Source organism: Plecotus auritus (genome assembly GCF_963455305.1).
Source record: "Plecotus auritus genome assembly, chromosome: 7".
Lineage (NCBI taxonomy): Eukaryota > Metazoa > Chordata > Mammalia > Chiroptera > Vespertilionidae > Plecotus > Plecotus auritus.
The window spans coordinates 138,669,655-138,813,833 of record NC_137774.1 but is presented as its reverse complement, the minus strand read 5'-3'; the positions used below and the strand labels follow the sequence as shown (position 1 = coordinate 138,813,833).

Here is a 144,179-nt window from a genome sequence, read left to right as displayed (position 1 = left end):
CATCAGGCAAAGTAGAAGAAATGGGCCATTGGACTTCCCTGAAAGGTGAAGTAGTATCAATTTTTCCAAACAAGAGAGATAGTTGGGTTGCAGTGGAAAGAAAACTAACGTGGAAATGGAGAAACTTGGGGTCTAGTCTCAATTTTAGCATTAACTGGCTTTAAACTGGTCACTTTCCTCATTTGTGAAATGAGGGGCTTGGGTTCAGGGGTCAGCAAACTTACTCTGTAAAAGGCCAGGTAATAAATATTTTAGACCACATGTAGTCTCTGTCACATATTTTTTTGTGATTTTATAAACCTTAAAAGGGCAAAAAACATGTTAGCCATAGGCTGGATTTGGCCTGAGGGTCATAGTTTGCTGGCCCCTGGGTTTTTAGATGCTCCTTTCCACGCACACCTTCCTGTGATCCTGTGAAACAGAAGCCAGCAGAACTCACAGCGCGTGAGCGTCAGCTATTCAGCACTGTGACACCCAGTTTTCTGACCTACTTAGAGAGGCCTCCCTGAGTGTATCCTGAAGTGGGGAGAATTTACTTCTACCACGGACGGAGGGCCAGAGGACTTTTCCCCCCTGTGCTGTGCCCAGGAATAACGTGCTTCACTCAGTGGAATCTGGAGGTGAAAATCGAACTGCTCAGCCATTCCAAGTTCTTGGCCAGTTCTGGGAACTGTCCTCTCTCGTCAAGTTCAGGATTTACTGTAGGATTTGAGTTGTGAGTTGTGTCGTGACAGTTGTACATAGATGCAAAGCTGATGCTGCTCTCATAACCTAGTCTACCTATAGCATGAACCAAGGAGAGGAGTCAGCTTTCCCATTGCTGTCTGCTGGCTTGTGCTTCAGTCACATTCTTGGAGGGGTTTTTGTTTGTTTGATTTTGTTCTTAAGTTTTCTGATTTTCTGGGATTCTTTCATGATTGATGTTCAAATTGGTGTTCATGGTTTCAGATATTTGACTTACGTGGATATTTTCAGATTGGAAATCCCCTCAGGAAAAGTTGTCCTGTGTTGCTGAGCTTTCCTCTATTACGTGGTACAGAAGCAGGCCGAATCTTTATTCTTTTATGTTATGGTACACAACGTAACATGTTAATGATGTCTAAAAACCCATCCACCCAAGGTGAAACTGCCCCAAGTCAGAAAACTGACAAAGAGCTGTAAAAATAAAGTTAGTTTAGCTGAAACCGGTTTGGCTCAGTGGATAGAGTGTCGGCCTGCGGACTGAAGGGTCCCGGATTCGATTCCGGTCAGGGGCATGTACCTTGGTTGTGGGCACGTCCCCAGTGGGGGTTGTGCAGGAGGCAGCTGATCGATGTTTCTCTCTCATCGATGTTTCTAACTCTCTATCCCTCTCCCTTCCTCTCTGTAAAAAATCAATAAAATATATTAAAATAAAATAAAATAAAATAAAGTTAGTTTAGATTTGAGCTGCTAACATATGGATAACCTGGTCTATTTGCGAATAGTCTATATGGTTCTTAATCATTTAATGGGCTTGAGATAGGCTCTGGGATATTCTTGCAAAAGGAAATCTGAAATACTGAGCACTGTTAATCATTTTATTCAACTTAAAACTTCATGGCATTTATTGATTGAACAATCCCATCTCCTTCTAGAATAGCCCTGAGTCTTTTAAAGTCTGCACCACATTAAGGGAAGAAGCCCTAATCAAAGGAGAAGTCCTTTCCAGGAGAGCGTGCTATTTTGCTGTGGCACTAGCTCTGAATCAGGTAAGGCTTCGGGGTGCCCGTACGTGAATTGGGAATGGGAAGGATGTTACCACTTTCATTTCTTTTATTTATTTTTCCCTTCTGGCTGTATCAAAGAAAATAAAGAGACCAATGCCTTTGGTGCCATGGCAACCTGCATCTATACCCATGCCTCCAAAGAATGTTTCCATTTACAGTTAAGGGCATGACATGCATTGCTGTTTTGAAGGGGCTGGCTAAGATCTTATGGAGGATCAATGGCCTCTGAGAGAAATTTCTCAAGTAATGAAAATGAAAATTTTAAGTAATCTGTTTACTATGTGATGTTCTTAGAGAAAGTGTAATTTAATGTTCTCCAAAGCTGAAACACCTCAGATGACTGAGGACTCCCACAATGAGCCCATTATAGAATTGGGGTCCATCATATAGTTCATAGTTAGACCCAAGTACTCTTATTTGGAAGAGACTTTAGCGATCTTTTAGCCTCCCCCTCTCATTGGACAAATGGAAACAGCTGAGGCCCAGAGAGAAGACAGGACTCCCTATCTTCACACCTCAGCGAAGGAGAGTTAAAGCTGGAACCCTGGAACACCTCTTTTGAAGAGCCCCTCCCAAGATGTCCTACTCCAAAGCCTAAGAAAATGTGAATTACTTTACGCTACAAATATGCACAGGCTTTATTCTCCCTGGCCATTGGGAATGGGCATGGAATTGATTTTCAATGAAATGTCTCTTTGCTGCTGCCATAGTGACATACTGCTTCCTGCAAATATGGCTTATCTACGTAAGTCCTTGATTAGCTTCATCTTTGCCACCAAAAGGTACCAGAGAACTTCTCATTACTAGTGCTAAACTCTGTTACCATAATTGTAAATGGGAATTTAGGTTTTGTACTTCAGGTTGTGCCCCTCACCACTGAGAATTACTCTGTGGGCTCTTTCTGAGAAAGGCAGCAGTGATCTCCTCTCGCTGTTTCTTTAGACAACCTGTGCTCCATCTCCAGGATTCCCACCTCTTCTGTGGTCTGAGGTTTCTCCTATGCTCTAATTATGTCAGAGATTGTCAGAGATGGGTGTGGTGTTGTTTTTTTTAAGCTCATTCCAGTGGGAAAAGGGGAAATGTAAACTTTATGCCTCCCTCTTAAAAATTGGAACTTTGGTAGGGTATTAAAACATTTAGTAACATGACACTGTTGGACACATTTTATAGAATGTGCATTCTTGATTACCAAAAAACTCTTTTTCTTTGTGGATCTCAAAACCCTGGTACACCACGAACAGGAATATCCTGACATCTTTAAATGATCTTTATGATAGCAGTGTAACATTCATGTGACTTAGGGTATGATTTATTTTTCTTCTTTCTAGAACCAAGTGGGAAAAGCTGCATCTATTTTTTCTCAAATCATGAAACCAGAAAGCATAATCTGTGCTAATTTGAATGTAAGTGACTTCTTTATGGTTTAAAGAAAGGCTAGAAATGTACTAAGATGATGTTTAGAGTTTTTGTCTGTGCACAATGACTTGATCTACCAAGGGCTTCATTCAATTTATTCATTTATTGAGCTCTGTGAAAGTTACAGTATGGCCCCTGTGAGAGGAGTCAACACAGCCTTTGCTTCCGGGAGATGGTTAATAGGTGGGAAATGTAGATATGCTCAGATATTAGACATGGCTAAATGCTACAGGTATTAACACATGACTGCAGAAGGTGGTAGATATAGAGAGAAGGGAGATAGACCCTCCAGTCTCTTTACTAAGACTTGAGAGAAACCTGTGTGCAAATTGTATCTTATCCATGTACCTAACTCATGGAGTATATCTGTGCTGCATAAATTAGTGCTCACTCAATAAATGTCTGTGTTCATTCTCATGCTGCTAGCTAGCCATGGCCCATCTGCCCTGGTGAATAGAGTCACCTACCCCTTCCTGTCCCAGGACTGGGTGCCTAAGCAGAAACTGCAGGTCAGAGTGAGTGGGTAAGCCTGAAAAGCTCATAGGCTCAAGCAGGCCTGGGAGGCCAAGGTGGCAAAGGTCCCAAGTCCAGAAGTCAGGCCATCTGAGCAGCCAGTAAGCCAAACAGACTTGGGAGACTCCTCTTCCAGCAGGCGCCATATGTCTTTTACCTTCTGTGCTTCCTACTGGATATGGACAGCTCTGGGGATCCCAAGTATGTAACTGCCTGAGAGAGAGAGTGGCCTGCAGATACCCTCATTTCATGATTGGACAGGAGTAGAATTGCTAGGATTCCGAGTGGTTCATAGCATCATAGGAAAGAAATATAGGCGAGTGTGGTGAGAGGAGTTTTATATGGACTATTAGAGTTGATGTGAGTTTGTGGGGATCTATGATTGGTGGTGAGATGTTGAAGGGAGTGAGATTGGCAGGATTTTAATATAATTTAGCTAAGGTACCATCCTATATACTTTATATTTGTTGGTTTACTTTATACAACATTGTCAGGACAATATGTCTCCATATTATACATGTGAAAATGAAGATTCAAAGGGTAAGTAAATTACTCAAGTTCTCACAGTTAATTACATAGCAGAGTTGGGGTTTTAACACCAACAAATCTGTTTGACTGCAAAGCCCAGGGTCTCCCCGATCAGACCTGCAGGGATAAGGTCCATGTCTCTTCTCCAGGACTAGGACTCTCTGCTCCTCCTGAATAATGAAAAGAACATGGGACTAGATGTCAAAAATGGAACCTGCTTTCGTGCACATATTCCGTGCCTTTGCATTTAGATTCCTCGTCTAGTTCAGTCCTTGACTGTCTCTCACAGTTGTTATGAAAATGTAGTAATTTTTTTTTCCAAATGAGAAAGTGCTTTGGTGGAAGTAAAACATGAGCCTGTTGAGAGTGAAGCTGTCCACTCACAATAGGAGGAGAAATCTGAGCTAGGTGGGAAGTGCACTCACGAGTCAGGCGCTGGACCAGCCTGTTTTCTCTGAGAGCTGGAAGGAAAGGCAGCTGGTAAATGTGGTGGAATGGGCATGATTCAGGCAAGGACGATACGAGGAACCCTGAGCCAATCTTGACTATGAATCATCTTCTCCATGGATTGGGTCACAGAATTATATATTGTCAGGAAATTTAAAGATAGTTTTACTATTTAAAAATTTTCACTTGGGAAATTTTTCAAAATGTCCAATCTAAATTTCTCATATCCTATCTAATAAAAGGGTAATATGCAAATTAACCATCACTCCATCACAAAGATGGCGGTGCCCAGTCCCCTCAGCCCCGCCGGAGTCCCCCAGTCCTGGGGGGGGCGGCCGCTGAGAGTGGGCAGTGTGAGTGGCCTGGCGGAATGCTTGCTTTGTTGCCACGGCGACGAGGCAAGCATTCCTCCCCAGCCACGGAGGGCCTCTGGGCAGTGGCTGCAGAGGGCCTCTGGGCAGCTCGCGCAGAGCAGCTGGGGTGGGATGTTTGAGTCATCGCCTCAGTGACGAGGCAAGCGTCCCGCCCTGGCCGCGGAGGGCCTCTGGGCCATGGAGAGCCTCTGGGCAGCGGGCGCAGAGCGGCCAGGCCCCGCAGAGAGCAGAGAACCACGGGGAGTGGGCTTAAGCCATCAGGGCTCCCAGATTGGAGAGGGCTCCCCTGAGGGCTCCCACATTGGAGAGGGTGCAGGTCAGGCTGAAGAACCGGGCCTCTAGTTTCAATATAAGCCTGTTTCATCTTCCTCAGGACTGATGAAAATAGAAATGGTTGACATTCTCAGATTTAATAATCTTTCAGATTCTGGGTCTCTGTTATTAGAACAGGTTTTTTTGGGGAAAAAAAAATGATTTAATGGGCCTAGCTTCTCCAAGACTGAGTCATCTACTTGAAATCCTTAAGGACAATTTGTTAATTTTTAAGAAATGGAAACCTGACAAGTTGGCTGAGTAGAGAGTCTGTTCAATCAGTAATAGCAGGAATAAATGAAGTTTTTTCCTGATCTACTTTAAAAATTATGCCTTATACTAAAATCTTTCTCTGCTGCCAGTTGGAATTTGCATTTACCCAATTATTCCCCCTCAATTTCTTTTCATTGAAATTGCTCCTGCTGCCAATATGACCCAGAGGGTCTGGTTTCCCACTTTCCCAGCTATATGTGTTATATATTGAACTAATTTAGCAGGTAAAATCAAAGCATATCTATGTTGACTTTGCCCTTTTAGTCTAAATTTAAACCCATGCATCTCAAAAGCACTATGGCCCCCTCTTTAGCAATGCTGTTCAATATCAAAGGATTAATTTATACTTTCAAATATGTCTGAAAGTATCAGAGACCAACACAGGGTAACTTTCCACTGATTCTATTTTATTTCTCATCATTTCTCTAGAAACCTGGTAGTCTCCAGATGGAGACTAATTTTGGAATTGAATTACCTTGCAAGGGAATTGACAAGGGGTTAGTTTTGCTGCTTTTATAATTTATTTATTGACACAGGTGAATGCTTTAATGCCCTTTTCTGCTACTTACCAAGGTCACCCTAAAGTTCTAGCTCATGCTGGGAAGTCAGTTAGGCTGCATAGGTAGGAAAGGAGACAGGACTCACTGCTCATAAATCCTTTTGTGGCAGCACCTCACCTGTATGTATAAAGAATTGCTTTAGGGTGGAGCAATGTAGACTCTAAAAACACAGGAGTCTGTACAAATTAGAGATTTTCTCTTTCTCTCATGAAGAAAACCAGAGGTGGTCAGTCTAGGTCTGGTGTGACATTCCATGATGTCCTCAAAGACCCAGCCTCTTTCTGTATTTCCACACCACCATCCTAAGCACATGACTTCCATCCATTGTGTTGCTATTCCAGCAAGAAGTAGGAAGACTGGAGAGGACAAAGAAGTTGGCACCTTTTAAGGGTGCTTTCCCAGTTGTCTCAACCAAAAATTGGTATTTATAAGTTATTGTCCAGAACTTCATTCCATGACCTTACCTAGTTGCAAAGAAACCTGAGAAATAGAGCCTTTGAGTTCCATACGTCATAGCATCAGTTAAAATTAGGGGGTTCTTTCATCAAAAAAAGAAGGGTGAATAGATATTGTTTAGAAAACTAGCAGTCTCTACCACGCTATATTCTACTTCAAATATAGCAAACTTAAAAAAAAAATAGGAGAATAAAGAAATGCTAATTTCTGGCATGTTTAGGGCTTCTTTTTTGGTCAATGGTATCTTATGATTTATCAGCATTTCTAAAAGCCTCAGAAAATCAGAGGGTAGGAAGTATGTGTTCTTTTAATCGTTTTTCTTACCCAAATTTCCCTTACTCCTTGCTAATTCAATTTTCCTAGCCGTTTGTTTGACATCTGTAAGATTAAAGCAATGTGCTGTGCCCTGATTTAGCTTTTCTTAATTGCACCCTGAGACCTCAGTTTGAGACAAGCTCCTAGCTTTAAATTTTCTCTTTGTCTTTCATCAGTAACTGCCTCATCTATATTGCCCTTCATCAGTATATTCATAAGGTATTGAACCTTACTCTTGAAATCCCTACTGAATCAGAGATAGTTGCCGGAGGCAAGGAGAGAAATTAGGAAAAAATAGGAAGAAAAGTTGAAATCTTACAGGAGCACATCATTAAAAGTTTGTAGATGGAGCTCCAGGAGGTTTATCATTGAAAATTGCTGTGCTTCCCTTCTCCTTCATTAGTTTGAGGGTCCAGGTGCCAGGCACTGGAGATGCTGCATTTAACAAAAGTAGACTTGACCTTGACTTCAATAGGACAGTTCATTGCCAACCAAATTCGGTTTTTATTAACAAGGGTGTTAAGAACTATTAAGAGTGGAGATTTTACATTCCTTCCAAATCATGAGTTAGCTTGCTACAGTTTCATGGGTGCTGGTAGAGTACATAAGACATCAGGAAGTGAAGGACGTTGTTTACGCACAGCAACAGGAGTAGCAAGAATATTAGCATTTTTGCATTAGTTCCCTGAGCCTCAGTTACATAGGGTGATGTGAAGGTCTATATGCCTCTTGTACACACTGGGTCTTACATTTTAAGAGAGGAACCCTGAATTTGGGGAACCCAAATCTATTATAATGGGCAGTAAGAATCCCTGCCCTTTGCTCTGGGTGAGACACTGTGTCTGTCTTCCCAGACTGTTGGTTCTGCAAACATCCTTGAGAAGATAGTTTGGAAAAAAGCCTATCACTGCTTCTGCTCAAATATGAGAGACCCTGGAGGGCTGTCCCTCAACAAAGGGTATGCTCATGATTTTGCCTGTGCTTTGGGACACTGAACTTAGATCAGGGCCTTGGGATTTAGTCTACTTAAGATCATTCCATTCTGTTCTGCAGGACTAAAGATAACCCCTTATCCTATTCAATTGCTCAACAAACATAAATTTTAGAAATGGACTATTGAGAGAACTCAGCTGGTTTGGTATATAAAAGGAATCTCTCTTCTAAAAATATTACCTTTCCTAAGGATCAAGAGCCCTTAAACATGTTTATAGCTTTTGATTTTGTAATTTCACTTCTGGGAATTAAGTCTGAGAAATTTTTATTTTTAAAAAATGTATGCACATTTATCAATATGATAAAGCATGGTATTAATTTATTTGATGCAGTATTTTATTTATATGATTGATTGTTATACATGCACATTCATCATTATAAAAGAGAGTTCCTTTTGTTCTAAAATGTCTTTTTAATGTTGTAAGATAATGTTCTTTGTGTGATAATTGACAAAAAGAAGAATCAAAATTTGGGAAAAATTAATATATTTGGAAGATAATGCATGAAATTACAAACAATGGTTAACATTAGTTGGTAAATTATGAGTCATTCTCATTTTATTTAAACTTTTCTATATTCTAATAAATATTGGTGATAAGGGGGGAAAATGTGTTGTTTCTGTCTGATGGAAGGTAGTTAGTAATACCATTTTGAAAGCCAGGTGCAGTGCCCAGTTTTGAAAGTTCCTAAATAGAGGTGCCCCACTAGGATTTTAACCAGCTGCCACTGTTACCTGCAACAGCCTATTCTCCTGGAATTTCTCAACCAAAAATTAATAAATGAAAAAAGGTAAAGGTATCATTTACCCTAGAGCCGAGATTGTCAGATTGTCAGAGCCTCTGAATCTAGAGGCTATAGGAAGAAAGTGATAGTAATGTTACTTGAGTAAACCTTCTGTGTGCTAGCATTTTATTTAATGTTCACAATAACTAAAAATGTGAGATTAAAGACCCCCCCCCCCCATTTTACAAATAAAGAAATTGAAAGAGCGATTAAGTACCGGCCAGTGTCACACAGCTAATAATTGCCTGTGCTGGGAATCCAGCCCCAAATCTATGTTCTCTCCATTTCTATCCTTAGGCAAGTCTTGCATTTGTGGTACTTTAATTTGTCACTGGAAAACAAGTTTTGGCTGGCGGACATGCATTTGAAGCATTTTTTTGAACTTGTGCAAGCAACTGATTAGGAAATAGCATGAAAACGGGGTAGATACCTATAAATATAGGCTTCTGTAACTGGCTCTGTTTTGTTTTACTTGTCTTCTTTTTATTCAGCTTATGATCCATATTCAGTCAAATATGTTGAAAACCCTGATAGATATACTAAAGGATGCCACAGAGGAAAATGTATCAAAATTTGTGAAAAAACTTAAGTTCTCAGAAGAAGTGGTGAGTATGTGGTTGCTGCAGAAATCATTAAAAGGTAAAGGGCACACTTTAAAAAGGCCCCTCCTTGCCCTGGCTGGTGTGGCTCAGTTGGTTGGGTGTTGTCCTGTGCACTGAAGGGTTGCCAGTTGGATTCCCAGTCAGGGCATATACTTGGGTTGCGGGGCTTGATCCCCAGTGGGGTGTGTGCAAAAGGCAGCCAATCAATGTTTTGATCTCACATCGATATTTCTCTCTTGATGTTTCTCTCTCTCTCTTTCCTTCTCCCTTCCTCTCTTTCTAGAAAAATCAATAAAAAAAATCTTTAAAAAACAAAGCCCAAAGAAGGCCACCTCCTTAGAGAGATGGTCACACAGGGCAACCTCTCTGTTGTTCCTGTTGTCAGACTTCTCTCTGTGGGTACAAAGATTTTTTTCCTTCAAGTAGAATATATCCTCTAAAACGGCTAGGAAAACTTTTCCCCTTTACATTATTCTTCCCAAACACTGTTTTCAATGGGTCTCAGTCCTCTTATTCCTCTCTTCTCAAGCCTCCAATACCTTCTCCCCACGCTTCATTCTTAGTTGATGAGCTTGCTTCCTGCCTCATGGAGGAGACAGAAGCAATCAGAGAAGTGCTGCCCATCGACAGCCTTCCTGTGCTCTCCCTGTCTGCTCAGCCTCCCCTCCCGAAGCCATGGCAGCTGCTCCCAGTTGTGTCCTGGAGCTCATCTCCTCTGACCCACTCCAGGGCACCAGTCCAGAAGTTGGGCATCATTAATATCCCTTTCTCTGTGGATCATCCCCATCAGCAAACAATGGGCTGCAGTGGTTCTCAACCTTTCTAATGCCGGGACCCTTTAATACAGTTCCTCACGTGGTGGTGACCCCCAACCATAAAATTATTTTCGTTGCTACTTCATAACTGTAATTTTGCTACTGTTATGAATCGTAATGTAAATATCTGTGTTTTCCGATGGTCTTAGGCGACACTGCTAGCGGTTTCCAACCTGTGGGTCGCGACAATTCTCTTCAACATTCGCAACCCACAGGTTGAGAACCGCTAGCAGTGTCGCCTAAGACCATCGGAAAACACAGATATTTACATTACGATTCATAACAGTAGCAAAATTACAGTTATGAAGTAGCAACGAAAATAATTTTATGGTTGGGGGTCACCACAACATGAGGAACTGTATTAAAGGGTCGCGGCATTAGGAAGGTTGAGAACCACTGGGCTATAGTATCTCTCATCTTAAAAAAATTCCTCTATTGAAACAAATGAAACATACCACGTGGTTAGGTGGGAAGACTTAACCTCCAGATATTAAACCATAATAAAGTCCTATCATTAGAACTGTTGTTTTAACTCCTGAATAAATAAACAAATGGAACTAAATAAATGCCTTGTAAATTTCTAAAACACAAATAAAAATGAGAAAGAAGCAATTTCTAAAAATTGAAAGCAAAATGAAACAAATGAACCCATGTGCACATTGATGGCTTAGGCACACAAAGAGGAATTATTATAAGTCATTTGAAATTTAATAATTTGTGTATTGCTTGGAGTATAGAGCCTATAGGAAAAAAGAACTGTAAAGAAAGTGTAAATTGTTGGCAATGATCATACTGTTAGTGATGATGCTGGTACACGAAGAGGCCTCCAGTTGGTCCTCCCTCCCTTTTCTCACTTCTTCCCTGGCCTTTTATAGAGCTCGTCCAGGCTGGTGTCTGAGAGGGTGGGACTGGCAATAGAGGGCAGGTGGCTGCTTTCCCTTCTGCCATACCACTGCGTCTCAGTCCTGTCCCATCTCCTCACTTCCACCCAAAGGCTTCTTCCGCTGTTAGATAGGTGGTGTTATGCCACTGGAGGATATGATTAAATTTAAAGCTTCTTTCTGTTTGTGGTCTTAGCTCTGTGTAGGTAGTGACCCACCCAGATCCTTTTGGAATATGTTAGAAAAGTTGGGGCGTTGGTTTTCAAGCACACAATCGTGTACATGTGTGTGCAGTACTGACACATGTTAACCAGTCATACCTTAGATCTGGTCCATCAACATGTTGTTCAATCATATGACTGAAGCATCCAAACAAACTCCACATTGAAAAATACTGATAGTTTTTTTCTGAAAAATTTTCCTCCAAAGCTTGTAAGACTGACTGACTTAGAAAGCTCGCCCTCTAGTTCAGTGCATTCCCTGGTTATTGGGAGGCACTCAGGGAACTGCTTGTTGTGAAATGAATCGATCCATATAATCTAGGTGGCTTTTGAGCTAGCTGTAAATATGTTTGTGAGGTTGCATGTGGAGTCTCCTATTGTAGAACTCTGCATTTTACAAATGCTCTATTTAGTGTTTGTACCAACAGTTATTAACAACTAGATGCCCAGTGCATGATGTTGGTGCACTCAGGGAGGGGGGTGTCCCTCAGTTCGCAGTCTGGGAGCCCTCGGGAGATGTCCAACTGATGGCTTAGGCCTGCTCCCTGCGGGAAATTGGACATCCTTAGCGCTGCCGCGGAGGCAGGAGAGGCTCCCGCCACCACTGCACTCGCCAACCTTCAGCCCGGCTTCTGGCTGAGCAGCGCTCCCCCTGTGGGAGTGCACTGACTACCAGGGGGCAGCTCCTGCGTTGAGCATCTGTCCCCTGGTGGTCAGTGCACATCATAGCAACCGGTCCTTCCACCATTTGGTCAATTTACATATTACCCTTTTATTATATAGGATATCTTATGTGTGGAGATAGGTGGTGTTACGCCACTGGAGGAATGTTGAAGAGAATTGTTGATTTTCCTCCAATACTAGGACTGAAACCACTCAATTCATTGATTTCTTTCTTTAAAACTAAATTAACAAACTATATATATAAAATAGAGAAATATGCTAATTAACTGGGACGCCATAATGCAGGGGTCCTCAAACTTTTTAAACGGGGCCAGTTCACTGTCCCTCAGACCATTGGAGGGCCGGACTATAGTTTAAAAAAACAAACTATGAATGAATTCCTATGCGCACTGCGGGCCCGGGATGAGTTGGCTGCTAAGCAGGACAGGCAGCGGCACCCGGCGGGCCAGATAAATGTCTTCAGCGGGCCGCATGTGGCCCGCGGGCCGTAGTTTGAGGACGCCTGCCATAACGGGTCAACTGGATAGGAAGAGGCTGTGCACAGCATCCCCACCATGCACAGTCCCCTTTGGACCATGCATGGCTGCCGTGGGCCTCAGGGCTGCTACCAAGGCTTGAGTTTGCAGAGTCACCTTTTGTCGAAGGTGGGCCTCCCGATCCGATTCTGCCTGCTCCTCACGGGCATTAAAAACATTAAATGCGCCCTGACCGGTTTGGCTCAGTAGATAGAGCGTCGGCCTGCGGACTAAAGGGTCCCGGGTTCGATTCCGGTCAAGGGCATGTACCTTGGTTGCGGGCACATCCCCAGTAGGGGGTGTGCAGGAGGCAGCTGATCGATGTTTCTCTCTTATCGATGTTTCTAACTCTCTATCCCTCTCCCTCTGTAAAAAATCAATAAAATATATTTAAAAAAAACAAACATTAAATGCCATATTCACTAGATCCTGAACAGGAGTCTGAGGGCCATCCTCCACCTTTTTTAATTTAGGGGCAGGGCTGCAGGGGCCTCCGCGCACCTGCGCTGGGGAGGGCCTGATCAGCAGTGGCTGCAGCTGCTTCAAGGGCTAGAGAGGGAGGCAGGGCCAGACCGGCGGCAGCTACGGCTGCTGTGGGGCCCGGGGAGTGAGGCAGGGTTGGACCAGCGATTCGAGGGTGGGCGGTGCCGTGCAATTTCGCATCGCGCACTGGGCTCCTAGTATAGTATAATGTCTTTTCTGCTTAAATTGTAGAGTGATCCTAATGACACCATTTAGTACTTTTATAGTGATGTATGGGAACTGATGTTATGTAAGCAATTAGAGCAAAGTTACCTCCTGCTTGGCACATTTGCTTTGCTTCTTTTGGAAGACATGTGCTACACATTAAGTTACTTCACCTTGAACATGAGGACTGAACAAACTATTCTTTTTAAGAACATTAAGAAGTGATTAAACTTTTTATCTGACAGTTCAGTGGGGAGACCTTGTTGGAAGGAAGATGTGCAGGGTTATAATATATTTAGAAAATGACCAAAGGATACTAGTATGTTAGGGACCTTGATTACAATTAAATTTCATCAAGAAATGTTGTTAGGTTATATTGTTAATAAGTATTGAACTAAATAAAATGTTAATTTGTTCAGAAAGTAGCTTCACATTCTAATTTAGAGCTCACCCATTTTTGTAGAATTAAATATCATTCATATACTTATGACTCTAATATTTATACCTCTGGTCTAGACCTATCCTCCATGCTTCATTCTTACATATCCAACAGCCTCTTGACATTTCCACCTACATGTTTTGAGGCATCTCAGTCATGCCCGAAACAGGACTCTCGATTTTCCCTCTGCAGATCTGTCCTCCCATCGTCCCATTTCAGCTAATGACATCACCCATCACCAAGTTATAGAGCCCAAGTTGGGCAGATGTCTTTGATTCCTCCCTTTCCTTCACCCCCTCAACAATAAATCCTTAAAAGTTTAAATCTAAAATATATCTCACATACATCTACTTCTCCATCTCTGCCATACATTTCCCAGTACATCATCCTCTCATCTGGGCTAATGTGGGGAACTCCAGATCAGTCTCCACATTCTTTTTTTTTTTTTTTAATTGATTTTTTACAGAGAGGAAGGAGAGGAATAGAGAGTTAGAAATATCGATAAGAGAGAAACGTCGATCAGCTGCCTCCTGCACATCCCCACTGGGTACGCAACCAAGGTACATGCCCTTGACTGGAATCGAACCTGGGACCCTTGAGTCCGCAGGCCGATGCTCTATCCACTGAGCCAAACTGGTCAGGGCAGTCTCCACATTTTCGTACCCGCCAGTTCTCCACACAGCTTTATTATAAACCGAAATCAGATCATGTCCCAGTTTGGACCCTCTGATGGCTTTTAGAATAAATTCCAAAGAACTTACCATGGGCAACACCAAAGCCAACATTCAAGTGATGATTGCAGGAAGTGGGAGGAGGAAAACCGGGCCAGAGGGAAGAGGGTGCAAAGGGAAAGCAAGCGGCCTGTAGAGCTGCATGTACTCTGGGGATCAGAAGTCCCTCAAACTTGTTTTCCGCCATTACCAAACGTTAAGCTTGGCCAGCAGGACACTGAATAACAGGGACATAGCCTCACCTGTTCTTGTGAGAATCTGCACATTCAGTCTGTCTCCCAGGACTGAAGGTGTCTTCATTCTCACCTCAAACACACTCTGAAAAATGCCAGAATGGAAAGTGTTCCTAACCTAACACAAAACGTGTCTTTTAAAAACAATCTCTGAAAAAACACACACACCAAAAACAAACGTACCATGCACTATAAAGCCCTATGTAATTTGGCCCTGCTTCCTGCTCTGGTCATTAAATTGGATAAACTTGTCCCATTTGTGCCATTTAACCCTCCCCCCCCCCCTTTTAAAAGACATTGGGCATGATTTTCAAGCACCAATTCTGAATTTGGTGTGTAGCTTGTGGAGACCCTGAAGCTAGTCATACCTCTGTGTGCCCCAGTACCCTGTTTTTTATCTCTTTAGGTACACACTTACATTTCTGTCTCAGCTTCTTGGAGGATAGAAAGAACAAGGGAAGACTCTTGCATATGTGTGATAATTTGCTTTTTTGTGTTTTTTCAGCTGGCTAAAGTGAGGGGAAAAGTGAAGGATGTGCCTGATCTTCTGGCCACATTTGATGAGCTCTATGGGAAACTGCACATAAATGGCCAGGTCACCGCTCACACTTTGGATGCTCTGCTCTGCCACACCCCCAAACACCTGAAGTCCCACATGGTACTAATAAACAAGAGGACAGTCAGCCGCCGGGCCTTCCAGCCACTCAGCCAGTCCTTGTGGGCTGAGTGACCTTCAGTCCAACCCCCTGTGGGGTGGGTCTGAGTTGGAGGGGACTTGCTTGTAGTGAGTTATTGGCGTCCTAAGAAATCAGGCACCGAACTCCAGTGGACTCTGCACTAGCATCTGGCCTCCTTAATGTCCGTGTTCATTGAGTGCTGGCTTGCTGACCTGGGAAGTTAATCCATTTGAGGTCTAGATACACGGGTCAGAAAGCTGAGCTCCCTCAGAAAGAGGCGTGTTCTGGTCAACTGCTGAGGATCCTTGAAGGAATATGGTCACAGTCTCCAGTCCAGCTTCCAGTACCAGTGCACCCAATAAGCAAAAGTGGAAGGAATTTCACAGTCAGTTCCGACTAACTTTCAGAAGATGGTTACTTGCTGAATTCAGATGTTCTGAACCCCTAGGCCACCATGCTGGGAAGTAGCCCAGGATTTTCTCACTGTTTCTGTCATCATTTACCTGTGACCCCAAACAAGGTACTTGGGCCCTCATTTTCGATCTGTAAAATAAGAGTGCCTGTAGGAATCGTGGATTGATTTGAATTTTTCATTCAAGTTTCAATAGGGTCTAATTTTCTCAAAAATTAAGAAAAATAAAAACGGTTCCAAAAACTTCTTAGGATTATGTTGGTGTATTTTTTCTCAGCAGCACAAACAAAGCCAGGATTTAGCTCTCGGAACTAGTCAGTCAGCCAAAATTCAAATGATTACCGCTTTGGTCATGGGCAAGCCACGTGCTTTTCAGAGTAAGTACCAGTGAAAACCACATAACGCTCTCTGGATTGCTTACTTTTCTGTGTGGGTCATAAATACTGTATTTGTTCCTATAGTTCATCTTGTTTGTTAATGGGTTTCTCTTTTCTCTGGTCATGGATTTTTATTTTTGGTAAAAAAATTAATGTGTCACAACAGCAGGTCAGCACTTCCTCACACTGACCCGTTACTTACTGTCTGAAACGCAGCACCTGGCGGGTTGGGCCTGGTGTTCCGAAGGCCCAGGTGATGTTCGAGCCTCAGCCGCGACCTTCGAGGGCTGCAGTCTCTTCGGTGCTGACTTGAACTTTATCGATATTCTGAGGCAAGAATTGTTCACAGGATCAGACATTTTAGAGAAGGAGGAATCTTCTGAGTCTCCTAATTTAACCCCCTCATCTTTCAGGTTGAGGAAATGACTTGCCAAATTGGGATAGTTTGCGGTGGAGCTGAAGTTCAAATCCAGATGCCTAGTCTCGGACCCTTCCCCTTGTACCACATTGTGTCTCTTCAGAGAAGAAAAGGGAGAATCTCTTCAGAGACGGAACATTAAGGGCTCCACAGCTCACTGTGTGGCGTGGGCTCACCTCAGCTTCCTTGTTAGACCAGGGATAACATAGTGCCCACCTCCCAGGCTTGCCGTGAAGATGGAATGAGACAACGTTGTAGGACAGCGCCTGGTACAAAGTAAATGCTATGTGGACAGTATGTTACTGTTGGTAGTATTGCCAATGTTTGCACCTAGTTGAAGAATTATATAAACAAATTAATTATTCCTCCTGCTCAGAAATACCAAAAGAATTTCTTTGCTTATGCTCTGTGAAACATTGGTAGTCCCCTTTAAAGAAAATTCTCTGCCTTCACAGAATCTTTTGTTTTTATCCTTACCTGAGGATATTTTTCCATAGATTTTTAGAGAGAGTGGAAGAGACAGGGAAAGAGAGAAATATCGATGTGAGAGAAACACATTGATTGATTGCCTCCTGCAGGGGCCTTGGCGGGGAGGAGTCTACAACTGAGGTACGTGCCCTTGACCAGAATCAAACCCGGGACCCTTCGATCCGCAAGCCAGTGTTCTATTCACTGAGCCAAACCGTCCAGGGCGTTCACAGACTCTTAATTGCATCTTGTGTGTCTTGTGTTTGGCAAAACACACACACACACACATTTGGACTTCTCTACCTTCAAAGTCTTAGGGAATAACAGGGTATGCTTCCTGTCCCCCAACTTATCATTTACCTTCTCCAACATGCACAAAGAACATTCAAATGGCCCTGGGTGGTGTGACCCTGGTTGTTAGAGCTAACAACCATTCATTAGCAAAAAAAAAAAAAAAAAAAAAAAAAAAAACAGCAAAAAGGAATTTTGTGAGCAATGAATAGCAGCAGTGACCTACCCAGCCCGGCTGCTCTGAGCAGCCGGCAGCTAGGGCTCTGCCCACTGTAAGAACTGGGCTATTTGACCTGTCGCCAGAAGCCTTACTGAGGGGGCAGCTTAGCACAGAGGTAACCAATGTGTATAACATTCACTCCAAAATAATAGATGATTCTGAAGGCTAAAAAAAAAAGTAAAAGAAAAAGCATGTTCAGTTTACAGTGAGCATTTTGTTCTTTGATTTCTTTGAAAAGTGGTTTTTCTTTGCATTCAAGAACTTGCCTAAAGCACCTACTTACTCTTCAGCAATTTGCCTGAAGCATGTTCTTATTCTGTAAATGAGACTATTTCACTGGAGAGGGCATCTTATTCCCTCTGTATGTGCCTCTGTAGATTGTTTTCACTTACTGTAAATATCTATTGCTCCAGAATCCAAAACTTGTCCTGGTGTACACACAGTATGAGAAAGAGACAAAAGGCTATCTCTTTAATTAGGTCATGTCAGGACAGTGTTGGTTATCTGCTGCTGTGTCAAAAGCACTCCAGCAGTTAGTGGCTTAAAACAACACCAGTCATTTTATCATTTCTCATTCTCCTTGGAGTTGGCTGGGCTCCACCAGACAGTCCTTACAAAGGATACCGTGGTTGTAGTCAGATGAGGGCTGGAACTGGAGACTTCCTCACTTAATATTTCTGGCCATTGATGGTAGGACCTCAGCCAGGGCCCCATCATACACACACACACACACACACACACACACACACACACACGCATAAATAAAGGCAAATAGCACAGGGCTTGAAAAACCCAAGATTCAAACTTATAACATTTCTAAATCTACAGGTTTGAGAAAATTAAACTCAGTACATAAAATATCCATTTAAAAAATCACAGTGGCAGAAGCTGTGATCAGTCAAATTTGATATGCATTATGCATAAAAAATACGTGGTGAACCAAATAATTGTGAATTGATTTCTATGGAAATATTTCAGAAAAATGAAACAAACAAAATAAATTTAAAGGAAATGGCTTGAATGTATTGCATTGAAAATGGATCAAGGAATTAAGTTGGCTTTAATGGCATTACTTTAAAAATATAAATGAACAAAAATTGATATTGTAATTCTGATTGAAATCATTTTTATTTGCTAACATGGAGTCAAAACAATGGGATTAAAAAAATGCTCTGTTCTTATGGAGCTTGCATTCTGCAAGAGGAGCACAGATGAAACAGGTAAGTGGGCCAATGACCACATGATCACAATTGGGATAAGTAATAAGTCCTGGGCAATACTCATGTCACCTTGTGGCAAAGATAGCGGAGGACCTTTCCTCGTCTTCCACAGAACCAATTGTGTATGGCACTGATTTTGACACGTAAAGTCCATTGCCTGGTGTTGTCACAGAAGTTTTCTCTCTAAGTATATATAGTGTCTCCTGAAGGCCACAGTAGTCTACATTTGTTTTAAATGATCCCAAAGTGGCAATGGAGCATATTATACATATCATGGGGCCTTAGAATTTGTTGTAAGAGTGAATGAATTAACGGCAGACTTTAGTTAAAAGGAATAGTCTGCCATGATATGCTTTTAAGTACTTCACACGTTTTTCATAAACTGGTCATTCTTTTTATCTCAGTTTTACATACGACAGAGTCAAGTCCAGAAAAATGGAATGTCTGAGAAGGGGGCGTGGGCTGCTAGTGCATTAACATACCGGCCCCACTTACTCTCCTCCAGGTCTGACTCTAGCATTGTCCCCACTATTTCCAAGCACTGAGCTAATCTGAGTCGGAAGTGATTGGGGAGGAAGCAGTGTAGGGGCAGAGCACAAGGGATCCAGGTGAAATGTCCACGCTGTTAATGAAAGATGAAAATGGTGCTGCATTGCACACCCCGCCTACTTGCCAGTTTTGCTCGGCGACCCTTCTTCTGAGAGCTCTGACCTCAAGGGTCTCAGAGGCAGCATTGCCACAGGGATTAAAGCTAGGGCTGGGGAAGGGAGGCCCAGAGGGAAATAAAGAACCCCAAGCTTGGCTGCTAATCACGGTGGTACAGCTTGAACTCTCCCAGGCTGGCTGCTTCGGGAGAGGAGGCCCCATTTAATCAGGCTCCAGAGGAAAATGCCCGGGAGTCCCTGAGTCGGCCAGAGGGCTTCAGGGCAGCTAGGTCTCTCATCTGCAGGCTGCCTGGGAAATGCATTGCAGGATCAGTGATGTTACCTCCCTCATCTTCCCCGATTCCTTTCCTCAAAGGGACCCTGAGCAAAAAAGGTTAAAATATACATGTACACATACACATAATATACACGTATATGTATGCTACACACACACATGCACATACATAAATGTGTGTATATGTTTGTTTGTTTGTTTTCAATAATTCTTGCCCGGCTTCCTGCTTTGCTGTCACTAGTATACAGCTGAAGAACTTAGAGTACCCAGCAGAGGGCACCCAGAGTCACTATTTTTAAAAGGTGCTAGTTTTCAAAAGCATCTTCCATTTCTGGATTTCAAAGAGAACAGAGGTCCATGGGGAAGGCAGCTGTAGGAGGACTTTAAGGAAGATACAGAATATTTCCTTCATCCGGATGAAGGATTATCCAGTTTTGAAAGGATGTTTCTGGAAGCGAGAAAGCAGTGAGGATGGTCCTCTGCAGACAGTATACCAGGGCAAGTGTGTGTGCGCAGCTACCTGTTTCACGAAAAGACATCCAGTGCAGGTCCTTACGGAAGAAACAGGAGGTCCCTGCTCTCACCTGAGGAAGTTTCCTCCTAAAGTAAGAAGAAAATCCCACAATGAACGGGTTGTCTTTATTTTCTAAAATCACGTTGGCATGCGAGAGAAGTGAAAAGGAATTGGGCTTTTCCTTACTTGTGTTGTTTTTCCATCCCACTCAAATTCATCAAACGACAGCAGCCTGACTGTTGCTGCCATCATCAGGAAGGTCCTCAGTTTTGGAACTTACTCCACTTAAGCGAGGGGAGTCCAGTGTCCTGGTGTTTGTATCGAGGCCCATTTCTAGGAATAGGTCAGTGATCATGTTCCCATGATCACACATGTTTAATGTCCATTGATGCTTCACAAGCTACTAATTATTGTAAAGGGTTTGGGTTGGGATTCTGGTGAATGACGTCTCTGGTAAGACCCAAACCCTGGAGGAGGACAATGGCAGATGCCCTTGCTCAAGGCAACTTGCTCACAGAATTCAAGAGATACCTCTTCAGAATCACCAAAAATGCCTGGAGGAGATTCTGTGTGAGTGGACTTCCTACAACGAATGAGGGTGAAAAACAGACTATTAATTACTCTAAATGTGGCCCATTGAGTGGTATGTCTTGGGCACAGCAGCTCAGATATAAAGCTACTAAAAAGAGAAAAAAAGGTCTGGGGGAAAATCCTATAGTGGATGCTATTCCCCTCATATTTTCTGTGATTTGTCTCACTTAAATGAAAACAAAAAAACAAACAAACAAAGAAACCATGAACTTCCCCAAATTCCTGGCTAGTGGCTATATGGTCACATTCTTCTAGGAGTCTGGAGTTGAGTGGCCAGAACTAAGTAAGTCTGTTTCCCCAACAGGTTAACAGGCTTTCATCCCATTAAGCTGTTAGAGGTGGAGGGGGGCGTCATATGAAGGTCATGTTCTACTACACTGCATGGAGGAGGTGATCTCACCTATAACATGATGCCTACATTGCAAGTAAAAGAGTCAGTAGCAGGCAGCTCACTCACACAGGATCTGTCTTGCTGAAGTGGGGAAATGAGCAGTTCACCAGGGCACCAGTTGGACTGAATGGTGGCTCTGGATTCCTACACCCCTGGCCTTCCACAGCCTTTGTTACTCGCCTAGAGTCAGAGTAGGGAGCTCAGTGGACCATGGGTCTGGCCCAAAAGTGCAATAAATCCTTTTATTCATGTGGACTATTTGGATCTTTTTTTTTTTTTTTTAATCTCTTTCTCCTGGCAATTTCACTTTGTCAGTATAGACATGACATAAATTATTATTATTTTTTATTATTGATTTCAGAGAGGAAGGGAGAGGGAAAGAGAGAAGCATCAATGATGAGAGCGAATCATTGATCAGCTGCCTCCTGCATGCCCCCATGGCAGGGGTGGGCAAACTTTTTGACTCGAGGGCAACAATGGGTTCTTAAACTGGACCGGAGGGCGGGAACAAAAGCATGGATGGAGTGTTTGTGTGAACTAATATAAATTCAAAGTAAAGGAGCAGAGGGGAGAGCAAGAGAACCCTCCGCTCTTTCTGCTCCGCGGGCCGGATAGAACAGCTGAACGGGCTGGATCAGGCCCACGGGCCGTAGTTTGCCCACAGCTGCCCCATGGGGATTGAGCCCGCAACCTGGGCATGTGCCCTGACCAGGAATCGAACCGTGACTCCTGGTTCATAGGTTGACGCTCAACCACTGAGCCACACCCAGCCAGGCTGACATAAATGATTGATTATTTCACTCTGTTGAAATCCTTTCATGTGCAGGACACCTGAATAGATACAGAGGAGGAAACAGATAGCCAGCACACCATTGCTGCTGCTAACCGGCAAATCTCCTGCCTCTGTTTTGAAAATTCTGAGACAGATAGGTGATGTGAGTCCCGTGTCTGAGTTATAATTTTGGCAAGCATGATGGACTAGAGTAGGTTGGGTGTAATTGCCTTCTGTTTACATTTCAATAAATTAATGTCTTATGTTTTTTTTCCCTTGGTGAATTCTACTTCCTCTTTCTTCTTTCTCTGTTCTTCTATTTTGTGTCTTCCCCATCATTTTGTTAATGTTCTCCCTTTGAAAAAAAATCTTTTAGGTCCCCTTTTTGGGCTCTTTGGTGACGGAGTTTGGCTTCCTGTGTTCTCACTCTCTCACTCACTGAGTAAGAGTGGAGGCTGCTTTACTGGAACTTGGGAGAATGGAGGTTTGCTTTCAGTCCTGTTTCCCCTAGCATAAAATCTTGTTTCCAAGGAGAAGGTCTGAATAAGCCAAGTGGAGAAAAGCAAGCAACAAGCCTGAAAGCCCATTTTCTTCATCACCTGCCCTTGGGCTATATTCTGTAGCTGATAAGAAGGCAGCTTGGAGCTGCCCATTTACTCCCCAAATAGATCTCCAGGCCCAGCATCATGACATGAGTTAAGTTTCTCCATGTATGGCATGGCGAGATTAACCAACAAAAACTCTCTTTTACTGCAACCCAAGGTATATTTCCACTTTCCCTGTTTGTTCAACAAAGAATACTTAGCAAGTACCTATTTTGCCTAGAAAACAGAGAGGACAGATGAAAAATAACACCTGTTTGCCAGTTCAATATTTTCAGACCTGATATTCAGATATCTCCTATCAACTATGAACTTCAGATCTAGGTGTAAAGCCCAATGATGGGATTACATCTCTCATCCTCAATGAGAGCTTGGAAGATGCTAATTATCACAAAATAATGATATTATCTCATCACTTTCATCTTTATTGTTTTAAATTGAGGCAACCAAATTGTGTTTGTCTGTAGCAACCAGCACAGGAATATTTATGTTTAAGTTGATCTCATTTTCTCATTCTTAGAAAATGCTTTAGTAGATGCTATATGATCCTTAGTCAGACTTTGGAGCAAAAAGTCAAAGATTGTTTGCATGTGAGGTTAGGGAAAATTGCACGCCTAGTTAAGACAACAATGGGAAAAGAATGAACCACAGTTTCTCATCATAACTCAGTTGACAACACTTTTAGGTAAAATCCACTCTGTTTGGAAAGCACTGCTTCATCCCTGGTATCAAAACCTCCAAAAGTTCATAGGAAAGTAAAACATATTGGTCCATGATGAGTTTGTCTAGAGCAGTGATTTTCAACCTTTTTTTTCATCTCATGACATAATAGCATTACTAAAATTCTGTGGCACACCAAGAAGTATATATTTTTTGTTGATCTTACAAAAAATAGGTGTAATTTTGATTCATTCACCCTGGACAGCTGTTGTTGTGTTGGCTGTTGCCATTTTTTTTAATATGACAACCTAAGGGAAAAGAGGTCAGTGCCCCTGACTAAATAGCCAGGTACTGCATGTTTTAAAAATTCTTGCAGATCACTGGTTGAAAATCCCTGGTTTGGAATTATTTTGGAAGCCCAGGAGTCACCTATCATTGGTATTGAACGATGATGATGAAAATGCCTTTCATTTCTTCACCTTGTCTATTAGATTTCCTGTCCAAGTAATAAGAAAAGGGGAAGACCAACTAACAAATTGTGAGTCCACGACTGGACTTGTTCCATTCAGATCCAATAGAACCACATCAAGTTGCTACGGAAATTTGCCTGACAATGACAGCAGCCCAGCAGCGAAGCTCAAGCATTTATGTTGCCTGCAGTTACTAGGCTGTTGTGGCTCAGTTTTTTGAGAAATTTGACCTGCGTACAAATGTGTGACAGGGCTTTCCTGGCACCTGTAGTTCACCAAGACTAGGAAAAGAAAACCATCATTATCACCACAAGGTTCCTTTTACACGGTTTCCTAACTTAGAGAGGTACCTTTGCTACGTACTTCCTGTTATATGTCTTCATCTATACTGCCCTGAATCACCTCAAAATGAAGAAGTGCTTGTCCCAGTGGTGATAGGTATCAGGAATTGGCTGCAACTCCTTTCAGGGGAAAAGAAGGATTCGGCACCCTCTTATTTGAACAACTGAGCTGGAGCCCCAGAAACCACGGCCTTAGTGACAATAATTTGCATACCAACATGTCAAAATCCTAGAAAGTCTCAAGAATACCATTTGAATGAGAGTTTCTTAAGTAACCCCGGCAGCACTAGAGACTATGATGTACAGCTCCGTGGGCTGGCTGTACACCAGCCAGGGACATTTGGAAGAGGCTAAAATCAAGGCTGCTTCCTTCTAAAGGAAGCACTTTTTCCTAATTCACTCAAACCCAACCACTATGTGGACCAGTGGGGGCTGCGAAGTCACCCAACCTCTTCTGCTCAATGGTAGAAACTCAGAACATGTCATTCCCTCAAAACCTCCAAGGGCTTCCTGTTGCATAAAGAATGGACTCCCAAGTTCACAGAGTAATGTAATCTGACCCCAGTGACCTCCAACCTTAGCTCTCATACCCTTCCCCTACTTGCACTATTCCTGCTACACAAGCCTTGTCACCTTTTCCTGAAGACCCCAAGCACATTCCTGCTTCAGCCTTGGCCCTGGCTGCCCTCTGGTTTGCTCCCTCACTCACGCAGATATCCCATCAAATGCCATCTCCTCACAGAGTCCTTCCCTGACCATCTGATCTAAATTGCACCTCCCCTCCTCTCTAGCCTTTCATTTTTTAAACAAAGAGTACTTAATACTTGAATTTCACATTTATGTATTACTTGTCTTCTCTAGAACAAGGGTTGGCAAACTACAGTTCGAGGGACAAATCATGCTTGCTGCCTGTTTTGTAAATCAAGTTTTATTGGGGTACATATTGTCTTTGGCTGTTTTTACATGGCAGCTAAAGAGTTGGGTAGTTGCAATAGAGACTGTGTGGTCAACAAAGACAAAAATATTTATTATCTGGCCTTTTACAGAAAGACCTCTCTGACCCTGTTCTAGAAAGAAGTCCTATGAGCACAGGTACTTCGCCTCTTTGCTCATTCCTGTATCTTTAGCACTCAGAAATTTGCTGGGCACGTAGGGACTTGGTAAATATTTACTAAATGATTGAACACATAGATGAATGAACACCTACATGTATATGGAAAAGGTTTTTTTTAAATTCAACTATAATTGAGCACCAACTTGTGCCAGGCATTGGACTCTGCTGATGACACCATAATGATGGGAGAGCAATAATCAAAGGACTATGAAGAATGTCTCATTACAGGTAAGTGCCAGGTGTTGTGGGAGCCAGAAGGAAGAATACCTAGGCAAGGAATTGGTGGCCTCTAAGGATGAATTCTCCACGTAAAGAGTTGAGTGAAGGGCCCTACAGGCAGAGAGTGGACCAGGCCTTGGTCAGAGGTGGATGACCAATGAGGTTTGAAAAATCACTTTCCTCATCTTTATGACTCTCACTCCCTTGGTTGTCATTTAAAATTTGGAGGAAACTAATGATTTTTTACAAAAAACTTGTCCCTTTTCTACTGATGTCTTTGGCTCAGTTCTGGAATACATTAGATCAAGGTTTGACCTTACACTCTTGACATTTAGGACCAGATAATTAGTTGTTGTGGGGCTGTCCAGTGCACTGTAGGGTGTTTAATAGCATCCCTGGCTTCCACCCACTAGATGCCAGTATCACTCCCCCAGTGTGGCACCAAAAATGTTTCCAGACATCATCAGATGTCTCCAGAGGGGACATTGTCATCCCCGTGTAAACCACTGTGTTAGACAGTGCCAGTAAAACACACTGAGCAACTTGAAGATAAAATGTGTTAGCAACCTGCAAAATATGGGTTACAGGTGACTTTTGGAAGCATAGGTACTTGGACCTCTGGGAATAAAAACTGCCTATTTCTTTTCATCTTTTGATCACCCAACATGATTATGACAAGTAACCATAGAATTTAAAGAATCAACCTTATCTGCTTCTTCACTTGGTTACCCAAGTGCCATTTTTTTCCCCTGGGACTCGTGGTATCTATGCTATACTCAAGAATGCAAAGTTAAATGTGTAATAGGACCATAGAATCCTACTCAGCCATAAAAGAGAATAAGCTATTGATAAATGCAACAATATGAATGAATCTCAGAGGTATGAGAATGCTGAGGGAAAGAAGACAATTTTAAAAAGTTACATATTATCTGATTCCATTTACATGACTTTCTGGAAAAGTAAAAACTGTAGTGAGAACAGGGTAGTGGCTATAAGGGGTCGGAATGGGGGCGAGTGTGACTACAAAGGGACAACAGGAGAGGTTTTGGGGATGATGAAACTGTTACGTATCCAGATTGTGGTGGTGGTTTCATGAATCTATACATGCATTAAAACTCACAAAACTACACTAAAAAACATTTAATTTTACTATACGTTATTTTTTTTTTTAAATTGCTCCTGAAGAATATGATGGGTTTTGATACTTAGATGTCTTCTTCTAACCACAATGAAGTATTTAAACCCATATTTTAAAAAAGACACCAGGAAATGAGGCTTTGACCACTCATGGAGATAAAAGAAAGTAGATATTCTGGAACTACCTGAAGGGTTATAGCTTCTTTGCTTCAATTCCTCTTTCACTTTCCACAGAACAAGGTGATATTAACTTCCCAATCCAGGGTTACCGGATTTCACCCCAGAATTGGTTGAGCCTCCTTGGAAAGAAGAGAGAAAAATGTTTTCAGAACTGATGTGAATCGGAGCAGATTTGCCCACGTCCTTGGAAATGTGTACCATCATTTCATTGTATCAATATGATGTTCTTGTGTAGGTGCAAAGTTCCCTCTAGGAGAGTGTGAGGCTAGCTTTTCAAGGCTCCAGGCAAGAGAAGAAACAAAGAGCAAAATGCATGAAAGTGACTTTATTCTAAAAGAAATCAATATCATATGAATAATACCACCAGATTCATGTATATATGGAATAATCAGTATTCCTGGGGGATTTTTTTATTCACCTGAAATACCTCATCGATGATGGGGCCCAGAATATGTATGGGAAGGTAATGGTGACTTCTATCTAGAAACCTACCAATAAGCATCCCATTCAGGGTATTCCACATGCCTCCCTCTTTTAGGGGAACTGCAGGCTGTGGTTTACATATACATGAAAGAGCCCTTCACAGGAAAATATTGCTCACTTGCTTGTGCAATAATAATAATAAACCACAGGATGATCACATCATGAAAGAAGCTTGGCTTCTCAAAGAATGAAGTGCATGCCAACAGTGAAAACCGTAAAGTGTCGTGTGCTTGACATTCTTCCTGAAAGAGCTGCACAAAGCGCAGTGTCCTAATCACAAATATGATACTTCTTTGTCTTTTTTATTGATTTTTGGAGACAGAGGGAGGGAGAGAGAGAGACATTGATGTGCTAGCGAAACATCAATCGTTTGCTTTTCGCACGCCTCCTACTGGAGATTGAACCCAGAATGTGCCCCAACCAGGAAATCCAACAGGCAACCTCTTCATGCACCCAACCGAGTCAAGGCTCAAGGCTATACTTCTTTCTCTTTGTCCCCATCACCCACCTTTCTCAGCAACATGCCTCCAGGTGGACAATTGGAGCATCTCTGAACTTATTCAGAGGTAGCTTTGTATACCAAACATTCTCAGGAACTGTTCATTCTTCTTCCCCTAAATGTAAATTGTGAAAATGAGGTGACAATTCAGCCCTCAGTGTCTGTAGAGTGGGAGAGGGAGAGTAGCAGAGGTAACATATGGGTGCAAAAGAAGGAGCTCAAATCATTTTGAAAGTAGAACTTTGAACTTTTTTAATAGCATCTGCCTTTTTAATGTGTATACTCTCTCTCTCTCCTTTATGATGTATGGAAAGACTGCTTTTCCCCATTTAACAGAAACTAGAACCAAGGAATATGTGCATTAAAAATTTGCCAAAGGTCTCATGGGGGGTGGAGTTTAAGTGAAAAAAACAAGGTGTAAACCTGAGTCTCCTGATTTCAGATCCCACTCAGGAGACCATATTATAAAGTGCCAAATGGCTTTATCAAACAAAGCCCAATGCTAGGGGCAATCACTCTCTGCAGCAATCAACTGAACTCCCACTCCTATCCCCAGGCCTGAAGGTGGTGATATACTAACAACTGAGGAAGTTCCTGATCTCTTTTAACACTTACCTCAAGCATCACACCTACCAGAAGGCTTCCTTGAATCATCCCTACCCACAACGAACTGATTGCTTCCTTGGTTGAGTTCCACCATATCTTCAAAGCAGTGCTATCTTTGTGCCTGTAATTCCTTCACAGTCTCAGGGCCTGGGTCCTGCTGTTCTTGGGTTCCCAGATCCTAACACAGTGTCTGTCTCATAGTATAGTAAGTACTCTATGCCTGTGTGCTGAGTGGTATGAATTTTATTCCTTTAGAGGTACAAATCAAGGGCAAGCTTGGCACAGGAAAACCTTGGGAAAGTCATTTACTCTCTCAAAGTCTCTGTTTCCTCATCTTTAAAATGAGGATAATAAGAGAACCATAACCTTGAAGGATTATCATATGTAAAGAGCTTGGAAGGTGCCTTTCTCATAGAAAGCTCTCAATAGATGGTAGCTCTTTGTGGTAGCCAGCCTCCGAGATGGCCCCCAATGACTCTCTCCTCTTGGTGTTTATACCCTTCTATAGTCCCCGATCACATTGGATAGAGATGACTATGTGACCAAAGGATATGAAAGAAATCACAGAAAGTAACTTCCGGGACTAGGTCATAAAAATTATTGAAGTTTCTGGCTTGCTCTCTCTTGAATCAGTTGCTCTGGAGGAGCTAGACACCATGTCATGAGGACATACAAGTAGCTCTATGGAGGTGTCCGTGTGGTAAGGAACAATGCTTCCTACCAACAGCCAACATCAGGTCATCGTCCATGTGAGAGTGTCATCTGGGAAACTAATCTTCCAGCCTCAGTTAAGCCCTCAGATGGCTGCAACCTCATCAGAGATCTGAAGCTAGAAACAGCCAGTTAAGCCACTCTTAGATCCCTGATCTACAGAAACTGTGAGAGATAAATGCTTATTGTTGTTTTAAGCTGCTAACTTTGGGTGTAATTAATTACAGAGTAATAAATCAATAATGTGCTATTATTATATGTAATGGTATAAATATCAACAAAGAGATACCTCCCACTTGGTCAATTCTTGTTCTTGACTGATCTCAGTTCACAGGAGCTATGAGGCAGGAAGGCTGGTTTTGCCCAAATTTGGACTTCCCCTTTCTCAAAAACTGAGGAGGTAACTAAGGTAGACATTTTCAGCAACTGACTTGAGGAAAGTGAGGAGGTTCTCTTGGTGCTATTTGTCACATCGGACAAACTTTCGGAGAATGTCAAAGTTTAATATCATTTAACTGTGGCAGACGTGTAAGTCATCTCTCCGAATAGCTGGACAATTCTGACCTCAAGAGCTAATCTTGAACTCCCCTCTGTCTCTGACCCCTAGCACTAGCATACCACCCAAACCAATCCCTTGCTTGTGTTCACCTTCCCAATCCTTGCACAACACGAAACATTGATGAAAATGATGACATTTTAAAAGTTGACAACATCTGACCAAGTATTTGTTTTTTCCAGCTACACAGACCTTGGCAATAGTCAAAGCTAGGATGATGGACATGGAGGTATTTGGCTTTGAGCTCCCACATGGTTATGTTATTGTAACTCTAAACCCCCAAGGCCCCTCCCTTCCTCGGTGATGCCTGGTACCTCCCTAGATTGTTTGCCACTGCTTCTGGAGTGTTCCATTTCTCGGCAAATGCTTTCACTCTTTACTGCCATGCCCAATTCTCCTGCAGTCCCTGCGTTGCTTGCTTTTTATCAAAACTAGAGGGGGTCCCCCAGTCTCCATCCCAAGCAAATACAATACTTTCCAATAACCTTGAATTGTCCAACCCTTAAGTGACTACAAACTTTTAAGGCCCCTGAGGAGTCCTCTATGTAGGACTTTACTAGTGCCCTGGGCAGGAAGATACCGCTCTTTATTGTACTTAAAAGCATTCATTGACTAGGAAAAATGCGTGTCTTAAGGTGGGGAATCTGAGCTTTGTCCCTCCTACAACTCAGAGAGTCATCTGCCCACTGGAGGCCTTTCCTCTCCTTGCTGAGGGGTTGATACAGACACAATCTCCTCTCTTTGGTCAAGAATCTCAAAGTTCCTCCTATTTTCCAAGGAGCTTAAACACCTATGGTCATTAGGCCTAATGTGGCCAGTCTGCCCTGGGTCCCAGAATTCCAAGATGCAAATGTATATAGAGGAGACCACCAAGACCCACCCCTCAATTAGAACTAGATGCCAACAGGTCTGTGCACAAAGCTTTCACTGACCAACTCCATTCTGTTGGATATACACTATTTCTCATAATTCCCACCCAAAACTCTATTAACCCACTCGATCCAGCTGTGATGGGATCAAGAGGAGGACATGATAATCCTAGCTGCCAGACCATTCTAAGGCTTTGGTTTAAGAATCACCCAGAATCTGGCCTTCATCCATGCCTGACAGCAAAGCCCCATGCCCTGATAGCCACGGCCTGCTTCCCTGAACAAATTGCCCTTTTAGGAATTGATGGGTGTTGTAGTCTCCTGAACAAGTGGCCCTTTTAGGAAATCATGGGTGTCCTATTCTCTGACACACCTAATGGCCTCTGCTTTAAGGACTGGGGAATGCAGTGAGTTGATTGTAGCACACTGCAGAGAAACTAATGAGTAAAGAGTGTGCCTGAAGAATGTTAAACGAAATTTGATATTTTAACAACCATGCAGCTCTGCTTCATTGCTGACTGTGATTGTGACACTATGCAGATTCTCTGTCCCTAAACTTAAGGAAAAATAATTCAGTGTTCACCTCTGGCATGGTAGGTTACACATTGAAGGCATCCAATTAAGGGTTTTTTTTATTTCATTAGGTGGGTGGAAATACAAGTTTAATGTTTGTACAAAGGACTTCTTCCTCTGTTTTCTCAAGGTTGTAAGTTTGTTTTATGACTTCAACTATGTCAGAAAAGAGAGGCTCCAAGTTTAGCCTAGGGCAAAAGAAATGGCAAGTCAACCTGTCACCATTTTTATGCACTGGGTTTCTAGTTATATTATTATTGAATCCCTCAAGGTTTAGGGGTAAAACTCTCCTCTCTTCAGTTTCTCACCAATAAATCTGACTAACTCACCTTCAAACTTGATATTCAATACATGACAAAAATACATGTTTCAGTGCCAGCATTACTTATGTTATTGACATGCCTGAGTTATATAAATAGCCTCAATACCTAAAAAATACAGGGGAGAAAATAAAATTTACTCTTCCCATGATAAATCCATGAGTCCCTTAGCCAAATTACCTGCAACTTCTTATAAGTAATTTCATGGTAATTTTACTATGGAGAAGAAAAAGGAGAAATAGAAAGTAAAGTCCTAGGAACTTCTCCTTTATCTCAATCGTCTATCTCTTCTCACACTTGGAGTGACAGGAACAGAGAATAAGGATGGAAATGGTATGATTGATACATATACAAAATCTCACCAGTGGTTAAGACTTTCAGGGGAAATTTAGACCACAGTCTCAGCTTCCCAGTGCTCACTACCCCTTGGAGTAGTTCTGTTTTTAAAAATTAAAAAAGGCAACATTTGGAAGCTTCAAATAGGATATATTATAAGAGGTGAATTTCTTTCCATCAAAGGTGATACTCTATAGCAGAGTTCAGCTCCTAGAGGACTGACAATCCCAAGCTTGTGATTGTCACAGAGAAGATGAGGAGGGAGAGCACTTGAAAAGGGGTCCCTGTGTGAGATGATGAAGCCAGCTGTGAAACATTCCCTAAGATTACAGGGGCCCCATAGCTATGCGTGCCCAAGTCACCCAGAATCTTTTCCTATTGCCAATCCTTCTGACTCCTGTCTCCAGTCTAATCCTTCTAATCTAAACAGCTGTTTGGTCAGGCCATGCCTGTTTCTAGTGACTCCCCAAGGCCTCAAAAAATGTCAGATAAACCCTAGGCTGGTTTTTATATTGTTCAAGAATCTGGCTGCCTCTGACATTTAATCTACCTCTATCTCCACCAGGAATCTGCCACTGCAGTCAACAATCTGTGAACTGCTTTCTTTTTGCCATCTCTAGACATTCACCTGGGATGTCTTAATTATCTTCATCTGCAATATTCTCCTCCTACCACTTTTATTCTCAACCACCAACTCCAATGCATCATGATACAGAGGGTAATTCGAAATTAGGTGGATCTGGGTTGAAGTCTAGTACTATTACCTGCTTGCTTGTCATTTGGGCTAATGTCTCATCTACTTTGAACCTCAGCTTCCTCATCTATAAAATTAGAATGTTCACATCAAGTTCATGGTAGATGGTCAGTAATGATGAATTTCTTTTTTTCTGCATATCTGCCCAACTCCAATGCACCTTCCCAAGCTTCTAAATCAATTAATGTTCATCAAATTTGCCATAAAATAGGTCAGGAATATAAAGATCATAAGACCCTCTCAGAACAAAGCTCAGAGGCTAAGGTGCATGGGTTCATTCTCTGCCAGTGACACAATGAAATTTCAATTTCAAGGGAGTGGGATCCAATACGAGTCCTTGGGAAAGAGCCAACCTGTTCACAGATGGGAAATTGCAGTATTGCTGTGACTCACTGATAAATAGTTGAAAGAGTTCCAGAGTAACATATTTTTATAATTCCCCTAAAATTTATGAAAGATGTCAATGAACAGACTCAGTCCCATGATATTTGAATCTTAATTAAAAATAAACGATGCCTTAAATGTGTTTATGATGCCAAAGCCCCTGTGAAAGACATTGGCCCACCAACAGCCCCTTAATTTGGCAGGTAACTGTGTCATGGAGCCCTTCTATGTGCACATCTGATTTTTTCCTGACCAAAGGGCAGCTAATCAAATAGGCTGGAGAGTAGCTATGTCTCATGTCCTAGTGCAAAAAGAGGAGCTGAGCCGATTGGATACCCTGTCTTTCAAGAACTGGAACTAGGGAACACAGAAGGAATGAGACCATAGCAACAAGAGCAGGGACTGTAAAGATTCCCTAAGGGAGAGTCAGGGACATTGCAAGCAAAAGCCATGAGCAAGTCAGAGTTAAGAAAGTTCAGAAACCTCTAATAAGCAGAATCAGCCAGTTAGTAGAGAGAGGAGAACAGAAGTGAGCAGAAGCACAAGAAGAAGCAAGAAGCATTGAGAGGGAGATGAAGAGAGCAGTGGGTTCCTGGGGTTGACCAGTTCAGGCCACCTTAGTCTTTGGAACTATCTCAGTTCCTACAATAAAACCCCCTTGTCTCCAGCTAACTTACATCAGTATTCCTTCTAAACAAAGAACCCGACTTAAATAGTAGGAAATCAGTGAAATATATCACTACTAGGAAAATATAAATATACCCACTCCAAATACACACACTGTTCCACAAGTCACAAAACCAATAGGACCACGAGGATAATTTTTAAGTAAGACACAGGTGAAAATTAGACTACCTTAAAGGACATGCTAACATTTTTCCAGAGCATTGGCAGGAGGAGCCTGTTATTATTTCATTTCTGAGGGCAGCCACCATAGTTGGACCTTTCAAAAATATTTCTACCTGCTTTGAGGATTCAGACTGTGCTGGTGAAGGATGCCATGGTGACTTGGTAGAGAGAGCCCTCTTTAGCAATGAAGAAACATGCCACCTGTGTCCTGTGATAGACGTACAGCCACTAGTCCTGGGACCCCAAGCAAGTCACTTGATCTCTCCGAGATTCAGTTTCCTCTCTTGTGATAGATGATTACTTCTGAAATTGACAATATATTAATCTTTTTAGTGAATTTCTTCTTCCCATCAGATGAGAAAGGAGGCAGCCTAGAAGGAAAAGAAAGACTCTAGACCAGGAGTCAGGACACCTGCATTTCAGCTCTGCCCCTTGATGGCTGGGCAAACTTGAGTAGCACATGAGTCTCACACATGAAACAAAGGAGTTTATCACCAAAAGGGCATTTTCATTCCAAATTTTGTGATTCTAAGATCTCTAAACATCCCCAATTTATTATCCCAATGCCTTCTTACACCTGTATTTAATGTTTCTTCTCCCCCTTGCCCACTCCCCCCCCAATGATCCAGAAAACAATCTGTGCAGCAATTCCTAGGAGAACTTGCTTCTTTCAGTTTGTCCAGCTACTGACTAAGCATAAAGAATGCTGGGGAAAATCTGGTGTGTTTCAGTCCAGTGCCAGTTACAACAGGCATGTGGACCAATTTGGGTTCCCAGTGGCACAAGTTCTACTGGTTGCTGATGGAGAACTGTGAAGTCTAAAGAAGAAGACAGACTATATCCAAAAGAAAATGTGTCTCCTTCCCAGAAAACCATAAGTCCATAAAGAAAAAATAAAGGGGTGGAGCCCAAAGCATTCCTCCAGGTCATTTTAAAGTCTCTTCTTAACAAGATTAAGTTGATTGGTGAAAACTGGGAATTTTGGGGTCCACAGATCAAGGAGGTACAGGTCAACAAAAAATGGCCAGGAACAAATATAACTAGTAATAAAAAATAATTAGTGCCCTGCAATTTCAATAAAAACTAAATGTCACCAATGACTCTAAGATAGTGAGGGTCATTGACTGTCATTGTTTCAACAACACAATAAATGCTCTAGTTATGAATGATGGCACAAAACTCTGCAGTAACATTTGTATTGGCCCAGAAAGGTGGTTGACCAAAAGTAATCAGATATAAAGGGTGTGAACTGGTAATTCACAGAATAAATACCTATAAGCAAGAAAGAAATGAAAATGTGTTCAAAGTCAATAATAATTAAAATACAATATAAAAATAATTTTATTGTTGAAAACTAAAGACAATTAAACTCTGATTCTTTTAATATGTTCATTGTGTGAAAACATAAAAGAAAATAATACTGATTATGCACACAAACGGAAGGAGGTCTTGACACAGAGACTTTTGAGAGGAGGTTAAAATACTTTCCTTATTGTTTTTGAGTACACATGTGCCGATGATCCTGGAACTCTCATTGTTTCAAATAAAATAATGAGGTCATTGTGAAAGGATTTGATTGGGAGAGCTGAGTCACTCTTTTATATCCTATCATATCGAACAGCTCTCTGATCTTTACCCCATAATAAGAATTGGCTATTGGTACCCCTGAAACTGATGGAAAGTGAACCTAAGAAATACTCTTATCTCAAATCTGCCTGTTTTCTATATCCTATTTCCTTGATGTTGACTTAGAAAACTTTACTTACAGATTTTAACCAGAGAAGAGTTAACAGATTAATATTGACAATTTGTTTAATAAAATGAACTTGATGATGTTAACAAGAACTTTAAGTAAGTTTTGCTGGTGACGACTCATACTGATGGGGTATGATAGGAATTTATAACCTGGGCTCTATCAAGGAAAAATATATTCAATGACACTTGTTAAGCATGGTAAGGCAGACTTTATTCAGTACCATTTCATTAGGTATAAGGACCACTGCAATGGGATTTTGCCGTGAGGGAGAGAGACTGAGCTCAGCTCTGACAGAATATAGCATGGTCGGGGTCAGTGGATGAAAAATTACTAAGAGGAAATAGCAGGGGTAAGGGAGGATTCTGGCTAAATTAACCTAACAGGATCTTTGCTGAAGACAGGTCAGGGAGATGAGACATCCCCTGGAGGATGGTGGGGAATGAGGAACCTGATCAGATATCAAGGGTGGGAGTTTCTGGTTAAATTGATTTAGCTGGGTTCTTGCTAAAACTGGATTTTACAGGGAAGTACACAGACTGGCCCAGGAAAAGGCTCAGGAGCCTGACTAAAGTCTGGTCAAGCAAAAAATCTTTGTCAGCTCCCAAAACCTCTAGGGACTTTGGTGTGTCCCTGAACTGAGCTCACCATGCAAGCTCTACTGACTGGTCCATCCCACAGTCAACAGGGGGAGGAAGACAATCAACAAGTAATTACAGAGTATAATGAGTATCAAAGGGACACGAATAGGAAGCTGGAAAGGAGAATAAGGAGGCGCAACTTTGGAAAGTGCATCATAGGAGGCACCTTGAGGAGACTTTGAGTTGCAAAAGAGAAGTCAAGTGAAGAAGTGAGGGTGTGGGGTCCAGGGCAGAGAAGAGCCATGAAGCACTGAGGCAGGACCAGCTCACTGTGGTTTCAGAAGTGTGGGAAAGCCAGCATGGCTGCAGTGCGGGGAGGATGCCCAAGACCAAGGTCAAGAGGCAGCTGGGGTCCAGAGCATGCAAAGAAGTTTGGTTTTATTCCATGTAGAGTGGTGAGCCAATGAAAGGTGTTAAACCAGGCTGGGATTGGACCTGATTTGGATTTTTAAATGATTATTGTATGGAGAGACCAGGTTGTAGTGGGGCCAGAGCAGAAGCAGGAAGACAAACGAGGGGGCATTGCAGCCGTCCAATGAAAGGGGGCTTCTCTAAGGCTGGTGGTAGGGGTGCCCTCAGGAGAAAAGGTGGTTTAGACCTAGAAATGTGTAAATAAAGACATCTCAGAGTTAAATAAATGCTTTAAGAAGTAATGAAAATTGAGTGTTTAATGTTGATGTGGTCCCCAAGAAAGTCACTAACATTATAATGTCCAATTCCCACATAATTGCATAAGACTGACATATACTTTTCATTCAATCCTCACACCTGGGCAGAAGAGAACACCCACACCAGAAGCGTGTGATGGTTGCTGATTCTCCTGCCGGACAAACTCCTGTTTTCCATGATTAACAGAGGCTGAGTCATGCAGGCAGCAGGTCTGTTTATGTACAGCCGTCTTAAAATAGGCTGCACGGTAGAAGGAGAGAAGAAGAAGGAAATCATTCCCAAGTTGTTCTTACTAACTTCCTCGTTGGGGCACTGGATTCAGGGGAAGCTCTGGTATTAAAGACGTGACAGGCTATCCTTGGAAGATATGGTGAATGAAGACCGAGCACACATTTGAATGCATCTGGCTGCTTGTTAGTCCAGGCACCAGCCTAACTGACTGTAAACAAGTTCATAGAATTTCCATGAGTGAGCAGGCTCAGAATGAAACAGCTTCATTTGGCGACATAAGAGCAGTAAAAACCCACCACAGTACATTTCATGTGACATCTAAATTGCTTGGAAGCAAATACAATAGGTCTGAAATAAATAACTTGGTAAAATCAGTCTACAGTCTGTGAGGCAGAATTTGGGCCTAATCTCTGGGTAATAAATTGGTTGCAGAAAACAGCATTCTTTGATTCAAACCTAATAAGGGAAAGGACAGCTGGCTACCTCCGCTTCTCCTTGGCCTTTAACCCTGTGTCTCGCGAAGGCCTGCGATCTGGTTTCCTAAGGTGGCTGAGATGTTTGGGTGGGGAGAAGCCTGAATCTGAAGGGGGGCTGCTACCGAGGGCAGAACAAAAACTGGGCTTGGCTCAGCTCTCACTTTTCCACAGGGCAGAGCAGTCAAATCATTACTTTGATTTTTTCTTTTAGCACAAAGAGCATTTTGTGAATGGGGACCAAAGGAAAATACTTAGTTTATAATAATTTATTTTATAAGATGTTATACCTATCAATAAAGTTCTATTCCATTTATTTAAAATTGGTGCCATTTAATTATTGAAGAAATACTGGTAAAAAAAATTGAAACAGTTCAGAAGCATAGAAATAAAAAATAAAAATTCCCTTCCTCATTTCTTTTTCTTTCTTTCTTTTTTTTTTTTTTTTATAGCAAAGGAGGAGATTTATTGAAGAACAAGTACAGACTCCCACATGGGGAGAGGGAAGAGTCCCACAGAATGGACTCCCAAGTAGGGAGGGGGAAAAGGGTCCCCACCCTTCCTCATTTCTACACCTCCTCTTCTACCCAAAGCAACCACTGTTATGTGGTCTTTATCCCTCCAGATCTTTTTCTAGCCACACACAACCTTATGTGTTATAGATAACACAATACCAACACAAAGCACCTAGCAGATATAGGTTTTAAAACCAGGGATGATGCTAGTACGGTATTCTGCAATTTGTTTTCTTTACTCTAGAGTGGACACTGTATTTAAAAAGTGCTTCTTAATGAATGCAGCATTATTTTACCAGTTTCCTGTTGGTGAACATTAAAAAAGCTACTTTCAAATAAGAAAGTTTTTATAGGGGGTGGGGATGGGCAAAAAGGTGAAGGAGATTAAGAGGTACAAAATTCCAGGTATAAAATAAGTCATGGGGAGCAATGTACGTCACAGGGATTATAGTCAGTGGTAACATAATTTCGTATGGGGACAGAGGGTACCAGACTAACGTGGCAATCACTTCATAATGTATATAAATGTTGACTCACTATATTGAGTCAACCTGAAACGAATATAATATTATATGTCAACAGTACTTTAAAAAATAAAATAAAATAAAAATAAAACAACTTTTCTATGTAATGGAAGGATTCTTTGTATGTAAGGGTAGAATGTACCTATGCTGTGGTAGGGTTTTTATCCAAATGCTTTTAAACCAACTATGGGTATGAACTGAGAACTCTTTCAGTTTACAGAAAACTGAGGCATTAGGAGATATTAAGGAACCCGTCTAGGGTGTAGGGCACTGAGCCAAGTGCCTGCTTCTCAGCCTGGGATCCAGGGAACACCATTGTCCCTTGGGGATTGGAGGGTGCTGAGAGGGGGAGAAGATTTGGGTGGAGAAAATAATGCAAGGAAGGAGGCAGGGAAGTGACACAACGGGCAAGGGAAGAAGGAAGGACAGAGGAAGTTGGTGACCTTGCGGACTCCCACTCCCACCCCACAGCTAAGAAGGAGGCGAGGAGATCATTGGAACGCCGGAGATCCTGGAGCCATTTTTCCAAAAGGCTATTCTGTCGCCAAAATAAAATTTAAGGGAGAAGCCAGAAAGTATTCACGTAGGAAGGACATTGTAAAACTTTGATTAAGTCCTGGCAGAAGACTCAGAGAACATTGCCATGACTCAGATTGGAATAAAAAGGCATGATGCAAGCTTTGGGAGTGGATAGTTTCTCATGCAATTATTTTGGAGGTTAAGCATGCCAACAATGAAGCTTCCAGAAGTGGTGTGTGTTGCCTCCAGGCAAAATGACAAAAGAGGTCCAACCTTGTCTGGGACTCCATGTCCCCATTCTCAACCTTCCTCCACCTGGGAGGGCAGCCTCCACTTTCTCATGCCCCAAACCACAGTGGAAGCTCCAGAATTAATATAGTGGAGGGTTGAGGGACAGCAATTTGAGTGGAAGGAGGGGCTAGAGGTCTAATCTTGAAATTGCATCTGTAGAGCAAGCGACCCATTTTTTGCTTAGACTATTTATAAAGCAAGTCAAATAGTAAAGTCCCACATGGTACTAATAAACAAGTAAAGTTTCCAGAAGATGTTTTTATTTTCACTCTACATGATAGTATTAAAAGAAAGTTAATTATTCACCTCAAATAACATTTCTCTTACTTTATTATATGGCTTGTTTTGAAGAAATGGAGGAAGAGAGGCCCTCCCCAGGCCACACACTCATTCCCTGTACGGCTGGCCAGTCCTCATGTTCTCTCTGCTGCCTCCTCATCTATTCTGATCTGAGGACAGGTTAGGGTGAACTCGGAGGAGGCACATCTGGGTCACAGGCTTGCCTGTCATAATGGTCGAGCTATCTGCATTTTGTCAGGGAGCAAGACCCAAGTGAAAGAACCGTCTCCTTGGGTGCGATGTTAGTTGGTGGAGTGAGTATCTGAGGGAGAAGTTGCTCTTCTCAGATTCCTGATGTTCGTCCTCCTCTCTGCCTGCTCCTGAGGCTAAGCCATGTCAGAGTCAAGGGATTTGGTCAGTGCTTTAAAGTTGGAAAAATGACACTGTCATTAGTCAAGTAAATGAAATACTGGATAGATTCTTGAGTATGTAAATATTTAAAAATGAAGATATTGTCTTCATTGTGAGGGAAGTGAGTTATCTTAAACACGTGGGTCCTTTCCATTGGACCAGGGCAGGCTCTCTGGAGAAGGGCTCTGCAAGGGATGGACATAGGGACTGGCCTCAGGGAGTTTACAGAGGATATTAAAATGGAAGTTTCAGACTAGTTGTTGATGTGCCAATGAATTTTACTTCCCACTCCCTTTCCTACCGAGAGGCGTATCAGTCAGGGATCAGTTGCAGGAAATAGTAAGCTACTCTAGATATTTTCATCAGAATGAAGTTTGCTTCAAGGAATTTGGTGTTTAAAAAATTGTAGAAAGGTGGGAGGAATAGATTTCAGGCCTGGCCTACAGAAATGACTTTCAGAATAGGACAGCTGAAGGAGGTCCCAGGGGAGTTGTTGCTCTGGCCACCATCCAGAGGTGAGGAGCCCAGAGATCATCACTAGACCTCCAGCACTGTTGATGTCAAGATCATACCACCAGCCTTAGCCGGTTTGGACCAGTAGAGAGAGCATCGGCCTGCAGACTGAAGGGTACCAGGTTCGATTCTGGTCAAGGGCACATGCCCAGGTTGCCATCTCTATCCCCAGTAGGAAACGTGCAGGAGGTAGCCAATCAATGATTCTCTCTCATCATTGATGTTTCTATCTCTCCCTCTCCCTTCCTCTCTGAAATCAATAAAAAGATAAATATATATATAAAAGATCATTCCACCAGAACTGTGAGCCAGAGATAAGGGAACCTCTGTAATCATTCATGCAAATACTTCTCAGTGTCCATGAAAATAATGGTTGGACACTGGATCATGGATGCAGAAAAGTCCTTATCCATCTTCATGACCTTGAATGCAGGGAGACTAGCCCTCTCCTCATCCTCCATTCTGCTTTTCAAATCTTGTTCAAGTGCCATCAATGGGCAGAACATAATTTGCATCCAAAACCCTAACTGTAAGAGAATCTAAAAGTGATTATTTTCAATTTTATAGTACAGGGGTTCAGAGCAAGTCCCCCCAAGATGTGCCTCTATAGTATGAGGATTATTTTGAGTTAAAAGTAACAAAGACCCTGAAGGCTCAAGAAAAACTTCTCTCCTCCTCCTCTAACTACCTGGAAGAATTTTAATTAGGGGCCTTGTCTATAATAAGAGTTACCACCAGCAATAACTCTTTATGACCTATCTATATGGCAGGGCAAACATCTAATTACTGCACATCTGCTCTTCTTATCATCCTGCAATGACCTTCCTCTCCTCTGAAGCCCCAAGGCACCTTCCCTCCTCCTTAGCTCAAAATGTCATATATACTTCATTTTAACTTTGCCCTTGAACTGCTCATGTATGTGAGATCTCATGTATGTGGTTCTCATATGTATGAATGTAATTAAATCTGGTTATTTTCTCTTGTTAATGTCTCACATAGATTTTATTATTATACCTGCCCAAGAAGAGGAGAGTCTTTTCCTCCCTCATAGTAGTATAGGAAAGTACACAGTCAAAAAACAGGTTGGAACAGATGCTAAGGACCAATTCTTCATATGGGTTATAGAAGGGAGGACTGTAGAGGGGCCGGGGGGTGATTTTCTCTTCCCTCAGGTCAAGAAAGAAGGGCTTCAGAGATACTATTTAGAAAGCTATAAATGTGTCCTCTGTAATTTGGGAGAGAAGAGGGGGGTGGGGGGGGGTGTGCATTCTGACTCCTGCCTGGGGAATGTAAAAATGAGAGATGTTCTGACTACAGGAGCAAAGACGATTTGGATGCTGCATTGTGACTGACTTGTTATCCCAGAGTTTGGGATTCAAAAGGAAGAAAGTAAAAGGAAGTGTGAGGGTTGCTAATGGATAAAGTGGCCCACACTCTAGAGAGAGCTGGTGTGGAACTCACTCATGTCTGTACAAGTAGGTAGCTAAAGGGGAGAAGGGGCCTCAGCAGGAAGTGGCTGGAGGTTAGCCCTGGAATCTTAGGAGTTGAGGGAAGAGCCATAAACAGGGAGCAGGAGGAGAGTATAGCAACCTTATCAAGAATGTCCCCCAAGAGTTGACAGAGAAGGAATTCTAAGAGAAGGAATCAAGTTTACACTCTGCCTGGCATGGGGAGTGTGCTGAAGGCTCACACCAGCTTCAGACAAATGTAAATGGTCCTGCTTCATTAAATCTTCTGTCCCTCATTAAATCTTCTGTCCCTCTGGGTCAAACACTAGGTACAAGAGGGGAAGGATGAGGAGATACAAGTTGACGTCAGTGAATGCTATGGACTGAATTGTGTCCCCTTGAATTCATATATTGAAGCCCCAACCTTCACTGTAGCTGAAGGAGGTAATTAAGGTCACATGAGGTCCTAAGGGTTGAGTCCTGATTCAACAGGATTAGTGTCCTTTTCAGAAGAGACACCAGAGAGATATCTTTCTACCTTGTGTGGACACAGCATGAAGGTGACTGTCTGCAAGTTAGGGAGAGAGTCTTTACTAGGAACTGAACTGACCAGCACCTTGATTTTAGACCTCCCAGCCTACAGAACTGTGAGAAATACATTTCTGTGGTTTAAACTACCCAGTTAGTGGTATTTTGTTATGACAGCCTGAGCTGTGTGTTATTTTGAAACACACAGTGAGAAACCAATTCAGCCCCCTCTTCTGTCTGATTGTCACAAGCTAGAGGGAGGGATGACTCTCAATTTTAAATCATGCTTAGAGTTTCAATGCCTATATAAAGCTGGATATTTTGCTTACTGAATTGAGAGCATAACTTATTTTTTATTTCCAGATAGTAAACAGAAAAATCATAAGTTTGTTCAAGATTTCTTCCAGGGGCTGCCGAAGAATTAGCCCAGAGTGCATTTAAGGAGATGGTGGACACAGAAGAGAAAGCTGCTTGATGAGAATATCCTAAGAATTGTTCTTGTTCAACACATCAATTATAAATTATCCTCCAAAATCAATACATCATGTTACATAGTAGAGATAACCCACATATCCTTAAGAGGTGGAGTGACTCCAGGCCCCTTTGAAATGACTGTACCTGGCTGAGTGTGTCAGTCAGAGGTGGATGGCTCACCATGGAGACAAAAAGAGTGGGAGAGCAGGCTGAAATGTTTCCGGTTCCATGGCAAACTGTCCTTCTGGTGGGTGAAAGGGCATCCCCCTTCCTGAGTGGAGAGATGCTCCTTAGGATTAATTAATTGCCAGCGTTATGATATCCTCACCTTTGGGTAAGTTGGCTGCCCCTAGCTGGGAGTGAGAGGGGGATGCACCCATTTGCTAATAGAAGTCTCCTAGAGTTCCGGATGGCTTGATGATGCACAGTAAATTCATGGATTTGCATTCTGGTTTGTGTATATCAATCCCTGTGAGCTTGGTTATTGTGCGTTTGTCCTTGAGGTGGGGTGTCCATTCTCAGTGTCTGTTAAATATCAATCAATTATCAAGCAATGGATTGATAAGATTTCTAGTTTTAGAACTGATACCCAAGTCCTAGTAAATTATCAAGATAAATACTTTATGGTGAGTCTCTTGGCAACTAGCTGGCTATGGTTCTGGAGATACGCATTATCAGAGCCTTTGCATTTCCATATAGACATAGGGAGGATTCAAGTTTGTGAGCACTCAGAGAATCCACCCAAATTATAGCATTTAAATTGGAGTTATTTAATGAATCGCAACCTAATTTCCTCTGTTATTCATAGTTATTTTATTGTTGCCAAGGGTCATAAAACTTCTTACCTTAATAGATGAAAGCATATTTGGTATCTGATGGGTAAACTGTCACAGGTGTGCAGCCAGAGCCCAGTTATAACTTATGTAAAAATAACAATTGTGTAAGTAACCTAACAAGGAAATGTAATTTTATTCCAGCTACTGAAAATCAAAACAGGGCAATTCTGTCCATTAGCCACTCTGGTCAGGTTTCTTCAGCTACTCTGGCCCTTTTCCCAAGCAGGATAATTCTCATTACTAAAATAGCATAGCTCTAAAGCAGGCCACGTGATGTTTGAGTGGGTGAGGACATATGGCAACATTCTTGACCTTCTACCAACATGAAACCAGAATAGGCTAATGCTCCCTTTGTAGGAAGAAGCCCAATCTGGTAGGTAACAGAGGACCCGGATTTTGATTTTAAAAAATTGACCTTGATAAAGGCAAAATATATGGCCTTTTTTCACCACTTGTCTTTAAATCTTTTAATTGACTGGACAAAATGAAACCATTCTTTCAGGTTTAAGAGCCAGCATTTCAAATGTGTTTGTTTATTCAATGTTAGATTTGGAAGACATTGACTAATATTGTCAAAATTTGATATACCCATGAAAGGAAATCAACATACACTCTAAAGTCTATTTGTAGCTTACTGTTGCTCAGTTGCCCAGCAAGGGTAAATGGCACCAAGGGGACAATGTAATGTGTTTGTAATCTCTCCTATATGATGCTAGAGTTTTCCCAGAAATGAATAAATGCATGATAAAGTAGGGTGGGCTTATTAATTTAAATTTCAATAAAGCTAAAGATAAAAACTTAGCAAAGTTGAAACAAACAAAACAAAAAAAACACACACAATCTTTTTAATTTGCATACCATAAAATTTACCCATTGTAAGCATTCAATTACTTTTAACCAATTGGCAGTTGTGCAACCATCACCACACTCAGTTTTAGAACTTTTCCATTGTCTCAAAAGTTTCCTTATGCTCTTTTGCAGTAAATCTCCCTACTACCCTCAGCATCAGGCACCAATCTAATTTCTGTCTCTATCGATTTCAATGGAATATAATATGTACTCTTTTGTACATCTGGTTTCTTTCAATTGGCATAATGTTTGGCTATTATGAATAATATTGCAATGAACATTCTGTGCAAGTCTTTGTGTAAACATTGGGCTTTATTTGTCTTACGGTAGGTAGATACTTCAGAGCAGAATTGCTGGGCTGTATGATGAGTTTATGCTTAACTTTTTAAGAAACTACCAAACCATTTTCCAAAGTGGCTCTCCCACTTTACATATTCATCAGCAATGTATAAAGTTTCCCATTTATCCCCATCCCCTCCAACACTTGTTATTGTCTGTCTTGATTCTAGTTATTCTAGTGAGTGTGAAAAGATAACTCATTATTGTTTGCATTTCTCTAATGGGTAATGACATGGAACATCTTTTCATATTCCTATTAAATATTTCTATGCCTTTGATGAAAAATCTATTTAAATCATTTACTCACTTTTAAATTGAATTATTTGTCTTATTATTTAATTGTGAAAGTTTTTTTTAATATAATGATATAAGTCCTTTATTAGATACATGATTTACAAATAAAAGGACTTTATCAAAATTAAAAGTGTTTTGGTCTGACTGGCTTTTTTGTTGTTGTTCATGGGAACACGTATTCTCCTCTATCCCATTTACTATATTCCTAAAACTGCCCCAAAGTATTATACTGACTCAAAATAGTGATTAGGAAAAGTTTTCAGGCAAGCATAGTCTCTAACAGATTGTTTGAAGAATGGAGAAAAAAAAGAGCTGCATTAAAGAGGGGAAAATCCTAAAACACAGCAGGAAATTTACTATTAGAGACATGTTATAGTAAGCCTAATGTTAAATTAATATTAAGAAGAGGGTGTGGGAAAAAGCAAGAGGGAAGAAGTGGTTAAAAATTAATGTATTGACCAGATCCAAGATGGCGGCCAGCAGGATGCTGATGAAGGAGCTTGAAGAAATCCGCAAATGTGGAATGAAAAACTTCCATAACATCCAGGTTGATGAAGCTAATTTATTGACTTGGCAAAGGCTTATTGTTCCTGACAACCCTCCATATGATAAGGGGGCCTTCAGAATCAAAAGCAACTTTCCAGCAAAATACCCATTCAAATCACCAAAGATTACATTTAAAACAAAGATCTATCACCCCATCATCAATGAAAAGGGACAGGTCTGTCTGCCAGTAATTAGTGCTGAAAACTGGAAGCCAGCAACAAAAACCGACCAAGTAGTCCAGTCTCTCATAGCACTGGTGGATGACCCCCAGCCTGAGCACCCCCTTCAGGCTGACCTAGCTGAAGAATACTCTAAGGACCGTAAAAAACTCTGTAAGAATGTTGAAGAGTTTACAAAGAAATATGGGGAAAAGCGACCTGTGGACTAAAATCTGCCACGACTGATTCCAGCAAGTGTGAGCAGAGACCCCGAGCAGTGCATTCAGACACCCCGCAAAGCAGGACTCTGTGGAAAAGTGACACGGCCACCACCTGGCGTTTGCTTGTGACAGTTACTAACTTTCTGCAGTTTTCTTAATCACAAGCGGTCTTAGGTAACCTGTAAAGAAAGGATTAAAAATTTAAGATGTTCCAAAAAAAATTAATGTATTGGTGCTTTCCAGGGATAATAAAACAAAAGCAGAGACCTTTCTGGTGACCTTGACTCTAGGTGAGTCAGGGGAGGGACTGGTGGTGTTTTCTTCTCCATCATTCTCTTGTCTCTTTTCTGGTGACATGGGATTGAGCAGATTAGTAGAGTGTAAAAGAGAGGAAGAGAAACCAAGCACTTGGTTTCTTGGACATCAAGGAAAATAATGATGTGCAAAAGTTGGAGTCAGAAACCTCAAGCTTATATTTGAGCTCTGTCCCCAACTAGCTAAGTTGCCTGGAGACACTTGTTATCAAAGTCTTCGTTTCTTCCCCTTTAATATGGGAACAATAATTCCACTTCACAAGGGGTTGTGAGGATCAGGTATGTGTGAGTGTGTGTGTGTGTGTGTGTGTGTGTGTGTGTGTGTGTGTGTGTGTGGCATGGGGGGGAGGGGGAGGGCGGTGCTGGTAATGTGCCTGCTGCATGTGCACCACTACGACCCAGTAAAGTTCTAGGAAAAGTGTAGGTGTGGCAAGAGTGTGCAATTCCTGGAAAAATTCTACATTCCTGCTATAAACCTATTGAGACTCTACAAGACAGAATCCCAATGTCATCAGTAATTGGATCTGGGGAGTGGAATACAGGAAAGGGTCTCTGGGAGAAAGCAACCCCACATTTTTTTTGGTATTTATCTTGAGTTATTAGAGGTGTGAGAGATCTTAGACTCCAGTTGAAAGATAAATGATATGGGAGAACAAATGGGAGAGGAAGAGATTAGTTGAAATCTAAGTACTGTCATTAACAAAGAAAAAAGCAGGAAGAATTTTTCTCATCAGTCAAATGAAGGGATCAGCATAGATAACCTCTGAGACTATTTTTTGCTTATGAGTCCACCTTGAGGAAAAGCTTTTCATAGAAATAATACTGTACTTGCAAGAAGAGTTTTCCAAAGAGATTTTACCGTGGTTGATAAGATAAAGCTGTCAAAAAAATTCCTTAAGAGCAAAGGTATTTTGAATGTAGTAAGAAAGCAGAAATAAAGAATTCCTACCTTAAGATACATGCCAGCCCTTAAAAACGAATGTGTGGGAAACCCTGAGGACAAGTTCAGTTCTGTAAATAGAACTTTGTATGGGAAATCCAGAAGAAGTCGATATTTTGGAATGTGATGCTGGAGATGAGTAACTGTCAGATCTCAAAGTTAGACATAGCAATTAAGTTTGGAAAGGCCTGGAGATCTGCAAAAAGGTTATGAGAATCAGGAAGGCAACTGAGAGGCAGACCATTAAATGGCCTGGACCTGGGCTTGAAAAAATACCTTGACCCACGTGTGTCACAATTAAATAGGTTGTCATTGAAAAGAGTATTCCAGAGACTGGCAATTTCCCCCTAATTCTCTAGTCTAGGCCTGTGAATCTGGTTGTGAGCACCGCGCAGCTTAGATCCACCAGGCAGATTTATTTATGGCAAATATGATGGCTGTGACTCAGTTTTAGAATATACACTTCGACACTTGATTATGATGTCCTATAAACATAGCCACTAAAATAACTTAGTCTTGATGCTTGGATAACCAAGATGGCAGCATAGGTAAACACCTGTACTTGCTGCCTCTCACAGCCACATCAAAACTACAACTAAAAGACAAAACAGCTATCATCCAGAATCACAGGAAAACTGGCTGAGTGGAAGTTCTACAACTAGAAGGAAAAAAAAAGCACATTGAGACTGGTAGGAGGTGCGGAGGTGTGGAGGTACTGAGGCATGCATGAAATGGGCTGGCAACTGGGTGCGCTGTTGTTTTTTTCAATCAGGAGGGAGATACAAGCTCCCAATTGCTCTGAACTCCAGTTCCAGGTGAGACTCTGGGGACCCAGACTCATACAGGGAGAAACTGGAATGTCTGGCACCGGGCCAGAACCTGAGGGTGGCTTTCTCTCAGAGGTGCTTCCAGCGATCATTGTTTCTGCATGGGGGCACAGGACGTGGAGACGTGGAGATGCGGGGACCTCCCTCGTGCAGGGCTGACTGGCAGCCATTGCTGTTTGCTCCGCCCTGGTGATTCCCTGAGACTCGCCCCACCCAATTTACAACCCCACCTATGCTGTGTGCAGCAGCTTTTGCATATGAATGGCCTGTTCTTTCACAGCCTAACCTAACAAACTGGGTCAGAGAGCTCAAGAGCTCCCAAAAGAAGGCCCAAGGCTCTTGGCAGCAGTAGCCTGCCTTGCTTCACAGCTGAGCCTCATCTGGGCACTTCCAAACCCCAAACAAAGAGGAGGAATCTGCTGATGTCTCTATAACTCCTGCTGAGTGGCCTCAGGCAGTGGCTGACTTTGCACCTCCTTGGAGATCCAAGAGCCAGTGTACCCAGTGGTCAGAGTAAGACCATATCAGATTACAACTCTTCATATCCATAAGCGACACACTCAAGGGGCAGACTCAGTGAGCACCAAAGCCCCACTGAAATCCTGCCCCATAAGGGTGTCTCCAGCACAGCAGTTCTTCCATTGTAGACACAGCTGGTCCTCACAGCCAATTGGCCTGGAGGTCATTTCCTTCCACTGATACCAACAGCATTCAAGGCTTAACTACAACAAGACTGTGCAAACAGCCCACAAACGGGTGCACAAAGAGTGTCCACATCAGGTGATTGGGGAGGCTGAGCCACTGGGCCCTATAGGACACCTAGCACACAAGGCCACTCTATCAACACAGGAAAGCAGCCAAAATGCGGAGACAAAGAAACATGTCACAAATAAAAGAAATGGAGGAAAGCAAACTACTGGATATAGAGTTCAAAACCACGGTTATAAGGTTACTCAAGCATCTTCTAGAAACCTCCAAGGAACTTAGTGAGACCTTCAAGGATCTTAGTGAGAATGCCAAAAAAAGATAAAAATAAATAAATAAATAAATGGAAAAGGGCCAGTCAGAAATTAAGCATACACTGACTGAAATAAAGAATAATATACAGAAATTCAACAGTAGACTAGAGGATCCCAAGAATCAAGTCAAAGACTTGAAATACAAGGAAGCAAAAAACACCCAACCGGAAAAGCAAAAAGAAAAAAGAATCCAAATATATGAAGATAGTGTAAGGAGCCTCTGGGACAACTTCAAATGTGCCAACATCCCAATTATGGGGGTGCCAGAAGAAGAGAGAGAGCAAGATAAACCTATTTGAAGAAATAATGACAGAAAACTTCCCCTACCTGGTGAAAGAAATAGACTTACAAGTCTAGGAAGCACAGAGAACCCCAAACAAGAGGAATCCAAAGAGGACCATACCAAAATACATCATAATTAAAATGCCAAGGGCAAAAGACAAAGAGAGAATCTTGAAAGCAGCAAGAGAAAAACAGTTAGTTACCTACAAGGGAGCACCCATACGATTGTCAGCTGATTTCTCAACAGAAACTATGCAGGCCAGAAGGGAGTGGCAAGAAATATTCAAAGTGATAAATAGCAAGAACCTACAACCAAGATTACTCTATCCAGCAAAGGTATCATTTAGAATTGAAGGTCAGATAAAGAGCTTCACAGATAAGAAAAAGCTAAAGGAGTTCATCACCACCAAACCAATATTATATGAAATGCTGAAAGGTATTCTTTAAGAAGAGGAAGAAGAAGAAAAAGGTAAAGATAAAAATTATGAACAACAAAGTGACAACAAATACATGACTATCAACAAGTGAATCTAAAAATCAAGTGAATAAAAAATCTGATGAACAGAATAAACTGGTGAATATAATAGAATATTATATAGAAAGGGAGTGGACTGACAATTCTTGGGGAAAGGGGGTGTGGGAGGTGCTGGAAGAGATTGGACAAAAATCTTACACCTATGGACGAGGACAGTGGCGGGGGGTAAGGGCATGGGATGGGGTGGGAACCGGGTTGAGGGGAACTATGGGGGGAAAAAAGAGGAACATCTCTAATAATCTGAACAATAAAGATTTATTAAAAAAAATAACTTAGTCTTCACACCTGTGCTGAGTATTTCCTATTCTTCCCTCTGATTCTTTTCTCCACCCATGACGTCTCTGCTTTTGGCCCCTGGAAGGCTGCCCTCCAGCTGGGCCCTTTGCCCTCTAGACCCCTGCTGGGATCTGGCAAATACCAGACCTTAGTGTTAACATTCAGAAGGAAACCTGATTAAACTGATCAACCTCAGCAGAAGGAGAGCTTTGTTTGGGGGGGTGTGTGCATGCATGCGCGTGCGTGCATGCGTGAGTAGTGTGTGTGTGTGTGTGTGTGTGTGTGTGTGTGTGTGTGTGTTATTGATTACAATTGCAATGTGTGCTGATTTTGAAAGATTTCTGAGTATATCAAATTGTATAGATGAAAAATTGAGAGCCACCTTTTTTTTTTTTTTTGAATCAGAAGTTCCTAAAGGGACATGAACATAACTTACCTAGTTTATTTCATACTTACCTCAACTCTCTCATGTGCAGCCTTCCTGGCTCACAGAACTCAGTTAATGCTCACGGCTGAATCACAGGTAAAGGAATTGATCGCTGACTTTGAATAATACTATCTCTCTGAAGTTCACAGTCTCTCACTATCTCTGTTCCCCTCATCTTTTCAATGAGTAACTAGTTATGAAAATGTTAATAATCATCATCTCAGAGTTTAGAAAGCATGAGGTGGGAATCCTTTCCCTTCTGAACAATGTAAAAATATTTTTGAATAAACGAAATATTTTTTCATTATAGAAAAGTATATAATTATCATAAAAACTTTAAGTAAAACTATGTAAAATAAAATATAAAGGTGCCCTATTCTCCTCTCAATCCTTAAGCCCAAACCACCACAATTCCACACTCAAGGGTAGCCAGTAGTTAATCATATTTTAAAAAGCATTGACTAAGAACAAATTTCTTCAGTTGTTTTTAAGATATGAAGAGAAAGGATTGGAGAAAAAGAATTCACTTATCTCTTGCCCCTTAGATGGGCAGAAAGAGAGAACACTGATATAGAATGGATTCAAGGGTAGAAAGAATCTCATAAAGGAGGTAGCAAAAAAAAAAAAAAAAAAAGAGAGAGAAAAGATAAAAAAATTCTGAGAGAAAAGTGTATCTTTTAGACAGGAATTCAATTTCTTGAGAGGAAATTAAGAAAAGATTCAGTATTAGCACATTTTAAGAATTGAAACTTTCAGAGAGAAGTAGATAGAGTGTGGTTCACACACCATGGGAAATGGCTCACTCAAGGGAATGTGGAGGGCACCCGCAGGATGGTGACAGGCCCCCATGGCTACCAGGGAAATAAAGAAAACGGTTGGTGACATTGGATTGCTGCTTGCTCAATTTTAAGCCCTCAGGCACAACCCCTTCTGCATAGAGACTAAGTAAAAATTGGATGGAATAAAAATGGTTGGTAATAAGAAAATGTGAAGCAGACTATAGAAAGCAAGATGTGAGAAGAGGGACATTAATGACCCTAATAGCATATTTCTTTTTTAATACCTGAAGATGATGATTATAATTGGAAGGTGTGGCTAAGCAAATAAAGACATTGATGTTTACCAAGTAGGAAATATGAGAAAATCTTTTCTTTTGTTTATGGCTACAACTGTTTGCAAAGCCTATTACTGATTTGTAACTAGGCTTCTTAGAATTTCTTTTTCTCTCTCTCAAAAATAGGCAACATATTTTTGGAGATCATTATGTTGAGATTAGAGCCCTCAAGTCATTTTGTATGTGAAAATGTTTGAAAATAAAATCCTGTACAAGTCTTCACAGGACTAATTATGGGCTTGAGCCCATTCAGGAAAGAGAGAAAAATTCTCTTTAAGGGGAAGTGAGAAGAAAAATGAGGAACAAAACTATAAGAAAGAGGTAGACTAGAGATGTTTATGTTCAGTAACTTTGCTTTATTGGTTTCTGACTTATCGGTTTGGTGTGAAAAAATTAATAGACGATGATTGAATAGGAAGTGGCAAAGTGAGAAGAGAATAAATTTGTCAAAATAAGGTTAAAACTCTTTTTGTGTTCTTATTCTTGTTAAGCAGTTATTCATTGAACTGAGTTTTTTTTTAAGTGTAAGAATTATGAAGATAAAAGAATTGATATGTAGGAAAACTTGTTTTGTTATTTATGTTTTTAAACTTATTTTGCAGCCTTTTTTTTCCTACTCGAGTATGCCGTATCATTAGCTTTGAAAAGTCAGCAGCCAGTATTTCCTCTAGTTATTCCATGGATGGATGCCCAATGGTTGAGCCTTAAGACTAGAAGGGAGAGTTCAGAGTAATCATTTCTTCAGTTGAGCGGGAAGCCAGCAGGAGCAGAGGGAGTGTTGAACAGAAAGGGGCAAAACTAGATGTTTACCCTCCAGTCCTCAGTAGCTGTTTCAATCCAGACAATGGGTTCTAATCTAAAGTGGCAGTTTACTTGAACAACTCTTTGTAAGTCACATGCCAATCAGCTGCATGTTTAAAAAATACCCGACTTGCATTTCAGTCTGTGGAGTATCAGGAGCCCCTGATGCTCTTGATTGTAAGGAACAGTGTGGTCACATGCTGACACTAGGACAATGTGATCACTGGACACAGGGAGGGGAAGAACGAAAGCAGCTTTGGGCTCTGGCTACATTCTTTCCTCTTCTGACCTGCTCTCCCCTGTCTTTCCCTCCCGCTTCCGGTCTTTCTCCTCTCCTTCTCTCCTCTCCTTTTCTTGGCAACTGTTTTCTTTCCTCTGTCTACTCCAAAATGGCTTCTTCTGGGTAAAGCACCTTCTCTCCCTCCTCTCTTTGCATTTGCATGTCTCTTCACCCTGGACTGTTCTCCCTCCTCTCCACCTGGCTACATCCTATCTGCTCCTTCTAGGGTGCAGCCCTTTCCAGGTAGCTGCCCTCCAGCCCCCAAGGCTGGGATAAGTGTTCCCTTGTGAGCCCCCAGGTTCGCTAGTGCTGTTCATTCCATCTTAGGTCTTTCTGCTTCTGTATTGCAATTGCTCAACCTCTTGTGCTTTTCTCCCCCTGCACATGAGCTGCTGGAAGGCAGGACTATACCTTGTGCCCACAAGCCTTGCACAGAGCATGGAAACAGCTGTGAATGGCACACCCTAGGACTGTGTATAGCTCCTTTGACCAGGAGCTTAATATACAGGGGGTGGGCAAAAGTAGGTTTACAGTTGCTTGTATGTAAAAATACATGCATGTTATGATTAGTACAATAGCTTTATTAACTCTGTGTTTCATGTACTGACAACTGTAAACTTACTTTGGCCCACCCATGTGTTAAGGAATGGATGAATGAGTAAATGAATGAAATCGATTACTTACACTCTGAATTACACATAAATTGTGTTGTCACAACACCTAGGCTTTCCAAATTTGTCTTCCCTATCATGGCGTGCATCAGCTTTACTTGGGTCTGGAGTTTAAGTCCAGAATTCTATAGTGCATATTACTGTACTGAAACTGATAGAGAAGGACCCTGACTCATCCATCGTCTTGAATTCCCTGACTCAGGATTCCAGTGCTGATGCAACCTGGTGAACAAAGAAGCAGCCCCCCTCCCCACCCCGCCCCCAACCCACAGGGAGACAGCTCAAAATGACTGGCTTTGTCTGGGAGACAAGGTCTACTTTGGACAGCAAAGAACTGCACTGGTTGCTATTCCCCTTGAAAACTTCCATTCCCATCTGGAAAAATGCATGATTTGCCAAGAAAATAGTGTCTTGGGATGTATATTTTTGTGATCATAAGAATATTCCCAGGAGTCACCTTTGTATTCATCCTCTCACCAGGCTCATAAACTCTTGTTTTGGGTCTTCAGTTAGACTGCAGAAATTGGGTTTAATGTTTTTGATTTGATTGCATCATGGCCTGTGAGCACCACAAATTAACCATGTCTCCAATGTAACAGTGGTCTATTTCACAGGTACTGGTTCCTCAGGAATCCATTACTACCCACTTCCATCTAGGCTCATGCTCACCTGTCAAAGGAGAGTGAAAAGGTAGGTTTAAACCCTAGCACAGTTCACAGTCTGGAGGAAATAATCCTATCCTAGCTCTTTTCCATAAGCACTGGGTCTAACTGCTGAGTTACAGGTATCATATTCCCGGTGGGGCTTACTGTGAATTCTTGGGGTATCAGCATCAAGAAAAATCATGCTCTCTTTCTAATTGGAAGCAGAAGGGGATAAACTACATTTCTTTGATAAGAAAGTGGGATTTTCCTGCCAAAACTCAGGGGAAATTTTTGGCTTACACAATTTTGCTGCCACAACCATGGAGGTCAGAATGTCCTTTTAAGAAATTTGTTTCCAGTTGTTAAACTCTATACCAACTCCGGATTAATTTTTCTCTTAGCTAGTTTCAGTGTCCTTGTCCCTAGTTATGTTTGTGTCTCAAGTATCCTTTTGTCAAAATAATAACTGCAAAGACAATCTCCATGGTGGCCTGAGGGGCATTCCTTACACGCTAGCAGAAGAAGAGTTTCCAGGAAGCACGTGAGGATCTGGCTGGGCAGGTCAGAAGAGAATCAGGTCAGTCTTGATTTAAAATGGCTACTTAAAGAGTGAGCCTCCACTATAGGAAACTGCATAAAATTTCGCAGTATGATAGGAAGCCATGTGGATGTCCACTAAGTATTTTGTTTTGTTAATTTCAACACCAGCTTTTGGTTTCTGGGATATTTTAGATTAGGCAGAAGCTGAAAGCAGGTAGCTTACACATAAATTATTTCCTTTTACAGTACAAATAATCTACTGGTGAGGTGTTGGCTGATGGTAATGGTTTTGTTTTCTCCTGGGTTAAGATTTTTCCAGAACCACATTTAGGAGCAACTTCATTAGAAGGAGGAATGGAAAAAGGGGAAACTTAACTGTCAGTGGGGTCACTAAACACTCCATTCATTTTACTACACATATGACTAGAGATAAAGGGCAAGTTCAATACTAAAATGTTCAACCAAATATCACAATGATCTCATAATGAATGGAAACAGAAAATGAGCATTTTAAAATGTTTGCCTTTCCTTTTTTGCTTTTAACTCACTTTCCTCCATCCCCCAGTTAGAAAACACTATCTGGACATTATTTGAACTATTTGCTCCCTTTCAAATTAAAAAAATTTCCCTGCAAAAATTTTGTTGTGATTTAAAAAGAGTGAGTGGAAATCGATAACCAAGTGACAGGTAGCCTAAAAGACAATTAGAAAATAAATATCTTAAGAATGGAATGACTTAAATGTAATTTTTGAACTAACTACCTAAGGCCATGAGCGAGAATTAACCATAAGCATAAGAAACTTTAGGAAAGTTTGGCCAGCAGGGGAGGGCAGTTGGGGAGGGGCCAGGCCTGCAAGGGAGGGCAGTTGGGTGTGATCACGCCTGCAGGGGAGGGCAGTTAGGGGTGACCAGGTCTGCAGGGGAGGGCAGTTAGAGGTGACCAGGCCTGCCGAGGAGGGAAGTTGGGGGTGACTGGGCCTACAGGGAAGGGCAGTTGGGGGGGACCCAGGCCTGAAGGGGAGGGCAGTTAGGGGTGACCAGGCCTGCAGGGGAGGGCAGTTAGGGGTGACCAGGCCTGCAGGGGAGGGCAGTTAGGGGTGACCAGGCCTGCAGGGAAGGGCAGTTGGGGGCGGCCAGGCCTGCAGGGAGGGCAGTTTGGGGGGACCCAGGCCTGCAGGGGAGGGCAGTTAGGGGTGATCAGGCCTGCAGGGGAGGGCAGTTAGGGCAAACAGGCTGGCAGGGGAGCAGTTAGGCATCAATCAGGCTGGCAGGGGAGTGGTTAGGGGGTGATCAGGTTGGCAGGCAGAAGCGGTTATGGGCAATCAGGAAGGCAGGCAGGCGAGCAGTTGGGAGTCAGCAGTCCTAGATTGTGAGAGGGATGTCCAACTGCCCGTTTAGGCCCGATCCAGGACATCCCTCGAGAGGTCCCAGATTGGAGAGGGTGCAGGCTGGGCTGACAGACACTAATTTTGTGCACCGGGCCTCTAGTTAGAAAATAAATATCTTAAGAATGGAATGACTAAAATGTAATTTTTTAAAATATATTTTATTGATATTTTACAGAGAGGAAGGGAGAGGGATAGAGAGTTAGAAACATCGATGAGAGAGAAACATCGATCAGCTGCCTCCTGCACACCTCCCACTGGGGATGTGCCCGCAACCAAGGTACATGCCCTTGACCGGAATCGAACCCGGGACCTTCCAGTCCGCAGGTCAACGCTCTATCCACTGAGCCAAACCGGTTTCGGCTAAAATGTAATTTTTGAACTAACTACTTAAGGCCACGAGTGAGAATTAACCATAAGCATAAGAAACTTTAGGAAATTACTACGTGTGGCAGAAATGGATTCTCTCATTGAATTTCTTAACATTTTAAAAATGTGCTTTTTGAGCAAGAAAATATATTTACATGGTTCAAAATAATAAAAGATTCAAGAGGACACACAATGACAAGTTTCCCTTTACCCTCATCCTCCAATGACTCAACTTCTCTAGCCATAGGTCTCTAAGATCATCAGTTTATCATAAATCTTCCTAGAAACAGTTTACACATTTAAACATTTTACATGAATTTCTTCATAATATAGTCTTCTACATCTCACTTTTTGAAGCTTAAGAATATACATTTCAAACCATTAAAAGTATGTTTTATATAAAACTATGAGTCAGAATTTTCAGTGTGCCTTCCCAAAGAGTATTCCCAGAGTAGAAGAGCATGGTAACGTAACTTGCCCTTCTATGAATAGTGCTGCAGCCGTAAGCTTCATTATACCTAACTCTGCCATCCAATATTGGTCTCTTGCTATTAGAGAGAGAGAGCAAATAAGCTGGTGCCTTCTGTGTATATGCTGGAGCTGGGTGGCTGAACATGAGGGGGCTGCCACATGTCACTATCATCACTTCATGTCACCAGGAGTCGTGCCAGCTCACTGGGACTCTAAGAGAATACTCATAAATGCTCATTTCAAACAACTCAAAAGGATCAAGTGGAAGCCCATTGACTGGTGAGTCCTGGTTCTCCTCCAGGTAAGTCTACCTAGGACACCGGATCACCGTCTAGAAGGTAAGTTGGTAAAAGCAGAGGCAGAGCCTGAGGCATTAGTGGGTGGTATTATCGGCTTTTGTCATTGAGTTACTCATCACTTTCAGTGAGGAAACTATGACTTTCGTAGTTATTTATTTCTTGAACAGTTATTACTTAGGCTTATCATGTGCCAAGCAGTTTACTCCTATTATTGCATTCAGTTCTCACACAGTGCTCCAAGGTAGGTCCAATCCATATGTTACAGATGAAGAAGCTGAGGATAAGAATGGTTAACCAACTTGCCCAAGGTCACTGGAAACTCCTGGCTAGTCCTCTCCACTCTCTCTTTATGATCTTTGGACAAACCCTCCAATTCACACATTCACTCCTCACACGGGCTAAAGAAACCTGGGGTCACAGTTCTCTTTATTACATCTCAGTCCTGGTGACACACCTGGTACTCCAGCACCCATTCCCTCATGCATCAGCATCACTGGCTGTTTGGATACTAGAGATACAAGTAAGAAGGGGCTCCCACCTGCAGCCCTAGTCTAGGGGTGAGAAAGGACCCATAGACTAATATTTCAACGAATGATACTCTCACAGAGACGAGGTGTATCAGACATTACCGGAGGGTGTCAGGAAATGGCTAGGATGACTACCATTTATTGAGCACTTACCACATGCCAGGAACTGCTCTAATTTTTTTTACACTTAATCATTTTAACAGTCCCCTGAGGGAGGGACTATTATTCTGACATCTTGCTGGTGAGAAAAGTCACAGAGGTTATGTAACTGGCCCCAGTGTCACACAGCGTAATCTAGGCATTCCCATTATGTGTTTTTCTGAGTTCCATTCAAAGGACAGCATATCTGAGTTTCGTGGCACCTTGCCATGTCTTTAAGAGCTAACTGTGTTGTGATAGATAATGTTTGATGATGTGGTCACTGGGATAGTTTCTGTGGAGCAAGAAAGTATGAAGGTACCCAAGGACACTGCTTTGATTTCTAACAGTGTGGTCATCTCACCCTTGAAGGAGAGATTGGGGGGAGGAGAGTTAACTCGAATGGCATAAGTCATTTTCAGAACTGGCAACTTATTTCATTTAGGGTGTGGTGCTATTGTGCCTGGATTAACTTTTCACTCCCTGAACTGGCCACCCAGCCTTCCCACAGGGGAAAGCCCTGTTTCCCAGTCAGCCAAAGGCTGTCCTGTCCCCCAATCAGTCAGTCTGCTCTCCAGTGTGAGGTATTAGTCACAAAGGAAACCAGTATGGATGACTCAGTGTGGCCCATCACTGCCGCTAGAAAAATAACCCAAGGCAAGACTTACTGGCTCTGATTTCCTGGTCTCGTTTCTCCAAAGAGCAGTGTCATCTCATTGATTCTAAATGAATCCCCTCTGGAGAGGGGATTTCACAGGACAGTGTAAGTGTGCAGATGAACAAGAGTCCACATTTCACAGGGTGGGACCTGTAGGGAAGGAGGATTCCAGAGACCTGTCAGCAGTGGGTTGGTCTAGAATGGAGTGTGGACTGGGAAGGGAAGACAGGAATGGTCTATGCTAGGAGAAGGTTAAAGATTTGTCCCCAGAGATGGATGAAGGATAAGAGTTGGGGGAGGAGTCAGGGGAGTGGCTGCATCTTGGGACAGTTGTCACTCTCTCATTTGCCTGCTCTGAGAACTGGCCCCCTTTCACTCCGATGGACCCTCAACTGCCATGTCTAAATTACATGACACTATTCTTAGCTATAGCTGATTGGTCCAGGAGACTTCCTGACCTCAATGAAGCCAATCTGATTTGTCTCTCAGGCATTTGGAAGTTTGAACTGAGAAGAATAGGTAATCAGGCAGGCATGCTGCTGAGTGAGGACAGCAGCCTGGAAGGGTTGCTAATGCCAAGGACTGAACCTACCTTGAGTGCAGCCCTCCCTCAGGCTGGTTGTTCAGATTTTCCTGGGACTTCCTGACCTATCTGTCTATCTATCTGCCTATCTATCTGCCTATCTATCTATCTATCTATCTATCTATCTATCTATCTATCTACCTACCCACCCATCTATGTTGGCTAGGGTAGACTTCTGTAATTTGGGATCAGAAGAGCCTTATCTAACACTGTCAGAAAGCTAGCAAACACCTCTTCAGGCTTCAGTGCTGCCTTCCCAATTCTGATAGAAGGAAACCAATTTCTTCTAAGTAAGATTGACAGGTTAATTAGCTGAAAATTAAGGCTCCATTGAAATCTGAGACTACTTGAGAGTGAAAATGAGAGAAGTGATCTCTCTCTCCCCTGCCCTTCTCTCCCAAATCATTTAAATTACATCTGAGGGAATAAGCTTAAGGTCCAACTGTGATTGACTCCAGCCAGGGGTGACTGAGAAGTCTGCCACCTGATGATGGCTGAGATTTCTAGAACACAGGAGGGGCTGCTAAGTCAGACTTACTACATCAGAATATCTACAGACTCTCTGGGGCTCAGGAACGTGTATTTTAAACATGCTCTCTCATGTGTTATATATGTAGTTTTTATAACAATAGGGAATTTATGCAAACAATTGATTACATGGGTTCTAGAAGTGGCTGAGGAACCATCAGGGGAGGGGAGGTTACCCAGAGTAGGGGCAAAGCCACTCCCATCCCTGTGGGCATCCTATGGAATCTAGAACCGCAACAGTCCTGTTGGGCAGGAACTGAACTCCCAACAGTGGCTTTCAGAGGTGCCTCCCAAGGCATGGTAATAAAATTGGAAACTGGACAAGCAAACAGAAAACAATTAAAATCCTCTTTAACTTTACCACTTAGTGACAGCCACTGTTAATAAGTGCTTCAGAAGTATCAGCAAGTGCTCAGAAACTGAATGGAATTATGTATGAATCGTCCTATCACACACAAGTGAGAGTTGCCATTCAGGAGAGTGTCCATTCTCTTTCTGAGCATTGAAGCTTCTCTTTGATATTTGCTCTCCTGACTTCTTGAACTTACCTCACTGTCAAGAGATACAGCATGATGCAACTCGAAAACCCAGGAAGTTATCCCACAAGGCTGCCCTCTGATGTCCTGGCTCAGTGATTCAGCTTGCTGGACGGCAAGCGTTCGGAAGACCTTCCTCCTCGGCTTCATATCCCCAAGAGCAGCTCAGTGCAGGGCTCACAGTGTAAGTGTGTGTGTGTGTGTGTGTGTGTGTGTGTGTGTGTGTGTAACACGAGAGAATGAGTAGATGAGTATTCTCTTTGAAATTAACCACATCAGCACAAAAACACAGTCAGCATTACATAAACACGAAAGATAGGGAACCATTTTCTCACAGAACAACATGAAATACCACCCCTGGCGATGTTCTCAGAAACGGAGGAGGCTTGCCTCAGGCTCTGACATACACCACTGTCCAGAGTTCACCCTTCTCAGGCAAGGCATCTTCCCTAGGCCTGTGTCTATACTGACTTAAAGTAACCCAGGAACACATCCAGGATTCAGGCAGCATATCTGCACCTGAGTAACAGCCTAGAGGACCTGCAGAAGGAAGCAGTTTGCTCATGTCACAGCAGAGCCCGCGCTGGTCCCTGGCGCCCGGCCCTCGGCTCACAATGTCAGCGGCCCAGGCAGATCAGGGACAGAGACTGCCTGCCCACCACCAGACTCTGATTTGTAGTTTCTTTCTTCAGGTAATTGAAGTGATGACAGAAAGCCCTCATAGGTGCCATAAGGGATATGAGGCACTTTGCAACTTTGAAATAATTTCCAGATACTTATTTTCCATAAATTCAGAATCCACATAATGTTTGATGTCATGCCATTTCCTAGGTACTCAGAAAGATTTACAGCTTTATAACATGTATCAGTTGTATCAGGCCAGTTCAACTTCAAGAACACATTCTGGCCCCAACATTCCACTTGGGAGGGTCAATATCAGTCTAACATCTGTCATTTTTCATATTCTCCTTTTCTTTTGCTTTGCACCTGGACAGTGGATCCTTCTAGATGTGTCTCCAAAGATGTGCGTGCATGTGCACATTTATATGCATGTATGTGTGAGCATATGCACATTTGTGTGTGAGTGTGTACAAGCATGTGCACATGTGTGTGTGTGAGCATGTGCACATTTGTGTGCGTGCCTGAGGTATACATATTTGTGTGCATGTGTGTATGAGCATGTGCACATGTGTGTGTGCATGTGCACATTTATGTGAGGTGTGGGGTGTGTGTGTGTGTGTGTGTGTGTGTGTGTGTGTAGGGTCCCCGTTCACCCTTGCTGTGACTGGCCTTCTGCTGCACACTACTGTTGTTGAGGCTGCCCTGATTGTCGGTGAGGCCACTCTAGACAGGTTCTAGCAGATCTCTGCTTCCACTGGAGGTCTGGACATCAGGGTCCAGCTCTGCCCTCAAGCCCAGCAAAGTCATTTGGCATCTGGCATCTTCAGGCATCGCACAGGTCCTGCGGGTTGGACCCTGACCCATGAGAAGCGCACAAGCCCCTGTCTCTCCTAGTATCCTGGAAACCAGAGACCTCATAAGAAACACTCTCCTCGTTTATCTTCAAAACACAAAAGACTTCCTCCATGCGGGGTCACCTCAGGCCTTGGAAAACAAGGCCTCTTTATGGTTGTCTTCCTGGGATCTGCCACTTTCCGTGTGTGTGTGTGTGTGTGTGTGTGTGTGTGTGTGTGTGTGTGTGTGTGTGTGTGTGTATGAAGCATCACTGAAGCATATAAAGCCACTGTTAACGGCCCTTTGAAAGTAAGAATAAAGGCTCACTGCTTAGCCTTTATTTGTGGGGCAAAGAGGGTAAAATACCCTTTGTTTCTTTCCAAAAGTCTAAAGTAAAGAGGGGAAAAACAAACAGAAAGGCAGTAATTAATATTACAATAACTCATCTTGTTACATATTAATTTATTCCAGATTTGAAATCAGGTCACATCTGGATTCCAAAGCTGAAATAGACGTGAGCCAAAAGAAAACAGTGGGGAGATGGTTTATACTAAAGAAGTGGCACTCATAAGGGGACGAGGCAGGGGCCTGTTGCAAATCTAAGTGCTCAGGATCTACACTCCTAGATCTGTTCAGATGACCCTCCTCTGACCATTCTCTGAGTCTCAATACCCATCTGAGTATATGGAGCTCAGAACAAGGCACAGCGCTCCAGGGGGAATCTGACCCCATTCACTGGAATATTACTTCCCTGCGCCCAGTCTTTTATATTTTATTCATGCTGCCTGTAAATGCATTTGTTTACTTTTTTTTTGCACATATTGACTTTGGGCCCGAGACTTCCAAACATTTTTTAAATAAAGTATTCTCAAACCTAGCTTTCTTCCATTCTATGCTTATGTAGTAATTCTTTTTACCTCAACACAGGGCTTTACAGTTATTCTTGTTAACTTTCATCTGGTTTGTTTTATATTGTTTCAGCCAATGGATTTTTGTTTTGTAATAAGTCTCTTTATTATTTTTCCTTATAAAAGGAAGTATTTGTCCATCATCAAAAATGTCATAAAATATAGATACACTAAAAGAACATTACAAATAACGAGGCTTCACATAAAGTTGACAATTTGTAGATTCCAAAACCCAATATTATACTATCCTACCTCCTTTCAAAAGTAGTCATTTGTCCATTTCCAATTTTCATGTGCCTTTTCCATCCTTTTTTATTTTCCCAAAATTACTGGCAGTGAATCTACAAGTACTTTGGTTAGTTCTCAGCACCTTGAGATAGAATTCATCCAGGTCTGAAGGATGAAGTCGTTTACAAAGGCTTCTGTTCCCCCACTGTCCTGGCTCCTATCTTGGACTTCAATGACCTCCTGACCATGTTTATTCCACACTCCCAGGTGTGAAGGTCTTTCACTTTCATGAAGAAGATGGAAGCAAAAGAAGAGTTAAGAAGAAGTTCGATTTTCCTACTGCCATGCATTAGCCTTAGAGCATCAGCTTCAGTATACTGTCCTGGCCGTTTTGATGCCTCAAAATCCTTTCTTAAACTTTGATTCATTTTTTTGTGTGGCTTCAGTATTCCAGCTGTGATTTTTACTCTTACACCAATTCTTCTTTTTTCCTTTAGTAATGCACTGTTCTCTGATCCTCTGTGTGTGTGTATGTGTGGTCTTTCATAATCTGATACCATTGAAGTGACCCATTAGCCGCTCTTTTGCATCCTTACATTCCTCCCTCTTTTGAAAATCATATTTTCAGATTTATTTTTTTGTAAAATCTGAAATCTAATCTATTTCAAATTAGAAGTCCTAGGAAAGACATTGAGTCTGATTGGCCTGTCCCTCCGTGAGGGGAAGGCAGAAATCCTGATGGACACGCCCAGTAAGACTGCATACAATGGCGGGGAGGTAATCACTCTAGAGGGAGCTAAGGTGCAGTTACCTGTAGCATGCCAGAATGCTGAAGAACAAATGTCCACTAGCTACTGTCTCCTCAGGTTCACCTCACTTCCACTTTACCAATAAGTTCTTTTTTTTTTTAAGCAGAATTGAGCATTGGCCAGTGTTGCCTTTATTGATATATTTGCTTCTGAAAAAAGATTTTGTTAGCAAAGGGCATTAGGGATTTATGAGATACTCTGTTTTTAGGAAGATGGGACTTCCCGCAGGTATCTGAATAGTGGAAGTCCCAGCAATACCAGTAACCTCTGTGCCAATTTTAACAATACCTCTGAGATTCTATTTATGTTGTGGTCCCAAGTCTTATGGGAAGAAGTATCAACAGATAAATGTATTTACCTCATATTGAATTACTTTATCAATCATATTTTGGGTTTATTATATAAAGTTTGGAAATTATAAATATTATTTCTGAATCTTTTCACATTATTTCCTCCTGAAAAGTATTAATTATCCCTCCAGTAACATTAATAACCCCTTCTATATAGGTGCACACTGGGCCTCCTGATAATGTTTAATCTTTCTTTCATACCTGGTACCCTTCATAATATTTGGTGTTATAGTTTTTCTCAGAATTTTTCTCCCACCCCATAGTTTCAGGAATGTTATTTATCCTTATCCTATTAAATGCATTCCTTCAAGGCTTCATAACTTTTGCAGGAACTTATGCCAACTGTGTAGCTAGCTACTCATTTCTCATGACTATCTTGCTTTCAAGACAGAATCTTCAACAAGAAGGAATTAAAAACATTGTTGTGATGCCTAGTTCTTTAGTGTCCTATCTAGAATCAAAGGTATGTAGGTTTCTTCCAACTTTACCATTTGTTCCAGTGTGGCAGCTAACTTAAGGCAGGTTTTCCTTTTCAAACATCCTCCAAGCAGGTGACCCAGTTCTAAATTGACTGGGATGGGTTAGCTACCATCATCTCCTTACCCCTCCCTATGGGTAAGCTTCACATAACCCACCTCCACCTAAAAGTCACTGGGCATATAGACATTGGAGACGTAAGAGCCATTCTTAGAATCACTGATTCAAATGCAAGGTCTTAGGAGGTGGGGATAGTGGTTGGGAGGCCAAAATTAAGGGAGTAACGTTAATATGAAGAACACAATTCCTTGATTCCTTGTTCTGTAAATGAGTTTTCTCACATCATCCTGAAGACCTGCCCTGCCTAACAAATCAGACTGATGGTAGATCCGGGAGACAATTTTTGAAAGCTCCTGACTTCCAGAGACTGTATGTAAGACAGGCGGGGCAAACAAATAGTCCTAAATGTCACACACAGGTGTCATCATTCAGAAAGGCCTGGACTTCATTAGAGAAGTAGAGAAACCACAGCTGCCAAGATGTGTTGAGAGCCTCATAAGATTTTATGCTGGAACCTGTTATGGACATGCCCTCTTTTAAAAAACGTTTTTTCTTTTCTTTTTTTAAAATATATTTTTATTGATTTTAGAGAGGAAGCGAGAGGGAGAGATAGAAACATCAATGATGAGAGAGAATCATTGATCAGCTGCCTCCTGCACACCCCACACTGTGGATCGAGCCCGCAACCCAGGCATATGCCCTTGACCGAAAACGAACCTGGGACCCTTCAATCCACAGGCCGACGCTCTATCCACTGAGCCAAATCAGCCAGGGCTAAAAAATGTATTTTTTTAATTACAGTTTACATATAATATTATATTCGCTTCAGCTGTAAAATATAGTGATCAAGCATTTATATATCTTACAAAGTGATCACCACAATAAGTTTGGTAACCATCTGTCACTTTACATAGTTATTACTACAATATTATTGATCATATATTCTCCGTGTTGTACATTACATCCTTGTGACTTATTTATAACTGGCAGTTTATTTCTTAATCCCCTTTACCTTTTTCTAAACACCTCCTTAACAGCCTCCCCTCTGGCAACAATCAGCCTATTCTCGGTATCTATCACTTTTTTTCTATTTGCAGCCACTATAGAAAACAGTACAAAGTTTTCCCCAAAACATTAAAAATAGAACTACCATATGACCCAACAATCCCACTTCTGGGGATTTATCCAAATAAATCTAAACACTAATTCAAAAAGATATATGTACCCTATGTTCAGTGCAGCATTATTTGCAATAGTCAAAATATGGAAGCAACCTAAGTTGGTACATATATGGTACATATATGCAATGGAATATTAATCACCCATAAAAATAATAAAGTAATGCCATTTGTGACAACAAGGATGTACCAACAGGGTAATATGCTATGTAAAAGAAATTGAATAAAGAATGTTAAAAAACCTAAACAAAATTCTGTTTTAATTTCAGAGACATAATAATTTTGTAATTTGTAATTTGACCATGACTTAGTTTTCCTTAAACCTGAGTGTTTTCATTTGTTTTGATAAAATGCACATGCTATTTCTGTACATCTAGTATTTCAGTGGCTTTCAAACTATTTTGACCATGACCAACAATAAGAAAAACATTTACATTGCAATCCATCAATCCATCCAGCATCCATCCATCTAAATATCTAAAAAAATCACCAAAAGTGCAAAGCCTTAGTATGCATAATATTCTCAGACTACAGGCCTGATGCATGAAATTCGTGCAAGAGTAGGCCTTCACAGCCCCAGCTGCCTCAGCCCTCGCAGCCCCGGCTACGTCCAGAAGGTCATCCAGAAGGTTGTCTGGATGGTCGTTCCACTGTTCGGCTGTACGGTCGATTTGCATATTACCCTTTTATTATTATAGATAGCTTCTATTCTAGTTTATTCTATTTCATAGAAATCCTGGTCTCAACCCACTTGATTTTATGACTCCTTAACAGGTAATCCCCTGTAGTTAGAAAAACACTGCTCTCTATGCCACACCACAAGCCCGGGTAAAATTCAGGTGTTTGTCTCGTGTAATAAAAATCTTAAAAGCCTCAGCTGTCTGCTTGCTAAATTATTCTTTTACACGTTAAAGTTATCCTTGCTAAATGTACTGGAAGCAACATAAATCGGAGGCTGTCTGAGAAGTTGGCATTAACGTGCTGTAATTTGGTGCTGGTGATGAGGATATCCATCAGTGCACCTGGTTCTCTTATTCCGCTTGATTGTCTGTCACAGGTGGGAGGTGCTTTCCCTCCAGATGCCCTTTGATGCAGCTCCATGAAGGAAATGCAAGTGCTAGTCAGGCCTGGTCAAGAATCTGTCTCCCGAAGTTGACTGGGTTACATGGCAGAGAGAGCTGTGCGTCTCCGTCGCTCAGAAGAGTGATCTGTTGTGTGAGGAGACCAGGGGAATGGAGTACAATGAGAAGGCAAGGAAAGGGGTGTGGGTGTGGGAGACTTCTCCCCAGTCGTATGTCCTTCTGCTATCTCAGAGCAATGCTAATGATCCTACATTTGTATTCAGGTTAGTTCAGGATAGGGGAGAGAAATTGACATGCCTTGTAAGTCGCCAGTGTGTCAGGCCTGCTCTAGGCACATTCCCATGTGGTCACTGAAGCAAGTGTAATAAGAGCTAATGTGTATTGAGTGCTTATTTTGCTTTAAGCATTATAAACATTATCCCACTTAAGTCTCACAATTCTATGAAGCAGATGCTAGTGATTCCCAATGTTGCAGGCGAGAAACTGCAGCATAGAGAGGGAGAATAATTTCTTCTCTGGTGTAAGACAGAGCCAGGCCCAGAGCCCACGTCTCCCCAAGCCCAGAGCCTGTGCTTGTCACCACCACCCTGCACCATCTCTGTTTGGCAGATAGAAAACTGGCTCAGAAAACGTAAGTAGTCTGTCCAAGGTCATAGAGCTAACAGGTAGCAGAGCTGGGATTCACATGGAGTCTGTCTTGACACTGTGTCCTTGCACTCAAGCCACTCAGCACTCCTGCATCCCAAGCCCACAGTAGCCTGGCATAATTTAAGGGGTGATGTGGTTCTTCCAGGAATGCAAGCTCCTACGGTTGGGTGAAACACCCCAGGGCTGCCACTGAGAAAATCTAGTGTTGATTCTCCACAAGCTTGCCAGGGGTGGAGGGTGAGGGGGTAGGATTCAGATCAATTATCCTATATCTTTAGAAAAATAACAATGCAAGCTGGGGAACATTTCTAAGTTCTCTAAAGGTGTGAGGACTTTAAACAACTTTCAGTTCAGTATAAAAACTTTACTCAGATTTCCTTGTAGCCCATGTACCTTGTGAGAGGCCCAGAGCAGTGTCAACCTCATGGCTTAGATAACAGAAACAAGCCGAGGGAGGCAGGAACCATGCTGCATGGTTCTTAGGATACTTAGCATGCAAGTCCTTCTCCACTGTTACCTTGTGAAGCTCCACAGAAGAAATTTCTAGTGCCAGGGAAGACACTTAAAATACCACTGTAGCCATTTAAGGAACAGTCTTAATAGTTGTTAGTATTATACATGGTTATTTTACATGAGCAGAATTATTTTGCTTATAATTTGGGAACTTTCTATATAACTGATGGATTGATACTTATTAGGGCACTTATATCAATAGCCTTTTAATATGGTGGCCCCACAAGGCCATTTAGGACAGGGACTGCCTCTGTAGTGCTCGTTCTGCTGTCTCCACGGCCTCCCAGCCCAGTGCCTGTCGCATAGCAGGTGCTCAGTAAGCATTCTTGAATGAGTAAATAAAGTTTTTGATCCCCTTCCCCTTTAAATTTCAAAAGGGAAAATAATGGTAGCTATTACTACAGGAACATTTTTGGCTTTAAGAGTACGTGTCAAGGTTTTGATGAATAAACACTGTTCTATAATTTTAGAGGCTAAGTATAGGCTTTGATCATTAAGTGACTCTTATTAGTACTAAACTAGCCATATTGGTTCTTTCTCTCTAAGCAAATAAACAAATGTCTCATAGAGGTTTGGTGGGTATAATTTTTTATGCTTTTACAGTTTAAAATTTGCAGGCTTGAAGAGGAGATGGACAGTCCCCAGCAACCGGAGTCCTGGTTGGATACAAGTTCTTCCACACTGCACACCCCTCACCACCACCAAGTGGAAGACACAGTCTCCCCTCCCAGGGAAGACTAACCCCAATTTTTTTGGTTACAAACTTTACAAGGGCCAACCAAGGGTACAGCCAGCTTGCTATAGCTATTAGGTCACCTGGCAACTTGGGATCAAGGGAAAATAGGAGTGCCCTGCCCCCCCCTCCACAAATGAACTGATAAAACAGAATAAAACAACTTCAATAAATACTTCTTTTCAAATCGCAAGCAGAGTCCATGTGCTTTGAAGAACAGGAGGTGCAAGACAACAGGAATAAAACCAGATAAGTGACTGGGCATTCAGCTGCTATTTGTAAGGAAGAAGTCCCAGTCCACCTTTTATTTTCTGTTTTTGTATTCATGATAAAAAAAACAACAAGACTATAAAACTAGATAGGGATCTCTGCATTAACAGCTGGACAGATTTTAAAAAATTAAAAATTACAATCAGGAGATACCACTTTACACCCATTAACATGGCTATTAGCAAAAAAAAAAAAAAAAAAAAAATGGAAAATTACGACAGTGAGAGAGGATGTGGAGAAGTTGGGACCTTTGCCCACTGATGGTGGGAATGTAAAATGGTGCTGCCGCTGTGGGAAACAGCTTAGCAGTTCCTCAAAAAGTTAAACAGAGACTCACCGTATGACCCAGCAATTTCACTTTTAGGCATATTACCCAAAATAATTAGACTAGGGACTCGAACAGGTGTTTCTACACTACTGTTTATAGCAGCATCGCTCACAGCAGCTAAGAGGTGGAAACAACCCAACTGTTCATTACAAAAACAGATGAAAGGATAAAGTGTGGCATATATGAAGACAGATATAGATATTATTCGGTTTTTAAAAGGAATGAAATTTTGACATATGAAATTTTGAACCTTGAAAACATAAAGCTAAGAAAAATAAGCCAGATACAGAGAACAACTGTTGTGTGATTCCATTTAGATAAAGTTATCTAGAGTAGTCAAATTCATAGAACCAGAAAGTGGAACGTAGGGTACCAGGACTAGGGGAGGGGAGAGTGGGGAGTTGTTGTTTAGTGGGTACAGTGTTTCTGTTTGGGATGATGAAAAGTTTCTGGAGGTGGATAGTGACAGTGGTTGTACAACATTATGAGTGTACTTAATGCCACCGAATTGCACACTTAAAAATGGTTTAAATGGTCATTTTATGTGATGTATATTTTACCACAATAAAACCTGAGAACATATCAATTACTTTCACAATGTTGTACACACATCACCACCAGCTGCTGCCATCTCCCCCTGAATAGGTCTTCCACAGCACAGAGCCAGGGGGCATGGGACCTGCCCGTGTTCACTGGCTGCTCAGCTGGCCGAGGCCTAGAACAGCTTTCCTACACCAGGAACTGGGGAGGATGGGAGCTGCCACTTGGAATATCCACTTGGAGATCCACTGGAATCGCTTGCCATGACACAGGCCTGTGGAGGAAGCAGGGACTTCCCTTACCGGCTGCCCTACTCAGCTCCTCCTTACTGAGCAGAGTTCTGGGGGCAGGGACTGCCACCACTGCCTGGCCACCCACCCAGGATAGGTCTTCCGCACGAAGCTGGGACACTGGGAGTTGCCACTTGGCTGTCAAGCCCACTGGAATCTTCCACAACATGGACCTGGCAGGCGGGATGGGGGCAGCCATCCTACTGGGGTTCCTGTAGATTTCGTTGAGTAAATATTTCTTAAATTGTTGCAAACCCCTTGGTCAATCTCCAGAGATTTTGGATGATTGTATTTGCTAATTTTTACCAGTTTAATAGCTGTCTTTCTGGGGGTGAGGTTTCACTAGGATTCCCCCTCACCATTCGGGAAGCCCCCTCCTTCTCCATACTTTTAATTGACCATAATGGAAAAATGCATATTTTTGAACAGCAGCATTTTGTACAGGTCCTCTACATGGTAAATTCATGTATCAATCTTATACCTCTTTTCTAGTCTTCCAAGGCCACATCTGATCTCAAGTCTGTCTAAAAACTTGCTGGATATGGCGTAGTGGTGGCCAAGCCCTTGGCTCAGGGAGCTACCAATCTGAATAAGGTGAAGCATTTAATTACATAAACCTGAGATCAAAAGTAAAGTGTCCCTGCAGGAAGGTAAGGGGATTAGCAGTGTGGAGGCACCCAGAGCTTGTGCAAAGACAAGCCCTTTGAAATCCACAAAATCACCTGTGCCTGCTCATAGCGGCTTAGAGTGACTTCTGAGGGAGGAGATTAGATCCAGTCGGCAATGCTTGCTTCACAGAGATGCATCGTTATACTTGATGATTGTTTATTCAATGTCCGCTGGGATGCTGGCATTGTAATTATCTGTTTCTAAGGCTCTGCATCACCTTGCTTTGATTTTTTGCTTTTTCTCCCTGTAAAGACTTTGTTATTGCTGGGGATTTCATATTTCGTTTATTTTCCATTGGTTTTCCAGGAGTGAGAAGAGGCAGTTGACTCGATGCTCTATGTATACAGTCTTGCAAAGCCACAGCTCAGGATTTTAAACACTTTTCTGACTTGGATAACCTGCCACTCCAAGTGAAACTGTTCTCTTTGCTAGACTTGCTGCAGGTTGGAAGGGAAGCTGTCCTTCAACAATGTCAAATAGCACAGTCTCTGCAAGTCCAGAATGATTAATAGATTTTACCTCATCCATCCCCTCATCCTACACAGTTTAGAGACCAGTTTCATTACTACTACTTTCTGGAAGAAATAAAATTATTTGCCAGCATCTTAATATGATGAATTGATAAAATGAAAGAAGTATCCTTGTAATCCTTTTAGATGTCTCTTAATTTATCTCTCCATTCTCCTTCTGAGACCATTTGTTTAAGATTTGCCCTGTGAAAAGGCTCACGATGCATATTCTGAACATTGGTTTGAAATGATTCTTCAGGTGTGATGGCATGAGCTTCTGCAGCCCCCCTCCTATTGCCTCTGTGATCTCTGGCATGTCCTTCCAAACACCCCTTCTCCCCTCCCTGCCCAAGTGCATTCTGAATAGCAAGGGTTTCTGGCTGGACTTTTTGTTTGGGTCAAGTTCAGAGAGAGTTCTTGCATTTTTTTCATCCTCTAATAAAGATGGGGGGTGGAGGTCAGGGGAAGCACATCTTGCAGATGAAGGGCAAGTGGAGATCTTTGATTCAAAGGCTGGCTGGGGCTCCATCACTTTCTCTTACGTAGAAATTGTATTCATCCCACACTTCCTGCTGCAAATCACTCTGGTAAGACGTGACAATGCAGCAGATACACAAGGACTTTTCCCACATCACACTACAAACACAGACCCCCCTCTCTGGGGAACCTAAGAGAAACTTCTGGGCTTCCACTTCCCCTCCATTTGTTTGAAGGCTCAAGAGAACACAGTCCATTTTCAACAAAAATTAAAAAGGAAAATCATGAAAAGAGCCAACCTCCTTTTTTTCTGTCTCTTAATATATTGTTGCATCCAGGGAAGAGGAAACAGTGAGCGCCACTGATACTGGGTCCCCAGGGACCCTATGAGGGTCACTCCCTAGCTATCAAATGAGCATGTCTTCCTCCACTTGTCGAGCAAGTGTGTGACGGGACTGGAAGTTACTCTTGGCTCAGCTCTGCTGTGCAAAAAAATGAAATGCCACAATGCTTCAGGGAACCGGCTGTGTTCACACCTGGGCTTTCACAGAGAGGACAGTTTTTAGCTCTAAGGCTTTGGAGCTTTGGAGAAAGGAGATCTGAAAAATCATTAGCCATGTTCCTGCCAGCCTCCCTGGGCCTGTTAAGAACTGTGTGTTCCTTAAGGGCAGGAACAAACTCCTTCCACACATTTTGTTTTTTTATTTCTTTTTTAGATGCCGTCTGTAGTGCCATGGGCCAATTCACTTTAGGACTTAAAACATGACAACATCTCATTTATTCTGCCTTGTTACAAAATAATGTGTGCACTGGATAGAATTTTCCAGATCACTGGACTGCCACCCTCTGAGCACTGAACAGTTTAAAGTGCAAATGTATTTAGTTAATAAATATGGTAGAGGTGAACTGTCCTTTGACCATGCAAGTTGATTATCAGGAACATGTATTAGTTCACTGGCTGGACCAGAGAGGCCCTCGGCCCTTAGGGATGACAAGGGCTCTGCAGCCTCACCTAGGTCTTGGAGGTCTAGCCTCTTTTCATGGTTTTCTGGTCTCCAATGCTGTGCCCCCTTGTCTTCTCTTCTGCCATTTATTCCCAGGACTTGTGTCCTCTTCAGTCTCAACTGTTTACTTCTTTATAGTTGTACCCCAGGACAAAACTAAGGGACACCAGATAGGACTGAATTATGCTTATATTCTGTCCTTGGTAAATATGCTCACCTGACAACCGAGTGAAGACTGTGGGTTTTATGATAGCTATAAAAATCTAATTCATCCTTTCTGTCATATGAGGAGATGAACCTTATATTGCCATTTTCTTTTTGTAGAAAAATATCCATTTATCTTCTTATTAAAACTTGCCTTTGGTAGAACAAGTCAATTGGACCTCCCAGACAGATTTTAAACTGTCCATTTCTAACTTCTTCTATGCTACCTCCTTACTCCAGGCCAATATTATCCCTCATAGACTTAGAGATAATGGTCCCCCAGCATCATCCTGGCTTCCTTCCAATCCATCCTCTACACTACAGACAGAACGAGCTTTAGAAAATGTCAATCTGTTTCACCCTCTTGCTCAGTGACTCTCCATGCCAGCCTCACCTACATCACTCTCTCCCTCCTGCTGTTCAGCTGATCATGAGGAAGGGGTAGGGCTGTTGTTACAGTGGGCAGGGAGGGATATGTGAGAACCCAGGTCACTCACTTGGGTTTCTTTTGGTCCTTCTTTCCTCACTTGTGACTGCAGGTGAACAGGAACAACAACCCCATTCTGACAAGGCCATGTGTCTGTTTGGGCTGCTATAACCAAATACCAGAGACTGGATAGCTTAAAACAGCACACAGTTATGTCTTAAACAGCAAACATTTAGTTCTGGAGGCTGGGAAGTCCAAGATCAAGGTACCAGCAGGTTCTGTGTCCTTCTAGGACCTGCTTCCTGTTTTCAGGTGGCTGCCTTCTTGTTGTGTCCTCATGTGGTAGAGAGAGAGGGGACTTGGGTCTCTCTCTTTTCCTATAAGAACTTTGATCCCATTATGAGAGCCTTACCCTCATGATTTCATCTAAACCTAATTACCTCCCAAAGGCCCCACCTCTAAATACTGTCATACTAGGGGTTAGGGCTTCAACTCCTAATTTTGGGGGCACACAAACATTGAGTCCATAGCAGCGCGATGATCAAGGCTCAGACCCCTTGGTGATGAGGATCTGGTCATGCCACCTGGAAAGATGAGAGGTACCTGAAAGGTAAGGAGGAAGGAGACAATGAGTATCCATCTGTCTCTTACACTGATTGCCCCAGTGGGGGCTGAAGTTGGTCCCACTAACTCTGGTGTTCTAAGTTTTCCCTCAGGAAGAGAGGCCTCCTGGAACCCTGGAGGAGTCGCTCCATGTGTGTACATGACATGGATGGGCGTGGTGCAAGGGGTGGACTGTGCTAGACACAGAGATGAGTCACTAGTCTCTCTTCAAGGAAGGACTCACACTGACCTGTGAGGGACTGCAATCAGCACACAGCCCCCAGCCACCGGCTCCTGGAGAGCTGGCCCCAGCTGAAGAGTCACACCTTCTGGTGGGGGTGGAAAGGCCTGGACTTCTGCCCAAGGTGGCACAGCTCTGATGGGCAGTCCTTCCCCAGAGCTGCCTGCTGGGGCTTGGTTGGGCCTACCTCACAGTTTGGCTTCTCTCTGCTCAGTCTTCTTTCTTCCCCCTCCTTTTAACCAATGCCAATTCCTAATTAGCACTTTGCACTCACATTTGTCTCAGCATCTACTTCAGAAACTTCAACTTGCTACACCCTAAATGCTTTGAAGGCAAAGGAGGAACTTACCAGCGAGGTAATTTGAAGCAAGCTGTTTTATTCTCCTGAACCTCCACTTCTGCATCCATGAAATGGAGATAACAATGTTTGCTTCTCAGAGTTGTGTGAGGCTTAAGTGAGATCGAGTGTATAAATGCCTGGCACAGTGGTCGGCATGTGACAGTTGTAGTGTTTCAAAGGGGAGCTCCCATAGAAAGCGACAGTTTCCCCTGCCCACACTGCTTGGTGAGTTCTCTGATGAGGAGAACAGAGTGTTCTGTTTTCTGGCCACTTTGTTGATGATAACACCTACTAATAATATTACGTAGAATGAACTGTGAGCCAGACACATAAGTGTCTCACATATATTAACTCAACCCACACAACAGCCTGGTGAGGAAGGTACTGTTTTTTTAGTACCATTTTACAGATGAAGAAACTGAGGCACAGAGCAGTTCACAAATTGGTGTCAGTTCCTAAAGATTGAAAGTAGGAGAGCTGGGCTTTGGCACCAGAAGCTGTGCTCTTGCCCACTAAAGTACACTTCCTCTTGGTTGAACTTTATTCTACAAAGAACCTGATGCAGAATGGACAACACCGTCTCTAACCTCCCACTTCCCCATGACACCCTTCCAGAACTAGTTATTTTTTAATAGGAAAGATGGAAAGGATAGGAAGATGTCATCTGCCAGCAGATGGGCTGAGGGTCATTAATCCTTTCTGAAGGAGGGAGGGAGAATCCGGCATCTGTGTCCCTGGGCTGAAGTTCCAGCCAATGAGAACCCCTCCCCTCCCCCCGCCCCCTGGCAGAGGGTATAGGACAGGACTGAGACCTTGACAATGGCAGCTTCCTTGCAAAATGTGGGTGTTTGCAAATAACTAACTCAGCTTTTTCAACACGTCTTTATTTGCTTAAATTAACAAAATATAGGCTACATGCTCTTTTCAGGTAAACTGTTTTTTCACTGAGCAGAAAGCAATATTCACAACCTGATGCTACTACATACTTGGAGTTTTCATTTTTAAATAGCAAGCCAGAATTCTGTACAAAATCAACATTTGGCGTAATGTTGTCCAAATATGTGAAGGATTTTAAATGTTAGCTCCGTTACATTTTGATCCAGCAAAGCAGACAAAGATCATAATTCAAAACACGATGTTAATATTTTATTAGATGCCTCAGGGCTTAATAAATACAGTATGCACATTGGGCTTTCTCACGTAGCTACTCAAATGCAAATATACCAGTTATCCTTGCGGGGTTATGAAAGGTCAGCTTCAGTCTCATGGCCAGTGGGGAGTCAAATTTTTTTAAAAAGAAAGAATAAAAGATTTAGAAAGCAATAAGAGGAGGTAGTGATAGACCTGAACTGAAAGGATAAAGAAAAATATGCCACTTGGCTGGTCAGTTGTTTGGTTCAAAGCGACAGTGGTCAAAAGCCTGGAAAGCATCTGGCAGTGACCTATTTTCAGAGAGTCACAATGTGATGAATGTCATGCTGTCCTGGCCCTGGAGTGCTGGTCACCCTGGATGATTTCATCCCTGAGGTTCTGTGAGGATGGACTCCGAGGCTCTCCTACAGGTTTTCATTCTGATTAATTATCTCGTTAAGCAGGTTTGGCTAACTCTCTCCTGAGCTCTGCACCTAGGCATTGGTGTCCATGTAATTTATTACCCAAACTGGGACAATTTTCAGAGTTTAGGCGACACTACTGGTAATTACCGTGGAACAATAGGTATAAACCAGGGTTGTCCGAAGCAAACCAGATGCTGGTCACTCAAAAAACATACAAAACCAACATTTTAACCTTGGTTCTCAGAAGGCCAGTGTGTACTAACCATGGGGTTAGAGCTAATTAAGTATCTCATGCTCAGAATTAAGAACTATACACAGGCTTTAGAATACGCTCCATAACAACTTTTTACTACTTTCCTTAGACCTCTTTCTCCCGAAGTCTAACGTGTAGAACGGACGAAATCTGAACCACTCTGAGTGACATGGGCATGAGCGCTGAGAGCCTCTCTTCTCCTAGCAGCCCTGGAGGGGCTCCTCAGTAGACCATGCAAAAACCACTCTCCTGAACCTTACTCTCTCCATCTCAACATTACCTTGTTCCTCAAACATTCCCATGTGATCCATTTTGGTTAGAAAGGACTTGAGCTTGCTATTCTAGATTCCCTGGTTCCTGTTCCAGCTAGCCAGATCCAGAATAAACTGGAAGTCTGCAGCCCTTATAGTAGCTCCTCCACCCACAACTGCTGAAAGAGTATGTATGGGCCAGGACCCTAAGAGCCAGGGACCTCACAGACCGCCTGGTCCGCCTCCTAGGTGAGTTCATCGGGGCATCAATGAGCCACATTAATAATGAGTGGACAGCAAGTTGCCCCTCTGAGGACTTGGGACAGGTTCTTGGCCCACAGTTGTGTTTGTAACTGCAGAAACCACACCATCCTTCAGCATCCCTTTGCAGGTGCTCTGACCTAAGGACATGGGTGGCAGTAGGAAACCTAAGCAGCTCTGGCACTGGGTGGTGTGAGGCTGAAGGGAGGAGCTTTAGGCACAGTGGCAGGAGAAAGGCATCAGGAATTGACAAAGCACAAGGGTAAAGGATGAGAACGAGATGAGGCTGACGGGGAAGCACCGTGGCCAAGAGAAAAAGCTAGCACCCAGCAGTCAAAGATGGGCCAGGTCTTCTAAAGAAATGTATCAGGAACTTTGGGAGGAGAGGAAGCAAAATAATAAACAGTACCTAGCTCTACAAATAAGAGTTGAAACTACCAACCTAGAGGCAGTTTTTACATAAACACAGACACAGTACCAGTGGGTTCCTGCTTATGGTCAGTCACACGTAAGTGACATCCTGTCAGTACTGCGTTACTCGGTGCCATGCCTAAGGGAAGCCTACCCATTATAATCATTGGCACTCACCGGACTCATGATTCAAGCATCTAGGAAGACGTGATTAGTCACTATAAGCTGGCTATGTGCTTTAAAAACATATTAAGTGACCATAAACATCTCAGGCATCATCTTGAAATATAGAAAGTATGTGTTCATACTGTGTGTGTGTCCCTTAGAGAACAGGTGAAAAGCCCAAGTCAGCAGTATGATTTTGAGGTCTCCTGCTCTCTCTCCTAATGAGTCTGAAGCCAGACACAGAAATATTTATGGAGTCCCTGGGAGGGGGTCCTGGGAGTCACTATTTTAGCCCAGTCCGTGTTTCTCAACCCTGGCTGCACGGAAGAATCATGGGGCAATTTAGAAAATAAGCGAAGCAGGGGCTCCACTCGGTCCAATTCAATCAGGGTCTCAGAGGCTGAGGACCCACATGAGGTATTGTTAAAAAGGCTCCCCGCGCTGATTCTAATGTGCAGTCGCATTGGGAACACAGCCCAGACTCTCCCCTACTGGTGACTAGCTGCTGGTTATTTTAATTCTCCAAACAAGTCAGACCTTCGATTTCAGGGAGAAGCCTTCCCATACTGCCCCAAGCTCTAGCCCCAAGGAGAAGCCAGCTGCTCACAGGGTGGCAGCTCCTCTTGCAGCTGCTTTAGCAAGGTCTGCAGGAGGGAGCTCCAATCGGGACACGGCGTCATCTGCAAACCCGCTCCTAATGCCGCACCCAATGAAGGAGGCTGGAGCCCAGCAGGGCCGTCCCAGGCAGGAACCCAAGTATGGCTGGGCTTTCCTTAGTCACAAGTATTCATTTTCTCTTGAAACGTTATCTTATTTCTGCAATGACTAGATGAGAACACTCCTTTTCAATAACTCCTGTGTCATTTCTGGTATTTTTTTCTTGATAAAGGCAACTTTTATATATACAACTACTCATATTTTCATCTATCTGGAAAAATATTGTAACTTTCACACATTCAACTAAACAGTCATTAATTAGGAAACATGTCAAGCACCATAGTTTTGCCACTTGAAAGAAATTTACCATGTATTGTATCTTAGTCAAAGAAAAGGAGACTTTTTATAAGCACCTCAGCATCGGCCTGCAATGAGATACCTAGAAGAGTGTGTACAGCATCTTGCACTGGAGAGGCAGCAGTAACACTGCAGAGACCTGCCTGCGTGTTAAAAGTCAAGGGCCTGGAATGACCCGAGAAGCATTTCCATGGCTGAGGTCGTCCCTGCTCACGGAGTCGGAGCCATCTGTGAAGATGTGAGCCTGTCGCCAGTCGCCAGCAAATGACAGCTCATGCAGAAAGCTATATTTGAACTGCCTGCTTCTCATTTTCCAAGTGTAATTCTAAAACTGTCAACTTAGATACCTAAAAGCACTGCTTGTTTTTCCATTTTCCTCTCCAGTAATTCTTTTAAACTCTCATCTCTGTGCTTGAAGTACAAGTAATCAGAAAAGGAGGCCCCCCGCCGCGCGCTCTGCAGCGCCCTGAGGCTGGGACACTCCTCTCTGCAGGCGCCATCTCTCTCCGGGCAGCCCTCCGCCCCAAGGCTGTCCTTGCTCTTCTCCTGGCGTCCTTCCTTCTGCACGGCCTCCTCCTCCTCCTCATCTTCCTCCTCCTCCTCCTTCTCTTCTTCCTCGCAGGCTTCCTGGGGTGCCCGGGGGTCCGCCTCGGGCTTAGTGGAGAGATCCTGGGGCACGCAGAGCTGCCTGCTCCGCGGGGCTGGGGCTGGGGCTGGGGCCGGGCCAGGGCTGTCCCGCTCCACCTCACAGCAGTGGTCCTCATCCTCCTCTTCGTGGCAGGAGCTGCCCCTGGCGCTATCCCCGTCAGACTGGAAGGCCCGTCGCTTCTGGGACAGGTCGAAGGGCTCCTCTTGCTCCAGGCTCCTCAGGACCCCCGCCTGCGCCAGGGTGATTCTCCCCCTTCCAAAACCTGTGAGAGCAAAGGCAGCCTTCAGGCCCTGGAAAAGCCTTTGAAAATGGGGGCTGGTGGTACCCAGGGCCCTTCAGTGTAGCTTGATTTTACATTTTAAGCATAAATAAACTCCCCGAAGGAATCTACATGGGTGTGACCCCTTTAAGGTGAATTTGGTAACATGCACCAAAAGCTAAAAACCAGCCTGGCTCTGACTTAGCAATTATACTACTGAGAATTTAAACTATGCAAATTTGCAAGTGAACAAATCTGTGTGTGAGTGTGCTCATCACCACATTTTTAATAATGAAACTGTGAAGACAATTTATCTATTTAATGGTAAAGGATTTAATGGTAAAGGTTTGTTTAAATAAATAATAGTACATCCACTCAATGAACTATGTGTGGGAGATGCAGAGTCCTAACAACATAAAGAGGTATTCTCTATATACTTTAAGTATAAAACATATATACTTATTATGTACTAGAGGCCCAGTGCATGAAAACTCATGCACTGGAGGGGGGATCCCTCAGCCCAGTTTGCCCCCTCTCACAGTCCAGGAGCCCTCAGGGTGGGAGGTGACCCAGCAATCAGGGGAAGGCGATGGCCCCATCACACCTCTGCTGCTGCCACTGCCGGCAGTGCAAGCCTCTGCCAGCCCTGGTTACCTGAGCCTCAGGCAACCCTGGGGGGCTAAGCCACCACCATCTGAGGCTTGCCTGCACCTTGGGCCAGCCCTGGGAAGCTGGGCAGCTTCCTTCCAAGGCTTGCCTGCACCTCAGGCGTCAGCTGGGCAGCCGCCATCCAAGGCTTGCCTGCACCTCAGGCCCCCCCCTGGGCAGCTGGGCAGCTGCCTTCCAAGGCTTGCCTGCACCTCAGGCGTCAGCTGGGCAGCCGCCATCCAAGGCTTGCCTGCACCTCAGGCTGGCCCTGGGTGGCTGGGGGGCTGAAGGGACTGGGGGATTCTGGAGGCAGGTGCGTGGAGCAGTCGGACCCACCTGGGGGCGGGCCCGGCCGTGCCGCGTGCCTGCTGCCCTGGCAGACTGAGGGGACTGGGCACCACCATCTTGTGGCTGTGGGCGCTGCCATCTTTGAGGGCATGGCAGTCAATTAGCATACTCTCTCCTATTGGCTGTGGGTGCCACCATCTTTGTGAGGGAGTGATGGTCAATTAGCATATTCCCTCTTTATTAGATAGGATATTTATAGTGTAGACCCAGTTCACTCCTTCTCTTTCTGTCTCTGTATCTTAAAAAAAAAGATGCCAAAAATCTAAAAAATGAGGTGATTTTTAACATCTTTTCTTCTTATTTCTAATGTTTTTATTTTATTATTTTCAGTGAGCATTTATTTTACCATAAGAAAAAAGATAAAACAATAATAAAGATATTTCCACCCTGAAAAAAAAAAAGATATCCCATAAAGAGGTCCTCTGGGGACCCCAAAGCCCCTGTGTCCAACTACAAGTGTCCTTGCTATCAGGTACAGTGATGTGAGAGGGTCTCACTGTTAATTTAGCTTGAGGACTCTAGACACCCACTTTTCAGGAGCCAACAGGCCCATGGAAGGGCTCCACCTGATTTGACCTTGGCTGTAGTAAGGCCCCGAGGAACAGGTGGGGGCGACTGGAGAGGCGAACTAGGAGGGATGGGCCTGGGCTTCAGCCAGAGCCTGCTGCACCACAGGAGGACCAGGCTTCTGGGTGGGGACACACAAAAGAAGCTGATGTCCAGCGCTGCCAGCCTCAAGATGCCATCAGGCAAGGAAGCTGTCTATAGCTTTAATCTTGTTGGGGCACAGGGAGGGTCTTTTTGATCTGGGCCTTGGTTTTTGAGCCATTTCAAAAACCGGAATGAAAAATGAGGGACACCTTTTGTAGATGAAAACGTTAAAATAGTTGCAAGTCTGTTAAAAATTTTCAAAGCAGCTCTGTGATATATAGTGATGTTCTTTATTTCTCCAGGATGATAGAGTTGTCAGGTGCCTGCTAGGCTTTGAGTGTCCATACGGGGCGAGTTGTGGAGAGCAGGTTAGGCTATCAGTGCAGGCCTGTCTCATCATGGCCTTCTATGTCTCCAGCCCTGGAGACTGAACACATTTCACCTGTTCTGGAAAAATCCAGGCCTAAATTGGGAAGCCGCTCAGGCAACTAGAGATGTGAAGTTAATTCAGGTGAAAAACATTGTCAGGGTGGAAAAATTGCTTTTGTTTTTTAACCAGAATTTTTCAGGGCTTTTGCACCAACTCTAGGCCTTGCTTTATGACCACAGTTCCCTGTTGCCCAGGAGTCAGGGCGACATTGTAAAAATCTGAAAACCACAATCATTCTGTTGCGTGCTGCTTATTTATGAACTAGACGCCCAGTGCACAAAATTCGTGCATGGAGGAGGGGGGTCCCTCAGCCCAGCCTGCACCCTCTCCAATCTGGGACCCCTCAAGGGATGTCCGACTGCCCGTTTAGGCTCAATCCTGGTAGGGCCTAAACGGGCAGTCGGACATCCCTCTCACAATCCAGGACTGCTGGCTCCCAACTGCTCACCTGCCTGCCTTCCTGATTGCCCATAACTGCTTCTGCCTGCCAGCCTGATCACCCCCTAACCACTCCCCTGCCAGCCTGATTGATGCCTAACTGCTCCCCTGCCAGCCTGTTTGCCCCTAACTGCACTCCCCTGCAGGCCTGGTCCCTCCCAACTGCCCTTCCCTGCTGGCCATCTTGTGGCGGCCATCTTGTGTCCACATGGGGGCAACCATCTTGTGTGTTGGAGTGGCAGACAATTTGCATATTTATCTTTTATTAGATAGGATATGTGTGCCTATCTGACCATCTCTTTTGGAAAAGGGTGGGAGAAAGAGCAAACACAAATGAATCACCTGTGTTTTTACCTAGTGTGGTGAGCACTGGCTTGACTCAGAAATTCTTGAATTGGAACCCCAGTTCTGCCTTCAGACTTGCTGTTTGACCTTGAGCAGTTTGTATCATACCTCCCGGCCTTGGTCTCCTCTTGTATAAAATGAGAACAACACAGTCTACTTTGTGGGAATGAGCTCTAACATGTCTAGCCCTGTGCTTTGATTATACTAGTGACCAGAAGAGAGCGGCCAGCTAATACGATTTAAGTCACCTCTATTTATGTCTTCTCTCCCTACACGCAGACCTCCCAGAGGACAAAGCTGGTCTCCGTCCCTCACTGCTGCCCAGCTCACAGCACACGCCTAGGACGGACTGCCCATTGGAAGACTGCCCGATTAGGTGACGAAGGAGCAACCCGCCAAGTTCAGCAGATCTGGAACATGAACTCTGGGGGCCCTGGGACTGACAAACAAGGTGAGAACTTTCAGCCTGCTCAGTCAGGACTCAGGGAGGGAGACATAGCCCCCACTGAGTAGGAGAACTGCCCTTGAGCCTGTCTGGTCCTGAACAGGTTAGAGGAGGCCTACCTGCTACAGACACACCTTTGCTGACAACAGAGCTTGCAGACCTGTTTTTCCAAAAGGGGGGAAAACCGCATGCCCTTTAACAGCTATGTGGTGAAGTGTATACAAGACAGGCTTTAGAGTCAGAAAGGTCCGTGTTCAAATCCTGACTCTGACAGTTTTCAGTTGACCAACTTCTGGCAAATTAATGTTGGGAAGCCTCAGTTTCCCCATCTGTAAAGTGGGGATAACAGAAGTCCCTCCAGCCTGAGGCTGGCATCATTACAATGTTCCAATTGACTTTCTAGATTTCATTTGTACTTACTACCTTCAGATCTTAGCATTTTATTTATCATCACATTGTCAGCTTGCTCCTGCTACCCTGCTGTGGTCTTGAAGGCTGCACTCCCTTTTTTGACCATAAGAATAAAGCGAAACCCCCTGTAAACAAGGTCACTGCCCATTTGTTACCCACTGGCCTCGCAGGCATGGGGACTTCCTGGAAGATTAATACCTTGAGAATGGAGGCCCCGCTCCATGACACCATGCTTGACTTTCATGTGGCGCGTCAGGTTCCCCTTCAGGGTGAATTTGCTGGGGCAGTAGAGGCACTTGAAGGGTTTGCTGTCAGAGTGCAGATGCATGTGGCCCATAAGGTTGTGCATCCGGTTGAATTCCTTCCCGCACAGCTGTCGGAGACAGTGACAAGGAGAACACAGGTTACTTGCAGACAGAGGACCCCACCCAGGTGAACCCACAGCCAGGCCCATGTGAGGCCCTTTGCTTGGATCTGAGCATTTCAAGTGGCTTCCAAAGAAAATGTCCCCATGGAAGTCAAGGAGGGGGTGGATTGTGGCCAGGCTCAGACCAACAGTAGGTAGGGATAGACTCTTGAGATTCTGTCCCTGTGGTAGAGGATTTAAAACTCAAAGTAAAAATCACAAAGTTATTAAAGCTTCTTTTGAACCTTTTGAAAAGGAGAAAAGCTGATCTGAAAAGCAATTGCTCAAAGTGTGCTTCACTTGAATAATAACGATACAGTTACTTGCTTAATATTTATGGAGCATTTGCAATATGGAAGGCACTATCCTAAGCCTGCCATGGAATATCACCCTTAATTTTCACATCAGTCCTATGAGGTGCGTACTGTTGTCACCCCCATTTTACAGATGGACAAACTGAGGGATTAAGATTGGCCAAGGCACATAGCTAGTGGGTGCTGGAGTTGGGATGATGAACTCAGGTCATTGGACACCAGAGGCCACATGGTCAGCCACCACACCACACTTTTCTAATTTTTAAATTTGCTAATTATTGGAATGAATTTCAAAGTCAAAAGGAAAATGGAGACATGTAAAGGAAGGAGTGTGTCTTTTCTCTGGGTAGAGATTTGAAGTGCTGAAAATATTATCTTAGGTATACAAGAAGTAAACATGTTTTATTCATTTTTCTTTGTCATTTTTCTTTATTTCCATTAAAGTGCAAATGCATGATGGGCCGCAAGGCAGGGTTTGGAGACTCCAGCCCTTCCTTGGCTGTGCTTGGACACAGTGTCAAGGGAGGAACATTCCCGTCCCACCCCAACCTCAGAAGCCAGTACAGAGTGAGAGATGCCATGGAGGGAGGACTAGGAGGACAGCGTCCTCTAAAGCTGACATCAGTTTTCCTCTCTTCCTGAGAGGTATTTTCAGGGCCATTGTTGGGGATTCTGGATTGAATTTTTGTTAATGAAGGCAATGTTTTCCTCATGTGGCTATGGAGGTGAGAGTTGAGATAGCCTTGACAGAATGGGCAGACCTAACAAATGGTGACCTTGAGAGATTAGCTCAAAAGAATGCTGGATGGTAGGAGGAAGCCAGCCTGGGGTTATACATTTGTCACAGATAATCCACACATGGATAATGAATGGTTGGTTCTGTATTTTTAAATGATTCATATTTGGGAGTTTTAAGTACTTTTTCCCTTTTTACTTCCTTACTAGCAAAGATAAATTCCCACACTCAGTACTCAGAGTATGTGCACACCACATTCATTTGGAAAAGGTGACCCAAGAAGGGAAAGGCTGAGAGAGTTGGTCTAATTTCAACATCCTCAGGAACCCTACATGTGGGATGGATATTTGCTTTCTTTTATTTTTAGTAGAGACAATGTATTGAGATATTAACCTGTGGCTAAGTTTTGCACATGTGTGCAAGTTCTGGAAACCTTCTGTGATCTATTTATTAGCTTAGTTTATGCAGTTCTCCGTTCTGGCTACAGAAAAACAAAAGCTTTGAATCTAAAGATTCTGCATTAGATATGCAAGTCATGGTCATTTTAGAAAAAGTATACTTAATTTGGTTCCTGATTATTTGGCATGATGCTGCAGCAGAAGACTTGAAAACAGCAAAATTAGCTCTACCTCCTTCCCCCTCCCACTGCCCAACAACAAGACATGCAGGGAGAGAGGAGCTGGAGGCTGCAGGATCAGTTAGGCTACTGCGCTAGTCCAAGCCTAAATGGATCTCACAGTCCTACAGGCCAGCCGAGAGAACTGAAAGGACAAGATGGGTGCCTTCTGCACTTGGATCCCATGAAGGGCGCAATTCCACTGTTAGTTATTATCTATGGTTGCCAAGATATTAGAAGCTGGACTTCTGAAAAGGTCTTATAAAAAAGATAGAATTTTAGCCTAACCTTGAAGAATGTGTAGAGTACCCCTTTTTTTTTGGGGGGGGGGGTTGTTTTGCCACAAGAATAGTCTTTTCATTAAACATATTTAGATACCTCCCTCAGTCTTAGATACAGGCAAGGTCACTGTCACTGTTGCTGCCACAACTGCTATAACTTTGGGGTCAGAGAAGACCCTGCTCTTCACCTGCCCCAAGGTCCTGCCTCCCTTCCCCTCACCCCTCTCCCACCACACACACAAAGGTGTGCATACATCACAATGGCTACCATGGGGCATTTCCTAGAATCTTCTTCAGCCTTAGACAAGCAACATTTTATGATTCTTTATCAAAGCCCAGTGTGTGTTTTTCTATTCTAATGTTTCTTTTCTGACTCAATTCATTCACGACTAAACTTCCTGGGGCATTTCAATGCTACGTGGGGACATTGAAACATTGATATTGTCCCCTGATGTCAAGGCCTATGGCCTCAGGGAAGGTCCATTGTGGGACATGACCGGGAAGCTATATTTTCTAATGTGTGATTGGTAAAGGAGACTGCTTTCTGTGCTATTGGTAAAAATTAATTTTTATTTACTAGAGTTATCCTTCATGGTTTGCATAGCTTACTGGGCCTCCCAGGCTGAGTGGAGGTATGTGAACTCTGAAAGATGTTGGGACATTGAAAGATGCCGAAAGCACCTTCAAAAGTGCTAGGGCTACCTTCCTTGCCTTTGTGGCTAACCTCAGTATCCAGCAAAGGAGGACCAGAGAAAGAAGCCTGGGTCCATTAAAGATGGTGCTGTGGTTTGAGATATGAGCTCCAAGCATAGTCACTGTAGCAGAGGAAGGGAGTTAGACTAGAAGGAAGAAGTCAGGGTGAGAGGGAGCACCAAAACCCTAGTTTCTTCTTCTGAGAAAAGCAGCCATCTATGTCAGTGCCCCCTTTCATCACAACAGGTGAGGCTAAGAGTTTGCTGAAGTCAATACTTGCTGCATCATTTCCTGCCCAGGTCTGCGAAGATTAAGATACGGGCAGGTATTGGTGGGGGAACCTGCTGGAGTAGAGAGGACAGCGTTCCTCTTGCAGGTGGTCATCTCAACCGCCCACCCCTCCTAAACTCTCAGTTCTCTAATGAGGGATATTAGTGAGCCTGATATGAAGCCTCAGCTTTCCCATCAATGCCCACATTTATACCTACTTGTCAAGAAGTAGGTGGACCTCAACATTTAATAGGAAATTGGAACAAGTGTTTTGAACTGTCTTTTAATAGCAGATTGCATGGGTCATTGGGCTTTGAGAGGGCAGAGCAGAGAGGCGATAGGGAGACCTCAGAGGGATAGAGAACGAACTCTCCATTTTCTCTTCCCTAAAATGTTGATGATAATAATAGTTTCTTATAAAGGTTGTTATAAAGATCAAATGAGACAATTCATGTAAAGGGTTTGGCAAATAGAGCTCAATAAATATGAGTTTTTATTACTATCATTATTATGGACTATGCTCTTACATTCCAGAAATAGGAAGATCTTTGAAGATGGGGGTGCTGTCTTTCTAAACTAAATTATTTGCAGGGAATACTAAAGGAAGTGAGGGATCCTTTGTGTAAATACCTGCCAGGTTACTCGAAGCATAATAGAAATGGAGGCAGTTGTGCCTGACCCAGCACTGGGAAATGTGGATGGAAAAAGAAGATTCCTCTTAGATTGCAGGTTTTGGGAGAACCCAGTATCTGGCTCCCTGATCCTCAGCCCTCTAAACAGCTGACAGGCACCCTGTTCCTCATCTTCATAGGAGTTCCAAATTCCAGCTCCCTGGTGCCTCTTCCCTCCCTGATCCAGGGCCTGGAGATGCCTCAGGCAACTTCCCATGAGTCCCAGCGATGATGCTGACAGCTAGAGCCACGGAGAAGCCCAGGCGGCTGTGTACAGCAGGCAGCAGGCAGCAGGCAGCGGCTGGGCTGGGGCCAGAAGCCCACGAAGCCAAGAAGAGCCACACTGCTTTGCGCCAACCAGCCTATGTGAGCCTGAGGACTGAGATGCGCCAGGAAGCCTGTGTTTTCCTATTCTGGGAGAAAAGGTCAAAGAGCTGCAGCCTGCAGCCCAGGAGAATGGCCTCCGTTAAACTGCCCTTCCCTTACATTCTTTTCTCTCTCTCTCTCTTTTAATAAGAAGGGTGTTCCTTTCCTCAAAGGGAGAGAGAGGGAGGGAGAGAGAGACTGTAAACTGTCCAAAAGGGCCGTGAGAAAACAGGAAGCTTTGAAAAGTACAAGAGAAAGCAAGATGAAATCTATTTGCAGGCGGGCCCCTGGGGACATGTGAGGCATTGTTAAGCAGGCAGTTCATACAGCTATATCCTTCCTTCTGCTGAGGAGGGCTTTGCTGCCAAAAGGCTGCTATCTGGTCACTGCCTTAACCCCCTCAATGCCAGCCTGAGAACCTTGGTTTCAAGTACTGAGCCCCTAAAAGTCCCCACATGGTTTCTCCCTCATGAGGCATCCAAGAGCCGGAAGGGAAGATGGGGCCTGTTTGGCAGAGGTGGTGGGGACTCTTTTCAAGGAGACCTCATCCTCTTCTATCAGCTCTGCCCTGGGCCTTCAGGCCTCTGCTTCAGACCAGGCTGCAGATGACCTGGTGATTCATAACTTAGGCAGCTCCCGGCTTCACCCATCTCAAAGGAGAATGTGTCCCGGAAATTCTGGATGGCTGCTTTTCCTGGACAGGTTTCCCAAAGACGGCAGCTGGTTCTTTGCTTTTATGGAGTGTGGCCGCTACAAGGATAGCATCCAAGTCGACCCCCGCATGCTTACGCAGAATCTGGGAAGCATCTTTCTGAAACAAGCTTAAGTGCACAGGCACAGGTCTCTGGACCAGCTCCAGCTGGCTCCAAGAGCTAGGAGTCCAGGAGCTGAGCCAATAGCAAAAGAGCCCAGAAGGGCAGTAATTTCTTTTTATAAGGAAAGAAAAAAGAAACAGAATGGAAACCTTTCTTCTCCTCTAATTTTCCATTCTATTGTTAATGCTTAATCCCACCGTGAGCGAACTTTGCTGCTTGCTGAGGACAGCTGTTTCCACTGAGCACAGACTGGAGAGAACCAGTTCATATTGCAACAGGGGGAGGGGTTTATTTTAGGAAGGATTTTTAGTGGTGAAAGTCCCAAGAAATTAGAATCTATTACTTAAAGAATTTCCTTTTTTTTTTTTTTTTCTTGCAAGGTTGGGGTAAAGGAGACAGAGCTACCCCTCTCAGAGTATGGTAGGAGCATGGCCTGCCCTTCTCCTCCCCCATAACCCCACCCCAGCCATGCCAATCCTGTGAAGGAAATGTCTGCCCTGTTACCATGATAAAGCCTTTGTTTAGTTGTCTGGCCCTGTTCTCCACCATCACTATGTAGCCTGCCAGCCACTCCTCTCTGAAGGCTATGGATTACACAGCAATGAGCAAATGGCCCTCCATTCCTTTCCCAACTCTCAAATCCCCAACAAGCTCCACCCAGGATCAGACTTCCAAGAATCCAGCACAACATGGATGGGAATCAAAGTCCGCAGGACACCCTCTCAAAGTGACCCATTTCACCATGGCTTCTGGAGCTAGTTTTCCAACACACAGAGGCCCATTACAATAGCCTGTGAACTCAGACATGCGCTGAAATGCCTTTGAAGGGAGGAGGGTGATAGTAGAAAGGGGACACTGAGCAGGGTGGCACTTTGCAGGGAGATGGGAACAAATAGAGGGAGAACCTGCGGTATATTTCTGGCACTTTCCAGGAGACAGAGAGCTCGTATTCAAGGTGACTGACACCTGCTATTGTTTTAGAAATGTCTAAGAATGGAGAAGGGCCATCTGCGTTTGATTTTTTTAAAATTCCCCTTTAACATCCAATTATTTTTGTTCTAATGACACTAGTATATGCACTCTTCTAGACGGCCTCCTGACCTACAGCTGCTGAGAGAATCTAGGCCCCAGGAAGAAGTGACCCTGAAGATACCAGTTCAGTTCCTGCTCCAGGCCTATCTCCCTATAAACTGTGCATCATTTCAGAGCTGGCATTGTATGCTACAAGTCCCTCTCTCAAGGTGTGACCAGATATCCAGAGCCTAATGCACACTCAAGGAGAAGTTGAGTTGAGTTTCTGAACCATAGTTAGCCATCAGTCACCCATGTATGGTGCACTATCATTGGGAAAGAGGGAGCAGTTGTTTATGAAGGGAGGCCTGAAACATCAAGCCAGGCTGGCTCACTGCATCACTGGGCCCTTGTTATACTTGCATTGTACAGTCTTCTATGAACTGGTACCAGAGAGAACGCTCTAAATCCTCAGATACTACCAGGGCCATGAAATCACCCAGGCTCCTCTGATGCCCTCGATATAAAGAAATAGGACTGTCTCTGTGGCCCCAAATCACACATAGCCTGCAAGCCCTTGTCCTGTATTGGCTCTGCCCCCTGACATATCCTTCTGTTTCAGAGATGTTTTCTTCCTGGTTTAACCACTACTGCTGGACCTGAATTGATGAGGTGGAGGTGGGAGTTGGTTGGACTGGACAGGTGTGAAATTTTAGGGAACTATGCAATGGCTAACTATGCAATGGCTCCCTTCATATTTTAACAACTTTATGTGCTCTCTACCACCAGTTGATAAGATAAAAAATATAGAATGTGCTTGAAGTCCAAGAGTAAATTCAACACAGGAATGAAGAGTGGAAAAGAGCTCCTGTTTGCACCTCCATTGTAGGAGACAGGAAACCCTGGCAGGCAGCAACAGCTCTATTAAAAGTGCAGAGGTCAAAGGGCTTAGTGAAGTGGGTAGGAAATCAAAGAAGTGCCTCGAGAGAGAGGACTTGGTCTGTGGCGTCCATTGGCTCACGCAGCAAGGCGTGCAGACTAGGCTGTCACACAGGACCCCAAACTCAGAAGGGTCCTGAGTTCTGCATAATGCTCTGTTTTTACTATTTTAAATTCTTCCTAACATTTGAACAAAGGGCCTTACATTTTCCTTTTGCACCAGGTCCTACATGCAGCTTCCTCCCTATTCAGCTCAGATGACTCAAGATGGACATAAATTGACTTTCAAACTACTAGAACTTGAAGGAAAGGAGGGGAAACACAAGTGGGTGGCAGGAAAAGGGCTGGAGGGAGAAATCTCCCTCCCCCACCTCCGGAGAATGCCCACACAGGTCTAGGGAAGATCTGGTTCCTGACCCCTCTCACCCTGTCCAGGAGTGGCCAACACAGGAAACAAGTTGGCTTCACAGGGGGTTCCTTCAAGTGGGGAGAATGCTGCAGGGGCATGAACGCAGGGACGGCCCCTGGAAGCAGGACACCCTACTTCAGAAATAGGGATCGACAGAGAATATCATTTGGACCCCATCAGACATGCAGTAACAGAGAGAAGGGAAACCTCCGTTTCCAACAGAAAGGCTTAGTGTTAGCTGAACATGGTGATTTCCCTCTTCTTCCCCTCAGCTCCCTCCTCAAGACATGCATTCAATGACACTTGCCGATACATTCTTTGGATGAAACTACCCAATCCTGAGCAAGACTCTTTTTCCTCTTAGAAGTGAAGAGCAGCAATGTTGGGAGGGGACAGCCTGGGAAGCCTAAGCATTTCTGAGTGACACCACTCAGTGCCTTGGGTTTTACAAATCTCACACATTATCTCAGCTGATGAAATAAAAATCCAAGCAAGTTAATGTGACACGGAGACTTTAACAAAGATGCTCCATGGTCCTTAGGAATAAGTGAGAAATGCTTCAGATGACTGTGCTCACAGTCATTCCTCAGCCCAAGAAAGCATTTTTGAGGTCATCTGAGGGCTAGCCTCAGAATATCTGTCATCCTCTCTGGAAGACCTGCCTTCAAGTTATGCCACTCAGCCCAAGTGTCAGGAGGGCAGGAGGGGAGGGGTCAGATGGGAGTGGGGGCAGTGCTAGAAACTTCTCTGACTCCTTTCTGTATTCTACTCATTGGCTTGTACAGGGAAGAGGGCCACACTGGATTGCTCCTTTCTAGAAGAGGAACTCTCCACATCCCTTCATCCTTGAACGACCTCATTCCCCAAGTGGTCCTTCCACCCTCAGACCTTCCCCTACTGATGCCTCTACCCCCAGGAACTGATTCCACAGTGAGACAAGCAGGGCCCAGCTGAGGGTTGGTGTGAGCAAATGTGTGGTGGAAAGAGAGAAAGAGCAGCAGATGAGCCTGGGGTTGGCCATGGATCTACTCTGAGCTTCTGTGGCCCTGATGAAATGGAGTAGAAGGTTCCCTGGAGACTCTTCCCCTTTGGGCATTTACACAACCCTCAAAGTCCCCCCTTTCCGCACTCTCCCAGGGTCCCCTTCCCACCTTGCATTTGAAAGGCTTCACATCAGAGTGGACGATCATGTGTGCCTTGAGGGTCTGTTTCTGCACAAAACTCTTGTAGCAGAGGTGACACTGGTAGGCGCGGATGTTGGTGTGGATCAGCACGTGTCTCTTCATGTTGGCCAACAGAGTGAACTCCCGCCCGCAAATCCCACACTTGTGCTCCTTCACACCCTGCAGGGAGGCAAGATTCAACTGTGGTTAGCAGGTAACCTGCTTTCATCTGGATTGTAGTCTTTGTTTTTCTTTCTGCTGCATAAATCCATGATGAGCTTGCTGATAAGATATTTAGTTCCAAATAGTGTGGCTTTAGCCTTGTTAAATTGCTATTTTCCTGAAAAATGTTGATTATGTAATCTTTTTTTCTCTCCAAAAACCATAAACTACATAAAGTAAAGCTAATACTTTTGTTGTTCCTGCTGCTGCTAGGGTTCATTCTATAGTAACAGTTCTTGGGGATTAACGGGATTTTGGTAAGAGCACTGTGGAATGATATTAAATGAATCTATAATCCTGCTTTCATGATAATGAGAAAAAACCTCCCAAACTGATAATATCATTTCCCATATCTTGAGTTCTTATTAATGGACTTGAAAATCCCAGAAGAACAACTTATATCCACACTTCCATAAAGTACAACTTGATAATCACCTCCTGAGATGGTCCCCTGAGTTCCTATAGGCCACAGTGACCTCTGTTTGATTTGAGTATAGAACCTCCTCTAAGCCAGCTTCTGTCCTATAGAGACGATAGCTTTCCGAATTAGAAAAGGAGATTTTCTAGTTTCCTTGCTGTTGTGGAGAAGTGTTTGAATAACTTAAGCATCAATGCCCTTAGTTGAAAGCATTTCTAGGGACTCATAGCATGAATAGAATATTAGCTGATCCTGACTAACCAGTTACTTCCCTGAAAAGGCCTTTGCAAGGAATCTTGATCCAGAATGACTTTTTGAAAGGAAAACTTAGAGAACTATAGCATTAAAATTAAGGCTAATACAGGTTTAGATCAAGTTGCCTAGCTAACAATTGTACTTTATAAATCCCATATTGGCTGGTATCTATAGTGACTTATAGAGGGAGGGGTTCCATGCTTAGCTCTGCCTCTCTCTGCCTGTATTTTCAGTTCTTTAATTTGGGACATGGTAAGAAAGTATCATTCCTCAGTTTTGATGAGCCCATGGCACTAAAGGGTGAGCTCAGATCTCTGCCCAGCCACTTACTGGCTGCATAACCTAAGGCAAGTCTTGTGGCCTTCCCTGGTGAAGGCTTCCTCATCTCAAGATGAAGAGGTAAGCCATGAGAAGCTGGAATGCTCTCTAGTCTAATTATTGCAGAGGAGTATGGACTGATGCTAATGAAGATATCTCAATTTAAAATATGTGTTGCATAGTCAAACAGTGAGTTTAAAATTATGAAATTAATGAAAACTATTTTCTTGATGACTTGTAAAATTTACTTAGGATCTTTCTCCTCAAGATTGTCTCTATACTGGCTATGATGCAGCCGTGCTGGGACCAAGAAGTATCTACTTATCGCTGTTTTGAAATTTTCTGTGTCCTAAGTAAAATTCACATGTGGGGTGGCCTAGAACCCAAGTGAATGGGAGCCTGGACACAACTTTGGGGAACACAGGAAGCTACTGTGTCTCTAAAAGGATCAGTAGAATCACAAAGGGGGAGTTTGTGGAGTTGTTAGGGGAAGGGAGGGAAGTGGGTGCAGAAAGGGAAGTCTTGGCAATAGGGTTCAAGAGCTCAGGTACTGGAGTCAGAGATTCTGGGTGACCTCCCCATGCCTCAGCGTCTCATTTGCAATTTTGAAGTATTGAAACCCACAAGTAGCTCTTAGCATCATTGAAGCACATTACATGCAAAGTAAAGCAGCTGCCACATAGAAGCATTCAATAAATACTACCTCTTGCTGTTTGCTGACATCCTTTATTAAAATGCATTCTGTAACCTAATTTAAATGAGACTTATTTCAGATACCCGGCTGTTTTCCCACTTTGACTTCAGTTTCTACTCTTACAGAATGTTTATGTTTCAAAATGCACCTTTGATTCCTTATCCACACATGTAGGAACCCCATAAATCAGCGAATGATCCCTTTGGTGGCTGAAGTCTAGTTTCCTTGTTGACGGTCCCTGCACTCAGCAGGCCCCTCTTCTCTGGATGCTGTCTACAGGTGCCTTGTGTAGGGCAGGAGCTGTTTGCACAGAGTTCACAAGGCAGCCACACATTTGATCTCTGCAGCAGAGCCAGAAATGCCCTGTGCTATGTCCTCACCTAACCTATCAAATAAAACCCATCATGGCAGAATATAAATGGCATCTTGACTGGGCAAAGTCCTCCACGGACCTTTAAGAACTAAAGAATGTTTTAGGAACTCTGGTTTGCTAGAAGTCTCTCCTGCCAAGAAAACCACTTGAGGTCAAAGGTGTGAGGGTAAAGGTCAGTGGGGCAAACCTTCCCTCTCAGCAGCTCAAAGCAGCCCCAAGTCAGCTCAGCTGGTAAGATTTTGGGACACCACTGGGGCCTTGTTTTAGTTCACCCTGAATGACTCCAGGGCTTTGGTTACAAACTCAGCTGAACGGAGACCCCTGGGCCTATATTTCTCCTTGAAGACCCTAGCTCGGGGAAGAAAAATTCTAACCAGAGAAGGATGCTCTCTCTGCTTCCTCCATACAAACCACATGGCACCACAGTCAACTAGGCAGGGGCTCCCCCAGGGGAGTACAGACCCTGCTGGACACAGCTTCTGTTCCCCCAGAGCCACCTGCACATGAAGCAGGTCTCACAGTTGAGGTAGAAGACGGGGAAAGGAAACCACTGCTTCAGCAGGGAGAAAGGGAAGAGTTCTCTAGAAAAAGGCTCTGATTAATGTATCTCAGGCACAGCGCTGGTCTCCGGTAGATAAAGCCTGATGACACACTCCTGCTGGCACCCTGAATGAAATTTCCAGAAATAGCATTTCAGAAATTCTAGGAAAGGAAGAAGCAAGAGCACAAAGACCTGCTGTTTCCTTCCTCCTTCCCCCCTTCTTCTCCGAACAGTCCGCATTATTTATTCTTGGGCCCATCTCAGACCCTAGAGGGCTAGCTAGGAAAGGACTTGATTGCTAGTCTCGTCATTCTCCCCACAGGCAGGTGAGGGAGGACATCAGGACTCAGGGGAGGGGAGCCACTGCCCAGGGCTGCACAGCGCCTCCTGGCAGAGGTGGGGAGCAGCGCGGTCTCCTGGCCCCCAACCCCAGGACAGGGCGCAGACGGCCCTCCCCAGCCTGGGGTCCTGCGTACCTTGTGGGTGAGCGAGTGCTGCTTGAGGTGGTGGGGCTGCACGAACTCCATGCCGCACTCGGAGCAGATGTAGGGCCGGATGTCCTTGTGCTTCATCATGTGGTTCTGCAGCTGGCTCGGGTACTGGAAGGTCTTGTCGCACTCGGAGCAGTTGTACTGGATGGGCCCGCGGTGCGTGGTGAGGTGCCGCTTCAGCTGCGCCAGGGTGGGGAAGTCGAGGCCGCACTCCACGCAGATGTTCTCCCGCCCGTTGGCGTGCTTGGCCTCGTGGGCCTTGAGCTCGCTGGGGTAGGCGAAGCCCCGGCCGCACACGCGGCAGTTGTGCGGCTTCACCTCGCTGTGCTGCATCATGTGGCGCTTCAGGTGGCTGGTCTGGGTGAAGGCCTTGTGGCACACCTGGCATTTGTGGGGCCGCGTGCCCTGGTGCGTGAGCATGTGCGTGTGCAGGTGGCTGAGCTGCTTGAAGAGCTTCCCGCAGCGGGTGCACGCGTGCGGCTTGATCCCGCTGTGGCCCAGGATGTGGGTGACCAGGTTGTACTTGGAGGTGTAGGACTTCTCGCAGGTGGGGCACTGCCAGCGCTTCTGCGCCCCGCCCACGTCCACGTAGTAGCTGTCGTCGATCTGCACGTTCACGTCCATCCGCTCCACCTTCTGCTTGGCCTCCTCGCTCTCCGGGGGCTCCGTCTTGCGGGGCAGCAGCGGGTCGGGGGGCTGCTTGGGCAGGAAGGTGTGCCGGCTGAAGGGGAACGGGGAGGCTGTGGGCACGAAGAAGGGGAACATGAGGCCCGGGGGCACCTTGGGGTAGTAGGGGTAGGGCGTGGGCAGGAAGGGAGCGGGCGTGGGCTGCGGCCACACGGCGCTGGGCTTCACCGGCTCCTGCTTGACGCGCTTGCCCCCCAGGTGCTCCAGGGTGCGGTAGAACTGGAAGCCCACGTTGCACAGGTCGATCATCTGCGAGTCATATTTGGGGCGCGGGGGCTGCGGGAACAGCAGAGGGAAGTTTGGGTGGCCATGGACTTTGCTCTCCTCGGAGTGGAGGGCCAGGGCGGCTTCCTCGGAGGGGTGGGTATAGGGCATCTTGGTGGGCACGCTCTTCCGTTTCCGGGACCCTCCTCCTTCAAAGACCCCCGGGAAGCCATCCAGGTCTCCGGGAGGAGGTTCGTACCGGAACTGGGAGAAAGGCCCCCTGAGAGCTTCTGGGAAGGGGTGTCTTTGGGGAGCTTTCCCTCGGGAAACCACTGGCTGCAGGCAGTGGGGAAAAGAGGGGCCCCTCTTCACACCCAGATTGAAATGCACATCCTCATCTTTGATCATCTTCATTTCCTTCTGCATCCTTGGCAATGTTCCTTTAACGATAAAGAAAGTTATTGTTTAAAAAAGAACATTTTTTCCATTAAGGGTTTTGGCTAGATGTCAGTACTAATTTATGAAGAGTAATGCTTGCTTAATACTGACCCTCATTTATCCTAAGACTGTTCAAAATATCACTGCCTCCTCCCCTTTCCCCAACCCCTTGCAAACCTGGTCACAAATGCGGAGAGCATTGGCCTGCTGGAGGGGAACCCTAGGGCTCCAGGACCCCCTCAGCCACAGAGCCATAGCTGGGAGGGGGCTGCAGGTGGGGTGAGGGCTGTGGAAGTGGACTTCATGGGAAAGAAGAAACCTGACAACTCACTGGGCTATTGTTCCCACTTAAGCTGAGGGTACAAGGCCCACAGAGATGCAGTGGCATGCTCAAGTCCACAGCTCTTCAGTGGAGCAGTCAGAGCTGGGACTTTTCAGCCTGAGATGGAATTACATTTGCTAATGGTGACTTAAATGTGTCTTTAGGGTTGTTTTTTCTCTAGGGAACCACCGCCTCTCTCTGTCTGGGGACCTTTGCTGCTGAGGATGGAGATATTCAAGGACACATGGGAGAGAGGACTGGAATGATTAACTCTGATCTCAGATCTTCTGAGTATCCAGCCTGAGCCAGGTGTGCTGCTGGGATGTATGGTGTGAATGAGATCAGTGTGATTAAGAAAAGCATATAACCCAATGTTACAAAGTCATCTTAGCATGTGTGCATTCTAATCCAACACCTGAAACAACATCAGGTGGAAAATTCCAGGACTGAGAGTCTCTAAAACTGCACTGGTATTTCCCCCTTCACACAGGTGTCAGAGTAAAAAACGCCCTTTGGTGACTCCTGCAGTCCCTGACATTTCTCTGCTGAGCCTGTTACTGCGGCCTGGTTGACTGCGTCATGTGTGTCTAGGACAGGAAATGGGGCCACCGTCTAACCAGGGGCTGTGCTCTCTTTCACATGTCTCCTTGCCATTTTTCCATCCTCCTCACATGGATACTGGTGGGATGATCTAAGTGGCTGGTTCCACAATTCCATTGAGAGCCATTTCTACCTAACTCTCTTAAGTTTTAATAGGATTGGTCGTTTTTGTTCATTAGAGGTTCCCTCAGAGCCAGTTACCCTGGCCAAGTGTAAGGTCTGGCCTCGGGTCACTGGAGACAGGGCTGGGATAGGGTCATGGACTAACTCAGGGTCCTGGCCTTTGGGAATGGCTGCATGCTTAGCAGTATAGGTTGAGGGTCCTAGGGGTGAGAAGGCCAACAAGTTTGAGTGGTTTTCTGTAGCCCTTGGTAAGACAAACACAGTTTTTACAATACCTACATATCCCCACGTCACATGTGTGTTTACAAGAGGTTTGAGGCTTGGTGCACAAAATTTGTGCACTGGGGTGTGTCCCTCAGCCCAGCCTGCACCCTCTCCAATCTGGGACCCCTCAGGTGATGTCCGACTGCCGGTTTAGGACCGATCCCTGTGGGCATACCTCTCACAATCCAAGACTGCTGGCTCCCAGCTGCTCACCTGCCTGCCTGCCTGATTGCCCCTAACTGCATCTGCCTGACATCTGATCACCCCTAACCGCTCCCCTGCCAGCCTGATCGATGCCTAACTGCTCCGCTGCTGGCCCTGTCACCCCCAATTGCCCTCCCCTGCTGGCCTGGTCATCCCTAACTGCCCTCTCCTTCAAGCCTGGTTGCCCCGAACTGCCCTCCCCTGCTGGCCTGGTTGCCCCTAACTGCTTTCCCCTGCAGGCCTGGTTCCCCCCAACTGCCCTCCCCTGCTGGCCTAGTTGTCCCTAAATGCCCTCCCCTTCAGTCCTGGTTGCCCCAAACTGCCCTCCCCTGCCGGCCTGGTCACCCCTAACTGCCCTCCCCTGCCAGCCTAGTTGCCCCTAATTGCCTTCCCCTGCAGGCCTGGTCCCCCCAACTGCCCTCTCTCCCCTGCAAGCCCAGTCACCCCCAACTGACCTCCTCTGCTGGCCTGATTGCCCACAACTGCCCTCCTCTGCCAGCCATCTTATGGTGGCCATCTTGTGACCACATGGGGGCAGCCATCTTGTGAACACTTGGGGGCCACCATCTTGTGTGAGGGCATGATGGTAAATTTTCATATTACCTCTTTATTATATAGGATTCCCAATGTCATATACAGACAATCCAACTGAAGGAAAAATTATGTGTCCTATTAAATGAACATTTGGGCATTATTTAAAATTGTGTTGTGTCAGTGAACTAAAAAATAATATCCATTAGTCTCTGTGTTTGTGTGAGTGGGAAGACAGCCCTGTATTGTCTTCTTCCCATGGGTTTCGGGCTTAGTAATTAAGAGGGAGAGCTGGCATGTCCAGTGAAAGGAGGCCCACTCCCGTGTCCCACCTTCCTGCTTTTTTCTAAAATTATTAGCTAAATGCTAGGTCTTCTACCACTGCTGCCTCCAGCACCAGGCACTTGTAGGAAGTGATCAGCCTAGCAGGAGGATGAGATGGCGAGCTTTATGAGGCTGGTAGGGGTGTGGGAAGGGCAGCAAAGTGAGGGGAGTGGTGCTGTCACTGTCTAAAGCACCAGGACAGAATGGAGAGGGCAGGGACTCTCTGGTGGTTTTTCATGTTGACTAGATTGCTTCTTGGCTTGCAATTCAGTAAGTCCTGAGCCCTAAACTCACATAGAATTATAGAGGTTGTGGCCTGACCCAAGAATTTGTTGCATCAATAGAAATAATTGGCTTTTAAACTAGGGCCTGTGGTCGGCAAACTGCGGCTCGCGAGCCACATGCGACTCTTTGGCTCCTTGAGTGTGGCTCTTCCACAAAATACCATGGCCTAGGCGAGTCTATTTTGAAGAAGTGGCGTTAGAAGAAGTTTAAGTTTAAAAAATTTGGCTCTCAAAAGAAATTTCAATCGTTGTACTGTTGATATTTGGTTCTGTTGACTAATGAGTTTGCTGACCACTGAACTAGGCTAATGTGTCCTATTGAAATGGAGGAGAAATGGCAGCTCCTTTCGCTGATATTTTATTTTGGCCACTGTCTGTTTTATACCTTCTTTGGAGATAAGGTCTTATTTGCAAATAGGCTGCTCAGACCGGAGACAACTCTTCCACGTTACAAGTGACTATGGCAAACCACAGCAGAGCCCATCCACACACAATGGCTCTGTCTGTTTTATTCTGACTGGTTAAAAGAGTCAGTTGGTTCTTACTTTATAATCCAGAGCTTGATCAGAAAATTAAGCTCTCCAATATAAATGTCAGAACACTGGCCAGAACTTATTGAATTTTTTTTGGTGCATTTTATTGTCACAAAGGTATTTAAAAATGCATGGCTAATGATGTCTAGTATCTTTATATTATGTTTTATATCTTATACTGGAAAGCTACTTAATTGGAAAGTAATATTATAGCTAATTTTGAAACTGAAGATATTTTAGTTTATACACATTATTGTTACCTTTGTTTAATATTTTTGTTTCTAGTTATGACATAGTCTACTAATAGACTCATCTTAATATATTAGGAGTGACATTTATAATATAATGTTATTTTCAAAAGCATACTTATTTTCAGTGTCTGCATTTTTATTTTATCACCATTGACCTAGTTAAAGCAAATAAACATTGTTGAGCAGAAGTATGTGTTTTTTAACATAAAAGGCAGAATTATGTTCCCCAAACCCTGAGACTTTATATAGGTACATTTTAATTTTAGTATAATAAAAATTTTCCCCAAACCCTGAGACTTTACATAGGTACATTTTAATTTTAGTATAGTAAAAAATTTTCTGACTTATGCATATACACACCTCACCCCCAAAATAGTAGTTATTAACTCAGGAGGTTTAAAAAGGCACTGGGATCCATCCATGGACATTTTCCCAGGACTTTAAAAACAGCAGTTCCTTTCTGCATAAAGATCTTAAGGAGCACTGCCAATCCCTACAGAGGCCAAGGAGGGCTAGATCTGTTTCCCTCAGCCTTCTTTTTTAAAAATATTTTTTATTGATTTCAGAGATGAAGGGAGAGAGAAAGAGAGATAGAAACATCAGTGATCTGAAAGAATCATTGATTGGCTGCTCCCCGCTCACGGATTGAGCCTGCAACCCGGGCATGTGCCCCAACCAGAACTGAACCATGACCTCCTGGTTCATAGGTCAACGTTCAACCACCGAGCCATGCCAGTCCCTTGGCCTTCTTGGTAGATAATGCTTCTACCTCTTAATATCCCTGTCTTCTGAGCACAGGGTGTAAGGCCAAGCCGTAGGGGGTAAAAGAAAAGCACCCGAAAAGCAAATACATATTGGGGATGAGAAGTGTTGAAAGGAAGAGCAGGGGAAAAGTGTCTTTCTCAGGAGGTAATTTATCTTGAAATCAGTCAATTTAAAATTCTGAGCAGCCTCTGCAAAACTACTAATAGATTCCTAAAAAACCTCATGTGTGCCACCCACGTGTCCCCCTCTATTTCTAAAAGCAGGTTCACAGATATCCATGATAGATATGGGATTCCTATGGGAAGCAAAAGAGGTTGGGGGGCAGCAATTATCTGCTTGGACAAGACAGAACAGGGAGCAGGGGAGAGATCTGGCTGCTCCCAGAAAACTGACAGGTTGTAGGATAATTGCCCATCAGGACATGCTGAAACAATGTGCAAAAAGAAAGAAGACCTAAAATGATTAGAGTAGAAGCTACATGAGAGTGGAAAGCATGTTGGTTTGGAGCTTAAGGATCTGGCTTTGAGCATTGGCTTCGCATTACAGCTGTGGAGAACTGTACATGCTTTCTGGGAGGTTTGATTTTTCTCATCTATGAAATGAGGGTTGAAATATCCCCCAATGGGTTGATGGAGACTTTAAAATAGTGTGTGTGAAAGTGTATTTAACACTAGACGATATGGTGTCCTTGAGGGATAAGAAAGAGTGGACAGGAGAAAGCTGCGCTGATGATCACTGGATTGACGCTGACTGATACCATCTGTTTCCCAAGCTAAAGCTCTTTACACCATTGACTGACATCTCTGCTTTGCAATTTCAAAACCAAGGCTTTTCCCATTTACCCGGAGTTGGTCTTATCACAGCAGTGAATGTGAACCACACTCAAAGAGGCCCGTGTGTAAGGTCAGCATGAGTTTCTTCATTCAGTGTGGAGATCAACCTTCTAGTTAAAGAATACCTCTCATCCCTTCTCTATGGCTCTCTTTCTTATTATGGAGATATATCTGGCCTTCATTAATAACAGATGGCTTTGGTGAGTGGAGACAAAAGGGATGGGTGGTCTTGTGTGCTATTTTATGGGAAGTGGAAGAATTGCCCCTTCTGTAATATTAAAGATCACCTTTGAGGCACAGGAGGCCCTATTTGTCAAACCCAAAGTCTCAGACACTGGGACCGTGCTGGGTCAACACTGGCTTTTGCAGTTCCTGCTAGACCATGGGGACAGGGTCTGTTTTATTCACTGCTGTCCTCAGCATGGTGCCTGGCACACAGGATAGATGCTCAGTAAACTGCTGTGGGAAGAGCAAAGTTCCATATGGAACTTTAAATGTATAATTTTATCTTACATTTTTTAGACTGCAGATGACTTTTGGGGATAGCCCTAATTAGATCATGAGCACACTCACAAATTCTCAGGTAGTTATTATGGGAAGACCTCAATATACACACTTTGTATGTGCTGCTGCTTACCCTCCTCAGTTTCTAAGGGCATCATTCTTTGAAAGGACCCTCCGATTTAGGGTAAGCCCTAGTTTCTGGCTTCACTAATGCTAGGGAGCCATCCTTAAAGTGCCACAAGTTTCTGTAACCCAGTCATAAAACAGATGCCCAGAAAGTCCAATGGGCAGTGAGAGGTAGAAAGACCCCTGGATTGAGAATGTGAAACGTAAATCAAGAGTGGGTAGTCACCCTGTACCCTTCCACTCTTTGTGACATTAGTAGCAGTTTACCCTTTGCACTAATGTGGGGGTGGGAGGGAGAGGCCTTAGAATAATCAGACATTTTTATTGCCATTGTCAGGGAATGTTCTAAATTCCTGACTTTCTTCCATGTATACTCAATCACCAAACCCAGTAGGCTCTACATCAGGAACAAATTGTTGGAGGAGGAAAATATTGGGTTGGTCTATATTAGAGAAATCTACGCTCAGGATGTCTTCTTTCACAGGTATTATCCATGGGAGTTAGTTATAAGGAAATGGGGAATGAATGGATTTTAAAAACAAAAACAAAATCTTCTCTTTGAACCAAAACAACCAATTAAAAATGCAAGGCCTAACCAATATGAAACTACATTTGGGGGAAAAATGCTTCTAATAATGCCCTTTAATTGGGAATTCACCTACTACACCAAAATATAAATATTCCCCAGATAAAATTACTGGTATTTTGTGGTTCTCATTTGAATTGAAGGTCATTCCAGTAAATGCTGGAAGAGTCACGTGAGTCAACATGACAGGGACAGACCTATTTATCTCCTTTCTGTTCATCCTGAAATTCACGGATCAATATTCTCTCACATTCCTTCTTCCTTGACTATTTCCAGTGTTTCATTGAAAAATGTTACAATGAGAGAGAATGGCACTTTAATCATGTGGTCTACTCTCAAGAAAAATGGAAGCAGGAGGAGGTAAAAGTGGAAGAAAAGTTAAGAATGGGAAACAGTGCTAAGAGAAGCAAAGGGTGGGGAGTTGTGGGAGGATAAGAAGAAGACAGATGGGAAATACATGGATGACTGCCAACCTCTCTGCTCAGACAAAGGGATCCTGTTATAAGACTCCTCTGATGTGGGATTTTATTAGACCACCTGGTTATTTCGGAATTTGTGATAAAAGGAGACTTTGCGTCTTAGAATTAAATTTTCTAATGATTCAACATAATTGTCTTAATATATATCTAACTGTGCTGCTGAGTTCTTCAGCTGCAGGTACTTGGCAAATAATCATTCAGTCTTGTATTCTTGCAATTGGCAGGACTACAGGGTCTCTATGAGTATCTGGAAGATAGAGCAATAAGTTCTCAAAGAAAAGAAAGGTCTGCCTTGTCACTTCCTGGGTTAGAGGTAGAGCCAAGTAGAGGTGACCAGACCTCAGGGCCCTTCAGGATATACTTGTGGCCACCATTTAATTTATAAACCCAAATTACTCCTATTTTATTTTAAAAGTAATTTGTCAGCCTATGGCATGGACTGAGTCCCCTAGGTGGTCAGAAATATTAACAAGACCTGTTCATATGTGAAATAATTCATTGAACACACATAATTTATTTTTTAAGTTCCTAAATACCATCAAGACATAATAGAGTTGAAATGAAGTTTAGTTTTCCATTGTTTAAACTGAATGAGCATGCATATGTACCATTTATATATACATACTTTTAAAGAGCCTTTATTAAAACAACCGCAATAAATTCAGTTACTAACTTGCATAGGTTAAATGGATGCATGTTTTACTTAGGAAAGTTCTTAATGCCTAGACCTAGTTTCTGGAAAGCAGGAGTGGATATAATTACTTGAGCACTGGAGCAGCTTCTAGTGTGTTGGGGTTATCTCTGTCCTCGTGACTCATTTAAAGGAAGGAAATGAATTGGTGATATGACTTAGCAGTTCTCTTTCCCAACCCTCAGAGCTAATATAGTTCTTGTGGATAGAGTTCCAACTGGAATGTTAAAGTTTTTCTCCTACTTTCTTTGGGGGAAATGTCCTTAGAATATATGTCAATTTTTTGTGTTTTGTTGTAAGTTCACAGATCAAGTAAACTTGATATACTCACTGCTAGCTAAGCAAATATTCATACACATATTAGAAAACGCCATTTTATCCATCTCTGGGAATGACAGCCTATTTTTCTGGTGGGTTTCATAACTGGTAGATAATGCCAGAAAATATAATCCTCTGCAAACAAAAATGTTAGAACACATAATAGAGGTTAGCCATCTGTGGAAGGAATCTATTTTGAAAGTGTAACTCAAGGCATTATTTCTTTGGGGGGCTGGGGGAGGAGTGAAGAACTGTTTTATATCTTGACTGTGGTGGTAGTTACACAACTCTCTATTTGTCAAAGCTCCTAAAATTCAAAGGGTGAATTTTACTTTATGTGTATTAAAAATAAGTTTAAAATATAAAGGAAAGATGCAAATGTGCTACTTTGCACATTATTATGATAAGAGTAATAGAGGATATTTGGGAAATATCCAATGACAGTTAAGGCGACCAGACTCCACCCTCTAATCAGTTCATATCTATGGAATACATCCAATAATATGCATATAGCCTATAAAGAGAGGAACTGGGTTATATGAATTGATAACAAAAGAAGAAACTTTAAATGGCAGAAAACAGCTTTGTTTGTTTTTTTTCTTGTATATATTCTATTCAACAAGATGAGGTAGGGATGGTGCATTAAGTTATCTTTCAAGGTCTTCTAATCTTTGGTCCTGATTGCATTCAGTAAACAGTCTTCTATAATTGGCCCAGCGTTCTTTGATGTGTAAAGTAGTGAACAAGATCATTCTGGTCATTAGAATATATACTCCTACCCATTGTAAATCAATAGATTGACATTGACATTCAGGTTCACAGATCACTCTTGGAATCATTTTCCCTAAGCCTAATTGAGTGCTCTTACAAAATGAAACTCATGAATCTCCAAACCCACAAGCCAAATTCTGACTTATGGCAACTGTACCAGGCACTGCCTTCCCATGAAGTCTACCTGAGCAGCCAACTGCCTTCTTTCTTTGATACTTTTCATTAGGTATATCAACCAGACTGTCCCAAGAGTCTATAGGGCAGGGAGTGGAAAGAACCTCATCTACTGGAGGCTTTATGGAGACCTAGAGGCGAAACTTGCCTTTCCATGGGAGATGGAAGAAAATTCCTCACTTCCCTGAAGTCTATCACATTTGTTTGATGTTCCTCTCATTGATAGGGTCCCGTGCTGTTCATCACCTTCCTTGTGAGTGTGTATCATATATTTCTAACAAGATCTGGTTAGAACATCAGAAACTTGCCTGGTACCTTACATGTTCTTAGAATCCAATAATTACTTGGGAATTTATTTGACAAATACTCATTTTCTAGCTTGCTCTTGCTCCCTGGTCCCAAGCAGAATTTTGGTATTACTGGGGGAAAAGCAGTAACTGGTTGACTTGGACTTTTCCAATCCACTTGAAGTAAACTTTATATCAATAAACTGCCAAGAACATCTCCAGTGAGGAAGACAGTTTAGCTAAATTAAGGCATAGCAATGAGTAGGGTAGTGCTCTTCAGAAAGCATGCCCCACCCCCACCCCTTTTCTTCTTCCTGGCTCAGGATCCTTGCCTAGTGTGTGCCATATTCCTTTGACCTGAGAGGTAGTATGTCTTATTACATTGAAATAATATGAATATATATGGGAGGGTTCTGGGGATCAGATGCCACTAATTCTCTGATGAAGTGTGTCACCATAGAGTAGAACATGCCCACATTATAACAAACACCACGATTTCTCTCACTCAACAACTGCAAGTTCTCCAATGACACTCCAGGCAATGTCCATTGGCTTTGAGGAAATGCCCACCATAATGAACAGATGGATCTATGATCTCACCCTTTTTTTTTTTTTTAATGTAGACAGAATTCCTGCTCTATTTCTGCCTTCTGATGAGTGATCGCTCTTCATCTTGGATACTTTTTCTCCCTTGCACTTTATAGTTCAAGATCTTGATTGACCTACTTTATGATGATTTTTTTTCTATTGATTCTGTTCACTAAAATAATTCTTGGAAAATATATATACTTATAAAATATATATGTTTATACTTAGCTCCTCATGTACATGGGCACATATCCTATCTCTGGAAAAACAAACACACACAAGAATCTGGTAATATTGGTTGCCTCTAGGCTGGAACACTGCATGGCTGAGAGAGGAAGTCTGGGAGCCCAGGAGCCGAGTTACCAACTTCATAGTCTATAGGAAGGTGTCCAGTTGCCTGGGTGGAGACTTGTAATTTTATACCTTTCAACTTAGACTTTTGTACACTGGCTGACTTAACGATTCAAATACTTGTGTTTTAAAAAAATCTATATTGGCTTTCAAACAGCAAATGTTTGGACAAAATTAGTTTTGGGTTCTCTTCTTTTTAATAATTCTCTTGAAGCATTTCTTTGGACTACTTGATTTTTTGGCCAAAGGTCTTTGGTGCCCCTGGCAGAGTTCACTCTAGTGTGTACATTGGGCATGCAGCCTTATGACTCAGGCTTATGTCATCAGGGAAATAAGTATAAGCACCTGAAAAGACTCTGACTAGGAGAAGCCTCCGCAAAGTCATTCACCTGGTGAACCACTTCAGGTGCCTCCTCTGTGCCTGCACTGTGCTGGAAATCAGGAAGACAATGTCTAATAAGCCATACATTGGCCTCAAGGAACTCACCAACTGGAAGAAGAAAGTGACAAGCAGGTGTGGAGAAAAAGTCCTAATAGCAGTACTAGAGGAATCTTGAATAGGTATGTTGATTTGCTGAATATGAGAGAACAAGAAGAATGACATTTCTTTCACATAAAATATTTTCTTTCAAGATACTATTTTTTCCTCATTTTGTCATTAAAACCTAGGTTAGAACAACAGAAAACAGATGAAGCATAGCTGTGAAAGTGAGACAAGCAAGGGAAATGCCCCCCTTCCCCTACCAGTGTGTTCTGTAGAACAGAGGGAGACTTTGGTGACTTGACAACTGAGTAAACTGAATTAGGAAAGCCAGGTGCATGTAAGTCAAAAATAAATGACTTTCAACCTTGAAAATTCAGACAATCATGAATCTGATCTGAAGATTCACAGTAATTACAAATTACAGAACACACATGGCAAATACAACTAATCCAGTTTCTCTGTTTTACCCATCCCTGAGATTTTCCTTGGCTTCTTCCCCAGTGCTGACAAGAAACTCTGGGATGCTAAGAATGAGACTGTTGGATTTGAGACCATGTCAGGTCTTCCCCTACGGTCCTAAGGTAGTTGGGTTGTTTAAAGTTTTCTTTCAGGCTAAAATAAAAGTCCAAATCTACTTGTGACACTGCAGAATCATAAAAGGTCAAAGCACAAAGTCTAAACTTTTCTGTGTCTTTATGCCTTGTGCAATGACTGACACTTCCATTTTTAAGAATGAGTTTTCAAATTGTAGTAATTTTTTAATGTTAAAATGATTTTCTGTTCCTTAACAATAACTAGCAGATAAAACTCCTCCCTTTCTGCTTTCCTTCTGACAAATAGGCAGAATGCTTTTTTGTTTGTCTGTTTAGGATTAGTCATCAAAAGGAACATAATTTCTTTTCAGATCTGGTCCATCTTGCTTTTAAACATAGATGTACTCTAGAGGCTATCCGATGTGTTGTGTTTAGAGAATGGTCCTGGAAAGCAATGCTCACATTCCCAAGAAGGAGCACATTCTATTAGAACCCCCTAACTTTGCACCTAACTCATCTCTTTTTCTGTACCTCAGGTGCCTATTATAATTATAATTATTAAAATATAATTATACTCTAGGATTCTTTATTGCTTCAACATGTCTCTGATTCTTAGATTGTCCTTTATCAATTTCTTTTTCCAGTACGTTCTCTTCCATTCACCCCAAATGTTAACGTTATGCATAGAAAAACAAAAAAGGACCAAAGAATCACTTTGCCAACACCTTCCACCTTGACCATTCATTCTTGGATGCTTTTTACAAAATCTTGCTCATTGTTTCTTGGAAATAACTATTAGCTTCTCTCCTTCTTCCCATTCCCATATCCAGATCACGCATTCAAGTGGCTACTACTTCACCCCTAGATTATTTTCACCAGTTTCCACCCACTCTTCCAGATCTTTCTTCTCCTTCCTTCCAAATCCCTCAAATATCAATGCCAAATCCACTTTCTAAAAATTAACCACTTTTTCTAAGACAACTCTATTCAGGAACCTGCAATAATAGTGTGTAGAGATTGCTGTTGTACAGAGTGTTACTATTGCTAATTGCTGTTTCAATATTTGTTCCCGCTTCTCCCTTAAGAAACAGAACCCTGATTTATTTGTGGTGAGAATGTCCCAGCAAAAACATTAGCTTTCCCAGACATCCTTTCAGTTAGGGGTTGCACTTTGCCACAGTTCTGGCCAGTGAGATGCAAGCAGAAGACTGTTAGGGATTTCTGAGAAAGCTTTTGCATTCCTAATGCAGAAACCACCTGCTTATTCTTTCCTGTCTTTCTTCTTTCTGCTTGGAATGTGGACATGAGGCTGGAGGTGGCACCATCATATTGGGGCTGGGAAGCAACACAGTTACTGACAATGCCTCCCACAAGGTATGGTAGAAGGGAAGAGGGAACGTGTCAACATGGAGCTACTGTACCCCCTTGGAACTGGTTTTCTTGTTATTTAAGAAAATGAATCCTTTATTTAAGAATTTGGTTAAGAAAATATATTCAGAGTTCTGGGGCTTGTAGCTAAACACAAAATCCACCTGAAACACAAAGCAAATCAAGTGTAAACTCCTCGCCCTGACCTTCAAAGTCCCCTTCTCTCCAAAAGTCTTCTTAACCCCAAGCTTTCATTATTCAATTCACGCCTCTTTGCCTCTGTTTAGATTGGCCTACTTTTGGAATATTCTTTCTATTGATCCATCCCAATCTTTCAAGATGAACTCAAATTCAGCTTCTTCCTGGAAGCCTTTCCCCCCCCGCACCCCCTACCCCCCGCCAGTCTTATGCCCAATTACCTCTCCTTTCTCTCGAATCCTATTGCATCATCTCACAGAACCCTGGTTAAATACAGTGTTTTCCCCTGCATTACACTCTGGTTATTTCATTGTTAGGTTGTTTTTCCAACCAGCACATAAGCTCCCTTCATGGTGAGATCCACACTCTTCTATCTCCCATTGCATCTTACATGATACTGATCACCATCAAGATACTCACTCAGCACAGAGCTGTTGCCTGGTTGGGATTCGGTTAGTATGCACTGCTATATTTGCTTTTAAAAAACAGATTTGTCTGTGGCTTTAAGAGCACATGTGAATTTAGGCTGCATTTCCATCTGGTAAGTTAATATACTAGTAATCATTGGTTGGCAGTTCAGAATCAGTATGACTTAATTTGCCATGGGGAGAAATTTGCAGTAGCAAACATGATCACTGTGGTTTCTTTATCGCTATGAGTTTTATGTTGGATTCACATGTTAATAGAGCATTTACTGGGATTGGAGGTCAACTTCTAACCCAATGAGATCTGGGGTTTCAGCATTAAGAGGTTATGAGATTAGGACTCCTTGGTGCCCATTGCTCCCTGTCTCAGAAGGGAGCAAAGTCCAGTTAAAAGACTCGGCTTTGACAAGGGCCACACATCTGCTACCAAGCTCCTGCACTGAGCCGGGCATGGCAGCTGCAGAGGCAGATCAGCCCAAAAGCCTCCTTGTAGGGCAGGTTTCTCCTTGGAAGGCAAAGGAAGAAAGGAGAAGAAAGGAGAAAATGCCAGTGAGGCTTAAACCTCTAAGGTTTTAATTAAAATGGAAGTAATCACAGGACTTTTGTTTAGACAGTTTTATGTTCTTCCATAGGCACTTAACTGAACATCAACAAGGACATCAGTGCAGAGAAGGGATATCCAAATTCATATATGAAGGTTATGTAACTTCTCAATTTCTACATTAATTTCCTTCAGCGAGGTATAACTACATTCATATCCTTGCTTTCTTCCTCTCTGTCTCAAACATAAACACACATACATGCACACACACACTCACAAGTGTTGCTATATTCTTTGTGTGTGTGTTATAGTAACAAAATAGAATTACAGACACTATGGGAAACAGTATAGAGGTTTCTCAAGAAATTGAAAATGGAACTACCATATGATCTGGTAATCCCACTTCTGGGTATATATCCAAAGGAAATGAAATCATTATCTCAAAGAGATATCTGTGCTCTCATGTTCATTGCAGCATTATTCCATAATAGTCAAGGTATAGAAACAACCTAAGTGTCCATCAATGGATGAATGGATAAAGAAAATGTGATGGTGTGTGTGTGTGTGTGTGTGTGTGTGTGTGTGTGTGTGTGTAATATAATGGAATAATATAATGGAATATTATTCAGCCTTAAAAAAAAAAAAAAAAGGAAATCCTGTTACTTGCAACAAGATGGATGGACCTTGAGGGCATTTTACTAAGTGAAACAAGCCAAACAGAGAAAGACAAATACTGCATGTATCACTTACATGTGGAATTTTTTCAAAAGTCAAACTCATAGAAACAGAGAATAGAGGAGTGGTTACCATCAGGGAGAGGGGAGATAGGAAGAGGTTGATAAAAGGGTGCAAACTCAGTTTAAGATGAATAAGGTCTGAGGACCTAATGTATAACATGGTGACTATAGTTGATAACACTGCATTGTATAATTGAAATTTGCTAGGAGAGAAAAACTTAAATGTTCTCACCAAAAATATGTGAGGTGATGGATGTGTTAACTAGATGGGGGCATATTTTCACAGTGTATATGTGTATCAAAACATCATGTTGTACACTTTAAATATCTTATAATTTTATTTGTCAATTATACCTCAATGAAGCTGAAAAAAATAGGGAATTATCTTCAAAGATATAGTCCCTCCAAATACCATAAACAGCACAACTCTGCCTTATGGAATAATAATCCTTAATCTAGGAATTGTAATGATTTCCTTATTTGCTGTTTTAATCTCAATGTGTGTGTGTGGTTTTTTTAAATTTAATTAGCAAAACAACCAACAAAAAGAAGGAAAGCGTAAAATAATTGTTCCTTTTGGATTTTCAATGGGACAGACCTTGGGGCAAATGCCCACAGGAACCATCTATAAATGTCTGAGTTACTTTGGGGGCCTCTCAAAGGTGAGGATCCCACTGGGCAGTCTTGAACATGAAAGAAAGAGTGTCCAAGTTTATGAGCAACATTAATGAGGCCTGTGGGCCTTGAAGGCTTCCTCAAATCCTCAGGGACTCAGGAGTGACAGCCAGGCTGCCTCCACAGGTGGATCTCTGATGCGTTTATTGCCCATCACAAGCAAGGCTTATGGGGGTGAGGAGAGAAGAGACTCCTGCAAAGATGTATAAGATACAATACCTTTCCTCAGGGAGCTCGCTACCTCATTGAGGAAATGAGCTAGAGAGCACAAAATAACAGAGTCCTGAGTTAGAGAGGACCTAGAAGGTCTAAAAAAAAAAAGGTAAGCCATGTCATAACTCTCTTAACCTTCAGAGGCTTGGTTTCCAATTGTTGGGGCTGATAATTCCCCCTTTGCAGTGGATTAAATTAGATAATGTATCTTGAAGAGTGCCTGTACATATTAAGTATAGTTCAATCTGCTTTTACTATTATCATTATGACAAGTCAGCAAATTGTGTTCAATAAATGATGCTGACAATGGGATATCACTTTAGAGTGAGGTGGTCAATGAGGTCAAAGGGAAAGAGGATGGGGGCATTCTCGAATTAGAGCACTGAGGATAAGGCATGCCATGTGAGGTGGCTCCTGGTTACAGTGGTTATCTGGGCTATCCAATCAGGGAGGGTCTCCCATGTTTCATCAGCCTGTAGAAACTTGGTTTAGGGAACAGTGATCAAAGAGCAGGCATCTGATCACAGCCTGTTGCTAAATCTGAGTGCTAACAGAGCTCATGAGCAAAGGAGGAAAGTATGACCCTACAGATAGAGATGGCCTGATCACTCTATCTGAAATTATGCAATCTAAAGTTACAAATCTCAACATCTTCTAGCTCTTTCTTTTACAGCCCCATGTTTTATTTTCCTGGTAGCACTGTCACAACATATCTTGGCCATTCATTCATTTATTCTGTCTTGCCCTGCTAGACCATGAACTCTATGTGACCAAGTTCCTTGCCTGTGCTATTCCCTGTTGTACCCACCTAGAAGAATGACCCGAATATAGTAGGTCAGTGCATTAGAATCACTTGGGAAGTTTTAAACATACCACACTGCCCCACTTTCACACACACACACACACACACACACACACACACACACACACACACACACACAATGTGATGCCTAGGTGCCTCCCCAGATATAAATTACATCAGGATCTCTGGGGGTGGAGGCCTAGGAATAGGTGTATTTTTAAAGCTCTGTAGGTAATTATCATGGCCAACCAAGGTTAAGAACTACTTTAGAAAGGTGCTCAGTAAAGCTCTGTTGAATGTAAATGGCAGGACCCATACACTAAGGGGAGCATGAGTGGGCCCGAGGTGGGAGAGAAGGGATTCTGATGGAAAAAAGCCCTGTAACTTGCACTCACCCCTGCCTTAACCACCAGGCTACTTGTGAGGGGTGTGGGGGTGAGAAGGTTCTCCTTCCATGCCAAGGCTGAGTTGATGAAGCACAGCCCATGGAAATGGCTATTTTGGAGGCCAGGTAATCCACAAAGGGAAGGTTCCTGAACAGGTACTGCTGTACTCTGGTAGTGGTGGGGGTACCACTAGTGCATCATTTGCATGCATATGAGTCTTAGACTGGAGACCCTTCCCCACCCCTTTTCCTCCTCCCAAGCCTTCGCCCCACCCCGAGGCCCTGCCTGCAATGCTTAACAATGAGGAAGAGGATCAAGATGGTTTTCTTCCTGCATGACTATGATACTTCTGAAAGGTTGAGCTGTGGGATTTTTTTTCTTTTCACTTCTCTCTTGGAAATCACCTCCATATGCTGATTGCACTGTTGTACAAGACTTCTTCTTTACAGTGAGAAAGCATTCCCCACTATATTTAGGAGGCAATGTGGGGCTGCTGTTATTTCAGCTTCCTTAATAGCTTTCAATGCCATCTATCAAGGTTGGTTTTCTTTAAAAAGTTTTTTTCCCAAAATAAACAACTAAATGTAAAATCTTCCCTTATATTTGATTGAAGGTTCACATCTTTTGGAATATCTAGCTCATATTTTAGAAAGAAGCAGCTGGTTCTTTTCACATTTAATTCCGACACAACGCCTCATTCAATTTTCCACTCTCTCAGATAGGGTACACAAACTATTGGAAAATATTCGATGACACTAATCCAAATGTCTACATTAAGTGTGGGAGAAAGGTAGAGTATACTTATAATATCCTGGACTTGGAGCCAATGGCATTGAAGTGGCTGACCTTAAGAAAACATGATTGTGGCACAAAAGGATCTAGCTACTATTGCTATCCACAGGGAGGAACCTTTGAAATTGGGGTTGAACAATCAGGTTTTTGTTCCTGGTTCAGGGTGAGTGTTTTACCCAAAGGGCTTTGCTAAAAATCAATGGTATTAGTAGTAATTGTGACAGCTATCATTAACTGAGGATTCATCCCTATTTTATAGATAAGGAATTTGAGGAACAATGAGTATAAATGATTTGTCTAAAGTCACGTAGCCTGGAAGTACCAGCTCTTACCAGGGTTTGGCAATCTTTTATTGTAAAGGGACAGAGAGTAAGTATTTTTGGCTTTCTGAGGCCTACAGTCCCTGCTGCAACTACTCAACCCTGCTGTTGAAATGAAAGCAGTCATAGTGGCCATGTAAACAATGGGAGTGTCTGTGTTTCAATAAAACTTTACTTATGAAAACAGTCTATGGACTGGATTTGGTCTTGTGCCTATAGTTTGCTAAGTGTTAGCCATGACACTAAGCTCTCTTTTGAGGCCTATTGCTGGACTCTTGTATTTCAATAACCTTCTTTCAAGATCTTTTACATTTACATGTGAGTTATTGCAAACACTCATTGAGCCTGCGAATACAATGGCCTACTGAGTAAATAATTGAGGTTTTAAATTAACCATATCCCCCAATGCTAGCAACATTCTGAATGTTGTGATGGGAAAGGGCTTTTGAATGAGTGGGATTATAAACCACCCAAGGATCCTTCGGAAGAAAGCCTACAGGTGCATCTCAGCCCTCAGGAGTTTGTAGGTTGGCAGGGTGGAGGAGGAGTTACATTTTTTGCAGTATCTGCTCTGTGCCAGGTCCTGTGCAGGATTCGTCATGCTCTCCTGTTTCTTCTTTGCCACTCCTTCCATGCAAGTTTCAAGGAGGCACTCAAAAACACACCAACAAAATCAAAGAAGAAAATGGAGCATTATCTTTAATCCTTATATCAATCTTGCAAGAAAGGTGCCATTATTCCTTTTACAGATAAGAAAGAGAAGCTCAGAAGGGAAGTTACTTGCCTGAGGTCAAAGAGCAAATGAGTGGCTGAGCTGGCATTTCACCCCAGATGTGCCCAATTTCTCAGCCTGTACACCTTCCATTAGGACACACTGCCCCCTTCTAGTGGACTGCACACCTCACCTTGCTTCATAACTCAATACTAAGTGAGCTTGGAAAGTCAGTTAAATTTGAAATTTTATTTAATTCTACCCTGTAAAAAGGAGAATAAGAAACCTTAGCATATCCTACTTGCTTCACATAGTTGCTGTAAAAATCAAGGAAGATGGAGTATGTGAAAGATCCTTCCTTGCACTTCTAGGCATGTATGGTGGTGGCATCTGTCAGGGAACTGGTCATAGCTGTGGCATCTCCTTGCCACACTGCTGGCAACTAAAAGGGTTCCCCTGCACCCAGGGGACCCCAGTCACTGAATCATTCAGATTGACCAAGTCTGGGAAGGAATTGACCCCCAGAAATCCCCTGAAATCAGCCCAAAGCTCAGGAACTTGGAAAAGGTTACAAAATAGTCATCCAACTTCTAGTCACATAAATGACTCTTATAAACACACACAGAAGTGTCATCGCCATCCCTCCGCACACCACCTTCCTCCCAAGAGACTCTCCTCCTACTTCTATTCTTCTAGTTTCAAATGGGCTTTTTCTTGTTGGGATGAGTGTAAGTCCTTTCTCCCTGACCCAAACCCAGCCCAGTGGTTTCAACAGTGTGGTGGGGAACATGGTATCAGCTTCATTCAAAGCCCACAGCTCCAGCTCACTGGCTGTGCGGGCTTTCATGTGTCTTTGCCTTAAATATGTGACCTTTCAAAATGCTTGGCTAAAAATGAGAAAGTATAAAGTTGAATAGCTTGATTATATAAGGAAAAAAAATTCCTGTGTATAAAAATTATAAAAAATTAAAAAGGAAGTGGCAAACTGTAGAAATATGTGCAACATACAGCAAAGAGATAGTATTATTTGATATCTAAGAGCTTCTACAAATCAATCACAAAAGTAACTACTTAAAGTGGAAAATAGACCAAAAGCCATCAGAAGGCAATGCACAAGAACAATTCTAAAGAAAAAATTTAAAAAATCCTTTTGGATAGTTTCAAGTAACACCTGACACCCAATTCTCATGTCACTACCAGTAATGGAAATGTTTTGACAAAACATGCAGAATTATATCTGGCATATTTAAGATGTGCATATGTGTGTGGGTGTGTGTAATCTCTCTCTATAAACCTGCACCTGTCTGAGACATTTCAGATGACTGGAGAGAATGATAATGGAGAAAAGGATTGGATTGAATTTCAGATTTAAAGTGTATGAAAACAGCATATACAAATAGAACCAAGATTTCAACTCTGAGAATTTGGACAAAGGGAGAAAGAAATATTTTCAGTTAACCCTCTAACAGCACAGGCTTGAACTGAAGTGGTCCACTTATAGGTGGATTTTTTTCAACAAATATAGTAAATGTATTTTCTTTTCCTTAAGATTTTTTCCATAACATTTTCTCTCCTTTAATTTCCTTTTATTGTAAGAATATAGTATGTAATACATATAACATACAAAATATGTGTTGATTGCTTATGTCATCGATAAAGCTTCCAGTCCACAGTAGGTTCTTAGTAGTCAAGTTTTTGGGGGAATCAAAAGTTATATGAGGGGTTTCAACTGCACAGAGCCAGGGTGCTGGCACCCTTAATCCCCACATCATTCAAAAGTCAGCTGTATATATATTTAGGGGAAAAGATGGAAGCAGCCTTACAAACTCTTCTTTTGCAACAATGTCTGGAGTGAAGTATACAAGATCTGAGGCTCATCTAAGGCAAATCACGCTGCGGAAAATCCATTCGTGAAACTAAATCATCCTAAGCAAATGACATTTCAGGAATAGAGACCAAAACCAGAGTGTGAGGGACATTTTCCAAATCAATGTAAAAGTGTGCAGAAATAACAGGATCTAAATTGAATTAGTGTTGTGTGACAAATTGATGAGGTGATAAGGAAAAGCCAATTAAGATATCCATGGGCCTGTTCTGAGAGTCTGAATGCTACAATACTATATCTAGAGGATTCTGAGTAAAGAATATTTCCTTGGAAAGGTTAGCAAAAGTGCTTTTCAATAGCTTATTTTCTATTCCTTTCTCCTCCTCCTCCTCCCCCTCCTCCTCCTCCTCCTCCTCCTCCTCCTCCTCCTCCTCCTCCTCCTCCTCCCCCTTCTCTCTTTCTCTCTCCCCCCCTTCTCTCTTTCTTTTCTTTTTTTTAAAAAATATATTTTATTGATTTTTTACAGAGAGGAAGGAAGAGGGATAGAGAGTTAGAAACATCGATGAGAGAGAAACATCGATCAGCTGCCTCCTGCACACCTCCTACTGGGGATGTGCCCGCAACCAAGTTACATGCCCTTGACCGGAATCGAACCTGGGACCTTTCAGTCTGCAGGCCAACGCTCTATCCACAGAGCCAAACCGGTTTTGGAACCCTCCTTCTCTCTTTCAACCACCCTCCCATGTTACCAGCAACAGGCTGATTGTGTAACATTATTAACCTTCTCTGAGTTTCTTATAAAAGAATACATTTAATATTATTTAATGGGGTATTTGGGAAATGGCCTCTTCAAGTTTTCATGTTAATTTGTGCTGAGTGAAGAAATGGTGAGGCTAATTTAAGATGGCACTAATTCATACGAGTGAAAAATGGAGTGAATAAATAACAAAACACCTTTCTACTGAGGGTATCACCTGATAAGAGGTAACTCAGTTAGATCCATTTGATAGTAACAAATGTAAGATAATTCAATCTAGAGTTTAGGGAATTGCTTGTAATTTCTAAAAGTTTTAGGTTTTCAGAGTAAAAAGTTATTCTCTATGGATTAATGGGAAATTCAACATGAGTGGAGAATGTTCCTGCCCAAGAACTTCTTAGGGAGAATCAAGCAAGTCACACTTTAAGAATGTTGCTTGGTATATCTTATTCTAGAAGTATCAATTCCTGGACCAATTCATGTGAACTTCATGTGAAGAAAGACTGTGTGGGATAACTAAGGAAGGAATGAACACCGTATGTAGACACCCTAAAACTGACAGGTGACTCAGCTCTTTGGGTGCTATCTAGGCTGCTGGCAAATGACAGATGCAATATAAAGCCCACATGGTGTCATGGTTAGCAGAAGAACAAGAAGAAAATCATGAAAGCAGTTGAGAAAAGCTGACTGTTATTGATCAAGAAGTAATTAAAAAGACAAAATTAGTTGGCACCAGGATTAGATTAAGGGGACCTACTCTACACAATTTATTTTTAATGACCTTTAGATAATAGAAACACATTACCCTTGAAAATTTTAATACTAAAATGTTTTAAAAAGAAAATAAAAATAATCAATAAAACCCCCAAGAGCAACTGTTAATATTTTGGTTTGTTTCTTTCAAGTCTTTTATATTCATGAATATGTTTTCTTTCATAATACTATTTACCATACATCTCTATGCAATACACAAATAATACTGCAGTAAACAACTTTACACATAAAACGTGGCTGAGTCTCTATTTCCTTAGGTTAGATTCTCTAGAAATGGAATTACTAAATCAAAGGATATAAAATTTCAGGTCTTAATACATATTGCTAAATTTAGTTCCAGAAAGGTCACCTTAACTTAGACATAAACTACTCATTTCTTTAAGTGTATTTTGAGTGACTTTTTCCACCTGAAATTAAATAAGCTCCTAGAGTTGAGCCAACATTTTTGTAATAGGGATAAAAAACAATCCCAGATTTATTGAGAGGATTATTTTATGATATTTGTGGTAACTTATACTGAGATAATTTTCAACATTTTCAAAAACTTTCATACCCATTTAGTCCCCACACAAACCTCATGAGATGAAGAGAATTAATTGCAGACTGTTTGGAGCATGGGTGAGGATTTCAGACATCACCTTGTTCAGATTTTATTAATGTTTCAATCAGAGGATATGAGAGTTTTAAAGTTCTAGAGTCTAAGTGTTTGGAATCTTACTTCATATATTACCTTCCCACTAGTGACCTTGACTCCATACTGGTCCCAGTATGTGTCATTCCCAATTTCCTCCTCCCCTTGCACTGTTTTATCAACCCATTGGAAAGTGCACCATTCAATCTCTCCCTGTCATGAGGATTTGCAATAACTAGAAATCTGAACTCAGACTCATAAGCAGAGACAGAGCAATCTTGAAACAAGCACTTATCTGTGATATGTATGATGACTCGGAAAGGAAACCCAAGAGCATGTGGACAACAATGAGCCAATGAAGTTGAGAGTCAAGCTCAAACTTGGGGTGAACTTGATAAACTGAAGTGGTCAAAGGAAACTTAGTAAGAACAAATCTAGAGCTCCAAGCTCAACATATTTTACTACCAAACTATTTTGATCATGAGGATGGTGGAAGGCTGTAGTATGCTGAGACACAGGGGAGATTGTTTTTGCTAGATAATTCTCACCTGTTCATGTGACTTAGGTAGCATAGGTGAGTTCTATCAACAGACAGAAAGAGTCCTCAAGGAAAATTGTCAAAGCTTTTGAATATTCTTTGCAGATAATCTGGTTAATGCACTATGGAATTACAATATGTTGCCTAGAAACTAAAATAGCATTCTGTTGATTTTTGAACATCAACCAACAATCTACAATGGCCTCTGGTCAGCTATTGCCTCATTACCACCCCCCCTCCCCAGGGGTCAAATTTATTTTATTTAGAAACATCTCAGCATTTCCATTTATTTTTTGTGTGTATAATTTTAAATTCTGAGAAATCATTTCTTAAAATGCCTGACATTAAAGAAAACCTGGCACTGTATTGCCACTACTGAAGCCAAGTAACATGTATGGAAAGAAGCAGGGTTTAACGTGTTGAGTGCGCCAAATTTTCCTTAAAATTAACATTTGTGCCATATGTTGGTACCCTAAACCCAGTACTCCTTAGGCTGATGAAAATGCAAAAGGAAAACATTCTCAGACTGAGTCCTGTTCTCTCTCTTTGTAGACACTATTTTATTTGGATATTAACAATGATCTTCCTTTGGGAGTGAGAATGAGTACCTACTCTCTAATTCTTGATGAGAGGTCAGACATTCTGATTTAAGAGGTTCTATTTAAAGTATACTTATATTTTAAATATAAAAAAGGGCCTATATTTCCAGTGCTTTGTACATGGCTGCTTTGATGGTTTAGAGGTGTGCTGTCCAATTTAGTACTCACTAGCCGCATGTAGCTTTGAGCACATCAGCTATGGCTGATCTGAATTGAGACATGCTGTGCATGTAAAAGGCACACTGGGTTTTAAAAAGTTATTTAAAAAGTAAAATACCTCATTAACAATTATTGTATTGATTACATGTTTAAACAATCTTTTTATTTATTGGGTTAAATAAAATGGATTATTCAAATTAAGCTCACCAGTTACTTTTTACTTTTGTAATATAACTACTGGAAAACATAAAATTACATTTATGGCTTGCATTATATTATGTTTCTATTGACCAACGCTAGTGTAAAGATTGTTTTTGATGAAGGATTCCATCAATTTATTACACAACCAGGCTATGGAGCTGGAGAGGACTCGGGGAGGTCATCTATCCCACCTCCTGTTTTCAGTAAGGCTGGACTCCAACTAAATAATCCTATAGTAAATCTTATTTTAAAGATTCGTCGAAAAATAAATTGTCTAACTTCTGTGGCTTGATTGAATATAAGTAGTATAAACAAAACACAAGCAATTATTCTTGAACTCACCAACCCTCATGGCCAATCCCAAACCAACTTATACTTGCTAAGTACGTCTTAGATCTCTACATTCATCCTCACCAACTCTACGCTCCAAGCAACCATGATCTCACCTGCGCTGCTGCATTTGTCTCATCAGCGGTCTTCCACATCGCACTCTTACTGCACTGCTGCAATCTTTTCTCTTCAATGCAGCGTAGTGAGCTTCTCAACAAGCACGTGTGACCATGTCATCCCCCTGCCTGAAGGCCTCCAATATTTTCTCAGTGATGTCAGGGTGAAGTTCAAAATTTAAACGTGGCCCACAAGCCCGACACGGTCTGACTGTCATCCATTTCTCCAGCTGCATCTTGTCCATGTTCCCCAAGCTTTCTGCATTTTACTCATATGGCCTTCTTTCAGTTCCTCATCCATACTATGCTCCCCCTCCCGAAGAACATCCAGATATGCCATTCCCATTGCCTAGAACACTGCTTCTCTCCCTCTGCCTTCTTTGCCTGGTTGACACCTATTTATTCAGATCCCTGAGCTCAAGTGTCCCTTCCTCAGCACCTCCTGACCAGGGCAGATATACCAATTTTGACACTCAGTGTGTATCAGAGTGCTCATTTTACATTTATTTGTGTGATTAATTACTTAATGTCTGGCTCCCTTTCTAGACTGTTTGTTCCATGAGGGCAGCAAGCCTGTTAGTTCACATTCACTATTGTCTCCCAGCACAGTGCCTGGCACATAATAGGCCCTCAATTAACAGAAAGGACAAGGGATAAAGTACCAACAAGAACCCTGGCTCTTCTTCCTTTACTACTCTTGAATGGAGAGGCAACACCCTTCATCACCATTCCTTCACAGCTCACCTACTCAACAGAGCACCTGAGTGATTGCACCAGTATATACATTAGCAATGTGTTCTGTTTCCATTGTCTATCTAGAATCCAACCATTTCTTACCACCTCAATGCCCCTACCTTGGTCCAAGCCACAACAACCTTCTTCCAAGAATTTTGGCTTTTCCTCTGAAACAGGTAGAAAATCACTTCCTAATAGCCTCCTAATTCTTCTCCTTACTTCCACCCTGGGCTCCTCTTAGCCTACTCAATAGAATAATCAAACTGACTTCATTAAAATGTAAGTCGCATCTTGTCACTCCCCTGCCTAAAACCCTCCAACAGTTTTCTATTTTAGAGTAAAACCAAAGTCCACCCACTAGCCTACAGGCTTTCTGTGGGATAGTTACCTCTCTAACCTCATACCCAACCACAATCTCCCTTGCTTACTCTACTCCAATCCCTCTGGCCTTTCGTGGTTTCATACACACACCAGGCATTGGGCTCCTCAGGTCCTTTACACTCGCTGTTCTTTCTGCTTGCATAGCTCTTCCCTAAGACACTTACATGGTTCTCTTCTTTGCTTCCTTCAAGTTTTTGCTTAATATCACCTTTTCAGTGGGGCCACCCTAACCCTGCTTCCCCCCACCCAGCATTCCCTAATCTCTCTCCTTTCTACATTGTCTTTTGTTCCCTGATATATTCCCAGTGCCTAACACAGCGTCTGCCAGGAAGTGGTTGCTCGATAAATGTAGAAATATTGAGGCTCAGCTTATGCACCTGAAAAATAGGTGTGCTTGAACCCAGCCATCAAGCGTGAACATGCAGAGTTGGCCTGTGTCCACAGGGGGACACACTTGGCTCCACATTGGAGCCAGTTCAGGAGACTTGGAGGCTCCCTAAGTCCTGACCAACTGCTTAACCTCTCAGCTCATTTCTGCAACTGTCTGTGAGGCCCCAGGAAGCAGTTTGGATCCAGGGAGCATCTAAATGCTCCCTCCGACATCCTCCCTCTACTCCCTCTTCCATCCCCACCACACACAATATACCCTCTCCCTTTCCAAGGACACAACCAGGCTATTTCAAAAACTGAGATTCGGATCCAAAACAGTAGCCGACACACAGTGCTTCTGAATGGGCACAGGAAGACAGAAGACCTCTGAGCAATTTCCTGGCCCTATATTTTTCCATTCCAGTAAAAGAGGTCTTCTTTAGCTCAGGAATCTCTCTCGGAACCAAGCCAGTGCCTTAATGGTGCATGCCATTTTTTTTTTTTTTTTTTTTTTTTTTTTTTTTTTTTTTACTACCTAGGCTTGTTTCTTTGTTCTTTTATTTTCTATTTTAAGTGATCAACACCTGGGTCTCTTCTGTCAAAAACATTTTGACAACCAGCTCTACCAGGTGTTGACTGCTAGTTCAGGTACATATAAGGCTAATGGAAAGTTCCCATCCTAAACAGGCATTTTATTTAATGATACATAATACTTAAATTGCACTCTCTACCTTCAAAGAGTTTTGCAGATTTTACACTCCATTAGGCGGAGCAGGACTTGAGTTCATGTCTGATGGCTGGGAAACAAGCAAGGTTAAACAATTTGCCTAATATAGCTAGCTGTGCTTCGGACAAAGTACTTTGTGTATTTTAATGGATAGGAAAATATAACTGATTTTTTTTAAAGTACTTCTTTAACAACTGTTTTCATCAGTAAATTAGTTCTGAGTTTTTCCTCCAAGCCTTTTTAAGCCATATTGTGATTTACACCCTTGGCTGTACTGGCTCCCGGCTGTCTCCGGATACCATTTCCCATTCCTCTTCTCCCTTTCCTCCTCCCCCTTCTCCTCTCCCTCTTCCTTGCCTTTATCCTCTCCAAGTTTCTGGGATACTCTACCTCAGTGGTTCTCAACCTTTTTAATGCCGTGACCCTTTAATACAGTTCCTCATGTTGTGGTGACCCCCAACCATAAAACTATTTTTGTTGCTACTTCATAACTGTAATTTTGCTACTGTTATGAATCGTGATGTAAATATGTGTGTTTTCCAATGGTCTTAGACTCTACAGCAGCGGTTCTCAACCTGTGGGTCGCGACTCACAGGTTGAGAACCACTAGCCAGGTCGCCTAAGATCATCGGAAAACACAGATATTTACATTACGATTCATAACAGTAGCGAAATTACAGTTATGAAGTAGCAACGAAAATAGTTTTATGGTTGGGGGTCACCACAACATGAGGAACTGTATTAAAGGGTTGAGGCATTAAACAGGTTGAGAACCACTGCTCTACCTGCTGTGGGGAACCCCCTATACCCCCAACTTGACAGAAACCCTTATCCCTGTCCCTCTAGGACCTACTTTCAGGTGCTAAGCATATATTAATGGATGGGATCAAGTTCCTAAGGATGGTGAAAACCAGAGAATAAGTTGATGTATCATCCTGGCCTATCAATTTTATGTGGTGGTGAGTAATAGAAAACATTTCAAATGCAAACAAATATAGATATGTTCTGAAGCAGAATGCAAGAAATCAGGACAGGTTAAAGTCTGAAATTCCACCTGTGACAGACCACTCAGGATTTCTTTTCCAGATTTTTCTCTCCCATTAGGGGTACTTATAAGTAGATTTTAAAAGTCTGAGAAGAACTGACATAACAGTCTTTCCTCTGGGCTTCAGGGAGATGATATATTGGAACTGATTTTTCTAGGGCTTATGGAATCAGTCTCATTTTTTATTGTTCCTGTGAGCAAGAATTTTTTTTTCCTGGAGACTCTTAGCAATGGAGGGAATCTGGGCCATCCTTTCCCTTGGTCCTTGAATATCCACCAATGAGATAAAGGCAGCAATCTGACCAAACTAAGAGCACAGTGGTCTTTATCTCATTACTCAGCAAATAAAAGCAATAAGCAAGGAAACCTATTGCACTGGAGATTATGATTAAAAAGAAAAATCTGGCATGTGTTCAAAGATGAAACTTCTATTACATAATGATTTCACACTGAATGTGTTGATCTTTAAAGAAAATGGAATGGGTAAAATAAAACAAAGGCTAAGCCACAATAAGTCTGATTTGGCTTTACCTGTCCACATCCAAGTACACGTGCATATGTATCTCCTTAAGCCCCAAGGGCACTTTAGCCCAGCATGGTATTTGAAGAGAAGGTACAGCATCATGTATGTAACATGCATGTAGGAAAGCAGAGAGCTCAGGAGACAAAGTCAGAAAACCTGACTTTGAATCCCAGCTCTACCACCTACTAACTTTCCTAAGCATCCATTTTCTCAGCCATAATAATACCTTATTAATTAAATACTTCTAGCTGTTGTGGGCACAGCTAGAAGTATTTAATGGTTGGATTGCATTTTTCTATTCCCTTTATATGTAGACATGGCCATGAGACTTTCTTTGGCCAATAAAATGTGAGCACAAGTGACATGTGTCATTTCCTTGTGGAATCTTTGAAAAGCAATCCATGATTCCACATAATTTTCTTTCCCTCTGCAATAGCAGCATTTCCCTCAATCATTTTCAACAATAGCTGTTCTATCAGCCAGGAGCCGAAAGTTAGGATGACCCAAGTCAAAGCTACCGCTGAGTCATGTAATGGACATGTGATGAAATGGGAAATAGATCCTTGATTTCTTTCTTTTTTTGGTGGCTGTTTGTTATTAAAGCATAACACAGTCTATCCTGACAAATACACTATTTCATGGATCTGGAGAAAGATTAAAATGGGATACCTAATAGGTGATATGCATAGCACACAGCAAGTGCTAAATAAGTGTTAATTCTTTCTTCCCTCACCAATGTCTCTGCGTTGTAATCCTTCCCAGCTCTTTCTTATCAGCCATGAGCTATGCTACTCTTCAGAGAGTTTTTTCAATGAAAGAAAAATGAAAATAAACTTTAATTCAAGAGTTCTTAAAGTAGTTCCTAATACCCTGGTTATAAGCTGAGAGAGCCCCTGCGTGAAGCCGAGTTGGGAATTCCCAGGATGGGAAGAGAATCTGGTTCTCTGGAATTTACAAAAAAGAAAGGAGCTAATGGCCTTATGAAAGAAATCAGCCAGAAAGTAAAACCAATGGACTCTGAAAATTTCCAACCACAGAGAACACTCCACCCCCCAGCACTGTGCTGCTATTGTGGAGCTGGGATCAGGGCGCGGGGACCTCTTGAGGATCCAGTTCTAACTCTCCTTTAGCAGGTTATCTGTCCTGGAGGAAGGTGGAGTCTTTGTTCTACTCAGTACCAGCCTTCGTTTCAGTGAGAATGATGAAGATGGTCAGACCTCAAGCTTTTAGCTGTTTCCTCACTGGCTCCTTAAAAGGCCTGTCCTTTCCTCCACCTGGTCCAGGCTGTGGCTTTATGAAAGGAGAAGCCAACCCAGCCATGCTGCTGCTTTGAGTAAATGCTTAGAGTTAATCACTTAGCAACTTACTCAATTAGGCCACCGGCCTAATACCTTTTTCGGGTGTTTTAGTTTCCTCAAGAGGGAAACAGTTCCTACCTAAAATTACTCTGAAAAGCCACGTATTTGAGCTTTACTCAAAGGGTAAATCCCAATTAATCCCTTCAGAAGGCATTCATTACAGCCGTGGGTCTCCAAATTGTTGAAAATGTTGAGAAGAGGGGAAGGAAGAAGGAATGGAATACAGATGAGACAGAGCTGTACAACCTTTGAAGTTGCTTCAACTGTGACAAGTTGCTTTAATCTCTAAGCCCCAATTTCCTCACATGAAAAATAGCAATAAAAAATAATAACCCATCTCACAGAGTTATTACAAGATTTCATAAAATAAAAATTAGAAGCCTCTGGTATTAAAAAAAAAAAAGGCATTCAATAAATAGTAAGAATACTAATATTGGGCTTCCTAGCAACCCTGGTAAGAAGATATTTTCATGGTTGTAAAAAGGAAGACCTAAGACAAGATTAGGGATGGGCAGATAGAAAAACAACAAGGCAAATCAATGGTTCTCAGTCCAAAGTCCTTACTTGTTACTCCAGGCCTCCTCATCTGGATCTTTTGAGGGAGAATCCCAGCAGCTTCTGTGACCCTGAAAATGGGCCTCGGAGAGCCTGGCTCTGCTGTGCACTGGCTAAAGCATTGGGATGGGAAGAGGGGCCATTCTGGGTCAAACATTTGGAGAGGGCCAAACTAGAGAGTTTATAGAGGTGAGGAGACATGAACCCACATCTTACTGAGATGCTGACGGAACCTGGCATGTCATGAAGGAGGTGTGCTGGAGGCCTGGGGCCTTGATAGTGTATGCTTAAATACTTCAAAGAGCTGAGGCTTAAATGGACTGGATTTGTTTCCTGTGATCCCAGTAGGCAGAAACAGGGCCAGTGGATGGAGGTGACAAGAAAAGCATTCATCTCCATTCGCCATAACCGTTAATTTACTGGAAACTTCTGGAAGGCTTAAACTGGATCTTATTCCCTTTCGTGTCTATAGCACCAGCACAGAGCCTCATCACATGGGACAGCCGAGGAGCAGTAGCTGCCAGGAGTTCTACTGGCTGGTCTTGGGAAAAAAAGCCGATTCTGAGAAGCTGATATCTCTTTATTGACCCATCTGTCTGAGACCGTGTTAAAATAACCATGTCAGCCAGCAGTGAAACTCAGGGCAGCCCATCTTTTAAAGTCTAGCAACATGCACTTATCTTCTACCTTCAATACCACATTTTGCAAACACTGAAGAAAAAAAAAAAAGTTTCTTTCCGGCTCAAATGTTATGTAATAAAGCTCAAGAACTATCAGTGGGATGACCTGGAAGTGAAATTTTAAGCTACATAAACATTGAGCCTGCTATGAACGGTCATCCTAACTTCCTTTGACTTTCTTATAACTGTGGTCCTCAGCATTTTGATTTGTGGCAAGAAAGCATTGCTTCTCTCCACCTATGTAATGGTCTACTGGCCTTGTTTCCTCTTGAGGAATAAAGCCTGTACTTGACACCAGTTCCAAGCCCAGACACTTCGTGCTTTATCCCTTAAGTACATGTCTTGATGAATCTAACACATAAAGTTGATAAGACCTGGAAAGTTTGCTAGACCAGAAGAAACATTATCATCTCTCTAGCTTGAACTCACTGAAGCCAATATTCCCAAGTGTAACATTTGCCTAAACGCAGGTGACCCAACTGCCTGCCTGTGACTAAGGGAATGTAGATGAGATATTACATATCTAGAATTGCCCTTTATTCCTAGTTTACATTTATTCACTAATCGACTCCAAGAATGTCTAGCAAGTCCCAATTATGCGTCAAAAACAGTGGTAAGTGGTGCTTAACACAACAACACCAGCAACATTTGCTGCGTGTTTCCACTGAAACAAGAATGTGTTAAAAATGGCAACTCATGTGACTGTCACAGCATCCTATGAGGTAGGTACTATTCCTTTTCCTCATTTTGCCATTGAGGAAACTGGGACACATGTAGGTTAAGCAAATTGCCCAAAGTCACACAGATAATAAAGGAATGAATCAGTTTTTTTATAGATAGTTGTTAGAGGGAAGAAATTAAACAATAATGATGTATACTTCCAGAAGCTTTCTAGACTTCTGTCAAACATACAAACTTACTCTAGGGAGCAGTTGAAGAACGGGAAAGCTCATTGCCACCAGAAGACCAAGGTTATTCAAAGTACCTCCCTACAATGTATTAGTGAACCCAGCTTTGGCCTACTGCAGTGGTTCCCAGGCTTCTCAGAGTGAGGACTCCCTTCGTAGATTTTAAAAATAAACTTATTTTGCAAATCCCCAGTAAGTTAGAAAAAGTTCAAAATAACCAAAAGCTATCTTGAATTCAGTATCATCTTTAAATTAATTTATGTTTTATTAATTACCACACTATAACCAGATGGGAAAAACAGAGGTTCACATACTTTCAAAACACTGTTTTAGTCAGTATGCAAACATTAGACACTTGACATCTAAACACCTACTCCTCGACTCCTTGCAATAACTCCACAGATACCCCCCAGAGATCCAAATCCTTTATCTTCTCTGAGTCTCAGTTTCCTCATTTCTAAAGTGAGGACAGCAAGAGGTTTTTCAGAGGATCTCAGAATTAACGTGGGACCATAAAGAATTTAGACAGCTCTTATTCTGGAGAGTAGAAAAATGGTTAATAACCCAGCCCCTGACAAATATTGCTCCAATGTAGTTAGGGAAAACAGACAAATGTGAAAGAATTATGTATGCAGGGTAACCCCCTAAACTATACTATGCCTTTGGGATCTAGTTCTAGAACGTGATCTGATAATCTGTAAGGCAGGGAGTGCATGCAAAAGGGTACATTACATACGGGGAATTCAATTCACCTAAGAACTATCACTAAGAGCAAATATATATACACACTTTAAGAGCTGATAGTTCAATTTTGAAAATGAAATGTATTTTAATAAATACTGCCTTTATAATTATTCAAAGTGTGTGTATACATTTTTTGGGGGTCACTATATATATAAACACTATATATAACACTATATACATAACACTATATGTAGAGATATATAGAGAGATCTAGATAGATATAGATAGATATAGATATAGATATAGATATAGATATAGATATAGATATAGATATAGATATAGATATAGATATAGATATAGATATAGATATATATTCTGGGGGGAGGGGAGTTACTGTCTATGGCTGAGAGGCTTGAAGTGACAGGAACCACACGTTGCTGGTGTAGATAGTCCCTTGGTTCGCTGCATGGAGGCTGGAATTGAGAAAACAGGCATGTGCACCTCATGGTGACAGAAGATTTCTGGTTCAGTGTGAAGCTGCAACTCATATTTATTAAATGGCTACCATGGAGAGGGAGTGATACATGGCCCTAATATTAATATTTAATGCTGTTTTGATTCAAATGTAATTTAAGGCACATTCATTATGCAAATAAAAACTTGCTATTTAACTGGTTCAACCCCCTGCATAATGTCACAAGCTTGCAATTTTACAGCCTGCATTCATCACATTTTCAGGATATAATTGCCTCCAAGGGATGAAATCTTGGAAGAAGTTTCCTTCAATGACATTGTCTTGGGGGCAGCAGAAATTACTCCAGTCTGTCCTTTTGGTTGTGGATTGAAAAGAAAAAAAAATCCATTTCATCACTCCCAGTTCATGATGTTAATGAGTACACAACTTGATAACTTCAATGCCTTCAGGAAAGCTCCAGGGTCCATAAGCAGAGGAGTTCAGATTAATAATTAAAAGGGGTAACATTTATTGAATATTACCAGACACTGTGCTGAGCAATGGCATGAATTATCTTTCTTAATCCTTACAACAAACCCTAAGAGAGTGTTGCGATTTTATACCTGCCATGCAGATGGAGAAATTACAACTACCCGTGGTCACACCATGGCAAGCAAGGGCTTTGGGATTTGATGTCAAGCAGTTGCCCCTAAGATGTGGGTTGTAACCTCTCCTCTATGGTGTCTTGCTACTCCCTCATACCTGGCTTTCTGGGATGCCTTCTCATCCTGGTTGACACCCATATTTTACATGTTATTAGGAGGATGGGGACCCAATAAAGTGAGAGGTATCTGAGTGAGAAAAGACAAAGCCTTTGGTTGTGGCTTTATACTAGTACTAGAGGCCCAGTGCATGAAATTCATGCAGGGGTGGGGGGTGGGGGGGAATTTCCTCAGCCCAGCCTGCACTCTCTCCAATCCAGGAACCCTTGGGGGATGTCCAACTGCCGGTTTAGGCCCGATCCCAGGGATCGGGCCTAAACCGGCAGTCAGGCATCCCTCTCACAATCCGGGATGACTGGCTCCTAGCTGCTCACCTGCCTGCCTGCCTGATTGCCCCTAACTGCCTCCCCTGCCAGCCTGATCACCCCTAGCCACCTCTGCCTGGCAGCTTGATCACCTCCAACTGCCCCACCCCCCCTGCTGGCCTGGTCGCCCCACGCAGCCTGCTGTTCAGTCATTTGGTCGTCCCTCACTAACCCTCCTGCAGGCCTGGTCACCCCATGCAGCCTGCTGTTCAGTCGTTACTGTGATAGAGTCCTGGACAATTTGCCTATTTCTCTATTATTAGTATAGATGTGGCAGTGATGGTGTGCTGGCAGTGAAAGGATCAGAGGAATGCGATAATCACCCTTAACTAAACTCTCAGAGTATGGAACTTAAAATCAGAAGTTTCCTTAGGGACCAACTGTCTAACCCTTCATTTTACAGGAGAGGAAATAGAGTCCTAGGCAGTTGCCCATGATCACAGAGCTGGTGTGGGACTCAAAACTAACTCTCTAACTATCTCTCTCTCTCTAATTATTTTTGATCAAGTACAAAAGGATATACAGTGAAAATTTTTCCCTTACACACCTTTTCCCCATCCCAGCCATCTCATGCCCTGCCCAAATACAATTATCTGTAGAAAGATGCAATCTATTGCATCTTTCTAGAGATCTTCTACACATGTTAAAAATAGGCTTCATTTTTACACAAAAATTATAGTGTTCTACACACTGGCAGAATCTTGCTTTTTTTAACTTAACTAACCAGGTTAGAGATTGCGCCATTATCAGAACATATAGAGCTGCCTCATTCTTTTTATTTTCAACTTTTTTAACAGCTCTATTGAGGTCAATTTATATAATATAAAGTTCACACATTTTTAAGCATCAGTGTGATGAGTTTTTGAAAATTTATACAGTTGTGACTTCATTAACAAAATACAATTTTGAAATCATTTTAACACCTCCAAAAAGTTCCATTTTGCTCATTTTCAGTCAACCCCAATTCCACCTGAGCCCCAGGCAACCACTAATCTTTCTCCATAATTTTGTGCTTTTCATAATTACATATAGATGAAATCATCCAATATTTATTATATATCTGGCTCCTTAAATAATATTGTGTCTGCTTAGCATGATGTTTTTGAGATTTATCCACAACTTGCATATAACAGGAGTTTCTTTTTATTGCTGAGTAGTATTCTGTTGTATAGATATACCACCCTTTGTTTACTCACTCACCAACTGTATGCTAACAAATGTTTCAGCTTTTGTTTCATCGAGTAGGTAAAGAATGGCATCTCATCATTTTAATTTGCATTTTCTTATGAAGTAGGATGAGTGTCTTTATTGTTTACACATTTGAGTTAACTATATTTCATTTTATGTGAAATGTGTGCTTCGTGTCATTCTCCCATATTCTGTTCATAGTAAGTTCTTAGTGATACACATTACAAATGCTTCCCCTAGTTTTTTGTTTGTCTTTTGACCTTGTTTATTGAGTTTAGGCCCCATAGGAGATTTTATTTTAATGTAACAAAATATATAATAAATGCTAAGCCTGGGTAAAACTAGAAAGAATTCCCCCTACCCAGAGATTTAAAAAAAAAAAATCTTCCTTTTTTTCTAGTATTTTTGTTTTTAACATTTGAAATCTTTGATCTGGAATTTATTTTAATTTAAGAAATAGGGATATAAGTTTATTTTCCCCCAAATAGCTACATGGGGGTCCCAACATCAAAAATTATATAATAACTTCCCTCCTTGAAGTGCAATGATATTTTTTATCATATATTAAATTTTCGTATACATTCGGGTTTATTGGTTTGCCATATTTTTATGTGTCAACAAGCACATTCAAACCTCTATTCTCTGGATCAAAGTTTAGCCTTCTTTTTTGCAACATTCTCCAAACAACACACAGTAAGTGAGTGAAACACATATGAATTGCTTGCAATAATACTTGAATCTTCCCTCACCTTCTATCCCACTGCCATTAGCTAACAAAATGTAACTTCTCTTTAACATTGCTAAGAAATATATAATTATGACAGTAAATCTGTTTGGAAATAGAGGGGACTGAGAATTGGATATTACATTCTTCAGTCAAATAACAATTTGGTGCTAGCTCATGGTTTTTTTCCAATAATTTTGGATAGGCTGAGCGTGTGTATGTGTGTATTTATACACACATGTGTAAGGCAGATGTGCCACATACAGAAAAGATAGTACTTTACTCAACCAAATCCATATTGGTCCAAGAACAAATAAATTTGGTGCTTTATGTCCTGATCCTTCTGATAGGATTTGCTCATGGTTCAATGTCCTTCCCAACTGAAGGTATTAAATATGTGATGCCAAAACTCCCCTTCCAGGAGGCTTAGAAGAAGCAAACAGGAGCCAAGGTAAGCCATGGCAAAGAGTGGGACATATGAGCACTTAGAGGTTGTAAAGACACACCAAAGGGAATTGCCTTCTTCAAAATGATATGGTTTGGGGCTGCACCTTTATTTCCAAAAAAGGGCTCTCCACTCTTTCTCTAACATTGCCTTTCAAACCCAGGGCGTGGGCTGCAGCCAGGAGATAAGAACTCTCCATCCCTGGGGACCTTCATAGAGCCAGAAGTGGGTGATTGTGCCAGGATGTGACTCGGGTTCAGGAGGGCTGTGGATAATGTTGGAGGAGAAGCCAACTTACTGGCTGCAATCTTTGATGTCCCCTGATGGTCAAAATGATACTCAGAATAGTCCCTCCTTGCCCATATCTCTTAAAATATCTGGTAGGAGGCAGGATTCTTGATATACTTAGGAATTACTATGTAGAACTTTTTGCATGGTCCTCACTCTGAGAGTCCAAGTTCTGGTAGCTCAGAAACCCTGTCTTTACGGATTAAGTATAGTGCTCTTTACACCTTAAAAGTGTCCAGTATACACAGATTTTAGGATAATGCTGGAAGACCCCTCTTTGTACTTTTTTTTAACTGAAAAGTCTGTAGGGGCGGGGTGAGGGGAGGAAGTTCCACTAGGCTGTGGGAAAGAAAACTGCGTGAACTAGAGAAATAGCAAGAAACAAAGTGGCGTTGTGTTGTGGTGGGTGTTCCACAAAACAGTGCTGGAGACCTGAAGCTTTTCCTCTCCTTTTACTTCCCGTGGACAAAGACCAGAGGGGCTCCACGAAGGGGCAGATGCCACCATCTCCATCCAGGCAGAGGCCCCGTTGTGTCCAGGCTGAAGCAAACCAGAGGCGATTCCGGTCCTCTCCCTCACTGTCTTCCGGCCCTGCTTCCTCTCCCCACCCCTCCAACAATAGCCCCCTCTTGATTTCTGTTCCAAGAGAGAACGGTGAGTCCCCAATGCAGAGGAAACTGGAAGGATTCTTTCCGCAGGGCTTTCTAACTGGGGAGAGTGAGGTGTGTGCTCTGGCATCTGCCCGTTGGTGTTGATGCTGGAGACCCAGCCCCCCTTCTTCCCGAGGACACAAGGCAGTAGCAGGGCTTCTTGTCCCCTTTCTCCAGCAGTCAAGGGAGAAAGCTGGCAGAGTCTCTCTGTTTCCTGGAAGGACTCTGAGCTACTCTCTCTTACAATGTTGCTTCTAAGTATTTTTTCAAACTGCTGAAAAAGCTGAACATCTTTTTGGGGTGATGTCCCTAAAATACTTGCCACTGACCCTGTTGAGACTTTCTTACCCTGGGCCAATATTTTTGTGGACTAGACAGAGACTTGGGCTTCTCCCCAGATTTATTCGATCTGGGGAAAGGCCTAGGAATCTGCCCCAGGTGATTCTGAAGTTTGCTGCTCAGAACACAATTGAAAAACAATATCCCAGACCTTTCCTCTCTGAGATTATCAGGATCCCTCGGGATGGGGTTAACTTGCTGAGTGAGATCACAGAAATCATGCCTAATGCTGCTCAGAGCTGAAGAGACCCAAGATTTGTCCAATAACACCACTATCCGGGATGGAGTTATGTTGTCTCAGACAAGGTCAAAGTTAACCTTGTCACTCTTTGGAACAGGGTCCTACACTCCAAAATCAATCTGTGTACACATCAGGGCAAAACCCTAAAGTAGTGCTGCTCAGCCCTGAGTCACATGGAGATCGTCTTAAAATGCTGATTCTGATGAGGGAGGTCTGGGACGGAGCCTGAGAGTCTAACAGACTCCCAGGTGATGTTATGCTGTTGGTCCTTGGACTACTTTTGAGGAGCACTGCCTTAAGGGATACTTAATTTTAAAAAAATATATTAATTACAGGTGACACTTTCTTCTTAGCGAGAAACCGGTAAACAAGCAAATCTGGTGACCTCGAACACATCACTCACTTGTAGTTTCTCTGTTAAACAAGGTGGTTGCCTTTCTTCATCTCTACAATGGGGGTAATAAAGCACCTACTTCTCAGAATGGGAGGATTAAGTGAAATGATGTCTGTGGCGTTCTCGGCAGGCCCCAAACTTGATCGTGACTCCTCCATAAATGCTGTCATTGAAGGTGGTGGTGCTCATCTGGTTATCTCATTCCCCCACTTACGATCAGCCACCATCAGAGAATGTGGTTTACGTGAGGCCTTAACGTAGCAAAGGAAAATAGGAGAATGGGTCAGAATTGCCTGTGTGCGCCCTGGTACTTGGCATTATAGAGACAGGCTTTATCGATGTGAACAGAGAGAGCTTCTTTTGTTTCTACCACAAATAACAGAAACCTTAGACCCCCCAAAGTTATTATTGTATTTATATTTATCACTTTAAATTTGCCAAATAAGTGCAGAACTGCCTCCACCCAGGACTTGGTCATTTGGCTGTCTCCATGGCCTAATTACATAAAGGAAAGGGCATTGTGCTACACAAGGATGTCACACTTCCCTCCCTGAATCCACCCCCTCGTGTTTGTATAAACTCAGCCCAAGTGGCATCCCTTTAACTTGGATTTACAGCCCTGCTGAAAAAAACAGGGAGCGCTGAGCATTTCCTACAAGGCTGAATCCTGGCTCACGGCTCTTTTAGCCACGGAAAAACAAATGACCATTCTGTCTCCCGTGCCAAAAATAATCTGCTAACCCATCATCTGCCCAGAAAACGTATGAAAAATAAAATGCAACCAACAGTGTTTTATGTGTATCTGATAAATGTTTATCTTCACGAGCAAGTGGGTGGCACCCTTCCCAAGCTGACACGGTACCCATATGGAGCAGCCCATGCACAGAATGGTGGAACGAGCCACAATTCCAGTCAGTGTAGAGGAGGGATCAATATGGCAGGCTGGCATGGCATTGTCCAGACCCCCCCAAAAGTTTGACTAACTTTTTCACCTATTAACTGCTGCATTTGCCAGTATATAAAGGTAGTATATTTTACTCTACAGACCACTTACTTATTAAATCGTCTACTCAACAAATATTTATTGTGCATCTACTATATCTACGTGCCATGTGTTATTCTAGGTTCTGGGCATACAGGAAAACACATGAAGTCCCTGTCTTCATGCTTGCTTTCTCGTGAGCTTACATATTACACATAACTTTGGATGAAGATGTGTTCTTATTCTTTTATCTAAATGTTGGTGTTTCGTCTAGATGTAGCTGGCATTTGGCTAGCCGTTTCTGAAAGTGTACATCAAAATATGTGTTGCTGCCCTAACTGGTTTGGTTCAGTGGATAGAGCATCGGCCTGTGGACTGAAAGGTCCCAGGTTCGATTCCAGTCAAGGGCATGTACTTGGTTGCGGGCACATCCCCAGTAGGAGGTGTGCAAGAGGCAGCTGATTGATGTTTCTCTCTCATCGATGTTTCTAACTGTCTATCCCTCTCTCTTCCTCTCTGTAAAAAATCAATAAAATATATATTTTTTTAAAAATGTGTTGCCTCTCTGTTCCTGTCAGATGGAGACCCGTGTCTGTTGATGCTTTGCTTACATGGCCATATAAACACAGGAGGAAAAATATCAAGTGATTTAGGTAGAAATAAAATCAGGAGAATCAAAACAATTTTTCCTTTAAGTACAGATTTTTCTTAAAATTAATGATGTCTGAGTGTTGTTTTTTTAAACACTATTATCAATTTGCACTTCCAACGTAGAAAAAAAGTAAAACCAAAAGAAATTTATGAGATTGACTCTACCAATATTTTTAAATAGTGAATAGAAAAATGTAGTATCTGTGTTATCATGATTACTGAAAGAAGGCATGCTCACTATAAGATATAAATAATACAGAAATGCTTAAATCAAAAAAGGCTATTCATACAGAATCACAATATTTCTAGATCTCAGTAATTGCTTTTTTACGATTTATATATGTATGGCTAAAGAGCATTGATCAGTCTTATCAGATTGCTTGACTATCATATTCCTTACTTTATACGATTTCTAGAATAACTATTGATATATTTAAGAGTAATTTCCAGAGAGAACATCCAAAACAGAATAGTAATTCCACTTAGAAGCATGGTTTTTAAAACATATGCTTTTATTTATTGTCAGTGCAACCCTGAAGAAGACAACAAGACACTGACCATCCGTTTGAGAGAATCACAGGATGTCAGTGTCAGAATCTCATAAATCTTCTCGTGCAGGGGGCAGGAGAGAAGAGTGTAAACAAGCCCGAAGATGAGCTCTGGTACAGTCTCTCTCTCTCTCTCTCTCTCTCTCTCTCTCTCTCTCTCTCTCTCTCCCCCCCCCCCTCTCTCTCTCTCTCTCTCTCTCTCTCTCCACACACACACACACACACACACACACACACACACACACAACACCTTAGGAATCACTGATTTGGTCCAATCTCATCATTTCATAGGTGAGAAACTGAGGTCCAAGCAAGTGAAGAAACCTGTCAAGTCTCACACACAGGAGGTGGCAGAACAGAACAGAAACATCTGACTCCATCTGGCCTTTGTCTACTGCACTGAGCTGCAGTGGAAGACACCTTCTGCTGGAACAACCCAGCTTCAGTTTGCTCTCCGAAGGTTAAGCTGTCCACACAGTCTCTATTGTATCAGAGCCTCTAATTCTAACTAAAGAACCCATGGGTTTGGGTTATTGGTGGTCGATTTGGGTGTGTATTGCAGTTGTATGTTTTGCTTTTGGAAAGTAGAGAGGGAAGTTGAACTAAGACCTAAGTTAATGAACCATTATTACTTGACAAACTAATCAGCATATATGTTTTAAAGTTTAGAGTGAGAGAAAAATAGCAGCTGGATAACCCCCCAAACACACACACACAATGGTGACACCTGTGTTCTGTTTATTGGTGTGAAGGTAAGTGGCTCAATACTAAAATGTTTGAGGCAAGATCTCCGAGGGCGTTGAGCCCTTGGTGGGTGGGGCAACATGTTACTTCAAGTCCTTTTCTCTCTGCCTGTCATGGAACTGCCAGGATGGTTTCCAACAAAAGTGTTTGCAACCCTCCCCGGCCAGGTCACCAATGACACAGACTGGAGAGCTTGGGAAGTGGGTGAAAGGGAGAATGAAATGTCTACAGGATGGCTGCAGTCTCTTCCAACATTCATCTGAATTGAAAACTTTTATCCCAAGGCAAACTTTCCCCTGCACGGAGCTCTGCCGAACACAGATGGCCTTTTAATGAGGCTAAATCTGGCGTTTCCGCCATTATCGAAGGAAACATCAAAACATTCGCCTCTACCTTCCTTTATTTTACAAGAATTTGGGGTTCAGGATAATAATCTTCACTCAATGTGTGCCCAACTCGAAACCTATGAGGAATAATTTTTGTTCTGAAAGACCCTAGGTATAGTACTGATCAAGAAGTATGACACAAATTAAAATAGATGTATTCCAACCCTGCACTGAAAAAATACAGTACCCGTAAGTAGTAACACAACTCCTAAGAAGTCACAACTGACATTGACTCCTGCTACTTGGTACGCATTGTTAATTGCGTTACATAAATGATCTTATTTAATCTTCACAGCAAGTCTATTATGTTGATGCAATTTTACATTTGGGAAAACTGAGGCTTAAAGGGGTTAGTAATCACCTGGAATAAGGCTCACAGTCAGTAAGTCACAAAACTGGAATTCACACCCAAATTTGTGTAACAACGAAGCCCATGCTTTAGTTGCTCTGAGCCACATCACAGCACACAAACCTACAGGACACATCCTAACAGCGCATTTATGCGACATATTTGTAATTTAGTTAGAGTATGTGTACAGTTTAGGCACCAGTTAATTAAAATGTTCTGTGTGTCAAATTCTGGATCATCCCAGGCTGGAGTTCCCCTGATGATATCACAAAAGAGCCTCTGATGACCCCAGAGAAGAATCACACACTGGAAGTTTCCATAGATGCCAGCTCACTCCCTGGAATGGAGTGAACACAGATTGGCACTAACCAGACTAAACTAGTCCATGGCTTTTTCTCTTTCAGTGGCTGAATTTTTTTCCCCCATCAAATATTCTCATGGCAATGACTTAACAAAATGGAAATACTGACTATATTTTTTTTTTAAGAGAAAAGAAGGTCCCCCGAGCTCCTGACCCTCAGGCTGCGGTGGAGACCCATGCTAGAAGGGGGGCTGCTGTGGGTGCCACCGGCACTTCACCTTTCGCCTTGCTCGTCTTTAGTCAATGCAACTCTGCTGTCACTTTTCAAAAATAGTGTGTTGCATTTTATGTTTTTATCCAATAACCCAAACTGGAGAGCATTCTGTGATGTTGTTTTAATTGGGCACAAAATTAAATACATTATCAAGGAAAAGCGAAACTGAAAGAAGCAAGTCAAGATCGCAGTCCTGAGTTTTCTACTGGGGTCACAATTGCTGATAAAAGATGCAGAGTGCCCAATCCAATCCGTTCCTGCTACCTTCTGACCAGAAGATCTATGAAATGGGAGACTAGGGTAGGTGGTAGGGGAGCTGGAAAGCACTTCCAACTGTGATTAGAATGATTCTGCATCCTCAAGCAGGCACTCACTCATCACGTCTCTTTTACACTGCACATTTTATAGTGCTCCTAAGGAAAGTCTCTTGAAGAAAGGAGAAGAAAAAAGAAGTCTGCTAATGGAATAAGACCTACATAACAATCCAGTTCTATCATATTTTCTCACTCTTATTAAGAGGATGGCTCTTGAATCAAGATTTTGAGTAAAGTTTTGAATAAAAATTAATTACTTGATTGTGGTTAATGTATAGTCGATCAAATTAATTTATAAATGAGAGACTGGCTATTTTTATTATACTCTTCAAATCTACTGGTGACTTCAACCAGTAGATTTCATGGAAATAAATATTTTAAAAAACACACAAAACTCTGCATGGTTTTTGTCTTTCAACCATTCAACAACTCTTTGAATTAAATGATTAACATTAGTAATTTTACACAGTCTTTCCGAGGGACCTTGCTGGCCTATATTTGACAGTGTGATCTTGCCTCCCTCCTGGCTTTCCACCATGAGTTCTTGGTAACATTATCCTCTCTGACAAACTTGATTGAAACAATTTAGACTTTAAAAAATAAGTTGTATGTTTTTAAGCTTGACTGGTTTGCTATGTCATCCTATTTGGAGTTTGGAAAACCAGGCTCTGGGTGAATATGTCTCATTTACATCTATAGCTTAGTTCTTCACTCCTACTGACACAAGTGATCAATCTCAACCCTCCCATTCAGGTTACCTGGTGTTTTCCAAAACTAAAGCAATAAGCCCCCAAATCTTTGTCTTCTTTTGTGTGACAGATGACATCTTCCATTGACAGTGGATAATCAATTTACACCCATCCCACATGTGGAGCCTGAATACAGAAGCATCCCACACGCAGTGCAATTCAAAGTGGCATTCCCTTCTTTTTGCCCTCCTACCTCGGCGATGCAGTATAACAGTCATAAATGAACATTTCTCTTTTGGAGGGTGCTGAGTGTAAAGAAAAGAACAAGAGAAGGGCACCTCAATCTAGACAACAAGTCACAAAAGCCCCAGAGCAAACCACAATTCTTAGCAGACATCATGGTAAGGTTCCCAAGGCAGAGTACTGAGGAGTTGAATTCTCCAATGAGCCACCTCACACGTTCCAGTGGCTCCTGGTTAATGCAGCCACGTTATCTATGCCCAAATTCAGATTTAACACAATGTCCTGCTTAGCCCCAATGCACTTCTATTTCCAGTTCTGCCAGCCTCATCTCTCCAATGCATCAATTTTTTCTCTTTTTAAAAAAATATATATAAGTTTAAATTCTGGGCCATCCATCAGTCGTCCCCTTTGATTAAGGATCACACCCAGTAAGGCATTTTCTGTGGAGACGCCCATGGCAGTGCCTTCCCAGGGACGCTGAAATGGAAGCAGAAATGGTTGCATGGGTAACTTACCAGCTCCTGAGTCTGAGTGGCTGCAGCAGCCCCCGTGCTTTACCTGGTCCCTTGCTCTCTCTGTGCCTCTCCCTCTCTCTCCCTCTTTTTCTCGTGTGCAGATTGCAGGGAACTTAAAGAACTCGCAGGGACAGTGTTTCAAATGACTTAAGAAAGAGAACAGGAACAATACTTCGTTCTCTTTTTCTCAGATGAGTACCTTCGGGAAGAAGGAAGGAAGGGAGGGGAGAGGGAGGAAGTCAACAACCCTTTGCTTTCCTGAAAAAAAATAAGGAAACAGAAGATAGACATCTCATTTTCTCTTAAACAAAATGTTGGAAGGGGCAAAAAAAGAAAAAAAAAACCTTTGAAAAAAAGGAATTCCTCAAAAATGCTCTGGGCCCTGGGAGCTTGAAAGAGATGAAAAGCCTCACAGGCCTGGCCTGTCCAAACAAAGGGGGTTCCAGAAGGAGGCTCTCCTGAGCTTGCTGGCTCTGGTATCTCGTTTGCAGAACTGACACAGCCAAAGGGGAACAAATCATTCTCGTCGACTAGGAGCAAAGCTGCATCTTCTGTGCTAACTGAGGCAGACCTGCAGCCTGGAAGAGTGGGGCGGCCCTTCCCAGGCCCTTGCAAACACCAGCGCTGCTGCAAACTGCAGCCTGACTCGGAACCCGCAGTGTTCTCCCAGGACCGACCGAGCAGCACAGTCTGCATTGCTCACTGAGCTTCATGCCCTGGACCAAGCCAGGCTTCCATCTCTGCTGATAGTTAAAAAACGTTTAAAAAGCAACTTACCACACTGGTGCTGGACATAGTTTTCTCAGAAGTGTTGTTTATTTTGTCCTAGCCTTTACATTCTTAATGCTTCTTGGATTCACAACCTACTCTGAAGCAGCATAGGCCTTAGCCCCGCCAGCCTCAGGGGTGGGGAGGCTGGACAGAAGGAGAGAGAAAATGGAGGGGACATCCTTTACCAAGTTAGGGGCACTTGGGAGTTCAGGGGGCAGGCATGAGCTCCAATTAGGATTAGGCGTTAGGGATACGCTTGGCTTAAAATTCTCTGACTTGTGCTGTGCGTCTTGTGCCCTTCATTCATTTGCTTAAGACCATTTTCACCGCCAACAGGAACCAGCAGTTATGTGCACCTCTGTGGCAGCCAAAGAAAAACCAGCTTTAAGGTAGTTCCCTATTTCACTCAATTGTGAAAAAAGGGGGTGGAGAGTTACACCTGATCACAAAATGCAGTTACAGTAATAGCGGGGAAAGAGGGACTCTGATTCCGTCTCTCTGTAGCACTTTTATTGGTCCCATGGACTTATACAATTATTCTTTTATCACAACAGTTTACTCCCCCCATCCTATCTAATAAAAGAGTAATATGCAAATTAACCATCATTCCGCTATATTCACAAGCCTTGCCCACCAGCCAATCAGGAGCAAGTATGGAAATTAACCCAACCAAGATGGCTGCAAACAGGAGGCTTGGATTGCCCCCGGTGATGGAGGAAGCCAAGCTTTCTGCACACCCTGGCCAGCCCAGGCCTCCACTGAAGGCTACAAAGTTTCAATTATAGAAGATAAATAAATCCCAACAAAAATGGCTGTGGCCACAGAGCAAGCAGGAGTCTTGGATCCGCTCAAGGCTACAAAGTTTCAATTATAGAAGATAAATAAATCCCAGATACCAGGGCCTCTGCTTGGGTCGCCGGGGGGAGTGGCCGGCCTGCAAACCACCACAGGCCCCTCGCCCAGGCCACCCCACGCCCCAAGGGAACCCCCACCCTGATCTGGGACACCCTTCAGGGCTAACCAGCCAGCCCCCACCTGTGCACCAGGCCTCTATCCTATCTAATAAAAGAGTAATATGCAAATTGACCGTCACTCCAACACACAAGATGGCTGCCCCCATGTGGTCAAAGATGGCTGCCCCCATGTGGACACAAGATGGCCTCCACAAGATGGCCTGCCAGGGAGGGCAGTTGCGGGCAATAAAGCCTGCAGGGGAGGGCAGTTAGGGGTGACCAGGCCGGCAGAGGGAAGTCGAGGGCAACCAGGCCTTCAGGGAAGGGCAGTTGGGGGGGACCCAGGCCTGCAGGGGAGAGCAGTTGGGGGGGACCAGGCCTGCAGGGGAGGGCAGTTAGGGGTGACCAGGCCAGCAGAGGTAAGTTGGGGGCAACCGGACCTGCAGGGGAGGGCAGTTAGGGGAGACCAGGCCTGCAGGGGAAGGTAGTTAGGGGCAAACAGGCTGGCAGTGGAGTGGTTAGAGGGTAATCAGGCTGGCAGGCAGAAGTGGTTAGGGGCAATCAGGAAGGCAGGCAGGCAAGCAGTTGGGAGCCAGCAGTCCTGGATTGTGAGAGGGATGTTCGACTGCCTGTTTAAGCCCGATCCTGGTGGGATCAGGCCTAAACAGGCAGTCGGACATCCCTAAAGGGGTCCCAGATTGGAGAGGGTACAGGCTGGGCTGAGGGACACATACCCCCATGCACGAATTTCGTGCACCAGGCCTCTAGTTAATTATATTAATCTATTTTCTATCTATCTGTCTATCTATCTATCTATCTATCTATCTATCTATCTATCTATGCGTTGATTTAGTCTATGTATTAGAGAGAACAGAAATATATTGTGATTCAGTAGGTTTGTAAGAGCCAGGAAAGAGTCTTATTCTTTGCATTCCCCATGGCACCAATACTGGCATAACACATGGCTTTCTGGCAGGGGTGACCCAACCCCATGTGCCAATGAGAAAGCTGACACCCAGAGAAGAGTCTGTATGGTTTGCCCAAGGTCACACATCAGGGACAAAAACCAAAATGCTCCTCTGTCTCCGGGTGCAGCTCGGCGCTCTTTGCCCTCTGCTGGCCTTTCTCTATATCCTGCCTTTGTAGACATGGAAGCAAAATGAAAATGAAAACCCAAGAAAGCAAGAGAAGAGCTTGAGAGACTGGAGTGGACTAGGGAAGGGCCAGCAAGGAGGACTTTTTAAAGGAGTAGCAATATTGGGGCAACCTTGGAGTAATTGTGAGGGTAGAGAAGCAAATTCAGGTAAAGGCTGAAATGTAGCATAAAACGTGGAAGTAGGTGGAGTGAGGGCAAGGGAGGGAGAAGCAGGGAGAGGCTGCTCCGGATGCTGTGGCAGCAACACCAGCGACAACAAGGGGATGTGAGGAACGAAGATGCTCAGGCTACAAAATCCTTGCAGGACAGAAAAGTCTCTGGTCACCTGAAGAATCAGTGACAGCAGCGCGCAGCCCCTTCCACATTTTTATTCTTCCTGCAGCCTCAGGGCTGGCCAGGCTGAACCCCAGGAGCCCAGGCAGAGTCCAGAGGATTTCCCTTTTAAGTCTGCAGAATGAGGGGCTGTCATGCTGAGGTGCGTTGTTTTCTCCCAGCCAGCTGACCGCCCAAAGGAAGCCTGCACGGGGCCCTGTGCCATCTGGGCTGCGCAGCTTCAATGTCACGGAGTGGCGTCCGGTTGGGGTCTGGGGACATCACTTCTGGACACCCTGGAAGGCGATGTCTCATGTTTTCAAGATACCACTGTGAAGCAGCTCAGGTCTTAGACATTCAGCCATAGTTTTTCCAAAGGGAGCCTCAGCCCTGCCTGTGCCAAGCTGTTCCCTTCATACAGCCTGTCAACCGGTTTCTCCCTCCTTCCTGCTCTGCCATCACATGAACAGTCAGCCCCTGATACTTGTCAGCTCACCCACTGGGTGTCCAGAAGCCAAAATTTCTCCTTGGGTTTCACAGGAGAGATTTCCATCAGGCTACTCCAGCTGGGCGCTTCCTCTGCACTACCTCATGGGAATGGATGCAGACAACAGAGGAAACCATGTCAGAAACAGAATATGGCCACACCTCTGACCCAGCAGGTAAGCCACACATTGCGTTGGGTATTAGAGATCATTTGAGTAGAGAAAGGGAGCTGCAAGACCCTGGGTCTGGATCTGGGACAAGGAGAAACACCCAGGTGTAAAATTCAGTGCAACCAAAGCCATGACCAAATTCAGAACCACAGAAACACAAGCTCTACTCAA

At 42.9% G+C, this 144,179-nt stretch overlaps 3 protein-coding genes across 4 annotated transcripts in view; 2 read left to right on the top strand and 1 right to left on the bottom strand.

The window, feature by feature from the left end:
- The window catches only part of PTCD2 (pentatricopeptide repeat domain 2), a 30,819-nt gene extending 14,963 nt beyond the window's left edge, over positions 1–15,856 (top strand). The window contains exons 7-10 of the mRNA XM_080679167.1: positions 1,617–1,730; positions 3,077–3,151; positions 9,210–9,323; positions 15,032–15,856. Coding sequence (XP_080535293.1) covers positions 1,617–1,730; positions 3,077–3,151; positions 9,210–9,323; positions 15,032–15,256 — 528 coding nt within the window. The 3' untranslated portion in view covers positions 15,257–15,856. The remainder of the gene's footprint in view (positions 1–1,616; positions 1,731–3,076; positions 3,152–9,209; positions 9,324–15,031) is intronic.
- A 29,679-nt stretch (positions 15,857–45,535) lies between these two features.
- Positions 45,536–46,000, top strand: LOC308253859 (ubiquitin-conjugating enzyme E2 L3-like; the record flags this gene model as incomplete). The annotated part of the gene is made up of 1 exon (XM_080679627.1): positions 45,536–46,000. One exon carries the CDS (start codon positions 45,536–45,538, stop codon positions 45,998–46,000), a length of 465 nt encoding a protein of 154 aa, XP_080535753.1.
- Positions 46,001–75,379: 29,379 nt separating this feature from the next.
- On the bottom strand, positions 75,380–140,292 carry ZNF366 (zinc finger protein 366). Of its 2 annotated transcripts, XM_080681548.1 has the most exons (6): positions 140,161–140,284; positions 134,244–134,415; positions 95,021–96,366; positions 91,712–91,903; positions 83,232–83,406; positions 75,380–79,320 (listed from the first exon to the last, which is right to left on the bottom strand). In XM_080681548.1, the coding sequence occupies exons 2-6, from the start codon at positions 134,332–134,334 to the stop codon at positions 78,749–78,751; spliced, it is 2,376 nt and encodes a 791-aa protein (XP_080537674.1). In that variant the 5' UTR covers positions 134,335–134,415; positions 140,161–140,284; the 3' UTR covers positions 75,380–78,748. The 2 variants fall into 2 exon arrangements, with proteins under 2 accessions (XP_080537674.1, XP_080537675.1); XM_080681549.1 differs by lacking the exon at positions 134,244–134,415 and having other exon boundaries at positions 140,161–140,292.
- Between the last annotated feature and the right edge of the window lie 3,887 nt (positions 140,293–144,179).

Excerpts from the sequence above, each read along its gene's own strand:
- ZNF366 (XM_080681548.1), bottom strand. The coding sequence starts at position 134,334 with ATGACAGCATTTATGGAGGAGTCACGATCAAGTTTGGGGCCTGCCGAG. Across the intron at positions 91,904-95,020 it reads AGCACTCGCTCACCCACAAG|GGTGTGAAGGAGCACAAGTG; the intron begins GTACGCAGGACC and ends GCCTCCCTGCAG. Across the intron at positions 83,407-91,711 it reads TGAAGCCTTTCAAATGCAAG|CTGTGCGGGAAGGAATTCAA; the intron begins GTGGGAAGGGGA and ends TGTCTCCGACAG.